We start from the raw sequence: 105018 nt of genomic DNA on the forward strand, positions 1-105018 counted from the left end.
ACGTGAGGGTCACTCGGTAATTTTGCTGAAATTAAATCCCCAAAAGATGTTTGATGGACGGTGTTGAAATGAACCTGTTTACATTGTATAGACATTTTATCATTTGTGATATTGGCCATTATCCTTCCCTACTCTGAAATTGATATCCACTACAGTTTATATGAATCGTATTTACTGTGACTGTTCCACGACAATGAGTACACTTTCAATTTTTCAGACTAGCCTACGCTACTTATTTGTACTGCATGTAGAGACGAATATTCATTGCTGCCTGTGGAAATCTCTCTACAGAATAAAAGTCTACATTATAAGACTATGTGAAATACTGTGACTTCCTGTGACGCTGAAGTGTCGTGGAAGTTTGTTAATATTGATTGTGTGTTCCTGCATCTGGAATGAGTTTTGTGTTTGCAGTATGCAGATGCCGGCAACAGTAGACGTAATCAAATGGACCATATAAAGAGGTCAAAACTGTTACGTACAATTAGTAACTGTCCCGTACAATCAGTAGTCGCCACGTACAATTAGTAACTGTAGCGAACAATCATGTAATGGCAACCCTTATATTTTGAAATTTAAGCATACATTTAACCTTTTCATATTTTTATTGCAGCTGATTTTTATTTTGCATATTTCAAACAAACTTTTTACGCAAAATACATATAATGACGTAATCTGTAACGTAACCTCTGTGTGTGTTAATCTAATTTTGTATGTCATCATTTCATGTGGAGCCGTGAAGTAAACATACTACACAGTTGATATTTTTGGAAACAAACGAATATTCTTAATAAGTTATAGATATATCCTATTTTGTTTCCGTGTAATTTGCATGTCACTTTCAATCTGTAATACACTCTTATTTGAACTTTTCACACTTCATTGTATATTATGGTTCGAACGTATTTTGTCTTAGATAAAGTATTTCCATTATTAGTTATGCTGTGAATTCTTCGCAGGGTATTTAAACTTACATTCCCTGTCAACGTTTATATTCTCACGAGCCGTTTAGGTGAGGGAGAATAGTAGTTTGACTGGGAGTGCGAGTCCATATACCCTACCAAAAATCCATATAACGAATATGTCCTACAACAGAACGATCCATGTAGAAATGAATAATGTTTATTTTACGATGCTGTTAAGTATATAGATCTATTGAAGCTATTTTGAATCCCATCTACTCTTGACAGGGTGTAAGGCCTCATATTCCCGGCTTGTCGTTCAATCAAATGCCAAGATTTCTCTCTGTAGTAGGTTACACGGTTTTTTATTCTATCGTTTATTCTTTTATTAAGTTGATATACATGTAACAAGTGATTAAACATACCCTTTGTCATATCAAACTGACAATAGGGTGTTGGGGTAACACAGGATGAAAACATTTATATGTAAGAAGAAGACATATTTGATCAAATGTCGTACTTAAATCTTTTGGCTTTTTAATTTGCAACCTTTTCCATTCTTTTTAAAATGCATAATGAATTATGTTTCTATTTATTCATGTTAACCTTGTCAAAATGGGATCCCCATCAGGAGTGCGAACCCATTTTCTGATTTTGGAATCTGGATCTTCTTCATAAACCTAACCAGTAACTGCGAATGAAAAAAATATATATACATGCATATCTATTAACATTTTTGTGACATGTTCGAATTTTAGAAATATAATCTTTATAAGTCACAGCTAGAACTACTACAGTAGTAAAAAATGATTTCCCTCAATGTGTGATGATCAGAGAAAATTTAGATTAATATGTTAGAACTCTTTTATGCTATTAAAATCAAGAACAGTTATCAACCAATCAAAATCAGTCTAGGTAGTATATAAAGAGCGTAGTCACTGCAGCTCCTCACTTCCTTGATAGAAGACAAGCTGAAAACACTTTAAGTAAGACAGGGATTAGACGTGGCTGAACAAGCTTTTCCTTCCCTATCTCCCTAATAATAAGGACAATCTTTATAATGTAAAAATTAATATACGGTATCAATTTTGATGCACCAGATGCGCATTTCGACAAATAATGTCTCTTCAGTGATGCTCAACTGAAATGTTTGAAATCCGAAATAACGACATACTTCTTAGAGCTATTTTAGGGGAAAACAGAGTGCCAAGAAGTGGAGCCAATTTCGTGGAAGGATAAGAGGTATGTATGAGGGAGATAATCCTTAGTTTTGAAATGAATTTCTATATTTTATCACAGCAATTAAATGTACATCCATATTTTCAAGCTGGTAACGAAGTACTTAGCTACTGAGCTGTAGAGACCCTCGGCGATTAACAGTCCACCAGCAGAGGCCTCCATCCAGGGGTCATAATGTAAAACTTAATATACGGTACCAAGTTTGATGTACCAGATGCGCATTTCGACAGTAAAAGATACATACTTAGTTAAGTGAGCCAGCATCTGAATCACCAAGTTTTTCTATTCCAGTTGGAGTTTTTTATTAGCTAAGAATCATTGTTCCGTCTCAAAGTTGTAAGTGATTGTTTTATTATTTTTGTCTCTTTAACGGTTCTCATAAGTTATCTGGGCTTATCCCACGAATCAGAACAAATCATTTTTTTTTAGCATTTCGTTCAGTTTAAATTGTGGAAAATAGTTTTACTTTAGTGTATTATTTATTGTATTTGAATAATTTTGGTAAATCCGCTCGGTTAGACGTCACAAATGTACTAGAAATTGAAAAGTACGTTATGGGGAAATGACTTTTACAGGGAAAACGCTACATGAGAGGAAAAAGAAATTCGATGAATATACAAAGTGCAAAGCTTTTATTTAGATATACATGGCCTTTACATTCCCATACTTAATAAAAATACGGAATTGGTACGGCTCTGAGACTGAACTCGAGCGGTGGCTATACAAAAACCTGCTCGGATTTCCCCCACTCCAAGACCCCATGTATGTACACCTGAATCTGCGGGATGTTTCTAAAAAAAATGAATGGATCACGAAACAGAATCATCATCTCAAAATCTGGCGGGTTTTTGTCTCAAATCAATATAGTGAAATAGGAAGGGTGCTAAAGGTTTGAGTTGAATCCTATAGGAAATATAGGCTACCATTTGCCCAACCATGCAATACATATACATGTATCTATTAAAAAGAGAACACCAACGTGCAATTTGTTGTAAAGGGTTGATTGATAATCTTATTAATCTTACTATATTGTTATCAACTTCAATATATGTTTATAATCATGTATTACTATTTTTTGCGTGTTTTTAATTTCAGATAACTGCAATCTGTCTTTGTGCGTAACTGGTACAATGAAATGCGACTCGTAATTAGGGTAAATTGACGTATTACTTTGTCAATATCATAAATATCAAACATGCTATAGCGAACCCAATAGTTGCACTATGACATACAAATAGTAAATCTGAATATCGAATAATGGACAAGTCACGCACGTTTAAAGGTTACAGTGGGACGGTCTTCATGGACAGGTGGCGCTGGTTTAGCGGTGATGATGTTCGTGGACAGATCGCAGGAGTTTAGCGGTGACGATGTTCGTTGAGTGTTTGCAATGGTTTAGAGGTGTCGGTGTTCATGGGCAGGTCACAGTAGTTTAGTGATATCTTAATTTTCTAGAACTCATTAGATATACATATGATACTCGTATCTAACCTTACTTCATCAAAGGAACCCTCAATTGCCAAACAATGAAAAGTTCTTCATCCCCTCGATTCCATTAATCCAAACAACAGCTTATATGATCTCATGTTGTAAAGTAAGGCAATGTTTAACTATTTTGACTTGTCGGGGACTGCCGCCTCCATGCCCCCGTTTAGTATACTCAAATGCCGTTGGGCTTTTATCTTTATCACACTTTTTTCATTGCTCAGCATCAGAGGTGAAAATGCAAATGACGGCGTGTTTACATTTCGTTTAACAACGGCAAGGGAACTAATTGTTCATGCAATGTCGCGTGCTTTAAAGGGACCGGTATACTAGAAATTTCCAAAGTCAGCAAAATAATATAAAACAAGAATACCACATTGTCATCGCGTGTGTTTCATTACATACCACACTAGAATGCGATAATTCTGTTCTATCACCCCCCCCCCCCCCCATATTTTTTATTCTTGGAATGTTCTCGCTTCTTGCTCGATATGATTTTCATTTCCAATCTGACAGGATAAAACATTGCAAACAATACAGATTTTATTAAAGATTGTCTTTTGAAGCAAATAACATATTTTGTTCAAGAATGTCGTATGATTGTTTCTTGGCAATTTCAGACCTATTTTTAAACACACTGCATTATATCGTGGACTTTTTATCTGTTCCGTGAATTTTACAATAAGCTAGTTTACTGGAAATTATCAATGGTTCGTATTGTTCAATGACAGCATAATTCAGATACTGTCCATTATAGAAACGCATAATCCAGTTTTATATTATACTTAAAGAGCTTCTCTATAAAACGATTTAGTAATCAGGCTTACATTCAATGACTGTGCAAACATGTTCGCATATATATATATATATATTTTATATGCATACATGTACTGCATCTAATCCTTTCTCAAAAATTGGAATATTGGAAAACAAAATTGAAGGAATACGGACTGCTTCTGTAAAAGACACTTTCAATTCTCATGGACGGTACGTATAGTGACCATATCATCATGACTTACAATACATATATGGGTTATTTTATTTTATCTGTTCATTATACATGTATATATATGTATATATATATATATATATATATATATATATATATATATATATGTATTTATTTATTTAGATTCCTCTATTTTACAGAGCTGACGTTCACAGTTTCTCCAAATACGTCATCATTATTGAATTATAGCAATGCTACATTTCAACCAGCACTAGAAACTTTTTCTGATTCTTCGTGGGGCTTGTCAATTACAATCATTTCTACAATCCTCCTTGTTATCGGAGTGGCCGGTAATACTATTATAATTATTCTTGTATCAACAAGGAAGGAACTTCGAACACCGACATTCACGGCAATAGCTTGTCTCTCCGTAGCTGATTTGCTATGTTTGTGTTCGCGTTACGTGTACACGATTAACGCTATAAAACATTTTATGGAATACCAAGCTTGGAGTATGTACGGAACAGTAACGTTTTATTTTTTACACAGTGCGAACTTTCATATTATGTTAATTGCATATTTACGTTATGTATTTATTACTAAGCCTTTGCGAAGTGTGAACATCACCACAAAAAGCGTATTAAAAATGTCGGGAGGAGTGTGGTTTGCAGGAATACTAACAGGATCTCTATACTGCCTAACAATTGTGTTGGAACTGTATGAGAATATCACTGTCGAGCATAGTTCTGTTTTGCAAGTAATATTCTATATATATGTCACATTTGTACCATTTTTACTCATTGTGGTTTTGCACATTATCAAAATTTTCAAACTAAACAAGATGGGGCATTTGTCAACAGGAAAACACTTATCAATTTCAAGAAAAATGTCCCTGATGCTTTTTATAGTCATTTTGATCTATATATTGAGTACCACTCCAATGTTGGCAACTATGATTCTGTATTTAATATGTATGTCAATAGATTACAGGCTCGCTGTATGTCAGATTTCTTTTTTTTATTACACTGTATCAGTTGTGTCATTATGTTTGCTTTTGAACAATGCTGTTAATCCATTAGTTTACTTTTTCTTTTCTCCCCCAAGTCTTAAAGTCCTTCGCAGAATCAAGCAATGCTGCACAAAGTCTTAAACAACTACTAATTCAACAGAGGCTATGTTCAACAAATATATGACTGACTTGGAATCAGGTCCTTCATTGGTTCATGTAATGTTAGATATCAAATAAATTGTAGATCTACAATATTTTGTTGTTGTGCATATTTTTGTTCTCTCGCTCAGTACATTTTTTCCTAGGTAAGTGTATGTTACGTTTTCAGGTACTAAGTGTGACTAGTATTCCATTGAATGTTACTTTGTAACATACAATGTCTATGTCAAACGACGAAAGATGGGGGAAATTACCTTTTTAATTACTACAATAAATTGATGACGTATTCTAGGATGTAACATTAATTAAGTTAGAATGAATTGTTAATCCCATGCCATCACAATACGGGGATGATATTTGATGGATATTATAGTTTCACCATTGTATTTTGTCTGTAAAATGACTGAGACTGTATAGCATTAAAACGTTGGTCCAATCAATGTACACCAACCAATCAAGTTCAGTCAACATGTACATATAGTCATGTTGTCAAACTGTTTCTGTTATCCGAGCGCAGAGTCGATTCCGATTCATCCAGTTTCGTGAAAAAACATGACACTTATGGATGCGTAATGTGTGTAGCTTCCCTAACAAAAATATGTAACAGGGAAAGGCGTTCGTTTAGTTTAGGCCTTTATTGATATATAGTATTTGTATGGTGGTGATGAAAAATGAACTATAATTGCCAATATATAGTGGCAACCTACAAAACATTTACAAATACATAACATATTTATTGTGATAATTTACATTATAGTCGCATAAGTTCAGGATAATAGGTCCGTGTTTGTCTGACTATCTATTTTGTATTGCTTAAAGGAGTTATGAGATTGATCACTGTCCGTTATCTTCACCTTGCATATGGTATTTCTCCCTCTTAATTTCATAAACCATTTCTTAAAAAAATTCAAAACTACATCAATGGTTTTCCATAATCACTTTTGAAATGTTATTATACATTTATCTTTTTAGTATATGTTCAAAAATATTTTGTCCAACAAAATGTGTAGAAAGATGTGACATCATATATAGGTAATTGAGAATGTACAATTATGTACTATTTAGCAAGGGGACATCACAAATCTCAGGTCTTGGTAGGGTTATCATCCGAGGGCGCCTATGCACCCTCGGGTGATAACGCTAAGACTTGATAATATGTGATGTCTTCCTGCTATGCAGTCTATAATAGTTTTATTATCCTGAATAATCTGAACGTTAAAAAACAATCACACATGTATTAACTTGTACCATATATATATATTTTTAATTTAAAACGTCAACAAATTCGTAACAACTTTCTCTGTAGAAAATTCCAATAAAATTTCAATAGTTTTCGAGGGGTGAAATCAATGTTTCCCTCAACTACATGCACTATTTTGTTTTACACTCAATGTCATACTTTAATTAGATATATATGTTGATGAAAGCAAATACTAAGGTTTAAGAAAGTTAATCGAGAGAAAGCATTCAATTGTGACGTCACAGTAGAATGACGCAAAATCATAACATCAAATGTAAACTTTTCGTAACGTATTTCAAAACAAAAACGTTTACATGAAGTGAAATGCAAAATTGTATGACAATGAGGCTATGTTCTTCTGAATAGTTATTTATGACCGTAATGTTGACGTTGAAGTTAATGATTAACGATCTCGTATATATTTTTGCCCAACTATCTGTTTTGTATTGCTTGTAGGGGTTATGAAATTGATCACTGTTCGTTATCTTCACCTTTCATTTTCAATTAATTTTAATAGAGCTGTCTCGCTTGTGCAATAATAATTTATCTTCTGCAGGGTGACAACTGCATCTGAGGGAGACATCATGAATTGCCTCCCTTCACGTAACCAGCCATCGACCAATAAAATTGACTGTATTATTCTGAAGGATCATTCTACGGAAGGGAAAATGAAAGTAGTTGTCTTCCTTTCAAATGGTTATTGAGCTCCACAGCACATGACATGCATTACAGGCTTGATTTTAGCCAAAAATCTCTCTTACTACAATATGTCTGTCAGCAACAAAAATTATGGCTTCGAGCACGAGAAAAATAGTCACCAACACATTTTACAGACTTTTTCAACCACAATTGTCAATTAAAAATAGAGTAAACAACTCTTTTTAAGAAATTAAAAGATTAAAATAATTCAACCAATTGACAAATGACCATACATGATAATGCTATGTAATACAAAATAACCTAGCTCAGTGGACAAGTTGATTTCAGGGTTCAAATCCCATGAATGCCGAAAAAAATTCAATATGTAAAAAAATTAAAACCTCACAAATATATTATATTACAGATCATGACTGTTTCTTCGTCAAATCTCCGACACTAGAAATGAAAGTTATGTACAGATCCTTTGAATATCATCATAAAGTGTAATGAAAGGTATTGTAACGACAAGAGTATCCCACTGCAACGACCGTAAGTGCCATGTGAAGGTCAAATCTTGAGGTAATTCACTCTAAGCTTGTAACATCTATACATAAATGAAAATCGAAATTGAGGTAATCCACTTAAAGTTTGTGACATAAATGAAAATTCTCAAATTGGAGATATAACTCCATAAACACTCTAAGAACAGGAAATTATTAAAATGAATAATGCATTACCATAAACAACTTAATACAGGTTGCTAAATTGAGAACGTTAACAATTTGAAGATGTACAAACTTTGATATACAGCAAATAATCATTTGTGTGTACTACGATGGACATATATGCACCTCCTAGATTTCATTTTGTTGAAATCCTTTTCTTGGGTACTACATGTATTGAATTGCTTTCTTTCTTTCTTTATTTCCACCAAATGGAAATTCACTGACATATCATGCATGTACAAAGGTAGTACATTAATTAGTACGTAAGCAAATGTGCGAAATAATCATGCTGAAGCGACTAAACGGATCAATCCTTCGGATGAAATCGTAAAAACCGAAGCACCGTGTTACAGCAGGTGCGGTACAATAAAGATCCCCCTCCTCAAAGGTCGTGAGCGCTGAGCATTTTGCATACGAGAGGAAAAGTTTTGAGCAGGACGTCAAACAATCAACAATCAACCAATCAACATGAGGAATACAAACAATAAAAGATGTTGGTTAGAAAAGGATAAAGAAATGCTGCGTGGATATACTCTAAACAACATATTACAAACATACAAGCGTAAGTTACAAAGGTTTTTTTGTCGCAAATTGCAGCTGCATCTCTTTTAAAGCAAAGGTTAGGAGATGTAAACTAGTTCTGCGAGATCGTACTCAGGCAATGTTCAGGTCATGTGTCTTGCACTGAGGATATATCAATACAAATAATATTAGAACTGTGCCGATCATTAGACAGCTAGAGAAATGTCAAAGTTTGCCACCAATTGTCACGATATAAAGCCGTGTCAGGGCAATTAGCAAATTTCGGGCGGTATATCCAGGAGGGTCCATAATTTGATAATAAACTTACACAGAACAATCTCTTTGCACGTACACATCCAGAACGATGTTGGTGATTCTCTGGCAAACAGGAAGAGAAATCGAGGAACGTCAGGATCAGGAAGCATGGCATTAGAATAAGTGGCGGCAGAGGATTTTACAGACATTTTCCTCTCTGAATTGGAGGGAAGTCACCGCTTTTAATATAGCGAGTTAAAGCAGGATGCAAATTATATTTTGTCAATATAGGTGCCGATATAATATCCTAGATAAATCCACGGTGTTTGACACAATGATTCGTCATATAGCATAACAAATACTCGTATAAAGTAGGATTTATTCAAAACTTCTACGTGAGAAGAAAAATATTTCTCGTTGTGTCCTTTAAAGCGACATTTAAAGTTAATGCTTACTCCTCCTAGGCACCTGATCCCACCTCTGGTATGTCCAGGGGTCCGTGTTTGCCCAACTATCTATTTTGTATTGCTTGTAGGAGTTATGAGATTGATCACTGTTTGCTATCTTCACCTTTTATTAAGATATACGTATCGACGACGTTTTATCAGTTAACAATGCTAATTTTCATTTATATGTCGATTCGATATATCCCTGTGAACTCGCAATAAATGACACAACAGAGTCATCCACTTCTGGTTCATACTTAGATATTTTATTGAAAATGGATATCAACAGCAAACTAACAACTCAACTTTATGATAAACGTGGTAATTGCAGCTTGTCCATCGTCAGCTTCCCATATTTATGGAGCAGTATTCCATTATCACCTGCACATGGTGTATATCTCTGTCAACTGATTTGATACACAAGAGCTTGTTCTGCCTATGATCAAATTTCAATTCGAGGCAGGCTACTGACAAATAAGTTGATAGTGCAGGAGTTTCAACAGTCACGTTTAAAGTAAGCATTTCGCAAATTTTATGGTCGTTATAACGATCTAGTTTGCCAAATCATATAGGGCTCGCGGCGCGTATGACCGGTGGACAGGGGGTGCGTACTCCTCCTAGGCACCTGATCCCACCTGTAATATGTCCATTGGTCCGTGTTTTCCCAGCTCTCTATTTTGAATTCCTTATAGGAGTTATAGATCACTTAAATCATTGTTCTTCACATGTCATGGAAACATAGACGGGTAAGGTACATGTATATATGTTTTGTGAGATAGTCAAAATCAAACTCACAAAGACGTCCAGAAAATTGCAGTGTCCTAATGCCATTTTCTGCAGTAATAGGACAAAGTCCTAATATACATTCTTACGCGTCTGATCTAGTTTGCTGAGGGAGGCTATTTAAGTACCTGATATGAAATGTTTAAATGTGTTGTTTTCAACATATTTTCGTCCACAGTTCGCTCCTATACAATACTGAGGATAATAAAACTTTTTTGTATAGCTTGGAGACAATTATCGAGTTGAGCTGTGTGGAAGATTTTAGTGCAAAGTAAGTTTGGTGTCCTTTCTTACAAGCATTGAAGTTCTCCTGCTGGGGTCAAATGTGGAGTTCAATAAGATTAACAGGTGAGTGTCTTCCATTGAGGAGTGAGCATCAGTTTTCCTTAGGTGTTGAATTAATGTGTCCGTATTAAGTTTCTTTTTGGATAAAAATAAGGACATTAGATTGGATTTGTTTGCATTCCATGTAAGGTAAGCGCAATTCAACAAGTGTTGTCCGAAAGCGCTGGAGTAGTCTTTGGGATGCTAAAACTCCAATTTTTGTGCACATATTCTGTATTTCATATCATTGCTCCTCACGATGATATTAACAGTTGTGAAGGAGAAACTTTAAATGCACTGTGCCACAATATATATAATCAGAAGTGATGTGAATCAAATGTGAATTCTAAAAAATGCTTAAGAACTTCATGTAAATTTGAAATCGCAAATCTTTTATAAAAGTAACAACAAAACTTATGCGTTTTCAACACTTTACACGACCATCCCTCACGATACTTTCTGACATCATAGACAGTTGCTTTTCAAAAATGGAGAAACGAAGTATTCCTATCTAGTGATCACTGATCCAAAAAAAAAAAATGATTTTGGTAAACACCACTCTGATTCCACGGAAAAGTACTCTGAATTTAAAGAAAACAAATGCTGAAGTTCATCATTGACAATATTTTTGTAGTCTTTGATGATCAGGTCTTCCATCAGTTTGTTACTTCATGAAGCGGGTTAGTTTATTCTCTCTCTCTCTCTCTCTCTCTCTCTCTCTCTCTCTCTCTCTCTCTCAGATATATGTTCTTATATATATATATATATATATATATATATATATATATATATATATAAAAGCATGAAAATCCAACGACAACCTACTTTCTTATAGTGTCAGATCTAAAAAGATACAAGGTCAGAAAAGTAATTTATAAAGGCGCTGATTACGCCACGAGCCTGTTGATTATCTAAATCTCAAATTTGCGACTCAACCTGTGTTTTTACCAAGAGACATATATTACATCAACAAAGATCACACACAATTGAGCTTCAGTATCTCGAACTCCGTACAGTGTATACCAAAATAACCTTCGCTGTCATACGGGGACATCATGCTTTTTTATGATGATATGAGATGAGGGCATGTAATTGAAATGTAATTATTAAACTGTAATAATTATCGCAATTGCATACCGGTATATGTTTAGACATACCCTTGAATACATATGATTACTTGTAATTGATAATATTCAGTCAATTATATAGAAAATAGTAACTAATTATAACTTAATTACAATAACCGATTTTCACTTCTCCATCACTTATCGAAACCCGTGTTGTGGACTTCTCATATACAATACATACCAGATATCGACGTTACCGTGTCCGTTCCCAAAATAACGTGAGGAAATTGGATAAAATTATACTACTGGTGAGGAAATGCAAAACAAAGATTCTCGGCAGTAAGGCATGTCGAGTTGTCGCTCTTTGACCTAAATCTGATAGCATAGACTGAATACCAGGTAGTTTCCAATGCGTGTTGAATTCAGTCGATAATTACAGGGGTAGTTGCACGAAAAATTGTAGGTACATTTCATGAAAGAAACAAGGTAGGATGATTTGAAACATGAATTACAAATGCGATTTTCTAATGTAATGTCCTATGTACGCCAACAACATAGCTTGCATTATCAAATTCACACACTTTGTAGAAATATTTCGACCGTTTTACCGGTCTTTTTCAGTCGTGTTTTTCTCTCATCACAACGTAACGCAAGACTACATACCCGAAGGTACTATGACGTCACAGTAAGTATTATAAATGTCAAAGTTGATATTGCGCGAAAAATATTTGAGAAAGGTAAGAGTCTAATTTTTGTCTTTAATGAGTAATGTCTTATAAGACTTGTATGCAAAGAACGTGCTATAATAACTAATTACAACAATATTGATGTATTTACGATTAACCACTTACTGTAATATTCCTTGTTTGTATTCACTTAGGCCATGAGAGAGAGAGAGAGAGAGAGAGAGAGAGAGAGAGAGAGAGAGAGAGAGAGAGAGCTGTGAAAAACACTGGTTCCATGAAAGGTGAAAATAACGAACAGTGATCCATCTGTACTAAAGGGTATCAAACCCATGTAAGAAACTTCCAGTAACTATCCGTACGACTATTGGTACATGGTACAGATGCACATGTACATGTAAAAAAAAAACCCAACGATGACAGCTGAGTCGTGCTCATTTGAGTAGACGTTTGGGAGATGCAACACCATTTTAAAACTTAATCTTCTAAATGTGTGAAATACAATGTCCCTGAGATTGTTTGCTGTAAAAACAAAGGTGATATATGAAATCAGATATAAGTTCAGTAGTTGGTATATAAGTATAATACAGGTGAAAAAATCTGAAGATTAAAACAGCCTCTCTTAAGATATACATGTATGTAATAAACAGTGTAATTACTGATTTTTTTTTTAATCGGAACTTCCTATTTATGTGTCTGAGTTTACCACGAATCACTTTTCTAGACAAGCAACTGTTCATGAGGTTCAGGTGAAGGAGCTTTCCGATTTACTATCCTTAGTTTACTCGACAAACCATTGCCTACTTTCCAGACTACTAAGAATGAAATTGTGATATATTTTAACTCTTCCTCTGCCTTAAAATCACCAGCTTTATATTCTCCTTCAAATGTACTGAATTTCCTCGATCCCTAAAAAGAACACAAGCCAGGGGCGTAGCTAGGACTATTTCAATGTGTAGGTCCAAAAGATGAAAACAAAGGTTTCACCAAGGCACAAAGTGCCGAGGGGGTGGTATGTGCAGGAAGGGATCGTCCCTCATGCTGATGGGGTCAGGAGTCACCCCGACATTTTTTTGAAATATTAGGACCGATTTGTATGCAAGGTGAAGATAACGAACAGTGATCAATCTCATAACTCCTATAAGCAATACAAAATATATAGTTGGGCAAACACGGGCCCCTGGACACACCAGAAGTGGGATCAGGTGTCTAAGAGGAGTAAGCATCCCCTGTTAACCGGTCAAACCCGCCGTGAGCCCTATATCCTGATCAGGTAAACGGAGTTACCCGCAGTCAAAATCAGTGTGCCAAGAACGGCTTAACAATCGGTATGAAACACGTCAGACAGCATTTGACCCAATGCGAGGTTGTACTGACGAACTAAATCGTTATAACGACCATAGAATTTGCGAAATGCTGACTTCAATCGAGACTGTTGAAACCCCTGTACCATCAACTTGTTTGTCAGTAGCTTACCTCGATTTAAAAATTGACTATACGCAAAACAAGCTCTTGCATATCGAATCAGTTGAGATATATAAACACTAAATGCAGGTGATCATTCTAATATACTAAATATCAACAGACATTACAAATTGTACAACTTTTCAAAGATTTTTAAACTGTGAAGTCGAGTGAGTAATTGTGATCCCATTAAGTTTAGAGAATATATATATATATATAACCATTATTCAACCACAGTGATGGTCTAGGGGTATGGCGTTCGCCCCGCAAGCGGAAGATCGGGTTCGAATCCTGGCCGCGACATACCTACATGTAAGTTGTTAAAACAGGTAGTGACAGTTTCATCGCCAAACGCTCGGCATCAGGGGTCCTTGGATATGACCTTAAAAACGGATGTCCCGTGTCACAGTAGGTGTGGCACGCTAAAGAACCCCTACTGCTCAATGACCATAAGTGCCGAACATAGGCCTAAATTTGAAGCCCTTTACCGGTCTTGATGACTCTCCATATGAGTGAAAATTCTCGAGAGGGACGTTAAAACATCTAACCTAAATACTACACTTGGCTACTAATTCATTAATTACCATATGCTCTTGTAGACGGGTATAACCTTTCATATTAACACATTTTATTAAAGGATGCTTTGTGCCAAGTTTGGTTCCCTATACATTTGCATACATGTAAAATTTTGATCCCCTATTGTGGCCCCACCCTACCCCAGGGATCATGATTTTTACAAAGCTAAATTTCCTCTATGCCATTAAGCTTTCATGTAAATGTCAGCTTTTCTGGCCCAGTGGTTCTTAAGAATATTTTCAAATGGTTCCATCTTTTTTGCATGTTGTTATTATCTCCCCTTTCGAATGAGCATGGTCATTCATTTCATCAAACTTCAATCCATTCCACCCATAGATGATTTCTGCCAAGTTTTGTAGAAATTAACCCAGTGATTCTGGTGAAAAAAATGAAACTGTGAAATGTTTACAGACAGACGGATAGTAAGATGACAGGCACTTATCATACTTTTTGATTAGATTTGATTAACGATCCCGATAGTTTCCGAAGCTAGACGATAAAGAATTTTCACAATAAAAGGAAAGACCTGATAAACGCAAAACACGATACGATAGGCTACACGCACAATACGATAGGATACACGCACGATACGATAGGATACACGCACGATACGATGTAATACACGCACGATACGATATGATACACGCACGATACGATAGGATACACGCACGATAGAACGCGATAGGAATGTGAAGAATAACGTTGTGGGCACTGTACATGACATGAATCCTATTTTCATGCACAACAAAAGCATGACAACTGGTGGGCACACAATTCCATATCTTATTATAAACCCATCTCTCTCTCTCCATAATCCATAAGCATAATACTGTTCTATAACAAACCATAATCATAATACTGTTTTACAACAAACCCTTCACACAAAACCCATTTCCATCATCATGAAAAGTGAAGGTAACGAACAGTGACCCATCTCATAAATAATCTCATAAATCCCACTATGAGTACAGAATTGAGATTACTGCATACACGGACCCCAGGACATACCAGAGATTGGCGCATGCACCCAGGAGGAGTAAGCATCCCCTGATCAATGGTTGCATCAACTGATAGCCATCTAACTTAATCAGCATCACGTACCAATGTCATAGGCGCCCCAATACCTTAACCAGACAAGGCCCCTCTGATTCCTGACCCCTACAAACCAATATGACTTTTATGATACTTGTGCAAAACTTTTGAAAGAATGCCGAACACCATGTGAAGATTATTTCTGGAGAAACAAGGCATGCTGGATCATGTGTCAAGTTAATTTCGTCCCAGATGCGGCACAATAGACAATTTTGTTAAAGCTGACATGAATTAATAAATACGTACACCTTTCTCATCTTATCCGCCATATTTCTCTCAGGTAGCCTAATTTACTCTACTCGTATATACCCCAAATGTGATTGTCACAACTGAGTGATTTTTCTAGGTGGGGTTGACCAGTGCACATCTCCGATAGTAATGTATAGGGAATGCGAAACAAATAAAATAACATTTTAAAACATTATGCTTTGCTCAAAATTACAAAATATTTATGGTATACCAATGCAACATTCCGAAAGTTTAGATAATTTAGAAAAGATGCCCCCCCCCCCCTCCCAAAAAAAAGCTTTTCTTGCATACTTGCAAGTACATGCAAGTATTTGCAGTTTCTTGTGAAATAAATGCGGAGAAATCATTTGCCAATTACATACTGATAGAATAGAATAAGCAAAGAGCATAAAATATATTATCTATATCAATTCTTGCAAAATACAGGCCCATGCCATATGCATAATATGTAATGCACGTGGCATATTCGCCAAAAACAAAACAAAACAACCTCGTATCAAATACGGACGTCTATTCAACAGGTATCGGAGATGTGCACTTACCGAAAATATTAGATTCTCTTTATTCTGATAAATCCACGAAACAAAATGATAAACTCCATTTGTATCTCGTTAGAACTTTACAACAAGTTGTCATTCCATTATACAGACTGCGACACACTTCACCCGTGCCAAATAGGGTGTATTCAATCGGGGGAGATGTCAGAGTCGAAAAATTTTCCTGTATTGAATGCTTGTCTGGTCTAGGTTTTGCAGTTTATAGAAATTGGGAATCTAATCATATACATTGAGCATCTGGTTGGATATATTACGTGCTCAATTCAAAATTTATCGATGATCATATACAAACTTGGATATACAAATAAGGGAATAATGATCGAAAATATACATCTGTTTAAAAATGCGGGTATTACATTTGCAATCCATAATAAACAGTTGATTACACAAAGACACATATAAAAGGAAATCAATAAACGAAAATATAGTTTTATTGTTTCTTTGGGAACCACATAATTATTTACGGTCTCTGTATGTCCATATTCATTGATTGGACGCGCGCGCGCGCGCGCGCGCGCGAGAGAGAGAGAGAGAGAGAGAGAGAGAGAGAGAGAGAGAGAGAGAGAGACTGTCCTACTTCGATGTACAATATATCATTTCACAGAAAGAAAGAAAATTAATCACTGATATAATGGTAAGCTTACAAGCGTTAAAAATGTTCAGCTATTTAAAAAATTGTTATTGACAATATATTAAAAACTTTCAGGAGTTGATGATTATAATTGAATTCATTACAAATTAAAAAAAAATATCAGTTTTAACTGTGCAGGTAGAAAATACTAACTGTGTATGTTAGAATAACGGGAAAAAGTAAATTGTCAAAAAAGTGGGGAGAGCAGACCAACCCAGCCTCCCTGCCCACCCCAACCCCCTGTATACGTGCCTGAAACAACATCAATTCGTGTTGAAAGAAAGGTGCATATCTGCATTTCATTAAATTCCAAAGGAGCTTGGATTTATGTGTTCCCCTATTGATTATATTGTAAGCAAGATTCGTTCCCGAATTTAGAATCATGCTTTCAGTCAGAGCAGAAATAAAATCATTTTGAAGTACATCTAGTTTGAATGCAAATGTGGGGTTCCTTCTTTTAATTTCATCAGACTCATTTGAACCCCCTCCCCCAAACTGTGCAGCTTTGTTTTTATTGATATCTAAATCGGCATATGAATCCGGATATACATTATAATGTTTTTTCGTGATCATGTAGATATCGATACTAAAAAATGTTGATATTCTTGCCTTTTGCATATCCTACTAATGCATTACAGTAGATTGACACTGTATCATATTAAAAAAAACCTCAACACGAATTTTACTAATTTATGAATACTAACATCTTATCGAATACATTTGAATTTGAAATTTCGACGTACAGCGGTATGTCTATTTTCAGAATATATCCATTGCACCAGATATCCGAAATGAAAATAATCATTATGGCATGTTACAGAAACGTTAAAACACACATATGCTATAGCCCTGCAATGCATGCATGCGGTTTTTCTGAATACATGTACATGTATTTATGTATTCGTGAATGAAGTTCCTACGCTTAAAACTATCTTGGCCTTTAAACATTTTGTTTTGTGATTTTGGTTTACCATTCCTTAGACTGTGTAAATGAATTAAAACTTGGTAAAGGGTGCAATTCTACACCATACAATTAGTATGCATGCATGTGTTGAAAAGTAAAATGTACATGTAATAACCAGACATGTATCGTCATTTTTCATGGGGTGGGGGGTACAACAGGAAGAAAAAAATGAAAAATTGGATTCTTTAAAATTTCTTGCCATTCAAAATAATAATTAAAAAGATGAACGAAAACATCAATAAAATAAAACATAAAACCCAAACAAAACAAGATGTTTTATCCGATGTTCAAAGTCCTAATGTGGGGGCGAAGGGTTACAAGAGTCTTTTATTTTGACTGCCTCAATAATTTCCCCCCTACACTTTATTTTCTCCCATCGTTGGGGGTGGGATGGGGTGGTTAGAGCCCTCTACTATGAGTGCCTCATAATATCTTCCTTTTCTTAATTGGTGGTGGTATGTGTCTTCTACTATTATATCAGAACTTTCAAGCTGGGGTCAATTTTGGGGAGAGGGGGTTGTCACCCAATATATTTTTTTATTTGCATTACAAAATAACGGCCTTTCACTTCTGCATCTGTCGGCGCGGGTTCGAAACCCACTCGCGCCGGTAAGTGAGAAAGTTTACTTTCGGAAGGTCGGTGGTCTCTTCCCGGGTACATTGTATCTGGTTTCTCTCTTCCACCAACAAAAACTGGGCGCCACCAGATAACTGAAAAATTGTTGAGTGTGGCGGAAAACATAAAAAAAAACCCAAACAAACAAAAATGTGGATATTGTTATCAAAGGTGGGGGACAGACACTATTGGCCCCTCCCCTTGATTCTAAGTACTTTGACCTTTGTATTTGGGAGAGGGCCGACATATATAGGCTATGCCTGTTGCCCAATCCTGTTGAGTTTCTCAATAAAATATGTTTAAATAAAAAACAAATATATGTGCTTAATAACTACGCATATGATAAACTCAATTATTACATTTTGCATTACTACAATTTGTATCCGACGCAGAATGTAATAAAGCAAAATAACATAGATATATAAGATCTATTAAGCGCCGAATTAGCATAAAATGAAGTAATTGAAAATAACATTATTTAAAGATATGTTTAATTTTTAATTATTGCGTGCTTTAAATGAATCAAATAAATCTGTAATATCAATTAATGAGAGCAATATTGAGTTACTGTTCTGTTATACATGTATTGAATTAACGACATCATTTGTCTTAATAAGAGCGCGATTATTACAAGATCATCGTTTGAGTCTCTCTCTCTCTCTCTCTCTCTCTCTCTCTCTCTCTCTCTCTCTCCATACACTCGTGCAGTGTTGTATATGCAAATTATCTATGCACAAACAATTTATGTACCTAAAAGATTTCCTGATTTATAAATCTGCAATACTCTGACAAGCAAATCATACGGTATAATGATTCATGCACAATACAGGGTAAATATTCTACTCTGATACTTCCCCTGATTGAAGATAGCTGATCGGCACGGGCTAAGTGTGTCGCAGTCTGTACAATGGACAATGTTGTTTACTGTTGGAATACAAATGGAGTGTACCGTTTTGTTTCATGGATTATGCTAATAAAGGGAGTTTTACTACTACTTTGAGTATTTTCGACAAGTGTACACGTACATCTTCGGTCCTTTACAGATATTATGAGTAGACCCATGTAAATAATCATCCGCATTCGATGCTTTTTCATGGCGAGCATACATGACCATGTCTTCTTTTTTCGTATAGTAGCATTTATGTATTTGCATTTTGCTTGAAGTAAGTGTGAATGGTATAGATTTTATATCCTTTGCTTATTCCATTTCATCAATAGATCTAGATAATAGATGAAATATTTCTCCGCGTTTTTGTATAGTTTTGACGTATTTATTGCAAATGTACCACATTCACGTAAAGAAAAGGCATTCTATATTTATTTATCCAAAGCTTTTAGAATGATTTACTACTGTACGATATGTTTATTGTAATTTTGAGCACTGCATGGTGTTTCAAAACGTGATTTCATTTCTTCTTGGTGTCCTATAAATTAGTATCGGAGATGTACGTGTTAGCTGTCGAAGCTACCCGCACAGGTAAATCGAAGACACTGATGTGAAGTGAAGCGTAGCACAACTCGTACCCTTATATACCATGCGAACCCTGATACATATAACAATAGAATATCCAACTAATATGGCGGATTAGCAAAGAAATATGGGGGACATATAGAATTATACTATATTTATTAATTCATGTCAGCTTTAAGCTAAAAGTCGAAGTCACAACAGCAATGAAAAAGAGGCAGTACATGGTGCAGTCTTCATCGATAGATCCAAAGCTTCTGATCTTGTCCGGCATGATGGGTTGATAGGCAAACTTCGTTACCAGTGATGGGTTAATATGCAAAATTCGTCACCAGTGTCACATCACATTCAATGTACTCTGTTTCATCCGGGCTTTTAATTGCTGAAACATGAAGTTTCCGTGCAAAAAGGCAGAAATTATACGAATACTAAGGCAGTTCGATATGTGTATTTTACCACAGCGTGATAACGCTTTGCACAATTCTGTGGATAGCTCGATTCAATACCTTTCCAACAGTATAGATACGAGTCTTCAGCTTCCCATAGTTTTGAACTTATAACAATTTCAATAGAGCCAGTCGTTGACCACTGTTGTAAAATTGGTTGGGAAACGGGTTGAGAATATTGAAGAAATTAGAGCTTATATGAAAGTTCTCACAAATCTCGGTCATCCGGTAATGCAGATTTTTACCAAATTGATGGAAGTTTATGGGTCTGATAAGGTATCTTATGAGACAGTTGGTAGGTGGAGAAAGAACTTTCTGACTGACACAGAGTCCGTCAAAGATGCAGCAAAATCTGGCCGACCTGGAACTGTAACAGGTAAGGCAAATGTCTCAAAATTCAGGGAAATAATTGAAAGTAATGGCAGATACACGATTCTTGATATTGGCAAAGCTGATGGCATATCTCTATCACGGGTGCATTTCATTTTGAATTTAATTTGAAAGTACGAAATACTTCTGCCAGCTGAATACCGCATATATTGACAGATGACCAAAGACGGGTACAAGTACAAACTGCTAAGAAATTGCTGAAAATGTTTCCCAAATTCAATCAAAGACAATTTGCAAATATTGTTATTTATGACGAAACATGGGTTCACTATTTCAAACCAGTAAGAAAAATTGGAAACAAAAGATAACTAACTAAACACGGTAGAAGGCCTGTAGTTGCCAGAAAAAACCATAAACAAAGAGAAGGTTCTTTATATTATATATTTTTCATGTGATGATAAAGCCGTACAAGTTCCGGTGCCGAAGGGCAAAAGTGTTACAGGTTGGTATTACCAGGGGTCTGTGTTTGCTCAACTATCTGTTTTTTATTACTTTTAGGAGTTATGAGATTGTTCACTGTTCGTTATCTTTGCCTTTCACTAAAACCTCTAAAAATATTATCATAAACGACGCCGTGTCAGGATTTAGGCATGTTCGTCTACATGATAATGCTCCATTACATACATCTTAACTTGTGAAGCAATTTATGAAGTAGGAGAAGGTTACCGTCTTGCCACAACCACCATACTCTCCAGATCGAGCCCCATGCGACTTTTTCTTTCCAAAACTTAAAAAGTTCTTATCTGGTCGTCGTTACAAGACCCTACAAGCCCTTGGCTTAGCCATCAGTCAGTGCCCCGGAGGTCTACCTAAATCGGCGTACCATGGGGGTATTAAATAAATAAAATAGAAAAAAATAACGATGGCGAAATCTTGAAGGTAAAGAATGGTATGGTTCTTATATATTTCTACGAGTTTCAAAATGGCAATGGCAAAACCAGTTTGATCGTGTGTTTAAAGTACCGGTGATCGACCATTTGCAGTATTTGTATATGTCCTGGTGCTCGGGAGAGTATTGGATCGTTAGCGACGACACTGTGTTTCTGCGAAACCACATGCAGCAAAAATGTTACGAGAATTAGAAATTACGTCTACAGTTTTCTTGAACTTTGGTAAGTAAATTATTTTTTTCTCTGATAGTTCTTGAATATAATTCGCTTACTAATTGTACATACGTAGTTGTAGATTTTAATGATACAATGATAAAATTCTACATGGTATCGAAAACTCTGATCGATTTTCCAAATATCGCCAAGTTGTAGATATCGACTGTGTTCTTTTGAAATTCCCATTATTTATCGTAACGGGAGACATTGTAATTCGGTAATGGAAATTAACATGATCTTGAGCAGCCCAATCACAGTTTGACAGTGAATATCGCACCTGCATCCATATTTCTATGCTTTACATCTCTAACTAGAAGAAAATCAAGCATAAGCAAAAATACACTTGTAGTCATCTCAGAAAGCATCATACATGTATGCATAGACAAGACATTAATTATTGTTGTGCAGACACATAGTCAGTGTTAAAAAAATCGTCTCTATGTTCACAGGTGTATACTTCGCATTGGCGGGTTGTTATTACGGACCGTACTATGACAGGTACTATTGCAGTTACAGTTACTATGACTACAACTACTATTACATGTAAGTATTTTTGCTAGAGACAGTATGTACCTATATATTTAATATATTTGTGGTATAATACTACTACATCTCTCTCTCTCTCTCTCTCTCTCTCTCTCTCTCTCTCTCTCTCTCTCTCTCTCTCTCTCTCCACAAACTCTTAGTAGTGAGTTTGACCTTTTGAGTCTGAAACCAATAGAGGTTGTCCTCTCTTGATAACAAAGCTATATGTGCAGCACCATATCAGTCGAACACGACATGTGACACAAGTCCCACACAAGTGACCTTGACCTTTGACCTAATAATGAACAAGGCATTTCGATTCTTTAGTAGCATATAAGCTATAAGTAAAGTATTAAATCAATCGGACATAAACTGTGGATACAAGCTCAGAGATACACACATACTGACACTCATCTACACACGAACGGTTCCGTTACTATATCGAATCGCGAGGAGATAATAACAAATATATATGTGACAAGTACTCTATAGTACTGAGTTTTTACAATTCATCAGCATTAATTGCACAATTTTCAAATTGTACACCGCTAGTTACCATATATCTAGATATTCCAGACTCTATATTATTTATTGACGAAAATTGGTTTGTTTTGGGGGGTACTACATTGTAATATTTTGTTCACAAGCGTAAGATTTTTGAATTTACGCCTTACATTGCGCAATATTGAACCGACTACCGACGCTTTATTTTCACCTAACACTAAATTGCAAGCAACTGTTTTATCACATTTATTTGCTGATTCATATTCTATCACATGGATTATATAATTTTGAAAATTTTCGATCTAGTGGTGACGGGGCAGTAGATGGAATTATCATCGGGGTGTTTGTGGCTATTGGATTGCTGATATTCGTCTTTGTCTGTGTTTGTATCAAGAACTGCAAGGGAGTTCACATCCGAACGAGGTCGCGATTCGGATGGCCAGTCGCGAATTTAAATAGCGCGGTGACGTACCAAAATACAGGTGATTGATTTGGTTTTCAACTGTTAGTTTTATATTCGGTTCTTAAATCATTATGCAATCAATATATCGAACAACTAATAATGGCAAGATTTCACTATCAATATACATGTATTTAAGTTTTTGTTTCCTCTGAATAAAGCAGATCTTTATTGACCATGAAAAAACACCCCAACATGATGTAACGAGAGCTGAACGTTCTAATAAACAAACAAACCAAAATTATGGTTCTGTTTGGTTTGGAGAGATGTTATATAAGATGTCTTTTCTTGTACTTTGCAGTTCGACAAACAAGATTGTTTCATCAACAGCCATATCCAACTACTACACTGAATTATACAACGGCTCCCGTCCAAACACATATATACGGAAACACGCATGTTCAGTACGGGATACCGCCACCCTTCAATGCACCGGTACCGTACAGCGCCACCTATACAGCTCCTCCGCCGACCTATTCTTCTGTGTTCACTACGCATGGTCCAGTGGGTAAAATGTAAACCGGTTCACTCCTTCGTCTGAGGAATCTGGTACTTCAAAGACATAAGATGGATACTTAATAAAGAGATCACTATGGCTGGTAAAAATGATGATTGGTTAATTCAATCGTGGTCCTCAAATGAATTACATTTCTGAAAGATCTCGTAGTTTCCGCACGTTGAGCACCCCCTTGCAAACAGTATACTCGTATTCTTAATTAATACATTTAACTTCGGGTTTTTGTCTCAAATCAATATAGTGAAATAGGAAGAGTGCTAAAGGTTTGTGTTAAATCCTATGGGAAATGAATAGCTACCATTTGCCCAACCATGCAATGCATATATCTATTCAACAGGGAACATCAACGTGTAGTGTGTTGGAAAGTTTAAATGATAATCTTATTAATCTAACTATATTGTTAGCAACTTCAATAAATGTTTATAATCATGTATTACTATTTTTTGCGTGTTTTTAATTTCCGATAACTGAAGTCTGTCTTTGTGCGTAACTGGCACAATGAAATGTGACTCGTAATTAAGGTAAATTGATATATTACTCTGTCAATATCATAAATATCAAACATGCTATAGGGAATCCAATACAAGTAGTTGCATTATGACATACAAGCAGTAAATCTGAATATCGAATGATGGACATGTCACGCTCGTTTCATGGTCACAGTGGGGACGGTCTTCATGGACAGGTGGGGCTGATTTAGCTGTGTTGGTGTTCGTGGACAGATCGCAGGAGTTTGCGGTGACGGTGTTCGTTGACTGTTTGCAGTGGTTTAGCGGTGTCGGTGTTCATGGGCAGGTCAATCTAGTTTAGTGATGACTGTGTTCATGGGCATTTCGCGGTAGGTTAGTGGTGACAGTGTTCACTGGCAGGCCACGGTAGTTTAGTGGTGACGATGTTCGTGGACAAGTGACGGTAGTTTAGTGGTGACAGTGTTCGTTGCCAAAGCACTGTATTTTAGCAGTGACGGTGTTTGTTGGCAGTTTACGGTAGTTTAGTGGTGACGGTGTTTGTGGACCGGTCGCGGTAGGTTAGTGATGACGATGTTTGTGGACAATTCGCGGTATTTTAGTGGTGACGGTGTTCAATGGCAGTTTGCGGTAGTTTAGCGGTATTCGTGTTCATGGGCAGGTCACGGTAGTTTAGTGATGAATGTGTTCATGGACAGGTCTCGGTAGTTTAATGGTGACGGTGTCCACGGGCAGGTTGTGGAACTTTAGTGGGGACAGTATTCACGGGCAGGTCGCGGTACTTTAGCGGTGATGGTGTTCGTGGATAGGTGGCGGTAGTTTAGTTGTGACGGTGTTCATGGGCAGGTCGTGGTAGTTTAATGGTGATGGTGTTCGTGGACAGGTCGCTGTGGTTGAGTGGTGACGGTTTTTGTGGACAGGTCACGGTTCTTTGGTGGTGATGGTGTTCGTGGACAGGTCATGGTTGTTTGGCGGAGATGGTATTCGTTGGCAGGTCGCGGAAGTTTAGTGGTGACGGTGTTGGTGGACAGGTTGCGGTAATTTAGTGGTGACGGTGTTCGTGGACAGATTGCGATAGGTTAGTGGTGACGGTTTTCCTGTGCAGGTCGCTGTGGTTTAGTAGTGACGGTGTCGGTAGACAGATCGCGGTACTTTGGTGCTTACGGTGTTTGTGGATAGGCCAGGTTGTTTCGCATTGATGTTGTTTGTTGACAGGTCGCGGTAGTTTAGTGGTGACGGTGTTCATGGACAGCTCGCAGTGAAATAGTGGTGATGGTGTTGGTGGACAGGTTGCGGTAGTTCAATGATATTCGTGGACATGTTGCGGTAGTTTGGTGGTGGTGTTGTTCGTGGGCATGTACCGAACTGGGAATGGATGTACCCGCAGGTAAAACGTATAGCGTTTGTTTACAAATAAAAACAGACAAAACGCTTACAGATCATTCGTTTAGAATCAAGTCAAGTAAATAGCAAACTATCAAATGCAATCTGCCCTAATTAACAAAATGAGAATATGCTTGCATGTATCAATTACTTTATTTTGATTGGCTATGTTGTCATCTTTCCCAATCGACAATCCTCGGATAATTCCTTTACGAGTCATTGAATGACTTCCAAGTGGTTTTGTTTTTCATCTCCAAAATTATGAGTGAAATATTTTCGAGAGGGGCGTTAAACAATATACAACCATATAACCAAGTACAAAATATGGAAGCCTCCCGATTGGTTGATAAATACGGACATAATCATTCATAAAGTCGAGAACTTTCTTAATCATATGACCACGGCTATGACGTAGTGTGAACGGAGATATTTATTTCAGTACTGTGTATTTGTTGAAAGAATTTGGTCACGTCTTTCTTTCTGGATGTTACAAAAGACAGGGAAATAGTGCAATTTGATATACAAGCAATGATGTTTTGCCTATTGAATGAACATGAAAAGATTATTAATGTGATTACTTTGTTGGTCAATAGATGCAAAAATATTTTCAACCTCTAGGAAAGGTTTACCATTCACGTTTAATGATATTTTAGGATCTTTACATTTACACTATTTACATGAAAATTCTAATCGACACAAATGTCTTTATCAAAAGGTGATCAAAATAAAAATGTCGTTTTGAATGACTTAATAATTTGTATCAATTAATTGCTATTATTTCAAAATGCTACTCATGTTCTTATTTTCCCAACGGTATGAATACAAGGATGAAGGTTGGCTTGTATGGTTATTTATGTTTTAAAAACCTATAAAAATATTTTAAAAAGCAAACAAAAAAGAGAAGATCTTAAACGATTTTAGCAAACAACTGTGGTCTTTCTTTTTTATAACGTAAGTGTCATGACACTTCGGTTGTCTCGTAGATCACTGCATTGACAAACGTGTAGGTGACCTAAACTAACAAAGGGGTCCCTAATTTGCTATTTATGGACACGTATTCGGTCGGATACATTATTTCCGGTTTGTCCTATGCAGTTTTCGCCACATCCTTCGCAGGTCGTGCAGCAGAGTATGTTTTTTGGTTGTACAGTTCATATTTGATCGAGCTACAAAGGTCATTCCGTTTTTAAATGTAATACAATTTCCGGTTTTAAAAAACACCTGGTTCGATCAAGTACATATCTTACAGGCTGTCAAGATCCATTTCTTAATTTTCTAGAACTCATTAGATATGCATACGATACTCGTATCTAACCTTACTTCATCAAAGGAATCCTCAATTGCCAAACAATGAAAAGTTCGTCAACCCCTCGATTTGAATAATCCAAACAACAGCTTATATGATTTCATGTTGTAAAGTAAGGCAATTTTGAACTATTTTTGACTTGTCGGGGGCTGCCACTTCGAAGCCCTCGCTTAGTATACTCAAATGCTGTTGGACTGTTATCTTTATCACACAATTTTCATTGCTCAGCATCCGAGGTGAAAATGCAAATGACGGCTTGTTTACATTTCGTTTAGCAACGGTAAGGGAACTAACTGTAGCAATGCCAGTCAAAAATGTTAACATGAAAATTTAAAATGCTTTTAACTGTGGGTATTTTTTGGATCCTTTTTAAATATCAATACAGAAAAAATTGACTTGATACAACAATATTTAATGAAATGACAGCCAATTTAGTATAACACCTGTGTGGAATATGAAACACTTTGATTTACAAAAACCAGCTAAAAGCGTCTCAAGACTGATTCATTTAATGAAAAGTCAAATTCTATATTTTATGACATCTAGGTAACATATATGCATCTATACTAGTAAAATAACCAAAAAATAAAACTAAGTCACCACTTATGGGACAGTCAGCAACTTGAAAAAAACATCAAATTATGGTAATTTATCATGCTTCACCGCCGATATTGTAATTTTTTAAACAATCTCGTTTGATGGTTTGTCATAAATCTCACTTGGCAAATGCTCTGGTACAGTACCCGCAACGTTATTCTTGACATTCCTATCGTGCTCTATCGTGCGTGTATCCTATCGTATCGTGCGTGTATCCTATCGTATCGTGCGTGTATCCTATCCTATCGTGTATCAGGTTTTCCGTTTTCTATCGTGTTTTGCGTTTATCAGGTCTATCGTGTTTTGCGTGTATCAGGTTTTCCGTTTATCGTGAAAATCGTTTATCGTGTAGCTTCGGAAACTATCGGGATCGTATATAAAATCTAATGAAAAAGTACGATACTTTCCGAAACCTTTATTCGTTTTGTTAAAGAAGCTATTTTTAGGAATCGAGGAAAGACGGTATATTTGAAGGAGAACATAAAGTTGTCGATTTTAAGGCAGAAGAAGAGCTATTTGTCTGCCCAGAGAGAGAGTGAAAATTTATCACAATTTAATTCTAAGTAGTCTGGAAAGTAGGACAGTAAACCGAGCACAGTAAATCTGAAAGCTCCTTCTGAAGTTCATAAACATTTGTTTGTCTAGAAACAGTTATTTGTAATTAACACTAACAGAAAAATAGGGAGTTCCGATTTGAAAGGAAAAATCAGTAAATTACATTGTTTATCACATACATGTATATTTTAATAATGGTTCTTTTTCTTCCGATTTTTTTTTCACGTGTATGCTACTTATATAGCAACTGCTGAACTTGTGCGCGTCCTTATATCTGATTTTGTGTATCACCCGTGTTTTGACAGCTAACATTCTCAGGGACATTGTATTTCACACATTTAGAAGATTAAGTTTTAAAAGGGTGCAAGGGTGTTGCATCCCCCAAAATTCTGCTCAACTGGGCACGATTCCGCTGTCATCGTTGTTTTTTTTTTATATACCTTGTACATGTACACATGTACCAATACTCGTACGTGTAGATACTGGAAATTTATGTTGGTTTTGATGATTATTTGAATTTTTTTACACACTAAGCGTTTCAAAATTGCGAATTTAAAACAAGCCGGGTTTTGTTTATGTTTTTTAAACAGTATATTTATGTTTTGTTAACAAAATATCAATTCAAATAAATATGTTCCAATTACTTATGACTATCAATTATCAATCATAGTGTAAAAATATCTAACAGGTGTAGTGCGGTTGATTTTTTTAAAGCGGTCGTTATGAAAATAACTTGAGATGTTGAATGAGCCGTGAACTTAGAGCTTGATGCAAAATAACCCCCTCCTCGCTACACGCACAATATTACTTGGTTTTATTTCATACTCAAGGTAATATACATTAGCATAAGAGAGCTACTGAAGCATGATATCACTACATTATATTACATTTAGTTAATTCCCTGTATAATCTATATATTAAACATTAAGTGACAATATAAGTTTTAGAATCATTGGCTGATAAAATTCATATAGATATCAAATAATGAATTCAATGCCGTATATATTTTATTATTTTTTTTAAATTTTAGCTGTGATGGCATTAAAAAACACCAAAAAAACGTACGACCGTGGATTAAAGAAATTATATGGTACAAAACCGATCAATGTTTTAAACAAATGTTACCACGACGGGGACAGGTAGCTGATAGTCATCCCGCGATGAGAACGCGGTCTTCCTGAGTTACCTATAGATTACCGCGTTAGATTTTTTCCCATCGCGAGAACGCGGGAAACAAGAAATCCGCTTTGTCCGTAATGTAGGTATATAATGAACATTGAAATCCTTCAATATTATTATCAACATAATGTAAACATAATGTAATTATGTTGTAGGTATCAAAATTTCGTTCCGTCTGAACCGTTTCTAAATTTACAACATTTCTATCAGGTTTTCCGCTTATCGTGAAGATCGTTTATCGTGTTTTGCGTTTATCAGGTCTATCGTGAAGATCGTTTATCAGGTTTTGCGTTTATCAGGTTTATCGTGTATCCTATCGCATCGTGCGTATATCCTATCGTATCGTGCGTGTATCCTATCCTACCGTGCGTGTATCGTGTTCTATCGTTTATCATGTCAAGAATAACGTTGCGGGTACTGTATAAGTTTACACAGTAAAGGTGTATTTCTTGGAAGATACATTTTACCTAATAATACATGTAATGATTTTGTTTCAGTTCTGAAATAATAGATCTAGACTATAGAGTCATTCGATGTCGGCAATACTTAAGAGCAAATCAAATATCAATTTCAATAAACCGTAGGCATGTTTTGTTATTTAAAGACAATATAGAATAATTTAATTTTTATTGTATCCTTGTCTCTGATTGGTCAAATTCCAATTCAGGAACGCAAGTTATTTTTGTATAACCTGGTTTGGTATGGGGATACACCCCCTTGACAACCAGATGTCGGAACTTTTTTTTTTCTCTCTCTAAATTTATATCACAGCACTGTTTTCAGCCTTCTACGGAATAGAAAGTCAACGTGCACATTAAGATACTGCGGTTTGATACACATGTCGTTTTCTCGTTGTCAATATTAGCATCTACGCTTACTTGTACCCAAATCACTTTTGTAAAACATCTTTCTCTGTATGTATGGTCGAATAATACTAATAATAGATTAAAACAAAGATATTATATTCGAATTAATGATTTGCCAAGTAAGCATTACCCTGTTCATTTTGAAATACATTTCTCACTGGTAAAAGGGGGGGGGGGGCTGCGTTGTTTTGTTCCTTGATCCGTCTTTCAACAAAGCAAACAAAAATTCATACGTCACATTTTATCACATGACGTCAGACACATTGACATGTGGATCGCTATTTGTTACTTGCTTACATATTTTCTTGTGTCGGATTTACTATTAGCGACAACATTGCATACAAGGGTAAGTTTTCGTTGAGTAGAAGTTTTCACAGAGTTGAAAGCCGTAAATTATTGCATTTTCTAATATATGAAGATGTATTTTGGGTATGCCTAAACAATGTAATTTCCCGTATTTTCTCAATCTGTCGGAGATGAGCGACTTCAAAGTCGATCTCTATCTCTAAAGGGCAGCGAAATACGCATTACATGGATAGTCTACACATATTTTCTATCATTACAAACTTCACTTTCGATACAATATTTTGATAAATGGCTAGGCTCCGTAGAACTAAGATTAAAGATGGCGACCTTTGGCTTCGCAGCTAGACGCTTCGTGTCGCTGTTGCTAAGTAAATCATTGCGCGGCTTGGTTGACTTGTATTTTTCCGAGTTTATATACATTTTAATAAACGAAGGTTAGCATTTTTGTCTCTTGCATTAAATTATAAGGAATGACTTTAATTCTGGGGCAAGTTATACGAGTATAACCTGGTTTGGGTCAGTTTACGCATTTTCATGATCCGCTTCGCGGATTATAAAGCGTAAACTGACCCAAACCAGGTTATACTCGTATAACTTGCCCCAGAATTAAAGTCGTTCCTTAAATAAAGAAAATATATATCGCAACACACTGTACACGTTTTTTCTGTCCTTTAAGACTATTATTGACATTGAGACTGTTGAGAATTAATCCCGAATTTTCTCTGAACAAGACTTCCGGTGTAGGGATGCAGATGTTTTAGATCATATTACGAGGAAATACTTCGTTGGTTGTTATTGATATATGTATTTTGGACACTTAACTTTTCCTATATCACTTCAATATTCGTGTAGTCGATCGTTAAAGCCGAAAATGTGGTGTGTCTAAAATTCGATTGCGCTTACTTATAACGACTTTTGACTTTTTCCCGGGAAATTTTGATATACACTTCGTTCAAGGTCGTGACTTTAAAAATATCCACCAATCAAATACATTAACAGTCCAGTAGCTAAATACTTCGTTACTAGCTTGAAAATACGTATTTACATTTAATTGCTGTTATAAAATTTAGAAATTCATTTCAAAATTAAGGATTATCTCCCTAATGCATAGCTCTTATCCTTGGACGAATTTGGCTCCACTTTTTTCGCACGCTGGGTTTGGCTATATTTAGCTCCAAAGCTTCATAGTTATTTCAGATTTCAAACATTTCGGTTGAGCATCACTGAAGAGACATTATTTGTCGAAATGCGCATCTGGTGCATCAAAATTGGTACCGTATAAGTTTTACATTAAGAACCCTGGATCGAGGCCTCTGCTGGTGGACTGTTAGTCCCCGAGGGTCTCTACAGCCCAGTAGCTAAGTACTTCGTTACTAGCTTGAAAATACGGATGTATATTTAATTGCTGTTATAAAATTTAGAAATTCATTTCAAAATTAAGGATTATCTCCCTCATGCATAGCTCTTATCCTTAGACGAATTTGGCTCCTCTTTTTTGGCACGCTGGTTTTGGCTATATTTAACTCCAAAACTTCATAATTATTTCGGATTTCAAACATTTCGGTTGAGCATCACTGAAGAGACATTATTTGTCGAAATGTGCATCTGGTGCATCAAAATTGGTACCGTATAAGTTTTACATTAAGACCCCTGGATCGAGGCCTCTGCTGGTGGACTGTTAGTCCCCGAGGGTCTCTACAGCCCAGTAGCTAAGTACTTCGTTACTAGCTTGAAAATACGGATGTATATTTAATTGCTGTTATAAAATTTAGAAATTCATTTCAAAATTAAGGATTATCTCCCTCATGCATAGCTCTTATCCTTAGACGAATTTGGCTCCTCTTTTTTGGCACGCTGGTTTTGGCTATATTTAACTCCAAAACTTCATAGTTATTTCGGATTTCAAACATTTCGGTTGAGCATCACTGAAGAGACATTATTTGTCGAAATGCGCATCTGGTGCATCAAAATTGGTACCGTATAAGTTTTACATAGGGAACTTGTCAAGATGCGGAATTACGCCTTACATTGCGCAATATTGAACCGATTACCGACTCTTTAGTTTCACCTAACATTGAATTGGAATCAACTGCTTTATCATATTTATTTGCTAATTCAATGGCATTATTATCTACCTTTGAAAATGCTCGATCTAGTTGTGACGGGACAATAGCTGGAATTATCATCGGGGTGTTAGCGGCTATTGGATTGCTGATATTCGTCTTTGTCTGTGTTTGTATCAAGAGCTGCACTTCCGAACGAGGTCGAGATTTGAATGGCCAGTCGCGAATTTAAATAGCTCGGTGACGTACCAAAATACAGGTGATTGATTTTGTTTTCAACTGTTAGTTTTATATTCGGTTCTTAAATCATTATGCAATCAATATATTGAGCGATTAATGATGGCAGGATTTCACTATCAATATATGTATTTAAGTTTTTGTTTCCTCTGAATGAGGCAGAATTTTATTGACCATGAAAAAAAACACACCAAGATCTAACGAGAGCTGAACGTTGTAAAAAGAAACAACAACAAAAAAACAAAAACAAAAAAAAACAACAACCGAAATCATGGTTCTGTTTGATTTGAAGAGAACCAAAATTTATTTTGGATGTCATATAAGATGTCTTTTCTTCTACTTTGCAGTTCAACAAACAAGATTGTTTCATCAACAACCATATCCAACTACCACATTGAATTATACAATGGCTCCCGTCCAAATACATCTATACGGAAACACACATGTTCAGTAGGGGATACCGCCACCCGTCAATGCACGGTACCGTACAGCGCCACCTATACAGCTCCTCCGCCGACGTATTCGTTATCTTCACCTTGCATCAATATGTTAGAACTCTTTTATGCAATTAAAATCAAGAACAGTTATCAACCAATCAAAATCAGTCTAGGTAGTATATAAAGAGCGCAGTCACTGCAGCTCCTCACTTCGTTGGTAGAAGACAAGCTAAAAACACCTTAATCAAGACAGGGATTAGACGTGGCTGAACAAGCTTTTCCTTCCCTATCTCCCTAATAATAAGGATAATCTTTATAATGTAAAAATTAATATACTGTATCAATTTTGATGCACCAGATGCGCATTTCGACAAATAATGTCTCTTCAGTGATGCTCAAATGAAATTTTTGAAATCCGAAATGACAACATACTTGTTAGAGCTATTATAGGGGAAAACAGTATGCCAAAAAGTGGAGCCAAATTCGTTCAAGGATAAGAGGTATGTATGAGGGAGGTAATCCTTAATTTTGAAATGAATTTCTATATTTTATCACAGCAATTAAATATACATCCATATTTTCAAGCTAGTAACGAAGTACTTAGCTGCTGAGCTGTAGAGACCCTTGGCGACTAACAGTCCACCAGTAGAGGCCTCGACCCAGTAGTCATAATGTAAAACTTAATATACGGTACCAATTTTGATGTACCAGATGCGTATTTCGACAGTAAAAGATACATACTTAGTTAAGTGAGCCAGCACCTGAATCAACATTTTTTTCCATCCCATTTAGAGTTTTTTATTAGCTACGAATCATTGCTCCGTCTCAAAGTTGTAATTGATTGTTTTATTATTTCTGTCTCTTTAACGGTTCTCATAAGTTATCTGGGCTTATCCCACGAATCAGAACAAATCATTTTTTGATCATTTCGCTCAGTTTAAATTGTGGAAAATAGTTTTACTTTAGTGTATTATTATTTATTGGATTTGAATAATTTTGGTAAATCCGCTCGGTTAGACGTCACAAATGTACTAGAAATTGAAAAGTACGTTACGGGGAAATGACTTTTACAGGGAAAACGCTACATGAGAGAAAACAAATTCGATGACTATACAAAATGTAAAACTTTTATTCAGATATACATGCCCTTTACATTCCCGTACTTAATAAAAATACGGAATTGGTACGGCTCTGAGACTGAACCCGATCGGCTATACAAAAACCTGCTCGGATTTCCCCCACTCCAAGACACCATGTATGTACAACTGAATCTGCGAGATGTTTCTCAAAAGAAATAAATGGATCAAGAAACGGAATCATCATCGCAAAAGTTGGCGGGTTTTTGTCTTAAATCAACATAGTGAAATAGGAAGAGAGCTACAGATTTGTGTTAAATCTTATGGGAAATGAATGACTACCATTTGCCCAACCATGAAATACATATATATATATTCAACAGGGAACACCAACGAGTATTTTGTTGTAAAGGGTAAATTGATAATCTTATTAATCTAACTATATTGTTATCAGCTTCAATAAATGTTTATAATCATGTATTACTATTTTTTGCGTGTTTTTAATTTCCGATAACGGAAATATGTCTTTGTGCGTAACTGGCACAATGGAATGTGACTCGTAATTCAGGTAAATTGATATCTTACTCTGTCAATATCATAAATAACAAACACGCTGCAGGGAATCCAATCGTTGCATTATGACATAAAAGCAGTAAATCTGAATATCGAATGATGGACGGACAGTGGAGACGGTCTTCATGGACAGGTGGGGCTGGTTTCGCTGTGTTGGTGTTGGTGGACAGATCACAGGAGTTTGCGGTGACGGTGTTCGTTGACTGTTTGCAGTGGTTTAGCGGTGTCGGTGTTCATGGACAGGTAAATCTAGTTTAGTGATGACTGTGTTCATGTGCATTTCTTGTTAGTTTAGTGGTAACGATGTTCGTGGACAGCTAGTGCAGGTGGCGGTAGTTTAGTGGTGACAGTGTTCGTTGCCAAAGCACAGTATTCTAGCAGTGACGGTGTTCGCAGGCAGTTTGCGGTAGTTTAGGGGTGACAGTGTTTTTGGACAGGTCGCGGTAGTTTAGTGATGACGATGTTTGTGGACAATTCGTGGTAGTTTAGTGGTGATGGTGTTCGCTGGCAGTTTGTGGTAGTTTAGCGGTATCCGTGTTCATACGCAGGTCACGGTAGTTTAGTGATGAATGTGTTCATGGGCAGGTCGCGGTAGTTTAATGGTGACGGTGTTCACGGGCAGGTCACGGAAGTTTAGTGGGGACAGTATTCAGGGGCATGTCGCGGCACTTTATCGGTGATGGTGTTCGTGGATAGCTGGCTGTAGTTTAGTTGTGACAGTGTTCATGGGCAGGTCGCGGTAGTTTAATGGTGACGCTGTTCGTGGACAGGTCGCTGTGGTTGAGTGGTGACGGTTTTTATGGACAGTTCACGGTTCTTTGCTGGTGATGGTGTTTGTGGACAGGGCATGGTTGTTTCGCCGTGATGGTATTCGTTAGCAGGTCGCGGAAGTTTAGTGGTGACGGTGTTGGTGGACAGGTTGCGGTAGTTTAGTGGTGACGGTGTTGGTGGACAGGTTGCGGAAATTTAGTGGTGACGGTGTGCGTGGACAGATCGCGGTAGGTTAGTGGTGACGGTTTTCCTGTGCAGGTCGCTGTGGTTTAGTAGTAACGGTGTCGGTAGACAGATCGCGGTACTTTGGTGCTTACGGTGTTCGTGGATAGGCCAGGTTGTTTCGCAGTAATGTTGTTTGTTGGCAGGTCGCGGTAGTTTAGTGGTGACGGTGTTCATGGACAGATCGCAGTGATTTAGTGGTGACGGTGTTGGTGGACAGGTTGCGGTAGTTCAATGATATTCGTGGACATGTTGCGGTAGTTTGGTGGTGGTGTTGTTCGTGGGCATGTACATAACTGGGAATGGATGTACCCGCAGGTAAAACGTATAGCGTTTGTTTACAAATAAAAACAGACAAAACGCTTACAGATCATTCGTTTAGAATCAAGTCAAGTAAATAACAAACTATCAAATGCAATCTGCCCTAATTAACAAAATGAGAATATGCTTGCATGTATCAATAACCTTATTTTGATTGGCTATGCTATGATATTTCCCAATCGACAATACTCAGATAATTCCTTTACGAGTTATTCAATGATTTCCAAGTGGTTTTGTTTTTCATCTCCAAAATTATGAGTGACATATTCTCGAGAGGGGCGTTAAACAATATACAACCATATAACCAACCACGAAATATGGAAGCTTCCCGATTGGTTGATAAATACGGACATAATCATTCATAAAGTCGAGTACTTTCTTAACCATATGACCACGGCTATGACGTAGTGTGAACGGAGACATTTATTTCAGTACTGTGTACTTTTTGCAAGAATTTGGTCACGTCTTTCTTTCTGGATGTTACAAAAGACAGGGAAAAAGTGCAATTTGATTTACAAACAACGATGTTTTGCCTATTGAATGAACATGAAAAGATTATTAATGTAATTTTGTTGTTGGTCAATAGATGCACAAATATTTTCAACCTCTAGGAAAGGTTTACCATTCACGTGTAATGATATTTTAGGATATTTACAATTACACTATTTACATGAAAATTCTAATCGACACAAATGTCTTTATCAAAAGGTGATCAAAATAAAAATGTCTTTTTGAATGACTTAATAATTTGTATCAATTAATTGCTATTATTTCAAAATGCTACTCATGTTCTTATTTTCCCAACGGTGTGAATGCAAGGATGAAGGTTGGCTTGTATGGTTATTTATGTTTTAATAGCCTATAAAAAGATTTTAAAAAGCAAACAAAAACGAAAAGATCTTAAAAGATTTTCGCAAACAACTGTGCTCTTTCTTTTCTATAACGTAAGTGTCATGACACTTCAGTTGTCTCGTAGATCACTGCATTGACAAACGTGTAGAGGACCTAAACTAACAAAGGGGTCCCTAATTTGCTATTTATGGACACGTATTCGGTCGGATACATTATTTCCGGTTTGTCCTATGCAGTTTTCGCCATATCCTTCACAAGTCGTGCAGCAAAGTATGTTTTTTGGCTGTACAGTTCATATTTGATCGAACTACAAAGGTTATTCCGTTTTTAAATGTAATACAATTTCCAATTTGTAAAAAAAAAATACCAGGTTCGATCAAGTACATATCTAACAGGCTGTCAAGATCCATTTCTTAATTTTCTATAACTCATTAGATATGCATAAAATACCCGTATCTAACCTTACTTCATCAAAGGAACCCTCAATTGCCAAACAATGAAACGCTCGTCAACCCCTCGATTTGATTAATCCAAACAAGAGCTTAAATGATTTCATGTTGTAAAGTAAGGTAATTTTTAACTATTTTTGACTTGTCGGGGACTGCCGCCTCCAAGCCCATGTTTAGCATACTCAAATGCCGTAGGGCTTTTATCTTTAACATACAATTTTCATTGCTCAGCATCAGAGGTGAAAATGCAAATGACGGCGTGTTTATGTTTCGTTTAGCAACGGCAAGGTATCTAATTGTTCATGCAAATTAGCGTGCTTCTAGGGACCGGTATACTAGAAACTTCCAAAGTCAGCAGAATAATATAAAACAATAATACCACATTGTCATCGCGTGTGTTTCATTATATACCACACTAGAATGCGATAATTATGTTCTATTACACCCCCCTGATTTTTTATTCTTGGAATATCTCGCTTCTTGCCCAATAGGATTGTCATTTCCAATCTGACAGGATAAAACATTGCAAACAACACGGATTTTTATTAAAAATTGTATTTTGAAGCTAACAACACATATCTGTTCAAGAATGTCGTATGAATGCTTCTTGACAACTTATGTTTTAAAAACACACTGCATTATATGTTGGACTTTTTATCTCTTCCTTGAATTTTATAATAAGCTAGTGTACTGGAAATTATCAATGGTTCGTATTGTTCTTTAACAGCATAATTCAGATTTAGTATTCAGGCTTACATTCAGTGACTGTGTAAACATATTCGCATATAAATATATTTTATATGTATACATGTACTGCATCTAATCCTTTCTCAAAAATTGGAATATTGAAAAACAAAATTGAAGGAATACGGACGGCTTCTGTAAAAGACATTTTCAATTCTCATGGACGGTACGTATAGTGACCCTATCATCATGACTTACAATATATGGAGGGGTTATTTTATTTTATCTGTTTATTATATATATATATATATATATATATATATATATATATATATATATAGGTAAAACATAAAAATAAAACACGAAGACGTTTAGTAAAGCTTTAGCGTTTTCATTTCAAATCTTCAGAAGAAAGCGCTAAAGCTTTACTAAACGTCTTCGTGTTTCATTTTTATTTTTTACCTATACTTTTACCGATCATTGCGAAAAGTAACCATTATCTATATATTCTATCTGTTTATCATATATATATATATATATATATATATATATATATATATATATATATGATAAACAGATAGAATATATAGATAATGGTTACTTTTATATATATATATATATTTATTCCGATTCCTCTATTTTACAGAGCTGACGTTCGGACTTCCAAATACGTCATCTTTATTGAATTATAGCAATGCTACGGTTCAACCAGCCCTAGAAACCATTTCTGATTCTTTGTGGGCTTTAATTACAATCATCTCAACAATCTTCCTTGTTATCGGAGTGATCGGTAATACTATTGTAATCATTCTTGTATCAACAAGGAAGGGACTTCGCACACCGACATTCACGGCAATAGCTTGTCTCTCTGTTGCTGATTTGCTATGTGTGTGTTCGCGTTACGTGTTCACGATTAACGGTATTAGAAATGTCATGGGATACCAATTTTGGAATATGTACATAACAGTGACGTTTTATTTCTTACACGGTGCGAACTTTCATATCGTGTTGATTGCATATTTACGTTATGTATTTATCACTAAGCCTTTGCAAAGTGTAAAAATCACCACAAAAAGCGTATTAAAAATGTCGGGAGGAGTGTGGTTTGCAGGAATACTAACTGGATCTCTATACTGCCTAATGATTTTGTTGGAAATGCATGATAATATCACTGCCAAGGATGGTTCTGTTTTGGAAATGATATTCTGTATATATGTCACATTTGTACCGTTTTTACTCATTGTGGTTTTGCATATTATCAAAATTTTCAAACTAAATAAGACGGGACATTTGTCATCAGGACAACACTTATCAATTTCGAAAAAAATGTCCCTGATGATATTTATAATCATTGTGATTTATCTATTGAGTACCACTCCAATGTTAACAGGTATAATTATATATTTTTTATGTATTTCTATAGATTTCAAGCCCGCTGTATGTCATATTTTCTTTTCTTACTACACTGTATCTGTTGTGTCATTATGTTTGCTTTTGAACAATGCTGTTAATCCATTAATTTACTTCTTTTTTTCTCCCCCAAGTCTTAAAGTCCTTCACAGAATCAAGCAATGCTGCACAAAATCTTAATCTTCAGGAATCAGGCAATGATGCACAAAATCTTAATCTTCAGGAATCAAGCAATGCTGCACAAAATCTTAATCTTCAGGAATCAAGCAATGCTGCAAAAAATCTTAATCTTCAGGAATCAAGCAATGTTACACAAAGTTTAAAACAATTAATAAATCAACAGAGGCTATGTTCAACAAATATATGACTGACTTGTATAAAGGTTCTTCATTGGTTCATGTAATGTTAGATACCAAATAAATTCTACAATATTTTGTTGTTCTGCATATTTGTGTTCTCTCGCTCAGTACATTTCTTCCCAGGTAAATGTGTGTTACGTTTTCAAGTACTAAGTGTGACTAGTATTCCATTGAATGTTACTTTGTAACATACAATGTATATGTCAAACGACGAAAGATGAGGGAAATTACCTTTAATTACTACAATAAATTGATGATGTATTCTTGGATGTAACAATAATTTAGTTAGAATGAACTGTAAATCCCATGCCATTACAATATGGGGATGACATTTGATGGATATTATAATTTCACCATTGTCTTTTGTCTGTAAAATGACTGAGACTGTATAGCAATAAAACGTTGGTCCAATCACTGTACACCAACCAATCAAGTTCAGTCAACACGTACATGTAGTCATGTTGTCAAACTGTTTCTGTTATCAGAGCCCAGAGTCGATTCCGATTCATCCAGTTTCTTGAAAAAATATGACACTTATGGATGCGGACTGTATGTAGCTTCCCTAACAAAAATATGTAACAGGGAAAGGCGTTCGTTTAGTTTAGGCCTTTATTAATATATGATATTTGTATGGGGGTGATGAAAATAGAACTATAGTTGCCAATATATAGTGGCAACCTACAACACATTTACAAATACATAAAAGAAATACAGAAAAATATTTCTTGTGATAATTTACATTATACTCGCAAATGCTGAGGATATTAGCTTCGTGTTTCTCCCTCTTAATTTCATAAACAATTTCTTAAAAAATTCACAATTACAGCAATGGTTTTCCATAATCACTTTTGAAATGTTATTATACATTTTTCTTTTCAGTATATGTTAAAAAATATTTTGTCCAACAAAATGTGTAGATACTTGTGAGATCATATATAGGTAATTGAGAGTGTACGATTGTGTACTGTTTAGCATGGAGACATCACAAATCACCAGATCTTCGTAGGATCATCATCCGAGAGCGCCTATGCTCCCTCGGGTGATAACGCTACGACTTGATAATTTGTGATGTCTTCCTGCTAAGCAGTCTATAACAGTTTTATTATCCTGAATAATCTGAATGTTAAAAAACAATCACACATGTATTGACTTGTACTATATATTTATTTTTGATTTAAAACGTCACCAAATTCGTAACGACTTTCTCTGCAGAAAATTCCAATAAATTTTCAATAGTTTTCGAGGGGTGAAATCAATGTTACCTTCAACTACATGCCCTATTTTGTTTTACACTCAATGTCATACATTAAATAGATATAATACTAATGAAAGCAAATAATAAGGTTTGAGAAAGTTGATCGAGAGAAAGCATTCAATCGTGACGTCACATTAGAATGACGTAAAACATAACATCAAATCTAAACTTTTCCTAACGTATTTCAAAATAAAAACGTTAACATCAAGTGAAATGCAAAACTGCATGAGAATGAGGATATGTTCTTCTGAATTGTTATTTGTGACCGTAATGTTGACGCTGAAGTTAATGATTAACGATCCCGTATATATTTTTCCCAACTATTTGTTTTGTATTGCTTGTAGGAGTTATGAGATTGATCACTGTTCGTTATCTTCACCCTTCATTTTCAATAAATTTCAATAGAACTGTCTCGCTTGTGCCATAATACTTTATCCTCTGCAGGGTGACAACACAGTTGTCATCCTGAGCGTGAGGAAGACATCATGAATTGCCTCCCTTCGCGTGAGCAGCCATCGACCAATAAAATTAACTGTATTATTCTGAAGGATTACTCTAAGGAAGGGAAAATGAAAGTAGTTGTCTTCCTTTGAAATGGTTATTGAGCTCCACTGCACATGACATGGATTACAGGTTTGATTTTCGCCAAAAATCTCTCTTACTACAATATGTCTGTCAGCAACAAAAATTATGGCTTCGACTTTCTCAACCACAACTGTCAATCAAAAATAGAATAAACAACTGTTTTTAAGAAATTTAAAGATTAAAAAAATTCAATCAGTTGACAAATGACCATACATGATAATGCTATGTAATACGAAATAACCTAGCTCAGTGGACAAGTTGATTTCAGGGTTCATATCCCATGAATGCCTTAAAAAATTCAATATGTAAAAAATTAAAACTTCACAAACATATTATAGATCATAACTGTTTCGTCGTCAAGTCTCCGATACTACAAATGAAAGCTATGTACGGATTCTTTGAATATCATCATAAAGTGTAATGAAAGGTATTGTAACGATAAGGGCATCCCACTGCAACAACCGTAAGTACCATGCTAAGGTCAAAACTTGAGGTAATTCACTGAAAGCTTGTAACATTCATACATAAATGATAATCAGATTTGAAGTAATTCACTTAACGTTTGTGACATAAATGAAAATTTTCAAATTTGAAATATAACTCCATAAACACACTAAGACAGCAAGTTATTAAAACGAATAATGCATTACCATAAACAACTTAATACAGTTTGCTAAAGTGAGAACTTTAACAATTTGAAGATGTACAAACTTTGATATACCGTAAATAATCATTTATTTGCGCTACGACGGACATGTGTGTACCTCCGAAATTTTATTTTGTTGAAATCCTTTTCTTGAGTACTACATGCATTGAATGACTTTCTTTCTTTCTTTATTTCCACCAAATGCAAATTCGTCAACATATCATGCATGTACATATGTAGTACTTTAATTAGTATGTATGCAAATATGCGAAATAATCATGATCCGGATTAGAATTGATCCCCAGTATCCCTTGCTTGTCGTAAGAGGCGTGTAAACGGGGCGGTCCTTCGGATGAGACCGTGAAAACAGAAACACCATGTTACAGCAGGTGCGGCACAATAAAGACCCCCGTCCTAAAAGGCCGTAAGTGCCGAATATTTTGCAATGCTTCACCGATAATGGTGACGTATCCATATAAGAGAAAAAAAATTCGAGCGGAACGTTAAACAATAAACAATCAACCTATCAACCCACCATGAGGAATACAAACAATCAAAACTGTTGGTTAGAAAACAATAAAGAAATACTGCGTAAATATACTCTAAACAACATATTACAAACATGCAAGCTTAAGTTAAAAAGTTTTTTTGATCACAAATTGCTGCTGCATCTCTTTTAAAGCAAACGTTTAGGAGATGTAATGTCACCAATTGTCACGATATAAAACCGTTTGAGGGCTGTGGGCAAATTTCGGGCGGTATATCCAAGAGGGTCCAGAATTTAACAATAAATTACACAGAACAATCTCTTTGCACGTAAAAATCCAGAACAATGCCGGTGTTTCTCTGGCAAACAGAAAGACAAATCGAGCAACGTCAGGATCAGGAAGCATGGCATTAGAATGATAAGTGGCGGCAGAGGATTTTACACTTTGCATGCAAAAGCAAATCTTATATGTGTCTCGTGCTTGCTATCATCAACTACGTAACATCGGACGAATAGGATTTCTCATCACAAAAGATGCGTGCAAGACCCTAGTATGTGCCCTCGTGACATATCGGCTCGACTACGCCAATGCTCTTCTTTTCGGTATTAACACAGTCGACTTGGCAAACTGCAGCAGATGCAGAATATGGCAGCACGAATCATTACTCGTACTAAGAGAAGTAATCACAGAACTCCAGTGCTGATTTCTCTACATTGGCTTCCTATTGACAGGAGCAGCCAATTCAAATTATCCTCTACGCATACAAGGTGACTCAGAAAATGGCACCAGAATACTTGGAGGAGGTGATCACTATTTACCAACCAAATCGTTCCCTAAGATCTGAAAATTCACTGACTTTACTTAGACCTAGATATCTAACCTCCACATATGGAAACAGGCGCTTGGATGTGGAAGCAGCTACACCCTGGAACTCTGCCTGATATCCTCTACTGTTGTCAGAATTTGAACACTTTTAAAAAAACATTTAAAAACACATCTTTTTAAACTTGCATATTATTACATGTAGTATTATAGGTGGTTAAATCTTTATGGTTTCTTCACCATCATTTTAGCATGACTTTTTCAAGTGTATAATTGTATATTTATTTCAACTATTGTATTTTATTTCATTCGATTGTACGGCGTCGGACTTTTTTCATGCATATCATGTTTTAGATTTTAGTAATTTTACTTCACATTATTGATGTTTTTCTAGCATTGTTTTGATATTATCTGTCTTAGTGCTATTATATTTTCCTTTTACTACATTTATAACATGCTGTATCATTTTTATTGTGTGCAGCGCTTTCGATTGTTTATTTATAGTCATATAGCGCGCTATTTTTTGGAGGTAAAATATAAAAAATAAACCTCTAAACACTTTGTAGAAATATGCCGTGTTACCGGTCTTCTTCAGCCGTGTTTTTTTTCATAGCAACGTGACAAAATTACATATCTTATTATAAACACAACTCTCTCCATAATCCATCAGCATAATACTGTTTTACAACAAACCCTTCACACAAAACCAATTTCCATCATCATCAAAAGTGACCAATGCAAGGTGAAGATAACGAACAGTGATCAATCTCATCACTCCTACAAGCAATACAAAATAGATAGTTGGGCAAACACGGACCCCTGGGCACACCAGAGGTGGGATCAGGTGCCTAGGAGGAGTAAGCATCCCCTGTTGACCGGTCACACCCGCCGTGAGCCCCATATCCTGATCAGGTAAACGGAGTTATCCGCAGTCAAATCAGTGTGCCAAGAACGGCTTAACAATCGGTATGAAACACGTCAGACAGCATTTGACCCAATGCGAGGTTGTATTGACGAACTAGATCGTTATAACGACCATAGAATATGCGAAATGCTGACTTCAATCGAGACTGTTGAAATCCCTGTACCATCAACTTGTTTGTCAGTAGCTTACCTCGATTTAAAAACTGACTATACCCAGAACAAGCTTTTGCATATCGAATCAGTTGAGATATATAAACACCATATGCAGGTGATAATGGAATATTGCTACATAAATGTGGGAAGTTGACGATGGAGAAGCTGAAATCATCCTGTTTGTCATACAGTTGAGTTGTCAGTTTGCCGTTAATGTCTACTTTCAATAAAATATCTAAGAATGAAGCAGAAGTGGACGACTCTGTGATGTCCTTTATTTCGAGCTCACAGGGATATATCAAATCGACATATGAATGAAAGCTATCATTGTTAATAGACAAAACGTCATCGATATATCTAAAAGTCTAATTGAAGGTCACAGCGAGAGATGTTTTCTTCTCACGTAGAAGATTTTGAATAAATTCTGCTTCATATGAATATAAAAACAGGTCAGCTAACAAAGGAGCACAGTTCGTGCCTATGGGAATTCCAACAGACTGTTGGAAGACCTGATCACCAAAGACCACGAAGATATTGTCAATGAGGAACTCTAGCATATTTTTTATTTCAACTTCAGAGTACTTGTGCGTGGAATCAGAGTGGTGTTTAACAAAGTAAGTTTTTGATTGACTGATCACTAGATATGAATATTTCCGTTTTCCGTTTTTGTTGAAGAAGCAACTGTCTATGATGTCAAAAAGTCTAGTCTTTAATTTATCGTGAGGAATGGTCGTGTATAGTGTTGAAAAGACATAGGTTTTAATGCTATTGATTTGGGAAAAATTTTGTGATTTCAAGTTTACTAAAAGTTCTTTAGAATTTTTTAGAATCCACATTTGATTAACACCACTTCTGGCATATGTAGTCGCACAGTAAGTTTGAAGTTTCTCCTTCACAGCTGTTAACATTTTCGTGAGGAGCAAAGATAGGGGCTTGGTAGAGCACTTACTGGATCCAGCAATGTATCTTTGTTTGTAAGGGTTTTTATGTAGTTTAGGAATCCAGTATAGGTACGGTAACTCATATTCATTCGACCCATCTCATAAATAATCTCATAAATCCCATTAAGAGTACAGAATTCAGATTACTGCATACACGGACCCCAGGACACACCAGAGATTGGCGCATGCACCCAGGAGGAGTAAGAATCCCCTGATCAATGGTTGCATCAACTGAGAGTCATCTAACTTAATAAGCATCATGTATCAGTTTCATAGGCGCCACAAGACCTTAACCAGACAAGGACCCTCTGATTCCTGACTCCTACAGATCAATATAACTTTTATGATACTTATGCAAAACTTTTGAAAGAATGCTGAACACAATGTGAAGATGGTTTCTGGAGAAACAAGGCATACTGGATCATGTGTGGAGTGACGTTTGTCCCGGACGCAGCACAATAGCCAATCTTCTTAAGCTAAAAGTCGAAGTCACAACATGAATGAAAAAGAGGCAGTACAAGGTGGAGTCTTCATCGATAGATCCAAAGCTTCTGATCTTGTACGACATGATGGGTTATATCCAAACTTCGTCACCAGTGATAAGTTAATATCGAAACTTCGTTACCAGTGAAGGGTTAATATGCAAACTTCGTCATCAGTGATGAGTTAATATGTAAACTTCGTCACCAGTGATGGGTTAATACGCAAACTTCGTCACCAATGATGGGTTAATATCCAAACTTCGTTACCAGTGATGGCTTAGTAGGCAAACTTCGTTACCAGTGATGGGTTAGTACGCAAAGTTCGTCATCAGTGATGGGTTAATACGCAAACTTCGTCACCCGTGTCACATAACATGCAATGTACTCTGTTTCATCAGGGTTTTTAATTGCTGAAACATGAAGTTTTCGTGCAAAAAGGCAGAAATTATACGAATATGAAGGCGGTGTGTTATGTGTATTGTACCACTGCGCGATGACGCTTTGTAAGATTTTGTGAATGTGATACTTTTGAATAGCTCTATTCAATACCTTTCCAACAGTATAGATACATGTCCGAGTCTTCAACTCTCCATAGTTTTGAATTTTGAACCATTTCCATATAGCCAGTCGTTGACCACTGTTGTAAATTTGGTTGGGAAACGGGTTGAGAATATTGAAGAAATTAGAGCTTATATAAAAGTTTGCACAAAACCCAGTTATTCAGTAATGCAGACTTTTACTGAATTGATGGAAGTTTTTGGGTCTGATAAGGTATCTTATGAGACAGTTGGTAGGTGGAGAAAGAACATTCTGACTGACACAGAGTCCGTCAAAGATGCAGAAAAATCTGGCCGACCTGGGGCTGTAACCGATAAAGCAAGTGTCTCAAAAGTCAGGGAAATAATTGAAAGTGATGACAGATACACGATTCTTGATACTGGCAAAGCTGTTGGCATATCTCTATCACGCATGCATTTCATTTTGAATTTAATTTGAAAGTACAAAAATGTCTGCCAGATTGATACCGCATATATTGACAGATGACCAAAAACGGGTAGGAGTACAAACCGCTACGAAATTGCTCAAAATGTTTCCCAAATTCAATCAAAGACAATTTGCAAACATTGGTATTGGTGACGCAACATATGTTCACTATTTCAAGCCAGTAAGAAAAATTGGAAACAAAGTATGAGTAGCTAAACACGGTAGAGGGTCTATAGTTGCCAGAAGAACCATAAGCACAACGAAGGTTCTTTATTGCATATTATTCTCATGTGATGGTAAAGCCGTATAAATTCCGGTGCCGGAGGGCAAAAGTGTTACAGGTCAGTGTTACCGAGATGTTATACTAAAAGCTCAGAAAAATATTATCATGTCAAACTTATACGCTACTAATGTTGATGCACCAGATGCCCATTTCGACAAATAATGTCTCTTTGGTGATGCTCAACCGAAATGTTTGTAATCCGAAATAACAATGAAGTTTTAGAGCTATTATAGCCCAAAACAGCGTGCCAAAAAAAAAAGTGGAGTCAAATTCGTCCAAGGATAAGAGCTGTGCATGAGGGAGATAATCCTTAATTTTGAAATGAATTTCTAAATTTTATAACAGCAATTAAATATACATCCGTATTTTCAAGCTAGTAACGAAGTACTTAGCTATTGGGCTGTAGAGACCCTCAATGACTAACAATACACCAGCAGAGACCCAGGGGTATAATGTAAAACTTATACGGTACCAATTTTGATGCACCAGATGCGCATTTCGACAAATAATGTCTCTTCAGTGATGCTCAACCGAAATGTTTGAAATTCGAAATAACAATGAAGTTTTATAGCTATTATAGCCAAAAACAGCGTGCCAAAAAAAGTGGATCATAAGCGACGCCGTGTCAGGATTTAGGCAAGTTCGTCTACATGATAATGCTCCATCACATACATCTAAGCTTGTGAAGCAATTTTTGAAGTCGGATAAGGTTACCGTTTTGTCACACTAACCATACTTTCCAGAGGTAGCCCCATGCGGTTTTTTTCCTTTTCCAAAACTTAAAAAAATCTTATCTGGTCGCTGTTACAAGTCACTACAAACTCTTGGCTCAGCCATCAGCCACGGCCTAAGAGATTTACCAAAATCAGCATACCGTGAGGTATTTCAGAAATAGATTCAGAGATTGAAATTATGTATTTCAAACCGCTGAGAATACTTTAAAGGAATGTAATGTTTATTTCACTATTTGAGGTGAATGCTTTTGAGATATCGTACAATACACATTACATATCAAACAGCCCTCGTAGTTACTTTTTCGCAGCGTTGCTGGCTTGCAGAAACACTATTATTCATCCAGGATGAAGACTTGCGCATGTGCGGGAAATTAGATTAGAGCTAATGTATCATCGCCACAAGGCTTATTCCTCTTTTACACTGTATTCGTGGCTTCCAATGATTGGGGTAAACATGTACATACATACAGTATTGCAATTTTCAATTTAAAAAAAATGCATCTGGATTCCTTGTTGAAGTTGGAACAAGAATAAAGAGGTTAAAAAAATGAATAAATAAAATAGAAAAAAAAATAGCGACCGCGAAATCTTGAAAGTAAAGAACGCCATTGATATTTATATATTTCTATGAGTTTCAAAATGGCAATGACAAAACCACTTTGATCGTGTGTTTAAAGTACAGGTGCAGTATTTGTATATGTCCTGGTGCTTGGGAGAGTATTGGATCGTTAGCGACGACATCGTGTTTCTGCGAAACCATAAGTAGCAAAAATGTTACGAGAATTAGAAATTATGTCTACAATTTTCTTGAACTTTGGTAGGTAAATTATTTTCTTGTGATAGTTCTTGAATATAATTCGCTTATCAATTGTACGTAGTTGTAGAATTGAATAATACAATGATAAAATTCTACATGGTATCGAAAACTCTGATCGATTTTTCAAGTATCACCAAGGTGTGAATATCAACTGCGTTCATTTGAAATTCCCATTATTTATTGTAACGGGAGACATTGTAATTCGGTAATGGAAATTAACATGATCTTGAGCAGCCCAATCACAGTTTCAGAGTGAATATCGCACCTGCATCCTTATATCTATGCTTTACACTCCTAACTAGAAGAAAATACAGTATAAGTAAAAACACACACTGATTGATTTCTGAAGTCATCTCAGAAAACATCATACATGTATGTAGACAAGACATTAATTATTGCTGTGCAGACACATAGTCAGTGTTAACAAAATCGTCTCTATATTCACAGGTGTATACTTCGCATTGGCGGATTGTTATTACAGATCGTACTATAGCAGGTACTATTGCAGTTACAGTTACTATGACTACAACTACTATTACATGTAAGTAGTGTTTGTTAGATATAGTATTAATATATATGTGGTATTTTTATGATACTACTACATCTCCATCTCCCCTCCCCTTCTCTCCCCCATTCTCCCTCTCTCATTCTCTCTCTCATTCTCTTCTCTCTCTCTCTCTCTCTCTCTCTCTCTCTCTCTCTCTCTCTCTCTCTCTCTCCACAAACTCTTAGTAGTGACTTTGACCTTTCGACCCTAAAATCAATAGAGGCTGTCCTCTCTTGATAACAAAGCTACATGTGCAGTACCATAGCAGTCGAGCACAACATGTGACCTCCAGAGGGTCTACAAGTCCCACAGTGACCTTAACCTTTGACCTCATAATCAACAAGACGTTTTGATCCTTTGGTAGCATATAAGCTACAAGTGAAGTATTAAATCAATCGGACATAAACTGTGTGTACAAGTTCAGAGTTACACGCATACTGACACTCCTTTACAAATGAGCGGTCCTGTTACTATATCGAATCACGAGGGGATAATAACAAATATCTATGTGACAAGTACTATGTAGTACTGAGTGTTTGCAATATCTATGTGACAAATACTCTATAGTACTGAGTGTTTACAATATCTATGTTACAAGTACTCTATAGTACTGAACGTTTACAATTTATCAGCATTAATTGCAATTTTTTCAAATTGTAGTCCGCTAGTAACCGTATATGTATATGCTCACGGCGGGTTTGACCGGTCGACAGGGGATGCTTACTCCTCCTAGGCACCTGATCCCACCTCTGGTGTATCCAGGGTCCATGTTTGACCAACTATCTATTTTGTATTGCTTATGGGAGTTATGAGATGGATCACTGTTCGTTATTCTCACCTTTCATGTAGATATCCCACACTCTATAGTATTCATTGACGGACATTGAGATTTGTTTTTGGGGGTACTACGTGTACATTCTAATATTTTGTTCACAGGCGTAAGGTGTTTTTTTTTAATTTACGCCTTACATTGTGCAATATTGAACCAACTACCGACTCTTTAGTTTCACCTAGCATTGAATTGGAATCAACTGCTTTATCATATTTATTTGCTAATTCAATGGCATTATTATCTACCTTTGAAAATTTTCGATCTAGTGGTGACGGGGCAATAGCTGGAATTATCATCGGGGTTTTAGCGGCTATTGGATTGCTGATATTCGTCTTTGTCTGTGTTTGTATCAAGAACTGCAAGGGAGTTCACTTCCGAACGAGGTCGCGATTTGGATGGCCAGTCGCGAATTTAAATAGCTCGGTGACGTACCAAAATACAAGTGATTGACTTTGTTTTCAACTGTTAGTTTTATATTCGGTTATTAAATAATTATTCAATAGATATATTGAGCGATTAATAATGGCAGGATTTCACTATCAATATATGTATTTAAGTTTTTGTTTCCTCTGAATGAAGCAGATTTTTACTGACCATGAAAAAACACCATAATGTAACGAGAGCTGAACCTTGTAAAAAAATCAAACAAACAAACCAAAATTATGGTTCTCTTTCATTTGAAGAGAACCAAAATCTACATTGGATGTCATATAAGATGTCTTTTCTTCTACTTTGCAGTTCAACAAACAAGATTATTTCATCAACAACCATATCCAACTACCACATTTAATTATACAACGGCTCCCGTCCAAACACATCTATACGGAAACACACATGTTCAGTACGGGATACCGCCACCCGTCAATGCACCGGCACCGTACAGCGCCACCTATACAGTTCCTCCGCCGACGTATTCTTCCGTGTTCACTACGCATGCTCCAGTGGGTAAAATGTAAATCAGTTCACTCCTTCGTCTGAGGAATCTGGTACTTCAAAGACACAAGATGTATACTTGATAAAGAGATCACTATGGCTGGGGTAAATTCAATCGTGGTCCTCAAATGAATTCCATTGATGAAAGATCTCGTAGTTTCCGCACATTGAGCACCCCCTTGCAAACAGTATACTCGTATTCTTGATTAATACATTTAACTTCTAATCGTTCCTTTCCGGAAAAGCAATTAAAATCGACTTGGAATGAAAACTTTTAGCGAAAAATCAAGATATAGATTTCAAATGGGCTTCATCTGTGAATGAATCAAGTGAGGGTCACTCGGTAATTTTGATGAAATTAAATCCCCAAAAGATTTTTGATGGACTGTTATAATGAACCTGTTTACATTGTATAGACGTGGTAGGTCTATTACTTCGTATGATTTTATCATTTGTGATATTGGCCATTATTCTTCCATACTTTGAAATCGATATCGACTATATGAAACGTATTTACTGTGACTGTTCCACGACAATGAGTAGACTTCTTTTCAAATTTTCAGACTAGCGTACGCTACTTAATCTATACTGCATGTAAAGACGAATATTCATTGCTGCCTGTGTAACTCCCTACAGAATACAATCTACATTATAAGATTATGTGGAATACTGTGACTTACTGTCACGCTGAAGTGTCGTGGAAGTTTGTTGATATTGATTGTGTTTTCCTGCATCTGGAATGAGTTTTGTGTTTACAGTATGCAGATGCTGGCAATAGTAGACGTAATCAAATGAACCATATAAAGAGGTCAAAACTGTTACGTACAATTAGTATTTGTCCCGTACAATCAGTAGTCGCCACGTGCAATTAGTAACTGTAGCGAACAACCATGTAATGGCAACCCTTATATTTTGAAATTTAGGCATAAATTTGAGCTTTTCATATTTTTATTGCAATTGATGGGTTTTTTTTTTTTGGCATGTTTCAAACAAACTTTTAACGCAATAATACATTCAGTATCTAAAATGACGTAATCTGTAACGTAACCTTTGTGTTAAATTTAATTTTGTACGTCATAATTACATGTGGAGGCGTGAAATAAACATACTACACAGATGATATTTTTGGAAACAAACGTATTTTCTTAATTCGTTATAGATATATCCTATTTTGTTTCCGTGTGATTTACATGTCACGTTCAATATGTAGTACGCTCTTATTTGAACTTTTCACACTTCATTGTATATTATGGTTCGAACGTATTTTGTCATAGATAAAGTATTTTCATTATTAGTTATGTTGTGAATTCTTCGCTGAGTATTTAAACTTACACTCCCTGTAAAAGTTTATATTCTCGCGATCCGTTTTAGTTTCACATGGAGTGCGAGTCCATATACCCTGCCAAGAATCCATATAACGAATATGTCCTACCGCAGAACGATCAATGTGGAAATGAATAATGTTTATTTTACGATGCAGTTAAGTATATAGATCTGTTGAAGCTATTTTGAATCCCATCTATTCTTGGCAGGGTGTATGGCCTCATATTCCGGGCTTGTCGTCCAATCAAATACCTAGATTTCTCTCTGTAGGACACAATATGTTCATCCACGGTCTTTTAATTCCATTATTTATGTTATTGCCAAGTGGATATAACAAGTGGTTAAACATACCCTCTGCCATATCAACCTGGCAATAGAGTTTTGGGCTAACACAGGATGAAAACATTAATATGGAAGAAGAAGATATATTTGATCAAATGTCATACTTTTATAAACAATCCTCTGGCTTTATAATTTGCAACGTTTTCCTTTCTTTTTAAAATGCATCATGAATTATTTTTCTGCAAAATCTAAATACAATCCTCATTTTAAACCAAAACTATTCCTATACAAAACAAATCATATTGAAAAAACAGATAGGCGTCAGTTTTATTTCATCAAATATCAAGAGTTCTGAGCTACATGTATTAGTCATTCATGTGAAGTCTTGTCAAAAATAGGGTCCCCGTCAGGAGTGCGAACCCATTTTCTGATTTTGGAATCTGGATCTTCTTCATAAACCCAACCAGTAACTGTGAAAGAAAAAAAAATGCATGTATATATTTATTAACATATTTGTGACATGTTCGAATTCTAGAAATCTAATCTTTATTAAACACAGCTACATGTAATAACTGCAAAAGTAAGAAGTCATTTTCCCTCAATGTACTAGAAATTAAAAAGTACATTACGGGGAAATGATTGGACTTTTACAGGGGACACGCTACACGAGAGGAAGCAAAAGTCGATGAATATACAAAATGTAAAAGTTTTATTCATTTATACGCGCCCTTTACATTCCCGTACAAACTAAAAATACAGAATTTGCACGGTTCTGAGACTGAACCCGAGCAGCTGTACAAAAACAACCTCGGACCCCCCCCCCCCACCTCTCTCTCTCTCTCTCTCTCTCTCTCTCTCTCTAAGACCCCATGTATGTACACCTGAATCTACAGGAGGTTTCTCGAAAGAAAAAAAATGACTCAAGACACGGGATCTTCATATCAAACATCGGCAGTTTTTGTCTCTAAACATTATAGTGAAATAGGAAGAGTGCTAAAGGTTTGTGCTGAATGGCTACCATTTCCCCAACCATGCAATTTCTATTCAGCAGGAAACACTAACGTGCAGTTTGTTGTAAAGGGTTGATTGATACTCTTATTAATCTAACTATATTGTTATCAACTGGATGTTTATAATCATGTATTACTATTTTGTGCGTGTTTTTAATTTCAGATAACTGAAATCTGCATAACTGGCACAATGATATACGACTCGTAATTAAGGTAAATTGTTGTATTGCTCTGTCAATATCATAAATACTAAACATGCTACAGGGAACCCTATAGCTGCATTATGTCATGCAAGCAGTAAATCTGAATATCGAATGATGGACAGGTCACGCTCGTTTAATGGTCACAGTGGGGACGGTCTTCATGGACAAGTGGCGCTGGTTTAGCGGTGACGATGTTCGTGGACAGGTCGCGGTAGTTTAGCAATACCGGTGTTTGTGGACAGGTCGCGGTAGTTTATCGGTGATGGTGTTCGTGAGGAGTTCACGGTAGTTTAGCGATGACGGTGTTCGTGGATAGGTCACGGTAGTTTAATGATGACTGTGTTCATGGGCAGGTATCCTAAGTCAGGTCGCTGTAATTTAGTTGATAAGGTGTTCGTCGACAGGTTGCGGTAATCTCGTGGTGACGGCGTTTACGGGTAGGTCGCGATAATTTAGTGGTGACGGTCTTCTTGGATAGCTCACGGTAGTTTAGTGGTGACGGTGTTCGTGAACAAGTCGCGGTAGTTTAGTGGTGACGGTGTTCCTTTACAGGTCGCAGTAGTTTAGTGTTGACGGTGTTCGTGGACAGGTCGCAGTAGTTTAGTGTTGACAGTGTTCGTGGACAGGTGGCAGTAGTTTAGTGTTGACGGTGTTCGTGGACAGGTCGCAGTAGTTTAGTGTTGACGGTGTTCGTGGACAGGTCGCAGTAGTTTAGTGTTGACGGTGTTCGTGGACAGGTCGCAGTAGTTTAGTGGTAACGGTGTTCGTGGACAGGTCGCGGTAGTCTAATTGTGACCGTGTTCGTGGATTAGTGGCGGTGGTTAAATGGTGATGGTGTGTTTATGGACAGGTGGCGGTGATTTAGTGGTGGCGGTGTTCGTCGACAGGTGACGGGGATTTAATGGTGACGGTTTTGGTGGACAGGTCACAATAGCTTAGTGGTGACGGTGTTCACGGGCAAGTTGCGGTAGTTTAGTGTTGACGGTGTTCGTTGACAGGTCGCGGTAGTTTAGTGGGGACGGCGTTTGTGAACAGCTAGCGGTAGTTTAGTTTATTCCCCAATTTCATTCATTTGCCATTCTTTAACAAAAGTGGAGGAACTCTCCTTTCAATGAAAATTTCAAAATTAACAGCAGACATTTACATGTAGTATCTGTTAAAGATATATGACCCCTCCCCATACTACGGGCTTGTATAATCTGTCATTAAAAGTAGGGGTAGTTGGTATACGGGCCTGATAACAGTGATGCCAAGTAATGAGTGGATAATAACTTGTCTGTGCATGGACATGATTACATGTTTACAGGTGAATCCAATCTGCCTAAAGTACTGACCTATATTATATATAATATAGGTATGTACTTTAGTCAGATTGCAAGTGTATCGATCTCGGAATGCAGACGAATGGATTTGACGCGCCACTGGTAACGAAAACAAAACCTGGGGCTGTCGGTTCAGAAGCCCAAATCACTAGGCTACCAGGATAGGTTTATAGTCTAGTCTAGAATTTCTTATATTGTTACCAATACCGAAAGTACCGTGGGGATCCGGGTTAATATATGTCCTCAATACCCCTTGCTTGTTGTAAGAGGCGACTAAATTGGGCAGTCCTTCGAATGAGACCTTAAAAACCCAGGTCCCGTGTCACAGCAGGCGTAACACGATATAGATCCCTCCCTGCTCAATGGCCATAAGTGCGGAGCATGGGTCTAAAGTTTGCAGCCCTTCCCTGGCAATGATGCCGTCTCGATATAAGATTCTCTCGAGAGACGTTACACAATATACAATTAATCTTTGTCAGATGTAATATACTCTGAATTTAAAGATTTTAAAATAACAACAACGTTTTTAAATTAAAATACATATAATTTTTTGTTGTTGAAAATTTCTCACCAAAATCAATCCCTCTCTTGGGATATGGTAAGGCTGGTTTCGTAGGAAGAGGGGTGGAGACATTTGATATCGTGTTGCCAATTAAGGATGGACTTAGTGTTATGCTTTTAAAATCGTCTCTGGACGACGAAACCGAAACATCCGGACTCTCTGTGGATGGAATGTTGATGTAAGGACCACGTGAAGCCATTTTGTCGACGGTTGTTCCTTGGAAAGCTATTAATAAATAGTGAAGATAACTAGACTGATTTTCAGTAAACCATTTGTTAATAGATGTACTTATTGTAGATACGAGAAACACTGCATAAACACGAATCAAATCATCATGGTTTGACAATGAATGGAAAAGAGACAATAAATAAAAGGAAATATTCCCATTAAAAACAGAAAACAGACCGAATACGTTAGTAAGCATAAATCAGCGATACCAAAATCTTGATATATTTGTTACTCCTCCTGGGCACCTGGTCCCATCTCTGGTATATCCAGGGGTCCATGTTTGTCTGATCCCACCTCTAGTATACCCAGGGGTCCGTGTTTGCCCAAATCTCTAATTTGTATTACTTATAGGAGTTATGAGATTGATCATTGTTCTTTATCTTAACCCTTCATAATGAAAGGCCAAATTTATAGAAAGGTAATAAAGTAAAATGCAAGACCACAATGTTTGCAAAAAATGAATTATTAAATATTATAATTGATGAAGCCTGATTTGTTGTTAGCACTATCAAACAGCTACTCAACATTTACTAAAACCTCAAGACATAGAGTAAAACAAAGTTCTACGGTTTAACAAGCCAGGATTAATCGACCGAAAGCCTACATCCCTGTGATTTCACCTTTATGGGATTAACTCATCAAAAAGCTGCATGTATGTATACATGTAGTAGTTCTTTGTATTGTTCGATTTATTTTGGGCTATTTACGATACAATAATTGCGGAAATAATCTGCTAAAATTGATGTATTAATTTATCAATAACATGCATGTAATCCTGTGGGGATCCGGGTTAGAATAGGTTTTCAGTACCCTTTGCTTGTCGTTAGAGGCGACTAAATGGGGCGGTCCTTCGGATGAGACCACAAACACTGAGGTCCCGTGTTACAGCAGGTGTGGCACGATAAAGATCCATCCCTGCTCAAGGGCTGTAAGCGCCGAGCATATGCTTAAATTTTGCAGCTCTTCACCGGCACTTGTGACGTCCTCATAAGAGTGAAAGATTCTCGAGAGGGACGATAAACAATATTCAATCAAACAATCAACAAAACTCGAAGTTTTGTTTATCTATTAGACGTTGAGGGATCGTGAACACGCCTGTCGGGGACAGATCTTTTGCCAAAGAATCATTCGTTTCCTTTCTTTCGTTTTTGGTTTGAATCAGTAGAGACACAACTGAGGCTAGAACCCACGACCTCCCGGTAACAAAGATGTCCCGGCTCTGGATTTCTCTATACCTACGTGTGTGCTACTTTATTTTAAATCATACAGGGTAATGATTGAACAATACGGAATAGGTATCTTATGTTAAAACGCATTCAAAAGTCGAAGACAATATTACGTCAATAATACGATTGTGGTTATTTATTAACGTCAGAGTCAAATTTTGCTACATGCATGTACAATTGAATGGTCACCATTGCCAAAAGACCTTGTTGATTGTATAAATAACCTTACAATTAATCTATTGACGGTGTTGCAAATAGGAAAATGTTAAAGTTTGTATACCATTAACGGAATTAAAACGCATTATCCTTCTCTAAGACCAGTCCTACAGTATATCGCCTGTTGTGAGCCCTCTTACCAATACCGATATAGAATGATTGTTCTTTGAAGTGAAGGTCGAGTTTCATTGTGAAACCTTTGATTTGGAATATACTCACCCTCTCTCGGTGGGAATTAGTCTTTTCACGGAGTAAATTAAAGCATTGTCATATTGTACAGAATTTTAATCATTTACACAGTGATTAAACATTTCAGCATTCGCATATTGTAAACAAATTTAGATAAATTGTTTTGCCAGTTAGATGATCCATATGGGATATTTTTATTAAAATAATGCATTGATACCCAAAAGCCTAATATTTATCAAGGTGATTATGATCAGTTGAAGTCAACTCATTTTCATATATTATTTTTAAAGACATATGTACGATGTCTGTCATAGGAAGTAACATGGTTTTCACCGTGAGAGAGAACGCTACAGTAAATCTAACGCAATGCTGGGGGTTGGGGGTCGTCATGTTTTACGGTGAAAAGTGACGATAACGAGCAGTGATCAATGTAAAACTTATACCTACCAATTTTGATGCACCAGATGCGCATTTCGACAAATAATGTCTCCTCAGTGATACTTAACCGAAATCTTTGAAATCCGAAATAACAATGAAGTTTTAGAGTTCTTATAGGGAAAAAACAGTGTGCCAAATTCGTCTAAGGATAAGAGCTATGCGTAAGGGAGATTGGGCAAACACGGACCACTGGACACACCAGAGATGGAATGAGGTGCCTGGGAGGAGTAAGCATCCCCTGTCGACGGGTCACACCAGCCGTGAGCCCTATATCCTGATCAGGTAAACGGAGTTATCTGTAGTCAAAATCAATGTGCCAAGAAAGGCCTAACAATCGGTATGAAATACGTCAGACAACATTTGACCCAATGATAGGTTGTATTGACGAAGTAAATCGTTGTAACGACCATAGAATTTGCCAACTGCTGACTTCCAACGGGACTGTTGAAACTCCTATACCTTCAACTCGACGTGAGTGGCTGCTCAATAACCAAAGTTTGTATTTTCTGTTGTACAGTTTCCGGAATTACATTCCCCACTGTATCATTTGCACTATGACGTAAAACCATGAATGAAACCTCATTTCTAATCACCGGGGCGCGCTATATCGTGAAGGGGACCTCGAGACTAAAGTGAAAATGAGATAATCCACAAAATTCTATAATCTAAGGTTTTGCGAGAAGACAAATGACAGTCATATATGCGGACTCTAATTTTTCCTGTCCTAATTTTTTGAGTTCACTACAGGAACACTCATTCAGATCACTCGCTATTACCGCAAGAACACAGAGAATATGGTGATGATAGCAGTGATGATGGTGATGATGATAACGGTATCATGATAAATGATAATTTCAGAGCCCCATTTAAGACGAATAGTTAAAACTAGCATTGGAAAAACTTGTATGAGAACTTACCCAATCCTTTTAGAGGTGAAACAACAGAAATAGAGGAATGTGAGGCTTTGGGGACCATATTACTGCCGCTGGTTATCCCGCATTCTTCAAGAGAAGACCTTCCACCTACACCTCTGATTTCGATGATTTGAACTCTGGGATTCTTTGTATTATCAACGTTCCTATCAGAAAGACATATAGCAACAAAATCAGTAAACGTTCACCAATATTCAATGAAGTTAGAGGAGGCAGAAATGATGACGGTGGGTTTATTCAATTTTGTGGGGACTACGTTTTCGTGGATGTTGTGAGTGCCTCTCTCCCACGAATTTCAAACCACAAGAAAATACACAATTTACAAGTATGTAATGTCACAATGCACAGAAACCATATCTACACTCATTCAAACATAACTGTAGATTCTTAACAAAGTCTCACGAATTTAAATCTTACCACATTTGATGAAAAATATGTATTTTGTTCCTGATTTTCTTGAAATCGATACGCATGCGCATACTAATATGTATATTGTAAAGATCATCTGTACTATAGAATATCTTATACCACAACAGAACTTGCTTTTTGTGGCCTTAGAGTTTCCGCTGCAACATCATCGGGTTTTTGTGTATGAAAATGAGTCACAGCAATTGGACAAGACATTGCTCATCCTAAATGGTGTGTGATATAAAAACAAACTGATAATGGTGACCAGGTTTCACCTCCGTCTTAGAATAAAACATAAAAACTGTAGTAGAGGAAAGTAGAAAATTTTGAACTGGACTGAGAATCAAACACGGGACCCATGCATTACTATCCAGAGGCTCTGGCCGCTGAGCTTTCCGGACCGATATCCACTGTCCATATATCCCTCTTTTCACTCCCTTCCTCCTCTAAGGACACACGCGACGTTTCTCAATGATATATAATTTTTGTGACATTTCACGTACACTTTACTTGCGGTCTAGTTTTTGTTTTTTGTTTTGGGGGATATTACCATGTCTGTTTTATATAGTTAGCATATTTTGATAGTTCCTGGTTGTTGCAGGTAAAAATGTAAAGTTATCTCTTGTGTGTTACAGAAAGTTTTGTAAAGGGATATTTCCGTAGCAAAGTAGAGAAATATCTTGAAATTATTACAATATCAAATTCAATCACATTTGAAAAGCATACAAGAGCTCATCATACCGTGGAGAAATAAGGAAGATTTTTTTAATTGAAAAAGTCAGAAATGTCTTTAATTGTTTTCACCCTCGGAAGACACATGACCGAAGATTATTTTCGTCCTTGACAGGAAAACAGGTTACTGGCGGCAAATGTAGCATAGGAAAGATGACATCTTGGGATTGACCTGGAATCGAATCCAGGACTTCAGCATTACATGTACTTGTCAAGTGCCCTAACCACTGAGCTATCCGGACCAATACCCGCGGTCCATATGGTCTTAAATATTACAAAACTATAGCTAGCTTCGATATTTTAACCTAGTTTGTCTAAAGTAGTAAGTGATGTAGATGCTCACTTTTCTCTGCGACAGCATCTTCGTTTCCAGACTAGGAAAGCGATGATGATAACAGCTACAACAGCGGTAAATAGTGCGAAAAATACTCCAAGACCAATTGTCAAGTCATCGTCATCCTTCACTTGGGGTGCTGTTGTTGCTGGAGGAAAAATAAGTTTATCGCCAAATGGCTCAACCTTTTCTATCTTGTATCTATCCCAGGTCTTCTCTAAAAAAAATTCAAAACAATAATTCTCAGATTATGCATCACATAACATCATAATCATTATCATCGTGCTACACACACACGCACGCACATTTCATTTTTTTCGAATTTTCCTCATCCTCGAAAACTCTATTTCATATCAAGGTCACCCATACACACCCAAATACTCTTATGATAACACTCTAGCAACAGAATGACGAATACGACAAAAAAGATTTGTTTGAAACACTGATGCATCCATACGGCTGCAAAGTAATTCTGGTACCCAAAGAAAGGTCTTTTCACAAGGAGCACACATGTTAAATATGAAAGCCGTGTAAATTATGATAAAGATAAAGATTTGTCAAAAGTAAGTCAAACCTTAAGGTCAAGAATACATGTACACATTATAGGAAAGCCCTTTCTCATATTATCACCATTGTGAAATCGACTTTACCCATGTGAGACAGCCATGTGAGATTTTTCTGTCTCACACTGCTGCGATGTCATTTCATTGTGACGCCAAATATTTTCCATGATTTACGTTACACGGTGAATATTTACGTTACACGGTGAAGAAAAATATTTTGCGTTGTTATCTTTAAATTTTAATGTATATAGCTTTCTGATGGACAACCTTGGGTTTTTTTTAGTTTACACTTATGCTCTTTCTGCCTATCTGATTAGTTTTTGCATCGAAGTTCAAATGAGGATTTTGATAATTTAGACTTTTCTCTAAGCTCCTAAATTTATGCACTAAACTGTAGGTAAAATGTGCGAAAATAATCCTTCATTATTTACTCGTGTGGGATAGGGAAATTCCACCTCTACTAATGAAGGCTTCTATTAATCATCAACCATTAAAAAACGTTCAGAGTAGATGGTAAAGGTTTTTTTTGATAAATATACTAAAATGCAGACAGACAACCCAAAAATTATATGCCCTGTATCTCCAATTACAGGGGAGGGGGGGGGGGCATGGAAAGGATGGCTCTATGAATTTACCGTTTATTACAATCGTTGGAATTTTACTTGGACTGAGCTGAAGAACGTTGATAAATTCGCCATTAGTTACAAAAGTTTTGTCTTTAGTCAAATTGTCGACGGTTTTTGTTATACCATTCTTTATTCCATATACATGAACAAGGACCGACCTGAAACAGAAAAATAAGGAATTATCCATCGAGATCAGTGATCAATCTCATAACTCATATCAGGAATACAAAATTAAAAGTTAGGCAAACACAGATCCCTTGACATACTAAAGGTGGGATCAGGTGTCTGGGAGGAGTTCATTAATGCGAAAAATATGTATTTTGTCACCAAAGTAATAGCCTCTTACATTGTGCACCAGGATTCTAGCCATTTTAATACTCATTGTTTAAGGATCAAATACATTTATCCTCAGAAGTGAAACAGATCGCGACATATTTGATTTTGCAAACACCTGAAGTTTTGAAGTTTAATCTGCACTATCTTTATTCAATAATCATGAACTCAAAGTAGTAAAAAGTAATGCAAAACTTACTGAACTTTGTCCTCTATACACCAGCGCTTTACATATGAATCGAGAAACGCTGCCGCCAACACATTCTGTATTTGAGTAACCAAATCATCTTCTACTGATAAATAGGACACCAAATCCAATTCGAGATCAAATGTGATTACAACGTTCTCGGGATCAAATATATCAATCCTAACTAAACCATTGTTAACGGACGTCAAAGTAGGAGTTCCTCGATCAAACGACTCTATTTGGATGACATACTTTGATTCCGTTGGCTCTCCTTTCGACCTGACAACTCCTACAAATACGTCATCAATATACAAATACATGGACCATTCATTGTCATTAATAATCATATAGATCAATACATTCAGAATTATTCAAGTACTAGCATTTCTTTATGGTAATATGTACATTACCGGCATCATCCACAACAAATGGAACAGGACTTGCATTTGGTATTATTTCATATTTAACTTGGGCATTGTTTCCAATATCAGCGTCGACAGCTGTAACATATGCGATGGATGCGTCACAATACTCGGTAAAAGAAGCCTCAGAATCATAGAACTCGGGGGAGAATAGTGGTCTGTTATCATTATCATCTAAAATGTAAATGGTCACATTTACATTCGAAGACTTGGGTGGCTCACCGCTGTCTCTAGCTACCATGGTGAATGTGAAGTTTTGATATGTTTCTCTATCAAGAAGTTTTTTCAGAATTATTTCACCAGAAGTAGATCTAATCCCGAAGAAATAGTCTGCGAGTAAACCTTCCTGTGTAGTCATATCCAGTTCGTATTTAACTTCTCCATTTAAACCCTCATCAGGATCTACAGCCCAAGCGGATAAAATCATACTCCCTATAGAAAGACTTTCCAGTACAGATGTTGAATAGTCTTGTTGACCGAACAATGGAGTCCTGTCGTTTATGTCATTAACCGTGATATTCACAGTGACCTCCGCAGACAGCGGTGGAGATCCGACATTCCGAACACGGACCCATAACAAGTAATTTGATTCCAACTCACGATCCAGATCTCCCAATGTTATAATTTGTCCAGAAGTTTCATTTATTCCAAACATGTCTGTGACGCCCTTCCAGTTAGTTGCTATGCTATACATTAGCTCGGCGTTTGAACCCCTATCATTGTCTGTTGCTTCAACGATGCCTACAGTGGTAGACGAGACGACGTGTTCGTCGACAGAAAAGGCATATGAAGATTTCTTGAAAGTGGGATTTGAGTCGTTCACATCCTCAATCGTTATCATTGTCGTTACAGATGAAGACCTGGAAGGGCTGCTATTATCAGCAACTTGAATGACTAATTCGAATTTTTCTATCCGCTCTCGATCTAGATTTGATGCCACTTGTAAGACTCCTGTTATATGATCCAACTTAAAGCAAGAGTCAATATTTCCGGACAGTATGGTGAAGTTAAATTTTTCAAAATCGTTAGCATCGTCGTCATTTGCAGTAAGAGTAAATATTATGGTGTTTTGCAATGCATTTTCAGGAACTGCAGTGTCGTACATTCCTACAATGTTCGGCTCATTATCGTTCACGTCAGTGAGATAGATCTCCAGGGTTAAAGTACCAGTCAAAGATGGCGATCCTTTATCGGTGGCCGTTACCACCATGGTATGTCTGAAAATATTAGAAATATATTCAAACAAGAGGCCACTAAGCTGCAACAGTTTTCTAGTTTAAACATAGATGCTTATAATTTGGTACGTTACTAGTGTAAAACTTTAAAATTCCTTCCAGCCCTATTCATGTCGTTATTTATAGTTTAACCAGGTTATCAAAATATAACATAATCTCCATGAATCCAGGATTATCGACTAGACAAACTTTGATTGGAATATACACCACTAGGAACTGCTCTAATATTACAAATCCTACGTTTGTCGTTCTTGACAACAATCTTTTCATAAATATTCCTATAGATTTCTAAACTTTCATGACGTTCGGTTTAAGCGAAATTCAACATACATCACACGAAAGTGTTCGCAGATTAATTTGATTCTTGAGGAGATGGTATTTCAAATTTTCTCTTTACTTAATCCAGTGCAAAACTGCTAAAATACACCACCAATGAAATACAGGTACGTCATAATGGCTGAAGCGCCAACAACCGATAACAACAAAGGGGGTGATCAACTCCTCATACTTTCCAAGCACCACCAAAGACTAGAACGTGAAGACAACCAAACCCATCAAGGTGTTCCGCATGCTACTTAGTATAACCACAGTAGCATGCTCCAGTCAGGTGTAGATGTCATAATTGTTTATTGTGTATAAACCATAGATACAAATTATAAATACTACCAGAAAGATTTCAACTGTATTTGACATGCGTCAGTACATAATTACACTTCTTTGAGAATCATGCAATCGTTCAAGAAGAACGAGAAAAAGCCGACACATCATTCAATATACCGGTTTCGAGATTAGAGCTCTCCTGTGTAGGAGGTACATTAAGTGAAACTTTGAATGCTTAAGTGGGACATAGTGGACCTACAGTCAGTGAGAAAAATGATAAAATGTATTAAAAGTGGCTTCTCTTTAAATATTTAATGTAGAAACTATAAAATACTATCAAAAGAAATGTTTTACTAAAGTGGAAACATAAATACAATGTCAATTTGCAAGTAATATCCTAGATATGATAGGTAGGAGCAATGAATAAAAAACGTGATATAATAAGAATTCCAAGTATTTAATTACTTCTCGAATACTTATCATTTACTCAGTTTTTGTATCAGTCAAAATCGGGTGATGAAATTGCGTATGATAAACTTACTCTGCAAATTCACTTATGCAGGGATGAATATTTGTCCCACTCTCCAAAGGGATATAACTCGGATGTATCTCGAAACTGATGTATTGAGTAAACTGTCGAGTGTGGCTATGGTATTTTGTTGACAAAATCAGATGGAAAATCAGCTATTATGACGTCTCTTGTCAAACCTCGAATTTAGTAAGTGGTTCAGAGCAAGCATTGCGATCTTGGTTTGATTTGATTTTAATTATGATTCCCATTTGGACTTTGGCATTATCATTTGAATTTGTTACTATACCAAGTTTGAATATATGTAATTAAATGTTACAAACAAATTGGAAAGGAAAGGGAACGAGTCCTTCATTTTGATAAAACCGTGTCTCTTTCTTCTAAGAATATATTATGGCCATTTTTCTCCGGTTATGAATTCGAAAGTGTGAACTGGCGAGAGGTGACAGAGGACAGTCGACGGGCGTTATTTTATTAGAAAAGCTTACTCGGAGTTTAACGTGAATGAGCTAGAGGCAAATAATAAGAAAAAATAATTTTCTTATTGTAGTACATACTTATCCAATGTTTCTTTGTCCAGAGGAGATGTAACGGTCACTACTCCGCTTTCAGAATCGATTTGAAAGGGAACATTGGAGACAGAATTGAATGTGAATCTGTTGTTACCATTGACGGATGAGTCGGAGTCTGTTGAAAAGATCTGTGTTACTGACTTGCCAACAACGGTGTTTTCTGCAATCCATTTTTGTATAACGGAAGACGTGAACGTCGGGGCGTTGTCGTTAAGGTCTGCGATGTAGATCGTGACGGTACAAAAAGCAAACTTTGAAGAAATGCCTTGATCAGTAGCTTGGAGAGTTAAAAGAACTGATTCAGCTTCTTCATAATCAGATGGAATGAAAACGGTAATTTCTCCAGTAGATGAGTTAATCTGGAAGTAGGACAAATCGTTTCCAGAAATAATGCTGTGGTGGAGTAGTCCATTTGTTCCACTGCTGTCAAGATCAATGGCTGACACTGTTCCCACGCTTTGACCGGAGACTGTGTTTTCGTTGATATAAAACCTAAAAATGAGTTTATTCATCACATTATAAGTGTACGATTTTGAAAATCAGTTGAACTCTTAAGTTCTGTTGTTTGTTGGATGTTTTTCGTCAGTTCGACAATAGACATAGGGACACCACTAGCTTTTAAATTAAGTTATATATGTACAGTGTATACAAGTTATCTATGTATATTAAGAAGTAATTAAAATAATTTCAAATAAAACGTTCCATTTCACTATTACTTTATAAAAACGTGACGATAACGAACAGTGATTAATCTCATATTTCCTATAAATAATACAGTAAAACTCGAATATAACGAACACGGATATAGCGAAATTACGGCTATAGCGAAGTGAAAACGATTTCCCCGGCAAATTCTTTATATATTCTATATAAAAATATGCGTCTATAAAGAACACGGATATAGTGAATTTATAACGAAGTAAATTCATATTCCCCTTGAATTAAAAATGAACATAAAAATCACCTTTTATAACGAATTTATTTATTTATTTTTCATTCTAAACTCTTTGTGATTTTTAACAATCGTCTTCCATTGATATAAAGGATCCACACTTATTGCGAAAATTTTGTTTGTATTTTTTCAACAACAAAATGTTAACGTAAGACAATACTTACACATACGTTTAGCAAATATATTGTCGGTATTGTTTACTATTCTCGTTAATCAAATTTGAAGTTTGATTGCATTTATTGTATCGTACACTCCTTTATTCGTGTAAAGCAACAAGTAAATGACAATTGCAATAGACTGTACATGTATGTATTTCGCAAACTTTTGTTGACATTTCTCTCTCGACATGTTCTTGCATGACTTAATAATCCATCAAGATAAATTATCATATATTAATCAATGTGTATATTTCTTGTATAAAAATATTTCTTCTCGAAAATATATATGCTCCATTTCTCTTAAAGACAATACAAACGCAAGTATATCGATTGCTGCTTTCTTATGTAATTGGTATACATGTAGAACAAATCAGTTTTATAACGAATTCGTTATATATGAATTATGAATTCGTTATAAACGTATAGCCAATTACGCTTATAGCGAATTTTTATGGAGGGTCCCCAGAAATTCGCTATATCAGAGTTTTACTGTATAAAATTAAGAGTAGGACAATCATGGATCACTGGACACACTTGAAGAGAAATCGGGTGTTGAGTGGGAGTGAACATCATCTGTTGATCTCTCACACCTATCGCTAGTCCTACATGTATGTTTTGATCAGGTAAATAGAGCATTCCGTAGTCAAATTTAGTATGCAAAGAACGGCCTAACAATTAGTATGGAATACGCCAAACAGCATTTGACCTAATGGCAGGTTGTACTAACAAACCAGATCGTTATAACGACAATAGAATGTGCGAAATATTCACTTTAAACGAGACTGTTGAAACCCCTGTAACATTTGAACAGTGAAACATTCAGAAGTGATCAGTAAAATTATAAACCGCTACACTAGTGTAAATAGGGAAAGGCTAATGACAAACAAGTTGACGTAACAGGAGTTTTAACAGTCTTGGTTCATTAAATCAGTCCTTAATTTGTATTTGTAATATGAGATTAATATTTTTCGGAATCTTAAATTTTTCATGGTACATGTAGTTTGTTGAATGGCGGGTGATAAAGAAAAGGAAAAAAAATTGACAACATGGGACTATCTACATGAGTTACAGAAAGTACGTTTTTATACCTATGTATTACTTACACATATTTTTTGTTGTTGAATCTTGGCGGCTCATTTATGTCTCCGATCGTGACCTGAACTGTGGCAGTTGAATGCAGTGATCCATCTGAAGCTACGATGTGAATTTCATATAATGACCATTTCTCTCTATCTAGCGATTTACTCAATATTATTTTGCCACTTTGAGAATCCAAGAGAAAATTGGGATAAGTTGTTCGAAAATGGTAGGTGAATGGGTCATCATCCGGGTCTCTGGCCGTCACAATGATGACGGTGTCTCCTGGTGTTGCGTCCTCATTCAACATACTTGAAATGACTGTTGATATATTATAAAAACAATCATTGTAACTTATTTTCCTAAATTTTCACATTTGTGTTGAGTTCAAATTGAGAGAGAGAGAGAGAGAGAGAGAGAGAGAGAGAGAGAGAGAGAGAGAGAGTTGTACTATATGGAGTTGTACTATATGGAGCAATCCAAGAAATGCTGAAAATGTGAATAAGCTTTTTATATTGCAAAAACGAGCTGCAAGGGTAATTCTTAACATCAGAAATTTTGAAACAACATCTAATGTCATGTTTACAGAACTTAACTGGTTACCTCTATCAGATTACTTTGTCTATAGAAAAGTAATTTTAGTGTATAAAGTTTTACATGGTTTAATGCCAGATTATTTAAATGTTTTTAAATATGTATCAGAAGTCAGTCAGAGGCAATCTAGAAATTCTTATTCAAATATATTGTATATACCCAGGGCAAAAACAGAATATTATAGAAGATCTTTCAGCATTTCAGGGAGCACAGTGTGGAATGCCTTGAGTCAAAATATAAGAAACTCAACGAGTGTTGCGTGTTTTAAGAGAAATTATCTTAGAGATTATCACCATACTTTTTAAGCTTCATTTTGTATTCTATTTATCTTACATTCATAATTATTTCTTAAGTTTATATGTATTCTACTTCTTTTAATCTGTGTTTAATTTACTAATATCTGTCTGTATGTATGTTATATGCAGGACCATATTGAAAACTAGCGTTATCGTTAAATATGTAATCCTGGTTAAATGAGAGAGAGAGAGAGAGAGAGAGAGAGAGAGAGAGAGAGAGAGAGAGAGAGAGAGAAGGGGGGAGACCAGAGTTCTGGAATTGGGGTGGTTCTTCGTTTTCATTGATCAACTTCACTGCCACGTTTATGCTGGTGTTGAATCTGTTGTCGGAGGCATACACGTCAATACGATAGAACGACGCTGTCTCATAATCCAGCTTTCCTGCATTTGAAATACTCATTACTGCTGGGCATAAATATGTAAAATATACAACAAATCTAATTCGTAGCGTATTTATTGATTTATACTTTATGTATTACAATGACCATTATATTAAATTTGATACTTGGTTGCTGGACAAATGGCTAGATAATGATATTCCCTACCCCTGACTGTAAGCTTTCCTGAGGATACGTCAAAGGTATTGTCATCAGGTGACTGACGGATAGAGTAGGAAATGACGTCATTATCGCGGTCCACACATCCGAAATCTCGTATGACCACTGTGTTAGAAACTGTCAAAAATGAATTCACATCACATTCATTTATATTGTACCTTTGCTATGGTTGATGATTAGTTCAGTCATTGATAAATGTTGTATATTTTTTACGAATTAGATATACATTGATATGTAAGGAGAAAGTATCAATGGGCATTATCTGCCTAACTCTATTTCCCAGTCCTTGTCATCTTGATAAATAAACCAATGCCTGGATAAATTCAATAATATGAATAAAATAAGTGTCATCTAGTAAAACTTACCCACTAGTTCTGACACAGTGACACTTACCCGCTAGTTCTGTCACAGTGACACAGTAACACTTACCCGCTAGTTCTGACACCGTGACACTTACCCGCTAGTTCTGACACAGTAACACTTACCCGCTAGTTCTGACACAGTAACACTTACCCACTAGTTCTGACACAGTGACACTTACCCACTAGTTCTGACACAGTGACACTTACCCACTAGTTCTGACACAGTGACACTTACCCACTAGTTCTGACACAGTGACTCTTACCCACTAGTTCTGACACAGTAACATTTACCCGCTAGTGCTGACACAGTGACACCTACCCACTAGTTCTGACACAGTGACACTTACCCGCTAGTTCTGACACAGTAACACTTACCCACTAGTTCTGACACAGTGACACTGAAGACGCTTTTAGAACAATAGGGGGCGTTATCATTGGTGTTTTTAACGGACACAGTGACAGTTCCGGTCCCCTGTTCAGAAAAAGACAATTCCTTTTAATATAATCATTTCAAAAAGATTGTATAAAGTCTTCTAGCTGAGAACTTCGTAAAACACGTTTTTAGAGTGGAGCTGTCACTTATATATATATATATATATATATATATATATCTATATATATACATAACACTGTAATATAATGCACTACTAATATCCAGTACTCTAGAGTATGTAGGCATACACGTCACATACAACATATCATTTAATTTAAACAATATTTTATTAAAAAATGAACAGGATTAGGCAGCAGGCACACCCTATTTTAGGCCTCTCCCTGACATACCATTGGGACAACTGCTGTCTGACGTGTTTCATACCGATTGTAAGCCCGTCCTTGGCACACTGATTTTGACTACGGATAACTCCGTTTACCTGATCAAGATAATAGGGCTAATGGTGGGTGTGACCGGTCGACAGGGGATGCTTACTTCTCCTAGGTACCTGATGCCAGCTCTGTTATATCCAGAGGTCCGTGTTTGCCCAACTCTATTTTTATTGCTTATAGGAGTTATGAGATTCATCATCTTTACCTTTCATACAGATGGGCAATTCATGATGAAAGCAATCGAATATAAAGTAATACCAAGTTCTTGAAATATATATGTAATGTTGTCCACAAACTCCACTCCTCCCATTTTTATCAATGTATATTTGTACTCTGGTTTAATGTATACGTCTTACTTTTATTTACATATTGAACCTTTACTCTTATTGACTGCCGGAAATAAGTTTTACAGAAGTTTTACGACAACATAACCGAATTATTACAAGGGGTAATCATAGAGGAAAGATACATTAATCTACGATCAATTTCATTTGTTATTTTCCCCAGAACATTGTACATGTACCTTAAAGGTTCCACTGTCGGCTGCAGTTACGACGACAAGGTAACTCGTGACGGCCTCATAGTCCAGGTGATGTGACAGGTATAATTTACCGGTGACTCTATCCACTAGAAAAGCATCTGCAGGGCCGTTATGCACTGAAAATCAATCTACACGTCAATACAGGGTATATACGAGGATGTTCTACAATGGAAAACTTAGATAACGACTCGCAGCAATATCAAGTCCCAGATATTCAAGATTGCATCAGTGTTGTGTTTCAGTGGATTGAGGGATTCAAATTTGAAATTTACAAATGCATTTAACCAGAACATACATTGCACTTGTTGGTTTTGCGTCAATATTAGTCTTTACCTTCCGATATTGCATATGAAACGACGTTATCGGGAGATGCGTCCCGATCTGTGGCTGTGTAGTTTATTATCGCAGTTCCTGGTAGCATGTCTTCGTCGATGGTTACAGTCTGTGGGTTGAAGCGCGGTGTGAATTCGTTTACAGGCTGCAGATTGATCCAGACATTGACAGACACGGTGTGAGCACCATCTGTAACTTCTATTGTTAAGAAGTAAATAAACGTTCCCTCATCATACGCCAAATCTGTTGATGCAAACATGAATGGCATTTTTAGATTTTGTCATGATTAAAACATAATTAGGCATGGTTACATTTTGTACTTTGCTAGACAGGACTTAATTTAAAAAAATGAAGCAGTTTACCACGCTTGACGTCCACTTTTCCTGCTGATGTTATTTCCAGGTCCCCCAGATCACCTGACAGGATACTGTAGCCCAATGTTGTACCAACATCTCTATCGGTGCATGACAGAGCGACAATCTAACAGAATCACAAGACAGATAAATCATGAATTCCGATTTGCAAACGCGTTTTTATAAGTGCATTAATTCACCATTGTTTGAAGGAACTTAAAAAGGAAAGTTATGGTTTGAATAAATTGCATTTTGTGATGTAAATGTTGCATTAGCTTTACAATCATTTGCATAATGATGGCTATTTTTATGAATGTATCTTATTTGTGTGGACAGAATTTTGTGACGTACCGACTGTTGTACTAGTCATGTTTATATAATGTATAAATATGACAGTAAGTAATGTACGTTCCGTAGTGTGCGGTACATACACGTGACAGTAGTAATGTAAGCCCCTTAGTGTGAGGATACCGGTATATACACTGTATCTTCCATTTTTTATCATGTATATGATGCACCACTTCCGGTGGGTGTGTCTTTTTCAGGTTATCGCAGTTGTGATTGCGATTGTTTTCTCTGACTTTTGACTTCACTACATGTACATGTAACTGTCATCTTAATAACGAAAGGTGAAGATAACGAATTATGATTTCATAACTCCTATAAGAAATACAAATTAGAGAGTTAGGCAAACACGGACCACTTGATATACCATAGGTGGGTTCAAGTGCCAAGGAGGAGTAAGCATCCCCTCTCAACCGGTCACATCCGCCGTGAGTCCTATATCTTGATCAGGTAAAGGGAGCCATCCGTAGTCAAAATCAGTGTGCCAAGAACAGCCTAACATTCGGTATGAAACATGTCAGACAGCATTTGACCCAATGATAGGTTGAATTGGTAAACTAGATCATTAGAACGACCACAGCATTTGCGAAATGCTGAATTTATACGAGACTGTTGAACCCCCTGCACCATCAATTTGTTTTTCAGTAGCCTAATTCGATTTAAAATCTGACCATATGCAGAACAAGCTCTTACGTATCGAATCAGTTGAGAGATATAAACACCACATGCTGGTGATGATGGAATATTGCTGCATGAATATGGGACGTTGACGATGGAAAACTGAAACCCTCCCGTTTGTCATAAAGTCTAGCTGTTAGTTTGCCGTTAATATCTACTTTCAATAAAATATCTAAGTATGAAGCAGAAGTGAACGACTATGTGGTGTCTTTTATTTCGAGTTCTCTGGGATATAAAGAATGCGATGGAAGAAAAGTTCTGAAAACACTGCTCACTGAAAGCCGGATTTCTCGTTAGTATTTTGTACTTTGTGAATGTGAGAGTTGAAGAGAAACTGTAAACTAATGAACGATGTCTCTCATTACCGCGTGTATGTTTCGTTACATTTCGTACATCACTTTCGAACACTACATTTCTTTCATGTAATCACACTTGTAGTTGTTATCTTTCACTATGACCCACTGTAACGTCCTCTAAACACTAGAGAAGGAATGGGAAAGACAAATACCGCGGGAGAAACAAACAACTACCGCGGGAGAAACAAATACCGCGGGAGAAACAAATACCGCGAGAGAAACAAACAACTACCGCGGGAGAAACAAACAACTACCGCGGGAGAAACAAATACCGCGGGAGAAACAAATACCGCGGGAGAAACAAATACCGCAAGAGAAACAAACAAATACCGCGGGAGAAGCAAATACCGCGGGAGAAACAAACAAATACCACGGGAGAAGCAAATACCGCGGGAGAAACAAATACCGCGAGAGAAACAAATACCGCGGGAGAAACAAATACCGCGAAAGAAACAAATACCGCGGGAGAAACAAATACCGCGAGAGAAACAAATACCGCGGGAGAAACAAATACCGCGAGAGAAACAAATACCGAGGGAGAAACAAATACCGCGAGAGAAACAATACCGAGGGAGAAACAAATACCGCGGGAGAAACAAATACCGCGAGAGAAACAAACAAATACCGCGGCATCTAGTCGATAATTACCGGTCTAGCTCGAACTCTCAATATTCATGTTTCTTTAACCATGGAAACTTAACAAGACCTTCGGTTTCGCGGGTTGTTAATTAAAAAAAAAGAGTAGGCAATTAACAAACTCGCAAGTTTTCGAACTTAATGTATTTGAAATTAAATGAATTACCTTTCATAATGAAAGTAGGCTAAGTGTAATGATGTCACTGACGTAATGTAACGTATGTATGTAACGGCATTGTACGTTATTGAGTTTTTGCAATGTATATTACATTTACCGTTCTTCCAATAGACAGTGTCTCATTTACAGTCAGCGTATGCTTCATGGGAGAACATTCTGGCGGGTTATCATTAATGTCCGCTATTGTCACTCTTACTACCGTCGTAGTAGACTGAAGCCCGCCGTCCATGACTTGTACGGTGAGATCATAAAAGGTCGTGTCTTCGAAATTCAATATTTTCTTCGTGTATATCTTCCCAGTCTTCGAGATGAAAAATACATCGCCCGTATTTCCACCTACAAACAGAAATTTGAATAAATAGATGAAGCAATCAGTGTGACCACTTCACGACGAAACGTGCATGTGCTGAAAAATCGTTTAAAAGTTTTGTAAAAATCATGCAGATCGAGATCACCAGAAGTCTACAATATAACGCGGGCATTTTCTGTCAAAGGCAGATAACTCGGTACATAGTTGAATAAATATTAAGTAAAATACAAATAAAAAGCAGTAGACATTTTCTGTAAATTGTCTTTTACAGGAAAACAGTATATCACAAATCAGAATGCATAGCATGATAAATACCTTTAGTTCCAAAAATATATTTTTGAAATGACAATTGAGTATGCTTTACGTTTTTTTATGGAGGTTATTTATGTATCTGTTTATTTATTTATTTACTATTATTATTTTGCATATCAATGTATATCTGTGCGGATCAAGTACAGAAGACAAAAAAATGTTAAAGTTTGAATAAAATCTGTAATTTAAAGCTCAACTGGACCCAATAATATGTACCGGTATCATGACAATAAAAAAGATGACACTTTATTGTCACATGAACTGTAAGTGAATCTGATAAACGATACTTTAATATATATATATGCGGAACATTTGAACGCTCTGGTGAAAAAACCCAAATGCGAATTGAGTTTAAATGGAGACTAAATTACAGATGTTACCTGTGATTCGATAGGCCAGCTCCCCATGATTGCCTGCGTCATCATCGGTAGCTGTCACCATAAGTACTTCCCAACCAACTGGGGAGTTCTCGGGAATCTATAAAAAATGCAATTATATCTTAAAAGTGAACAGACATTCTGTGGTTATTTAGAGGTAGACTCCTCTCGCTCTCCGTGATAAAGGAGAACAGATTTATACAAAGGAATTAAAGTGATCAGGTGTGACGGTAATTTATAGATATTCAATTCGTTTGCAATTAGAACTTACCTAACAAGTTTATGGGGAAGGTGGGGGGGGGGGGGGTCAAATAGAGGAAAGGAATACGCATGATAAAGAGAGGAACGTATAATCACTTCTGTATTTGTTGGTATTCGAGTATCTAAGTTTTATAACGAAGCTGTTACAACAGCCTATCAAGGAGTATGTATCCCCTCGCAGCGTGCTATATTATAGGACAGCATCCCTACCCCCCTTAAAATCAGAAGCACTGGCATTTATATATAGGAGTTTATATGCCAGTTAAAACGACCGTTCATTTCATTACCTTTTGAAGTTAAAAACCAGGAGAAGCACTGATCTCGATGCAAAATAACTTCATTGCAAGTGTATATGAGATTTAATAATACTAAATATAGTGAAAATAATATTCAAGGAGTCACCTTTCAAGTTGATTTTTTACATTCCGTTTCAAACCAAACAGGGAGAGAGATCTCATTGCAAGATTCCATTGATAAAAGTTTGATAACAATTGAGGAAGACAATGGATTCCCAGTTTTGATGTTGAGGTACCATTCCGTCAATTGTGTGAATGTAACTTGAATCTTGTATAGGGAAAATTTCCTTCTGTTGACCTGCACATTATAACCTTGGAACCCAATGGAAATTTAAAAAAAAAAGCGAATTGTATCATTTCTTGTATTAGTGGTTAATTGTATAGGTGGTTAAATTTTTATGGTTTCATTGCCACCAGTTTTAACATGACTTTTTTATGTGTATATTTATTTCCACTATTGTATGTTCCATCATTTGATTGTATGGCATGGGATATTCTTAATGCAAAGCGTGTTTTAAATTTTAGCAATTATACTTTATATTATTGATGTTTTGCTAGCATTGTTTTGATATTATGTCTTAATGCTATTGTAATTTCCTTTCACTGCGTTTATAGCATGCTGTATCATTGTCATTGTGTGTAGTGCTTTAGAGTGGTTATCTATAGTCATATAAGGCTCTATATAAAAATATTATTTCTGCAAGTCAGATGAATCAGCAGCTGGCATTTCGCACCTGTTAAATCTCTAAACCAATATAGAATGAAACCTCTAGCCAAAGAACTATGAGATTTATCATCATGAAATTAATTAAGAAATGAAACGTAATTCTTCTCCAGACAAAAAATATTCAAAAAGTTCGAATCCCAAATTAAGTACGTATTACATTAATTTTAGAAATTCTTTAGAAAATACATTCACGGCAATCCTGCAGAAACGCATATGCAGTTTGAAAACCCGTATCAAAACACCTCGCGCTCTTATGCGGTCTGTATTCTTTATAGGATTATGAGATTGGTCACTAGTAATTATCTTCATTTTTTTATCCCTTCATAACTATTGCTGTGAGGAGGTAACAAGGCAAGGGTCATGTTATATTCTTAACAGGGGAGAATATCAACGAAGTTAAGTATGAATTGCAATTGTATAGAGTGAAATTTAATAAATTCCCTTATATATTATCCAAAATATGAGTAAATATCCACACAAGTAATAGTATAATAAACAAAATATAACTCAACCGGTTTCATTTTCAATCTTCCAGCGTTATCATTATTCGTTGATTAAAAAGGTCACTTCCGGTAATTACTTTGTTTTGCATTGACTGAATGAAATGATATTACCCTTTCTGGTGTTAACATATTTATGTTTGATAAAACTGCATCATAATATTAAGAGATCAGGGTGTTTTTTTTCTTCAAATATTCAAATTTTGACTTGCAAACTTTAAGTTAGCTGCCTAAACGGGATACCGGAATGAACGTCCATCATGGCCACGAGGACAAACAAGAGAATGAGCCGAAAAGTGGTCGCGAAAAACTATCAAATTCTCTCGAGTTATATGCGTCGATGAGGTTCATTTGTATGGTGAATCAATACCATTGATAATGAAAATGCCAGATCAGAAAGCCCGGTGTGTTGGGTGACGAAAAAAGAATGTTAGAGCTATGTCGAATTGAAGTTTTGAGTAAAATCTCGTTTCATTCCTTTTGTTTTTATCATTAAAGGTTGGTATGAAAGACCCTTACTATTGTCAGTGCAGTCAAAATCACCGGTTCTTGTACTTACATGTACTATAATGCCTTGCACTTACAGAGAAATGTACTCACTGTCGTACTGAGCGGTGTTCCACCGATAGAGGGCGCAAACTCATTCACAGGATCCACTGTCACAATAACAGTCACTGTTCCCGTTCTTACAAAGCCCACTGATGGGGTATCTGTTGCTATTACGATCAGTGTGTAGCGGAAGTCCTTCGTTGTCATGACGTCATAGTCTATAGCGTTATTGGTTGTTAGCATCTGATTGCCGACAATCTTAAACTTTTCTGATATGTCGTCACCGGATATGATTGATATGTTAGTGCACCCTGGGTAGGTCCCAGAGTCCGTGTCATTGCAGGCCAGATAAGTGACTAACGTATCTGCAGTAGTAAAAACAATTGGATGATTAAATTGAACTGTCCAGATTTTATGCTATGTTGACTGGACATCAAAATCAGAAGCAATATAGCTTCGGTTATTAAATGTATTTATTTTGATTAAAGTGCATGATACTTCTCAGTACTAAAGTGTTGTTACATATTTTGAACTATGCTTTCGTCATTTTCATATTAATTACCCATGGGTGCGTTTTCAGTTACGTTAACACTCAGAATGGAGCTCGTAAACTGCGGTGCGTATTCATTCGCCGGTAGAATGTTCACTATGAATGATTCCTCGTCAAAGTTGGAATGGTTAAGTACTTCTCTAGCCCTTAAATTTCAAAGATGGGAACATGATAAATTCAAAACTTTTCCAGAAATGTAATGATGTGAATAAGTCTATAGTTTGAATAAAACTCGCAACAATGATAATCAATCAATAATGGAGAAGTCTTGGGAATTCAAACCTGTTTACCTAAGAAGTCACGATATTTCTGACATTGTATTAACACGTGCAGCAGTCACGTGTGTTATTTGCGACTTGTACACGTGATCAGTTTGTGAATATCGCGTGCACTTTGCAGCCTATTGATCGCTTAAGGTTTATATAGAGTTGAGAATCAGGCCTGTACCAGTGGTTGGTACATTAACTATAATTACTTCTATGGGGACTGGGAACCTCAATCAAGAAGTACTTTGAGCAACAATTAGCGAGCTACCACTTCGTAGATGACACATCTATTTCGAGCATTTGCTCAAAACATGGAGAAATGAGGAAATATCAAATAGTATGGAACACTTCATAACCCAATACATATTGCATCATCAAATTCAACAATGTGCATAAAACCCAAACACAAGGGCACATTTCTTTCTACACCTTGTGAATATGCTGATCCGCCACGTTCCCTTTTATGTATTGGAAAGAACTCCGAAAAAGAAATAAGGTACACACAAACACGTTCACAGCAAGTACAAAACGAGACTTGAAGTTTTAAAGCGACTCTGCCAACGCAGCTTCGATATGTTCATGCATAATGCTTTCAATACAATATCAGTACACTGCATGGGGAGTCTCTGTCTGCTCTAATAGTTGTTTAATGTCCCACTTGAGAATCTTTCACTCATCAGGGACGGATCCAGGAATTGTGGTTACGGGGGCGCCACTTTACGAGGCAGTGGGTCCAGGGCGAAGCCCTGGTGGGGGTTCAGGGGGCGAAGCCCCCGGAAGCTCCTGGATTTCACAGGGCTTGAAATATTTCTCCTATTAAGTCATTTGTACTATTTTCTATCATTTTAATAAGGTGAAATTAATGAAACGATCCAAACTTTAAGGGTTTTTTGGAAAAAATTACGTTCTTCCAATAAAGTAATTCAAGAAATCAAAGGATTTTGTCATTTATTTTCTCTCCTTGAGTGGAAGAAATTATTGCTTCTTTTATCGTTTACTACATTTTCCGAAACAAGATACAACGATTTACCTTAAATTTGAAAATTTTAGGGGGGGGGGGGGCGCCGGCTGCCCCCCCCCCCCCCCCCCCCCCCCCCCCCCTCTAAATCCGCCACTGCATATGGAGACGTCATCATTACCGGTAAAAGGCTGGAAAATTTAGATCTATGCTCGATATTTACCGCCTTTGAGCAGGGATAATCTCTGTCGTGTCATACCTGCTGTGACACGGGCCTCGGTTAGAAGGATCAGTTCATTTAGTCGCCTCTTACGACAAGCAAGGGGTACTGAGGACCTACTCTAACCCGGACCACCACGAGCTCTGCTTCTAGAGGAATTGGTGTGAAAACATTGTGACTGTAAAATAACCTAGATACAAAACCAAGAGCCGCAGCATCCACATTTCTGTGTGTTAAAAGAATGCATATTTTCTGTCGATGTCGCATACAAAATATCACTTCTCAACGCGTCCAATAAATATGAAAGAAATTCATCCTAAAGATCAGTGAAGGTATATATTTTGTCAAATGATGATTTATCAATATCTAATGTTGTATGTGTCTCCAATTGTTTTGCCCTCACAATTGAATTAGGGTGCATATTGTTTTGCCCTGTCTGTCAGTAAGTTTGTTCGTATGATTAACACTTTCACCGTGCTCTTACGGTCGTCCGTGCCGAATCGTACCTGCCCTTTTCATTGTGACACCAATTGCTTTGACATTCAATATCGCAGCTTGCCATTTAATATTCCGCGGTCTTTTAAATGATCTCTTCAATGTTTCTCAATTATTGAAGTGACATACATTCATTTCTTAACGAGGGTTATGATATTCAAATATATGTATTACAATTTACTACACATATATGATATTCATCGAATCATTGTTGTATATTTCACTTGCTATACCATTGTCAAGAACACACCTATACGATCATTTTCATTATTTAATGGGTCCCATGAGGATCCGGGTTAGAATAAGTCTGCAGTACCCCTTGCTTGTCGTAAGAGGCGACTAAATGTGGCGCTCCGTCGGATGAGTCGAGACCGCAAAAATCGAGGTCCTGTGTCACAGCAGGTGTGGCACGATCAAGATCCCTCCCTGCTCAAAGGCCGTAAGCGCCGAGCATAGGCCTGTCTAAATTTTGCAGCCCTTTGCCGGCAATTGTGACATTTCCATACAAGTGAAAGATTCTCGAGAGGGACGTTAAACACTTCTTTTATCGTTTGGTACATTCTTCTGAATAAGATACCACGATTTACCTTAAATTTGAAAATTTTAGGGGGGGGGGGGGGGGGCTACCGTTGATTTAATGCGAGTTGAAATTACTTTCAGAATTATTTTACAATTATCAGATTGCTAGCGAATCCGAATTTTCGAATGTAATTCTCCAAAAGTTGAATGGTGATAATAATGATATGCAAATTCTTCTATGAAAATATACTTACACAACGTCAAATTTGTACTGCTTCTGGAGTTCAAAGTTCAGTTGCGTAGCTATTGAAATCCATCCAGTAGATATATTGACAGAGAAATCACTCGAGGTCAAGGGGAAGACATATTCAATAGGTGATGTATCTGTTGCATTTACATCGAAAATTTCGTATCCCAATGGAAGACTGTCATTGACAAAAATTGTAATTGGTTCCGAAGGGTTTGTTATTGTTACTTGTAAATGACCTAAAATAAAGTGTATACTGTATATAGATTAAACTAGTAAATACAAATAAATTGTATACTGTATATAGATTAAACTAAATACAACTAAAATAAAGTGTATACTGTATATAGATTAAACTAGTAAATACAAATAAATTGTATACTGTATATAGATTAAACTAAATACAACTAAAATAAAGTGTATACTATATATAGATTAAACTAGTAAATACAACTAAAGTGTATACTGTATATAGATTAAACTAGTAAATACAACTAAAATAAAGTGTATACTATATATAGATTAAACTAGTAAATACAAATAAATTGTATACTGTATATAGATTAAACTAAATACAACTAAAATAAAGTGTATACTGTATATAGATTAAACTAGTAAATACAAATAAAGTGTATACTGTATATAGATTAAACTAGTAAATACAACTAAAATAAAGTGTATACTATATATAGATTAAACTAGTAAATACAAGTAAAGTGTATACTGTATATAGAAGTTGTAGGGGGCCGGGCTTATTTAGATTTTAATCGACATCTGGATAATATTTTATTTTCCTTTTCATTATACTTGATGATAAATGTAGGCTATTAAATAAAACAAATGTTTGATAAACCGGTCATAGTACCTTTGTCGTAGTGCGTTCGCTTCTAAACCACCAGGAGGTCATGAGTTCGAGCCCCGCTCGGGCCATAACCGCATCAAACCTAAGTCGTAAACATAGGTAGTGATTGCTCCATCGCCAAATGCCCGGCATTTAGAAGTGAGAATCAAGCTGTTATTCTATATGACCTTAAAAACGGAGGTCCCGTGCCGCGCCAGACGTTGGTACGTTAAAGAATCCTCACTGCTACGGGTGTAAGCGCTAAGCATAGGTCTAAACATATAACTGGTGACGTCATATTGAGAAAAAAATTCTCAACGGGACGTAAAACAAATAAACAACCATACATATTCTCACTTCAAATATTCAAGTCCTGGTCCTGATAGTTCTGGACCCCTAAAATGCGTAGTAACTACAGATTGCGTTACATTTGCTGCTCCACAGATCGCCATCACAAATTTCATAAAATCACTCCCATTTCTGCAAAATTACTAGGGCGATGGCATTCGCCTTGTCGCTTCTGTTCCAAAGCCCTAGATTTCATTTCTTTCTTGTATCTATGGGACCGTCCTCGGCAGCACAATATATCGGTTTTGAGTTTTAATACTGGAAATATCACAGTCTTCTTACGTTCAATCTTATTTTTGTCTATCATATGCTGTCTTTGTCATACATAATCTATAATCAACTCATAACATCTTGGGATCCCATTGGAAATAAGCAAGTTTTATAAATTGCTTTCATGGGTTATCCTAGGCAAAGATTGATTTAAAGTATATAATTTATATTGTCTGTGATAAGACCTGGTACTGTGGTAAGCATGTATTTTGATAATGATGTTGTTGGTGGCTATAGCAGTGATAATATCTGGAGTGCTATTGCGAATACTGTACATATGATAGCAATGTGCCCAACATTCATTTGTGATTCCTAATTGACATTATCAATGTATTTCACAATGTATTTCACTATGATTTGTAATCTGATGCGTCGCCTGAATAAACATAATGCTACAATGTAACAGTATCATCTTTACCAGGAGGAGTAGATATTCAAAATCACGTGACTACAGTGTGTTTGGAATGCAACAGTAACTCGAAACTCCGTTGTTGTAACACCCATGTAAATTATACTGGCATTGATACATATAGTTAGTTGACTGTTGAAAATAGGGTACCTGTAAAGTGCGAAACGAAATTGAAACGAAACTAAATCTACCGAAACGAAACGAAATCCACCTAAACGAAACGAAATCCACCGAAACGAAACGAACCCTACCGAAACGAAACGAAACAGATTTTATAACCGAACTCTTTTAATAATGATAATTAAAAACGGTTTCTTTGGTCACTGTGAACGTTACCACATATAAATAAAATTCGCCTCCCCTTCGATGTAGGCTTTCGCCTTGACTGATACAAAGTTCTAAAAGTTGGAAGGGGGTGATTAAGCAAAAAGTACGTATCCGAAGTTGATTAAATGCCATGTGTAATTAGTTTTGATCCATAAATTTCAGAACGGAGGGTTACAGTCTTATAAGTCAGAGGTTTGGGGAAACGCACTAAACGAGGGTGGGGTCGCCGGTGTTGGATCCACCTTTGGACATAATACATGTTTCAGTATGTATTGCTCTAAAGACAAATCTATGTATACATGTGAATATTGTGTATTTGTATGTAGTATATCAAACGGTGGATTCTAAGTATGTCGTCCCGTTCTCTTTGTAATTCCTGCTTCCCTTGTTCATAAGCCTTTTGATCTTACAAAATGCTGACCTCCTCCTGATATTATTGCATAATACATTTCCGTTTTCCGTCCCATTTTCAATTCTCCGTCTTATCAACATCCTAAATGTATCTTTAGTTATCTTTAGACTCACTACATATCAATAATAATTTTTAATAATACATGTATATATATCTTATCGAATTGTATTCATATAATGTGGTATACTATTTAATGTTTTTCCATTATTGAAAGTACTCGCACCTCAGCAGTTAGAGATAAAATAAGGGGTTAAGAGTTCATCCTGCTTTCAACTTTCTCAGACACCAGCTTCTTCAAACAATGTATCTATACCCAAAGGCGGATCCACCGCCGGCGACCCCACCCCTCGTTTAGTGTGTTTCCTCAGACCTCTGAAATTGTAACCCTCCGTTCTGAAATTTATGGATCCGAAACTAACTGGACATGGAATTTAATCAACTTCCGATATGTACTTTGTGCTGACTCCCCCTCCCCCTTTCCAACTTTTAAAACTTTGTATCAGTCAAGCCGAAATCCTATATCAAAGGGGAGGCGATTTTATTTATATGTGGTAACTTTCAAAGGTATCTAAGATACCATTTTTAATTATTATAATTAAAAGAGTTCGGTTATACAATCTGTTTCGTTTCGGCAGATTTCGTTTCGTTTCGGCAGATTTCGTTTCGCACTTTACAGGTACCCGTTGAAAATATATGTGATTACCCAATTATAATACATCGTGAACAATAAAATTGAAAAAAAAATGTGGTTATGCCCCTTTATCCATATGTTATGTGAACCCATCTTGATCCGGAAGGATATCCTTTTTATTAGGATATTCGTTTATTCTATTTAAAAAACCCAAAGAATTTCTTTAAAATCTATACAAACGAGAAACAACATTCATTATTAATACACGAACATGTCATATTAAACAATTTTACGTCGTTTTTATGAAATGTCATATTTCATGAATAATATAAGAATAGAGGTATATATGTAAATAAATTTTAACATGTGGAAGTTATAAGCTATCGTAAGCAATTGTTGAACTGTTTTCATTCATTATACGATATACGAAATAAGACGGACGGATGGAGAGACGGACGGACGGAGAGACGGACGGTGGGGACTACTTCAATATACCCGAACTTAACGTGTGATAGTATATTATAGGTGTAACGCGGTATTTTAATAATTAAATAGTTCTGTAACAGTCCCTTACTTTATTAATTTGAAATATGTATAACAGAACGGAATACACGACTTTTAGCTATCCAGAAATGCCTGAAAACGGTTCAAAATTCACTTCAGGTTCTAGTGATTTATATACTTACATTTTCCGGCCAGTAACACAAGAATTATGAAAAATATCAGTTTTTCTGCACAAAATGTCATCTTATCCGTTCGAATTTTAAAATGTTCTGCAACATTAGTCAATATAACCTGTTCCTTCTAGTTTAGCCAGTTCAGTAAGTGAATTTGTTGTCAGTGTTTGTAGTGCCCAGGTTTTGCAAAATGAATTCCCCTTTAATGGAATACATTAACGTAAGTTGAAAGACAAAATGCAAATTCTGAAAATTTAAACAATACCCGACTCAAGTGTTTTAAATCACACATTTAATACACGTTTACAACAAACTACAAGTAGAAACATTTCATATCGGATTTACATATCTGATTTAGGTTGACATATATTTTCTGTAATCGTTTTCGTATTTTAAAGATGCGCATCATGCATGACATCATATTATACTATACGCTTACATTATAATCATAGCAAACCAATCAGCAAGCTCCAATATTAAAATGTATGGAAGATAGCTAAACCCGTTAACGTTGTGCTTGTATGAAACCTTTGCTATTTCATTGGTTTGGACGACCATGGCGTCTGATCCTCCTCCTTCTGTCATTGTATTTGATACTTGTAAACGACCTAGACATGTGTTTATTTCCTAAATGTGTATTTCATAACACATAGATCTTTATATCAAGTAGAAAGTCAGTGATAATATTGCAGTGTATGTTACACTAAATGTGCATACTCTCCAATTTTCATGGTAGATTTCAATAGATCTCTTATCAATGTAATCTATGAATAAAATAAAACAGAGAACTATCAAATATACATACAAAAACTACGATTATGGAGATACAAATGAAAATAGTTTCATAAGAATGCCTTAGCCGGGTCTCTTTAAACACGTTCTTTCTTAATCGAGTAGAGTATTGACCACGTGACTGACTTACTAGTATACCACGTTCTATTTCCCCAGCAGTTTTTTTTGGGGGGGGATAAGTGCATATTTCTAAACTCTCCTTTAATGCACACTCGTAGCCGGGGGGGGGGGGGGGGGGGGGGTCGTACGAACCCCCCCCCCTTGAAAACTACTAAGCACTATTAAAGTCGGCATTTTGTTTGAATTGTGACTATTAAAGTCGGGATTTTTTTATGAAAATCATGAAAATTCATAGTAAAAAAGGCATGATTCCAAAATTCAAATTAAGTGCCAGGAAATTGCTAGATTGCAGGATTTTGCACCAAATACCCTAGACCCCCTGCCGTAGTGGCACCTCACGGTGCGAGGTGATAGACTCGCGTTGCGAGTCTATGTACCCCCCCCCCCTTGAAAAATCCTGCCTACAGGCCTGTAATGTTTTACACATGGTCTAACATAATGGGTAGTTTGATACGTCCTCTCTCCTGTATTTACAGTCGGTGATCTCGAAGTCAAAACTCACGGACACCATTGCTTTCTTTTCAACCATGTGTGAGGGCGTGCTCACTGCATACATTGTACAAATGATATCCTAGAGTTAATCTAGTCACATATCAACTATAAAAAATAAATCTATTCCTTTCATCTGGGATGAAATCGAATAGTTTATTTTACACAAATCGACGATTTTCAGATGATTCTGCCAAACTTCACACACACCTCGGATGTGATTGGTGTAGGGATATGTACCGATTTGTTACATTTCTTCGCTGGAAATACCAGTTTACTCTTTTTACTCCGCGTTTCCAACCTCCAACACCGATGTTTCATTTTATTGGGATATTTGAAATGGCACCGAACCCGATCTCTCTACATGGGTCATGAGTTGGAGTCCCGTTCGTGCTTGGAGCAATAAGATTTTTACATCAAATTAAAAGACTGTTTCAGATGGTAACAAAAACTCAATCAAAGTACTGAAAGTACTGATGAGTGCTGGACTTGGTTTGTAATGATGCTATCTGAATATTCAAGATCGCGCCGGTAAGTGAGAAAAATTCCCAGTTTACTTTCAGAAGGTCGGTGGTCTCTTCCCAGGTACATTGTATCTGGGTTCTCTCTTCCATCAATAAAAACTGGGCGTCACCAGATAACTGAAAAAATTGTTGAGTGTGGCGGAAAACATGAATCAATCAAATCTAGGTGTATAATCTCAATACATCTCACATGCCAAAGAAATATTAATTCGGATTAATCCCACTTGGATTTTTAAGTAATTTATGCTGTATTTTCAAAAATTGTTTTTACTTTTGAACTAAAGAAGTAAAGGTATTTTTCCTTTTCTCAAATAATTTCTTAATTAGGCCTTGCGCTTTCTTGTAATAACACAATTATATATGAAATATATGATTTTATAACGACTGTATTTGATAATGACTGTGTACCGTAAATGTATCCAATCCAGGGGTCATTTTTACCGTGGGCGGGGATTAAGAGAGGATTGTCACATCTACTATATATCATGACTATTTATATATATGCAATATCATGTAGCAATAGCAGTAGAAACCCATTATTTGAGGTATCATGACCTCTTGTTCCGTAGCGTAGAGTAACCGGTGAACTCGTGTTGTTCAATGAAAATACTAATTGAGCTATATACAGATATAGATACATGTTATTATATATTTATTCATTGGCAACTTTAAAAGTTGAAAATAAAATAACTAAGTTAAAAAACACATCAGAATTTTAGCAAAATATAAACGTGATAAGAATGCACACGAAAAGACAAAGAATAATTTTTAAAGCATTTACATATAATAAAAATATTTGGAGAAAAATATAAATAAACGGACGTACATAAGGTAAAACAAAAGAAACAAATTCATGAGTCTGAAATAAGGATTAAAAGTCTGTTGACTAGCTTTCAGAATACAATGCACGCTTATGTATGCCTTGGGTTTAGTATACACCAGGGTCTGTTCTTGTAACGGTTTGTTTTAAATTTTGGTAAATAACATTTTGAGGAGTTTCTTAGATTATATAGGTTTTCGCGAATGTCAGGAAGGAGGCAGTGTAGTCGATGGGATGGGTCTTCCATATCCTTGAAAAGTTTTAAACATATATTTTGCGTCTATCAGATAGGTTTTCAAGTCGGGTATATTCCAAGGCTTTTTGGTAAGAGTCTAATGGTCGTATGATCTTGAGAGCACGCTATTGAATGAATTCGATTTGATCTGATAGAGTAGATGTGAGGCCTGTGGAACACACTGGGCATGCATATTCACCAATCGGTCTTATATGGGACTTATAAACTCGAAGAAGATCACTCTCGCTATGAGGTTTTTGTTTTTGCCATACGTTTTTCCTATTGCTAATTATACATGTACTATACAACATTATTTTCTGTACTAATGATTAACACAATTATATCATGATTTTGTGATTACAGTACTATAAATGTGTCCAGTCTAGGGGACTCCTGGCACCCTTAGTGAGGATTGAAAAGTTTCTCCGTGGAGACGTTAACCCGACGAGTCAACCCGCAACTTTCTAATACAGACATGAAACTAAAAAATAGGCCTAGATCTATATAATTTTGAATGATTCCAAAACAATACTGTAATTCTCATTATTCTTTTCTCAATTTACTAAACCAAAGAAAAAAAAAAGATATCTCAATTTTTTAGTGATCTGGTAAGTTGTATAAAAATCAGATAATGTTGCCTCTCAATTAAAAGTTTGGGTCTAAATATGATTGCGTAGTATATTACAAATAACATTTCTGTACCAGAACACACTTTTAATGAAAGTTAAATGCACAGAGGTCATACGCATATTCAAAGTTTCCATTTTTTTATCAATGAAAAGGTGAAGACAACGAACAGGGATATTTCTCATAACTCCTATAAGGAATACAAAATCGAGAGTTGGGCAAGCACGAGCCCCTGGATAAAGCAGACGTGGGATTAATTACCTAGGAGGAGTAAGCATCCCCTGTTGACTGGTCACACCCTCCGTGAGCCCCATTATCTTGATCAGGTAAACGGAGTAATCTGTAGTTAGCAACAGTGAGCCAAAGACGGTCCAACAATTGATATGAAACACGTCAAACAACATTTGGCTCAAAGACAGGCTGTATATATACATGTAGCGGTCTTTAGTTGTCCATTTCATACCAATCAAAGGTAAGCTACTCTCCTCGCCAACTTGTTTACAAACTTCCAAACCACACCATCTGATGCGATCTGTATAACTTATGCTATGTGTTTCAAAACGTGTCACAAAATATTTGCTTGCCATCGCAGCACACGAATATTTTAGAAATAATTTTAAAATACGTACTTTAAGAAACTAATATGAAACTGCGTCGGTCTCTTGACAGAAACGCAAGTAGGCGCGAAGAAGCCCCTGCATGCATATTGTAGAACCCCATTTGTTTGGAATACTTCCTCAGCCGATAGGGGTACATGTAGGTAATATCTGGGGGGGGGGGGGGGGGTGTTCCAGCGTTTTTACATTTTTAAAGGTATCACACAGTTAATTATTTTCATTAGGCGTATACATTACTTTAGAGGTAAAAATGATTAAAATCCTGTTTGTAAAATTGATGGCAAAATAACGCAGTGGAAAATGTTTGAAGTTACCTGTCTCGTCTACCGACAAAAAGCAAACATTGGTAGTGATGCAGATGTAACGTTGCAAAATTTGCATAAAAGGAAACAGTTAACAAAAACAGTATATGATATATTGAAAAATGAGGTTTTTATTCAGCCATGCACCTCCCCATCGTGTACTCGACTGGAGCTGCATTTGCAGTTTTTCCCCTCCAAGCGTCAATGAAAGTTTTAAATTGATTGAAGGAGGATATTTCCCTTACATGGTTGGGTAAGGAGTTCCACAGTATGGCGGCTGCATAGCTGAATGACCTTTTACCATACCTAGTTGTTCATGGTCTTAGAAGTTCCAAGGTCTTTTGGTATCTGAAATTATATCTCGTGTTTCTTAGCTGGACCAATTCTTGTAGAAGCAATGGACTTTGCTTATCTATAATTTTAAAAATCTTCAAGGGCCATGGCTCTCATACGCCTGGTTTTCAGTGAAGGAAGATTTGATTTATCTAATAGTTGATTATATGTACTACTGTGGTCTTCATATATAAATCGTAGGGCTCGTTCTTGAATTTTGTCATTTTTTTTGGTACAATTTTGTTCACTACAAAAGTGCCAGACCAGAGGACAATAACTAAAGTTTGACATGATAAAGGAATGGTAGATAGTGAGTTTACCCAACCTACAAAGATGTTTCCCTATAAGCTTTATTACATTTAATTGACGAGCTGCCTTCTTACAAATATTTGAAAATTCAGATTGAAATCAAAAGTAACAACAAGCAGCGTCACTTCTTCCTCGCAGGCAAAAGTTGTACCATTTAAGTTAAATGTTGTGTTTTTATCATATGTCTTTCTACCGACGGAAATTGCTTGAAATTTTACTGGGTTCGCCTGCATTTTGTTTGCTGAAAACCAGTCCATGAGAATGCCACTTTCCCTTTGAAGTGTATTTATAACATTGTCTAAAACAAAATCAGAATGGGATAGAGTGTTGTCATCTGCATAATGGTACAAAGCTGAGTCTTTGACAAAATAAAAAATATCATTGATAAAAATATTAAACATTGCTAGTCCGAGTATAGAATCCTGCGGTTCTCCTTTGAAAATATCAAGAAAGGAACTTATATTTTGGCCAATTTTGACACACTGTTTCCTACAAGATAGGTAGCTATGTAGTAGATCTACGGCAGGTGGAGAGAGACCATAAGATTTTAGTTTAAGCAGAATGAGGTTTTGGGGGAAGACAGTCAAAAGCCTTAGATAAGTCCATAAGGATAGGAGCAGCATACTTATTTTCATCAAGTACTCTCTTCCAGTCCTCAGTAATTCTTAAAAGGTTGGACTGACACCCAACGCCTGGTCTAAAGGTTGCTAGAAAAGGATGAAAAATTTCATCAAAATAGACTGATAATTGACTGTTAATAACATTTTCAAATATCTTAGATATAGCTGGTAATACGCTAACCAGTCTAAAATTTCCCTTATCTAGTACACTGTTTTTCTTGTGTATGGGGACTACCTGGGTAATTTTCAAAGAGTCTGAAAAGACAGAAAAAATCAAGGACATATTTATAAGTTTTGTAAGTGGTTTGACAATGATAGGCTTTGCAAGATGCAATACCTTGGGGGAAATCCCACCCAAACCTGTAGCCTTTTTAATGCTTATCTTATTTATATGTTTGTTTACAAAAGTTTCAGCTATAGGTTTAAACTGGAATGATCTGTCTCCGAGTTGTGGAAAGTTGTCATTGATAACCTTCACACTTGGGTGGTTATTGTCAATATTTACATTTGTGTTTCCAATGTTTTTGACCACATTTACAAAAAAGTCATTAAATGTTTCCGCGACTTTAGACTGATCAGTAACCAAGACGTTTTTTTTTCTGACAAGATTATATTTTTCTGAAAACAACTGCCTTTGTTCGTTAAGAAAGGTTTAATAGTTGACCAATAGTCCTTAGATTTAGAGTCCCCTGTGCATCTTTCGAGAAAGTAAGCTTTTACTGATTGTTTCGTAAACTTGGTAACAATTGCGTTGGGCTTTATAGGCTTCCCTGTTATTATTAGAACTACACCTTTGATACTTATCATGCAGCATTGTTTCTTGTAAATCGCTTTACGTAGTGTTTTATTTATGTAAGGAACTTGGTTTGGAAGTATTTTTCTTCTTTTCATTGGAGCATGTTTGTCAATGAGAGCTACAAAATTGTTTGTAAAATCAGAGAAAGCTATGTTTATATCTCTGTGGTTCTCGTATCTAGATCATGTATAAAAGATTCTTCATCAAAATTTCTGAAACTACGACGACTCTAAGACTTTCATCTGTACTCTGGCTCTTTCAAATTGCATTTAAACTGAATGGCTATAAAATTATGTACATCACTTAGCCCACAACTAAAATTACATAACTTGTGTAATTTAGTATCATCTTTGGTTAGACATACATCTAGCAGACTTGGTTTAGATGTTCTTGTAAAACAAGTTGGGCTTTTAACTAAATTGCTAAAATCCACAAAATATACAAAACCTTTGTATACAGTTGATTATTATTATTATTTTTTTTTTTACAAATTACACAAAATTTCCTAATCAGGGGTACATAAATTATGAAAAAAAGGGGAAATGAGGAAAATTGCGCAAGAAAAAAATATATGGACCTTCAATTGACTATGTTCATGAGTCATATTGATTGGACAATTACCGGTGTGATACCTTTTGCGGAAATACGATCACGTGTCCAATGCTTTACTCGACATGGCATAGTATATGTACAGCTTCCTCCGGATATATTGAAATTAAGGGCGCCGATGTTTTTCTTTCAACGTTCAAAATAAGCTATATCGGAAATGTCAACCACATCAGAAGCTTCGTTTTGTATCTCGAGCCCGATTACGAAAGCAGAAATATGAATTTATTACATTCCGGTCATGTGACCAATGCTTTTATTCTACATGATGTATTACAACGTACAAAATATATTCTTTATCACATGTTAATGACGTCGATAGGATTGATGTATTCTTCATCACATGTTAATGACGTCGATAGTATTGATGTATTATTTATCACATGTTAATGACGTTGATAGTATTGATGTATTCTTTATCACATGTTAATGACGTGGATAGTGTTGATGTATTATGCATCTGGTGCATCAAAATTGGTACCGTATAAGTTTTACATGTTAATGACGTCGATAGTGTTGATGTATTCTTTATCACGTGTTAATGACGTCGATAGTGTTGATACAATTTACATGAAAATGGTTTTCTTTGTTAATAGTGCATTAAAAGTAAAGTCTAGTCCTCTTCATTATATACGCAAGTACATTATAGGTTGCGTGCTTCGTGTTAGAGTGTATAGGTATTCATCGCTAGGTAATGTGTATCTAGCAAATCGACATAAAAGATATGTATTTGGCGGAAAACCTATTCCTTCAGAATTATCAGCAACACTCTATACATATTCTGACCCATTTAGACCTTTATATAAATTGCACACACTAACTTTAATTGCATTAACCATGTGTAATTTCTTAAGTTTCAGCATCAGCTTGAAAACTGTAGGTTTCCGAGCTTCTACGGCATATATTTAATTGCCAAATTAAATGTGTTGTTGATCTTATGTGACCACGCGTGGGATTGTGTGATGTACTGCAATGGCAATTCAAGATGACAAACAAAATAATTCACACTCAATTTATCGGTATGTAAACGGGGTCAGTAGATATTTATGCATGTTTTTCATCTGCAGCAAGGACGATTGGTGTTAATTGTGGCTGTAAAGAGTATGCACGTTGCCCTAGAATTCTCTGATTTGTTTTGCACTACATCTACGGTACTGTACACAATTCGTGCTTAATTGCAAAGACTAGCTCTTATCACTTACGCTTCTTAAATATGCTGTTTGTTTGAAATTCCTTTAATTGCATGGAAAATCATCGGCTTTCTTTTTCTGATGTCTGGCTGCTCAGAATATCCCTTGTAACTTACGTTTCTTAAATATACTGTTTGCTTAAAATTCCTTTATGATATGCATTGGAATCCACTGGGGTTGATAATCGAATATCTGCCTGGTCATCAAGTGAATGGAGTATATGGTATGTTGGAAGCTTTAATGTTCGAACATGTATTAAAAAACTCTCAAAGTATTAAATAAGGTCATTTTGGTGATACAAAAAAGTTCCATAAATTCGGTACTGCCAAATTTCTAGTTCATGATGTCTAAATTACAAAGTTAAAAGTTATCTTGACAACTAGGTACATTGAATACCAGATCGACATAGCTGAAGATGTGTTCGGTGTTATACTTGTGGACTGGGAACTCACGAATCTAGACTGTCCACAGCTTTGATTTTTCTGTATCATACTATGCTTCATTTATGAATCTACCCGTAGACGGTACATAAGATTACAATGACATTGACATTTTTGATCCATGCAGACACACTACCAGCGTTAAGTGAAGTACCAGTTGTATATCTTAGCTAATGTATGGTGCTTAGGGCTGTAACAATGGGAGTTCGTTATCGTACAATACCTACCGAAGTGCATCCCATTTTTAGGATGATATCTGAAGGGTCAGTGACTTTCACTTCTAATGGTGTATGCTAATGACGGAACTATCACTATGTATCCTAAATGTCCTATTCAGAACCATGGCATACCAGTATCTCAACTTTTATATACCACTGTAACCAGATCATGTTGAGTTCCCGGGTTTTAAAATCAAAATGTCATGCCATGTAATTAAAATACATTTCAATATCTACTGTAGAATCATTTAAATTCGTGGGGGCCAATTTTCTCCGATTGCTGAATTTGTACAGGTTCGTGGGGACGTAATTTCGTGGACGTATATTTGTAAGAAAGATAACTCTGGAATGTCTTTATTCGTTGTGGATGTAAATTCGTGGGTGACGGGTACCCACGAATTCTACGAAAAATGAGCTACCACGAATTCTAATGATTCCACAGTATAGGTTTCCTTGTGTTGCAATTTGTGAAGCAATGTTTTTTATTGTTAAATACCCCATAAACCAAGCAGAAGTCATATTGCTTATAGGGAGATATGTCATTAAACCACATTACGTATATGATCAACGTGTCGTACATGAAAATATCATTTGGATTGTGAATTGTGAATGGCCAGAACGTTCTTGGAATTATGAATTCTGTATTCAATCAAGGGTCTGTCGGAAAGTGGCAAGTCCCGCTGTCTTTTCGCAAAATAGTTAGAGACTTTTCCATAATTGTGAACAAGTTTTGAAGAGGGAAAAATAACTTTCCAAATTAGCTTACACAAAAATCAAATCAGAAGAAACATTTCGTTGAATTAACACGGAGAAATTACATCGAATTTTAAGGGTGGAGTTAGGTGTGGTCTACCACCCTAAAAAACTAACACCATCCGTGTAATGTTTGACTCATTAGCTATATATGCAGGAATATCAATAGTGATGTGTTGTTGACTAGGTCCAACCTTATGAAGAACTTGGTTGATGAATTGATGAAGTTTCGTAAAAATGAAGTTACTATGATGAGTAATATTGTATAAATGTTTTATTGTTTTTTTTAAAAAGTCTATGAACCATATAGGAATTTGTTAAGTTTTTTTGTGTCATGCATATGAGTATCATAGGGACTACGAAAACCTGCAAAGGTTGTAGAGGATTTCTATGGAGCTGATGTTCCACAGTATGTTGAGGGAGACCTTTACTTAACTTCTCTACACTCTGTAACTGCTGTTGTAGACTTGATGAAACGAACTCAAACAGTTCTAGGTCACAGCAAACTCTGCCTGCACGAATTTGTTTCTAAAAATCAAGAGTTCGTGATGGTCTTTGAAAAGTGAACTCAGCAGTGTTTTGCAACATTTGAAATTATCAAAACCCTGTTTACCAACCCGACGAAATCTAGGACTAAATTGGGAATTAAAGCCAAAGATATTCGTGGTGGTAAACGTTACACAAGAAAGGGTGTGTTTTCAACAAGCAACAGTGTCTTTGACTCTTTAGGATTTCTTACCCAGTTATCATTCAGGACAAGTTACTTATGAGAAGCCTTCTACGAACTGTTAACTGGGATAACCTTTTATCACATTCAGTACCTACAGTCAGAAAATTGGAGTATCTCTCTCTCTCAGTCACATGAAGCCATCGCATCTACAAAGAATATGCTTAATTCAGACGTGGAACGAAGTCACTTTAAATAGTATGCATGTTTTTGTGATGCCACAAAAAATGTTATTTCAGCAATTGCCTACGTCGAGAACCAGAGACATTTAGGTTACATTCTTGGAAAATTTAAACTAGCACCCGTACATTGTCCAACTATACTGCGATTGGAATTTTGTGGAGCAATACTTACCTGCAAACACCAGAACAATGATTTTACATCCCACAAGCTGTTGGTAATGAAGACCGTTACCTGAACATCTAGAGCAAATATAGAATGATTGTGTATATGAAATTATTTACCCAGATTCAGACATGAAATTGGCTTCAGCATTGGTAAGCATAGTGAAAGTGGTAGCTTGATTTCGTCATTCGTTGCAATACTTTCAACACAGAAATATTGAAAGGTGTTCAGGATGGCATGACTAGGGTCATTCAAAGATGTAAAAAAAAAAAAAAAAAAAAAAAAAAAAACCATTAAAAGTATTGAAAAAGAAACATTTGATATGGAAATTCGGTATCCATTATTAGAAGGGAAATCTATTGCCTAAACAGTACAATTGAGTGGGTCGAACTCGCTGTAGGTTTCCATGGTTTACTTTCTGTTGGAGGTAGACTGAATCTTTTGAAATAACCAGTATGAACGAAATCTAATTTTCGTTCCAGGATCTTACAAGCCTGCTACACTGCACTGTACTTGAGGTTTTGAAACATCAAGGTCGGCAGCTTATGAAGGATGAAATAAATCGGCAGGATTTTGGATTACAGATCTTTATGTCTCATATCAGCGGTGATTCACTTTTATGTGTAATCTGCCAAAATTGAGAGAAAGGTTTGGAAGATGACGGATCTTTCAGCAGATATACTTGAATACTAATATTAGTGTTCATGTTTTCGTTCTTCTAACCGCTGGGCAGTTTTGTTTACGTGTCTTGTCGTGTGAGCAATATGTGTAAAGACAGTGCATGCATTGAGTTCTCCAGTATTTATCAATGCATTGCGACGATTTAACAGCATCAGAATAATTTGAAAGTCACAATTACGACTTTAAAAACATCAAGAAAATCGTAATAACGAGATCAGAAGTCGTTAGTTGTTTACTAGTGAACAACTGTAATGAGGAGTTAAAAATGTCTTTGCTTACGAGTTAAAAAGTCCTGGTTAGGGGATAAAATGTCGCAATTATGAAAAATGAAAGTCGTAATAACAGAATAAATAGTCATAATAACGAGATAAACTAGTTGTGATTTCGACTTGTGTAAGGTGTAATATTTTAATGTCTTTTCATCTCTTTATCGCGACGTTCCTAGTCTGTCGCGTTATGTCCACTTTCGTAATCACGACTTTTCACCTGTTATTACGATTTTCTGAAGTCAAAATTGCGGCTTTTTGCTCTCGTTATTTTGACTTTCAAAGGTTTTGGATACACCTTTGTGTCTCGTTATTACGACTCCGCAGTCATAAAGATTATCGACTGTTAACTTGTTCCTGTGACGTATTACCTCGAAATTTGGCTTTTAAAATATTATTTCACTCTCTTATTTTAAGAAGGCTTTCACAAATATGCAATATTACATTGAATGTTTGCAATTTGACTTGATTGCCACTACGGCATTGGATATACCTATAGCAGGGTTAAACAGTCACCATAAAACAAAATTATTATTGAAAGCGATAAACGTGGTCCTCACCATGCGAACAATTTGATGGCAGATGATTGTGGAATCGAGGTTACGTGCGGATATTTGTGTGAAAGAAGTCAACGAAAACAACATTAATGCTTGTTTTTCTACTTGTCTCTGAAAGTCAACAGTAGCAAATTAGCATGTAACCGGAGTCAATTGATTGACGCATCATTATCCTACATTTTCTCTCTATATAAAGAGCAGACTAACCAATGACATAAGTATACTAGTCTGGAATCCACGAAAGTAAGAACAACAACAATGCAGACACAAGAGCCTATGTTAATCTCCAGATCTTGCCTTGACAAAAGCATCGCCGTCATATCTGACAATTTGATCAGGAGTCCGCGGAACAACAGTGGTGCAAAGTCTCCGTGCCTAATTTTAAACCAAGTTCAAAAGCAAATCGCTGCTACCGTATCGCAGTGCAGCAATATCAAAGAGAATGCTAAATTAACAGACCAGGAGACGGGTGAAGAGAAACTCGGTGCTTGGAAAACTAGTGACACCCTTGGACAACAGGAACAGCAAGACCAGGAATACATTCGCCAGAAGAAAACTAGCGATGTGGATAATGGTGAACTGATAGAACTTCTCCAAGAAAACCGACAACAGACGACAGCCTTGATGTCTAAGCGCCAATGCAAACGTAACAAATCCATCGATGTCGCCTGTCTCTCCCACGATTCAAACTCCGTGTACAAGACAAAGGGACATTTCCTTCTGTTCTATCAGCAAAATGCTGCTCGGGATTTGTCTGCAATGCAGTAAAACTTGTTTGCTGTGATGAAGGACATCACTATACAGTACGTCATTTTACTGTCGCCATATATGAACGTGATGCGTTTTACTGGCGTCATTTTACTGTCCTCCAGATTGTGAAGAAACAATACTCCAAAACTGCTTATGAGTGTAATGGTTCTCAATATAAACAGGTTGTGTTTGTTTGTATCTTTGTTTGTTTAGGGTTTTTCTTGGCATTACATTTTACAGAAATTGATGCGACAGGATATATGGTATGCCCGTGTGGACATTTAACATTTTCATTTACACTGTTGATTGACTGTTATTTCACATTTCCATTATTAAAATGAATTCTCTATAAGAATTTTCTTTAGTTATATTTTGTATCAGTATTAGGAATGTATACAATGGAGTTCATGACATGCGTGGATATGTGAACATACATGCACAGGAAGTCTGCTACCCAAGAGTCATTGCGGGATATATCTATACACTATAAAACTCAAACTTACAAAACTAGAAGATTCCAAATTACTTTCAAATCAGTAATTAATGATGATGCATGCATTCCGTATAATATAGTAATCAATCTTCAGAAGACAAAGTTAAGTGACTCTATAGTAAACCTTTAAGCTTCTCAGTCATGACCCATTTTCAGTTGCAATAATAACAAAGACCAAATATGCTCGATAATGATAACGTTGATAATTGTCCGTGATGCGTTTCACATATTCACGGACTCAAAAGTTGTTCATAGAGTACTGGAACAATCATCCTTTTCCGCTCATTAAGTAACAGCTTAAATAGTTTGCTATATACATATATATATATATATATATATATATATATATATATATATATATATAGCGTGGATATTAGTTTTAAAAACTCTTACTTGTCACGCGAGCCCCAGCCATTGATGTCTGCTTGATACACTGTGTTTACAATTATTTCTTTTTCTATGATGGCGTTTTTACCTTTGTTGTGTTCCTGGATCATATTAGCCACGGCAGTGACACAGTCCCCTTTAACGGATGGAAATTCTCAAGTTCAACAAAAGAACGTCCTCTGTTCAAATGAGTTTTCTGCACAAGAAATCAACGCTCTGAAACAACAACTGAATCAAGAAACTGCGATCAGATTGTCGCTTTTAAAGCAGGTGTATTCATTGGTTAATGATGTGCTCATGATGAAGAAAGAAATGGCTGTCATGGAAGCAAAAGTACAAGATCTTGGAAAGAATGTTGGTCATCTCCAGTTTGAGAATCAAAGACTTCGGAGTGAAATGGAGGACTACATCATGAAATCAAATGTTAGTGATGATATTCAGAGAGATCTATTAGATTTGACGGTAGCTGTTGGTGATCTTCGTAATTCTACCAAGAGCCAAGGTTTGTATATTAATTTAATATCTTATTACTTACAAAACATCCCTATCCTGACTATTGCAATTACAATTATAAGAAATTTTATCGTATTTATATAATTATACGTTTCAAAGTTACCAAAAAAAAAAAAAAATCATTATTTGTACGTACATCATAGGCTAGAATTCTTTATTGGACCTAGCTTACACGAATATATGAGAATAATGAATAAGGTATTTTCATATTTAAATTCTGTTACCTGGTAATTTTACAGGCAGAGGGGCTGTTGTATTCAATGCCTACATTAGCAAAACGTTGTCCTTTGAAAGAAACACCCCGATCAATATTGTGTATGACACAGTGTTATATAACACCAATGACGTGTACAGCCCCCTAACTGGCCTCTTCACAGCGCCCTCTGATGGACTCTATGTTTTCTCGTGGACAAGTCTGGTAGCAAGGTACAAGATATTCGATACAGAACTCAATGTCAATGGAAAAAGAAAGGGTCTAGGAAATTGCAACAATGAAGGGAGCCCTGGTTTCGAAAATTGTGCAAATACTGTTCCTGTAATCCTTAAGACTGGGGACAAAGTCAATATACAAACGACCACGGCAAACTTTATTCATGGACACCAGTGGTCCTCTTTTAAAGGCTGGAGAGTTGGGTAAATTGATGCCTAAGGCAGCTCCTTTACATGTTTTAATCATACATGGCGTATTGTGGATTTTCTTATTGTTATGCTTGCCTTAGTATTTAGTTTTATGCACTCACCAGCTTATTTTGCATCGCTTGATAATTTTCTTTTTTTCCGGAATTTAAAAGATGTGCATACTGTCAAAAATTTCATTGGATAATAAATCTATTAAATTAAAAAATAATTCGATTGTTTTTAGTAATCATCACAATAAACTGGAAATATATTAAGTATTTTGGTGTATATCTTAAAACGTAGGAACACTGTCTTCTCGATCCATTTGTTTGTGTTTTTGAGTCGGCTCCTTGCTCTCACTGGCATCTTTTAAAAGCGGATTTTCAGCGGTTCACAAACTTTTCTGTTTATTCTTACACCGACAGCAAATAAATCCCGCGCATAAAGATCTTAAAAACATTGATTTTCTTTTTTGAACAGCTTCATTAAGTTTCGAAGACATATCGTATGTTGACATTCTATATAACAATGTGATTTAAATGAGCCCCCTCAATACGTTTAAAGAGACTATTATATAGTGTGCATGGATACATAATGTGAGCAAAGTTTAAGTGCCACAGGTGCTTTACTAACATGTGACGTTTGTATAAATACATGTATATCAACTACGAAAAATAGATTCCACTTTCTTCATGAAACAAGTGTTTGTGTAAGTAAATATTTTATAGTAAAGAAAGTAAATATCTCGCTTTCCTAGGTTGAAAAAGCATGGTACATATTTTAAAATGGTATGGATCTATTACGACCGATTCATACTCTCCGTCAAGGCCTCATAGACAGTGTGTAAAGGCCTGAATCATGTGACTATTTCTGCGGGAATATACTGGGGGTGAGACAAAGAACGCACGTCCAATTTATTGTGTTTTCGCATTCATATTATTCTACCGTCATATGATTACTCACATTTACCGTATTTTGCCGAATATATTTTTATTATATTTATACACATCCCCTTTTGGGGCATGTAAATTGAGGAAATGTCACAGTTCGTTTGTAAAATCGATTTTAGCTTCACGAGAACTCCTTGTGGAAATAATGCATGTTCTCAACAAAGCATGCCCAAAAATTTGAATACAGTGCAACAAATTTGTTTTTGTTTTTAAAAAAGAAAACGGTAATTTTGTCCGTATACGTAGCGGTAATCTTTACTGAGTATTTTCGGGGAAATAATGTTGATTTCAGCACAAAACAATATTTTGTAGCAATAAAGTTTTAACAGACTCGATATTTTCTTTGTTGAAACTTCATAAATAGCCAATGGTATTAAAAATAATCAAAACACCACCAAAGCTGCGAAAAATGACGTATACCGAGGTGCGATATAATGATCCCCTTGGTAAATATAAACGTAATCATAATCAAAGCCAGTAATTAATTTAATTGGTACTAAATGAAGAATTCAAACATAATCTCCGAAATTTCGTCGCATATAGATAGGTAATTACAACAATCGTTTCATTGCTTATTACTGCAAAGGAAAAGTTAAAACTTAAAAGTAATCGCATTGTACCAGACCCATAAATATCGTGCAGCATGCAGAATAGCCACAAAGAAAAAATCTGACGAGATCAAGGGACAAATCACGTGAACACAACGCATGTGCTAGTCACGGTATCATAATATCATGACAGTTTTAAAAATTGTACGATGGTGAATATGATTTGGCTGTTTCATAATAATTACTTACAGGATGTACTTAGTGTAAGCATAGAATTTTCTACAGTTTAGATAAACAACGCGAAAAGACTGCAACGGACTATTTAACAAAGCGAGCCACAAACCTTTAGTAGTAAATAGTGTGTGTCCCTTCTCATAAAAAAAGAATAAAAATGTGCGTATTATATTCGGTTACATACGGGTGTAAATTAATAAGTATAATCATATGCTTTATTTTGATATGTATTTTTTCCTTTAAGGATAAAAGTATGGAAGCCCATTAATGTCATTGTAATATTCAATATTTTACGTTTTTCCGAAGAAGGGAAATCCATTTCAGTCATATTTCTGAATTCATGTGACTATATTTGAGATTCTGTGAGCAATTACTTATGCCCCTTTTCAATGAAGAAGGGAGTGATGGTATTGCTTTGCATTTGTCGGTCGGTAGACCACATGTCCGCTCAATATCTCGAGAACCATTCACTAATCGTTATGATATTTCATATGTTGCTTGGTTTTGAGTAGAAGAGAACCCCTATTGATTTTCAGGTCAAAAGGTCAAGGGTCAATCCACCCTAGACAAATGAATACACTTTCTACTCAATATCCTGAAGACCCTTTCCTTGACAGACATCAAACTTGGTACACTGATGCAACCTAAGGAGTAGATGACCCCTTGTGATTGTAAAGTCACATGTCAAAGGTCAAACTGGACATAGGAATATACTGTCCGCTCAATATCTTGAGAACCTTTTGCTTGACATGCATCAAACTTAGCAGACTAGTACACCCTAAGGAGCAGATTATCCCTATTGATTTTGAGGTCACGTGGTTAAAGTTCAAGGATCAAACTAGGCATAGGAATATACTGTCCACTCAGTAACTTGAGAACCGTTTGTCTAACAGACATCAAACTTGGTACACTGGTACATCGTAGGGGATAAATGGCCCCTATTAATTTTGGGTTGACACGGTCAAAGGTCAAACCGGTCGCAATAATACATGTATATTGTCTTCTATACTTCAAGAATCAATTGCTTGATTTACACCAAACTTGGTACACTGGTACCTCCTATGGAGAAGATTAACCTCATTTATTTTTAGGTCAAATGCCAAGTGTCAGTCCAATCGGGACATAGGAAGATACTGTCCGTTTAATATCTTGAATTGGTTTGGTACTATCATCTGTTAAATGGTGGAAGTGTATAGCCCTTTTCAACATTGAACCACGTGGGAATATATGTGACAAACATTTCTTGTTTGTTTTGATAGTAACATTTTACGACTAGTTGCTGAATAAATTCTAAAATTTTACATTGAGAGTCAGTACAGTAAAAACAGCGACGTTTCTTACAGATACATGTATCTGCATAGTCATTGTAACATTGACTAAAGTTTGAGCTGAAGGTATTGATTTACTCAACTTTTTTGTTGGAAAGTGTCTTTTTACAATCACTGTGGTGCTTAATTAAGAGTTTTCGGTTGTGATATAAAGTACTATATGACTACGTAATGATTTTCCTCCAATTCTTAGCATTGGTATATCATGTATTGTTTAGCACAATTATGAATTAACATTGACTCTTTACATCCATGTTGGATATGTAATTTGAAATTTGGCAGTGGACATGACTTAGTCGACTTTACAAAGGCATGATGCACTAAATTATAACTCCTGCTAAAAGATGCGTGCACACACTACTATCTTGCTCCTTGAAGATTACCTACTCCAGTTGGCAATGAAGTGCAAGTCGACTCTCAGGCCCTTCAGGTCTTTGATTTTAATGTTCGTCTTATTCGAGAATATTCATTCATGTACATGTATATAGACGTCACCTACTGTATGTAAAGTACCACGAATGTTGGCCCAAGGCGTTCACGGTCGTACGTGCATCATAGTAGTGAGGGTCCTGTATCATGCTAACACTTACCATGACAAAGTACTTTTAAAGATCATATATGAATTTCATTTGGAATGTGGAACACTTAGCGAGGAAATAGTCATTACCAATGCTGTTCTCTTTAATTCATGTACTTATTGCCTTTCCTGGAGTATATTACAGTTACCCTGGTTTCGTTTAGAGCTTATATAAAATACAATCCGCAGTGTCTCCGATGAGACTACTTTCTTTACGACTAATGACACTGGAGCCAACTAGAGTTTGTACCGGTTCAGCTGTAGCGACCAATATCTACTACAGAAAACTTCCATAGCGCCCATTGGTATCTGTACATGTATATAATGCAACTTCGAATTCAGCGACAGATAAATATTTCTGCTTTCATCAGAAAAAAAAGCGTATTTGGTTTGTTAAGAACAAGGACTTACGCCTTCATTAAGTTCAATCTTTCGACTTCCTTATTGGTTGTAGAAGTAGAATGTGGAATACCGCGGACGTTCTTAAGGGGGTTACATATATGAGCTTAAGGAGGTATGCTACACCAGATAAATTTGATGTAGATAAAAAGTGGAGGATATGTACAGCAGTATTTTGAAGTTGAACATTTTCAAATTTACTTTATTTTGTCAAAAAATACAGTTTTAGTAGGTGATCTGGAAAAAATTAAAACCTCTGCTGGACTCGAACCTGCTACCTACAGTTCTGCAGTCGGTATTCTAACCTACTGAGCTACTCGGCTATGTATTTCAATGGAAAAGTTAAAGTCAAATATTGCTGATATCAATTTTTTCATCCCTGTTTTTAAAGGAAGTCAACCATTATGACGATGTAGAGTACTACCTTAACACTTTGGTTGGGAAATATTATAGGCTATATGTAATTCATGTCGTAAAGCAGCAAAAAGTATCTTTCAAAGTGCATCACATACCCCTGCACTTCAATGCCTGGGTTCACTGCTACAATAATTGTTCTAGGGTATCATGAGAGACAGTCAGTTCTGTCCCAAGCAAAGTAAAAAATCAGTAGCAATTTTTATTTCCAGAACATGCAAATTTTAAAATCCACGATTTGGATGTTACACCAAATCCACGTCAGGACCGGATCGAGATAAAAAAAAAAAAATCAAAGGCGACTCGATCAAACATGGTATTCTTTTTGCCAAAGGAAATGGGATTGCAGACCTACAAATGGCACAAAATGATCTTCTATGTTAAAAATGTTCAATGAGGGAGATAAAGAGTGAGTTGCTCCACTTTTAAAACTAATTTGATGTCCCGAATAAATGGAGGAGGGGTACACTACCCAGACCCCCTCCTTCTGGATTTTACTTGCGCAATACCATGAATACAGTGTAAATGTAAGAAAAAATAAAAACAAAACAAAAAAAACACGAACACCCCCCCCCCCCAAAAAAAAACCCAGGAAAAACAAGCGCCTGTCACATGACAAAATTGTGACGTCTAACCCTATAAGTGATATGCAAAAATAATCAAGTACGAAATAATCATCAACATGAATACAATA

At 36.3% G+C, this 105018-nt stretch overlaps 4 protein-coding genes and 2 long non-coding RNA genes across 7 annotated transcripts; 4 read left to right on the forward strand and 2 right to left on the reverse strand.

Annotated features, from left to right (window-relative positions):
* The first annotated feature begins 4500 nt into the window (after nt 1-4500).
* LOC125656306 (thyrotropin-releasing hormone receptor-like) lies at nt 4501-5818 on the forward strand. Its single transcript, XM_056145335.1, has 2 exons — nt 4501-4613; nt 4776-5818. Exons 1-2 carry the CDS (start codon nt 4607-4609, stop codon nt 5723-5725), a joined length of 957 nt encoding a protein of 318 aa, XP_056001310.1. The 5' UTR covers nt 4501-4606; the 3' UTR covers nt 5726-5818.
* Nucleotides 5819-21886: 16068 nt separating this feature from the next.
* Nucleotides 21887-51033, forward strand: LOC125653633 (uncharacterized). 2 transcript variants are annotated; one of them, XR_008797285.1, is made up of 3 exons: nt 21887-21992; nt 49667-49760; nt 50865-51033. It is a non-coding gene; the product is annotated as an uncharacterized LOC125653633 (long non-coding RNA). The 2 variants fall into 2 exon arrangements; XR_008797286.1 differs by lacking the exon at nt 21887-21992 and adding an exon at nt 49160-49219.
* LOC130048493 (allatostatin-A receptor-like) lies at nt 38416-40167 on the forward strand. Its single transcript, XM_056145337.1, has 2 exons — nt 38416-38562; nt 38983-40167. Exons 1-2 carry the CDS (start codon nt 38556-38558, stop codon nt 39924-39926), a joined length of 951 nt encoding a protein of 316 aa, XP_056001312.1. The 5' UTR covers nt 38416-38555; the 3' UTR covers nt 39927-40167.
* A 2405-nt stretch (nt 51034-53438) lies between the features above and the next one.
* LOC125653611 (protocadherin Fat 4-like) lies at nt 53439-81063 on the reverse strand. Its single transcript, XM_048883176.2, has 20 exons — nt 80839-81063; nt 78139-78272; nt 77628-77941; nt 75247-75343; nt 74342-74580; nt 72061-72178; nt 71699-71941; nt 71348-71481; nt 70375-70471; nt 69626-69754; nt 69327-69461; nt 68217-68511; nt 65989-66495; nt 63056-64284; nt 62658-62934; nt 62135-62283; nt 60946-61153; nt 59448-59608; nt 56243-56458; nt 53439-53606 (listed from the first exon to the last, which is right to left on the reverse strand). The coding sequence occupies exons 2-20, from the start codon at nt 78140-78142 to the stop codon at nt 53506-53508; spliced, it is 4653 nt and encodes a 1550-aa protein (XP_048739133.2). The 5' UTR covers nt 78143-78272; nt 80839-81063; the 3' UTR covers nt 53439-53505.
* Nucleotides 81064-89160: 8097 nt separating this feature from the next.
* LOC130048494 (uncharacterized) lies at nt 89161-98986 on the reverse strand. The gene is made up of 3 exons (XR_008797287.1): nt 98750-98986; nt 90540-90621; nt 89161-89620 (listed from the first exon to the last, which is right to left on the reverse strand). It is a non-coding gene; the product is annotated as an uncharacterized LOC130048494 (long non-coding RNA).
* On the forward strand, nt 98347-100149 carry LOC125653625 (uncharacterized). The gene is made up of 2 exons (XM_048883198.2): nt 98347-99245; nt 99496-100149. The coding sequence occupies exons 1-2, from the start codon at nt 98816-98818 to the stop codon at nt 99891-99893; spliced, it is 828 nt and encodes a 275-aa protein (XP_048739155.1). The 5' UTR covers nt 98347-98815; the 3' UTR covers nt 99894-100149.
* Nucleotides 100150-105018: the final 4869 nt, after the last annotated feature.

Source organism: Ostrea edulis, chromosome 7, assembly GCF_947568905.1.
Source record: "Ostrea edulis chromosome 7, xbOstEdul1.1, whole genome shotgun sequence".
In the NCBI taxonomy this organism is placed as follows: Eukaryota; Metazoa; Mollusca; class Bivalvia; order Ostreida; family Ostreidae; genus Ostrea; species Ostrea edulis.

What these genes read in the sequence shown, in the direction of transcription:
- LOC125653611 (XM_048883176.2), bottom strand. An exon ending in GCTGGCCTATCGAATCACAG is followed by an intron (nt 74,581 to 75,246) that starts GTAACATCTGTA and finishes TTCTGTTTGTAG; the next exon opens with GTGGAAATACGGGCGATGTA. An exon ending in TTCAACAACAAAAAATATGT is followed by an intron (nt 66,496 to 68,216) that starts GTAAGTAATACA and finishes ACTCATTTTTAG; the next exon opens with GTTTTATATCAACGAAAACA.
- LOC125653625 (XM_048883198.2), top strand. Translation starts at nt 98,816, where the DNA reads ATGATGGCGTTTTTACCTTTGTTGTGTTCCTGGATCATATTAGCCACG. An exon ending in TAATTCTACCAAGAGCCAAG is followed by an intron (nt 99,246 to 99,495) that starts GTTTGTATATTA and finishes GTAATTTTACAG; the next exon opens with GCAGAGGGGCTGTTGTATTC.